Genomic DNA, 140,889 nt, shown 5'->3' with positions numbered 1-140,889 from the left:
ATGCCTCCTCTAAAGTGCCTCAAAATGAATGTAATTTAGAATGGATTTCACATTCGCGTTTGATGAATTAAAACCAGCGTGGTTTAACAACTATGTAATGGGTTATATATATGATCTGTTAAACAGGTGTTTGAGGTTTAGCAATTATCTAATAAGAGACTTATACATATTACAGTAGATAAACTTCAATAAATATGTTCTTAATCAACCGGAGAGCACTCAACATACAATTACCATCCCTGCCACATCTTGTTGAAACAAGCAGCTGATTCAGTGCACGACGGGATTTTATGTGCTGCTTAAAAAGATCCCCATGTCTCTTGTTTGCACTGCCAGGGTGGGGGTTCTGCTGGAGGGGGGGCTCTCTGGGCTTTCCATCCCAGAGATGGGTAGGAATCTCAGCCCTTGATGTCCCCCATGGGATATCTGTGATAGGGTCCATGTGAGCAGCACTAGGACACCCCCCCCTCTCCCCACCTGGCTACCCACCTGCATTCATTGAATAAGAGGGATGGAAAGGGATGTTTCATCCCAACAGATGCGTTTACATTAGGAGGCATCAGAAGTGGAGCAATAGGCTTAACACCCACCTCAATGCCTCAGGATTTTCCCAATGGCTGCCATGCCAGTGATCCATGCTGTGCTCGTGCCTCCTTGGTCACAATGCAGAAACCCAGCCCTGCAGCGGGGTTAACACTGGCTAATTTGCCACGTTCCTAGCTTGGGTGTTAAATCTAATTAGCACGTTAGTGCTGGATTTCCCAGCCATAAACCAGCAGGGGAATCCCTAGGAACCACCAGAGACAAGGCTGCTGCCCCCATCCCAGTGCCCGGAAAGCGGGGTTTCACCCCAGACCAGAGCACGGGCTGACAAAAGTGCCTCTTCCTTGACCTCCCACAGCCAGGAAAATAAACACGGGCTGTTGTGTTGGATGGGAAGGTACCCAGCAAGCACCATGGGGTAAGCAGAGCTCCTTTTGCGTTGTGCACAGGCCTTGTGGAGAAGTTCACAGTGGGTTTGAACCATTGCAGGAGCAGAGCAAAATTCAACCCAAGAGGATGGCAAACTTTTTACTTCTAATCACAAGGCTATATGTTCAAAGAGGCTTTTGAGCATCCCAATAGAGGAGCAGTGCGTGCTCCTGCATAGCTACTGCAGGCCTTCTCTTTCCCCTTCCCTAATACCCATAAAAAGCCATGAAACCATCAAGCAGCCCAAAGGGGCTCCTCTGGGTGCTGCAAACACCCACAGCAACATCAAGCTGATCTCCAAAATCACATCCACCAGTCCATGTCCCCCTGGGACCTCCGCCAGAGCCTCTTTTCCCCAGGTAAGCATCCCCTGTGCAGAATGAACTCCCTCCCCTCTGCAACACCATCAGATTTACTCTCTGCAGCCCTTGCTGCAGAAATCGAGGAGGTTTGGGCTGTGCATGGGCTGCAGGACCCCTTCTCCCCGCTCATCCAAGGCGCAGGACTCCAGGGACATGATGCTGCTGGCAACAGGCACGCCGAGGCAGGGAAGGCAGTGATCCCTCTTCCCAGGGAATTTTTGTCTCCCTCCCCTTGACTGCACAAGATGAGCACATCTTTATATATAGCATTAGTGCTGTCTGATAGCCAGCTCGCTCCGGCTTGGAAACCTGAGTCGCTCTCATTGCTTTCACAGCAGTTAAATGCACAGATACCAGCGTGCCCGGGGGACACGCGGCTCCTCGGGCACAGCCTGCCCCAGCTTAATGACTGCTGCCAACGCGCCGCGGCTGTGGAGCACCGCCTCGCTGTGCACAAGCGAGGGGAGCTTTATGTTCTTCTGCTGGTCCTTTTATTCCATCATTACCAGGGCAATTTTATCGATGGCTCTATTGCTGGCTATTTAATTATTCCCTTTTAATCCCTTCAAGCAGATGAGACATAAAAGCCAAGGCCATTAGTGACTCCCGAGCGATGTGCTGGGGCATTAGCCTAGCAGGCAAAGCAAATCCCAGCCTGGACTGTGCCTCCCACTACCATCTCCATGCTGGACAACCATGCGGGAAGAGGCATGCCAGAGGGAGCAGCGCTTAAAATAGAGACTGCAAAGGGGGAAAACCAAGGAGGAAAGTGCCCCAGCACCTATTTCCATACACTGGGGGCCCCGCGGCCCATGACCACAGGCACCCATTGCATAAAGCAGCCAAGGGCTGAGCATCCAGTGTGTGTTTTAATGCTGAGCCCATATTCACAGCACCCAAACCCCTCCAGTTCCGCAGTCCCAAAAGGCTGGTACCCCATCACCTCCTAGGGATGCCTGTCACTGAGTTTCAGCTGATGGGCTCAGGTAGAGGAAAAGCAAAAGATATTTGCTTCTTTTTTTAGAGCAGAACAGAGAAGTTGTACAATTTCAGCTTATAAATAATTGAAGGGCTAATGTGGTCTCAAACTGAGCACTTATTAAATGGAAACGTCCCTGTTGACAGATGAATTCCTGTAAATTTTCTTTGGTTGAGCTCAGATGCCCATTTTCTGCTTTGAAGCAGATGAGGTCACCCTGGCTGGACAGCACACGCTGTGCCTGGCAGGGATTTGGGCCTTTGGAAAGGCAGAAAAAGACCATAACAATAATAGCAGTAATAAAGGACTGAGGTTTTAAAGGCTGCTGGATAGCACACGCAGGAGCTCAGCACACACCTTCGCTTCCCCTGTTCTCCAAAGACCCAAAGAGGGACCCCTGGGATATTCCAGGCAGGGAATCCCAAAGCCCCTGGGACTGGATGGAGCGGAAGGGATAGGGGGAGGAAGGTCAGGACCCCTCACAGACAGGCAGTGTGGAGCTGCTGCCATTGCCTGCCCCCACACCGCCGCAGTGTTTACGTTCTGCCTTCCTTCAATTATAATTAATAGCGGCTCATTATCAGGAGGGGACCGTTTATAAGATTCAATTAGAAGCCATTTATTTTAATGCTTTTGAACACAAAATGAGTTTGATCTCAGGAAACATTTCATTAGCATAATCTTCCCATAACAAGATCATCGCCTGAGCTTGACATATTTACAAGCCGGTACCAAGAGGAGGAGGAACCATGTCCAAGCGGCCATGGCCTTTGGATGCTGAAACCAAAGGCAGTGAGTGGGCTCTGCCTGCACCTGCCACATTTCCCACTGTTTGGGGATAGGCATCCTCGACTCTTTTGTGGGAGTTCAGCTCTCACCCTCTCCCCATCACCAGCACCAAATGGCGGCTCGGCCTGAGAGGCACCATCATGGTCCATCCTGCTGGAGCCACAAACCCAGCACTGAGTCACCAACAGCCCTTTCCCTTTGAGCAAACACAACCCAAGGGCTGATGGCAACGCTCCTGCTGCCCTCCCCGGCTGGAAACCAGCTGGCTCCAGCTTTTGCATGGAGCAAGAAGCTCTCAGCGAACCTGTGCCATGGCACAAAGAGGGAGTGAGGTCATTTTATGTGACTGTTCAGCTTAGGAAATTTAGTCATGAAGCAGGAATGAAAACTTGCGTCTACTCCAAGTCAAAATACTCAATACAGCATGGCCATTTTTTATCCCCGGAGGACAGTCATCCCTGATTTGTTGCCCATATGGAAGATGAATTGGTTTTGCATACACCGGATGAGTTATACATTTCATAAACTAAGCTGTCCGTGTATTCAAAGTAATACGAAATCATTCACCTACACTTAAGCTTATAGTGCACTACTGTGTATTTGGGGTATAAAATTACGCCATGAACACATTTTTAAATGCAAAGTCTTTATCAGAGCCCTGTCTGGAGCTGTTGCCTTCCAGAGAATGACACTCACAATGCTCTGCCACGTCCAATGCAAAACAGACACCTAAAACACCTCGACCCTCCCAGCAGAGCCTGTCCGTGGCAGGGGCCAGTTTGGCTCCAGGATTTGGGGCTTATTTGCTGGATGGAGAAGGAACCCCTTTTACCCAGGATCTTCTCTTCTCCAGGCTGGGCTGACCCTGGGCTTTCTGGTGCTACCTCTGTGGTTAACCCAGGGATGGGCAGGTTGCAAACAGGCAGGGATTTAGGACCCTAAATCATTACAAACGGAGAGAGAAAAGAATAAAATACCCCCATATTATTATTAAAGCATTGGCATCAGGCAGCCCCTCTGCTGCCCTGTGCCTCCATACCAGCTCGGGCACAGGGCACGAAGCCAGCAGCTCCCTTTCCCAGCTCTGCATTTCCCAGGATCACATTTTAAATGCACCTCAAAAACACAAGGAAATGAATTCTCCTCCCAGGAGCTCTCTGGTGCCACGGCTCCACATTATCTGCTCGCACAGGAGGCAGCTCTCAACCATGCTAAATGTATGGGCCATACGTTCTGAGAAACAGAACATACACAGTGAAGAAAATATTGCTTCCCCATATGGGCTTGGCGAAGCTGTGGATTGCAGCGCGCGGAGCCAGATGGCCGGTAACTCAATGCAGCTGAACAAAACTCTCCCGGCCAAATTCATCCCCACCACAACCACACCGAGAGGTTTACACCAGGGTTTCACTCAGCTCCCCTCGCATTTGACTCCTGCAATCTGTGAGTTATGGGCTCGGGGAAGTCGGTTTACGACTGGGGAGCTGGGATCTTGTTTCTGCAGTTGTTCCTCCCACGCTTGTGTGGGTCTGTCCCTGCTCCCTGCAGGGTAGGAGCAGATGGAGCCTCCCTGGTTCTCTCACTGGGCTGGGAATGGGGCAGTGTGGGGGAAAATTGACAATGGGTTCAGAAACACCTTATTGAACCAAAGCGTTTTGTACCAGCACTATAGACTTTCCATCCTTCTAAAGGTATTGGTTGCCCTTGGTTTGGAGCTGACCATATCCATGCCCCTCCAGCTCTGTGCCACTGGACATCCCCACCTGCAGCTTCTGGTTTTTCTTTGAAGTTTTGGGCAGAATAAATTAACAGAAAAATCTGTTTTTGTGCTCAATTTGCTGCATAGCTCAGGCAGGGAATAATCCCAGAGCAGCCCCTGTAAACCCCTATCCATGGCAACACCAGAACCAGCCAGCTCCTGCCCACTGGTGGCACTGGGCTGTGGTGGGACCCAGGCAGCACTGGCATGATCAGGTCACTGAAACTGCTGCCCCAAAAGTCCTGGGGTTGCCCAAAATCACAAGGGACAGAGGGGCCTCCACAGCTCTGGGGGCAATGGGCATCTCCTGCTGACTGCACCCACAGTGGGATTAAGCAACCGATGGCAGTAGGGGTTGAAATCAAAGATATTTCATAAAAGGTGAGTACAATGATCGCACCTGAGACTTGCTTCCAGCTGCTACACTGCTGAATCACAGAATCCCAGACTGGTTTGTGCTGGAGGATACCTTAAAGCTCATCCAGCTCCAGCCACTGCCATGGGCAGGGACACCTTCCACCAGAGCAGGTTGCACCAAGCCCCTGTGTCCAACCTGGCCTTGAACACTGCCAGGGATGGGGCAGCCACAGCTTCTCTGGGCACCCTGTGCCCGCGCCTCAGCACCCTCATGTAAGTGGCTCCATCAAAGGCTGGAGCTCCCCAGCCCTGGGTGATGCCAACACCTCATGTGTTGGAGTCACTGGTTTTCCCCTGGGAAGCCGGAGCACCCGGCATGCCATGTCCTGCCCGGCGTTTGCCATGACTCACCCACTGATTCTCCCTGTGGAGGCACCAACCCTGCACCTCTCCCTTCGCTCGCTGTGCGTTACCATCATTATGAATCATTAGTCTGAATAAGGACACCAGATGCGTGCAAAGATGAGTCACTTGAAGGAGGTGAAAGGAAAACCAGACCAGCCACATATTAAAACTCCCTCTAACAATAAAAGGGCCGTGTACATAAATCAGTTTATTTTGATCACGGCAATAATGCTTTGCCGAGAACACGTTGACTTGCGGAGCAAATCCCAGGCCCGGACATGATCCTGCTCCCCAGCTAAAGGCCACCAAACCCAGTGGCTTTGCTGATATGGGATGCTGGGGGACATGGACCCCATATGGCCTCAGAGCGGGCACCCTGGCACACTGCGGTGCTGCCAGCTTGGGCTCTGCTCCTTTAATATGGATACAGAGCAGCTCCGTGTGCCTGATGCACATGTTAATGTAACCCAGACGCACAGGCAATGCTTTTGCCTTAATGAAGTTGAATTTAAACGTTGCCTAGGGATGGAACAGGTCCCTCAGTGCAGCACCTGGGTGCCCAGGTCCCATCCACACAGTGCATAGGAGGAGGGTGCTGCTGCAGAACCAAGTCCCTGGCCCTGGGGACACCCTCTAAAAACCCAGCCAAAAAGAACCAGCCCATCAGCCCTACAGGCAGCTGCTGCTCAAGCCAGATCTGTCCTCCAAAGGGAAGGCGGGAGCTGCAATTGTGGGATTAAAGTCAATTTACTTGGTGACATGGATTTAGATTAGCGCCAAGTTGCAGCATGATTAGATGAGCTCAACGTCACCCCAGAGGGAGGGTGGGAAAAGGATGGGAGATGCTACAAAAGAGCCTGGCCATGCATTTAGCCGAGAACAAGCACCATGGCGCCGTGAGAGGGCCGAGGGTTTTTTGGGATGCTTTGGAATACAGCACATGCTCTCAGCCAGGGAGAGAAGGGGAGAGGGGATGAGGCCCTCGGTGCACCCTGCCCTACTCAGTGCAGGGCCCTGGGGATCACAGCTGGTGGAAGGGAGCCCTCCCTGTGCCAGCCGGCACCACGCACTGCCTGCTCATCCCACATTGCTCACATTCCTCCCCTAATCTCCAGGTTAGCCACTCAGCACCACAGAGGAACTAGAGGCTGGTTTCTCCCGAGCACTGCTGAAGCAGCTTTTGCAGCAGTCCCAAAGAAAGCAGAGGATGGGATGGAGCCCAAATTCAGGGCTCCAAAGCGACATGGACAAACATGCCCTGGCTAAAAACCGACACCCTGTCTCCAGCTAACAGAACTGCTAAATCAGAGCAATCTGCTCCTCCAGCACATCGGCCAGGCAGCGTGCGATGGGTTTGCACACAGTAAATAACAAAGTGTGGTCCTCCAGCCCTCGCCCACCTCCTGCAAGGAGGGAGCAGAGCCATTGCCAGCCAGAGGGATGCCAGGGTTTGTGCATAACGGGTCTCTGCGTGGGTAAGGGAGAAAGGAAGATGATTCCGAGCTGCAGACAGAGGTACAGAACGCTCTCTGCAATCCCTCTGGCTTCACTTCACTAAGGTCTATGTTTACCCAGCCAGCTCCCTGCCTGCCAAATGCTAACATGATCCTTAGGGGAATAACAGAGCAAAGACTTTGGATAAAGAAGCTTAAAAAAAAAAAGAAAAAAGGAAGACATCCAACAAATACTTAAGGGAACAACTGAAGAAGAGATTTCCAGAAATTCCAAAGCATGAGGGGTTGCTCTTCGGGGAAAATCAGTCTGAGTGTTCCCAGGAGCCGGTGTTTCAGCCCTCCCTGGGATACCCCTGCCTACCCCAACAGCCTCCAATGCCTGGTAAGCTTGGCTTTACTTGTGTGTATGCCCAGTGGTTACCCAGCCTCAGAGCATACACAGCAGCTTTAAAAACAAATGGAAGTAGTAAACACAATTCTTGCACTCTGCATCTGATTGAAAGCCCGAGGTCCTTCAGGCGCTCCAGGCCAAGCAAACCACCATGAAGCCCTGGATGCTTTCTGCATAGAGACCACAGCGCAGCCCCCCCAGCAAGAGTGAGCTCCTGGGGGCTGTGGATAAGGCAGGTTTAATTACCCACCTATCTTCCTCGTTCAATTTGCTCTCCCTCTGGTCCTCTGTTCCTAGACCACAGCCACTGCTGTGCCCTCCTCTGCTGCCCCATGGACAGGATGCTCTGCCCATTGAGCACAAGGTGGGGAGGCTCTGAAACATCAGCACCAGCCCCCAAGGCTCATCATCCATGCTCCCAGCGCCCCACCAGCTGACAGAGATGGATGCCCATCAGGTCTGAGCATCAGGCAAGGTCTGAGCAAACAGAAGAAGGGTGAGGAGAACGGAGCCTGCCCTTGCTTTCATTCACCCAGCAGCAGGGTCACATCAGGGACTCAGTGCGTTCACTCTGCACCATCCCAGCTCTGCTACCCCAGTGCCATAACCCAGTCCTGCTGCACTGCAGCATCCTCCTGCCACACATGCACCCGCCAAACAGGCGTTAAAGACCATTGCTCAGAGGCATTTAAATAAATGATGCTGTAGCAAGATTGATTTAGATTAGATATTAGAAAAGAAAGTTCTCCCCCGTGAGGGTGCTGAGGCGCTGGCACAGGGTGCCCAGAGAAGCTGTGGCTGCCCCATCCCTGGCAGTGTTCAAGGCCAGGTTGGACACAGGGGCTTGGAGCAAGCTGCTCTAGTGGAAGGTGTCCCTGTCTGTGGCAAGGGTTGGAGCTGGAGGAGCTTTGAGGTCCCTTCAAGCCAAACTGTTCTGTGTTTCTAAGACCCAGCTGCATGTTTCTTGAATGCTACATTAGTGTCCTGATTAGGACACCTCTCTCTTCCCCCCCAGCCCGGACGCAGCCCAGCAGCCATCGTGGCTGCTCCCTTTGGCAGGGCAAATGACGGGACTCAGTAGGATTGAAAGGGAAGTTTGGTTTCAAGTCAGCCCAGTCCAGGTTTCTGGGTTTTCCAGATGTTTTGGCCGTCTGGGGATGCCTCTTGATGCCTTTCACAGAGCGAGCCCTCCCTGGAATATGGGAAATGTGAACGCACACGAAAGCCCAAAGACAGATTGCAGGAATATTTTCTTCTATTCAGGAGACTAAAAACGCAGATGTGTCAAGAAATTGAAGGGCAGCTTCCCCCTTCACCTCTATGGCTGTGGGACTCTTTTTATAGCCAGAATACGGATGTAAAACGAGCCTTTCCTAAAATGTCTAATGTTTCTGCAGAGGAAATGGTTATTTCAATGTGGGGTGGACCCGTGTGCGTGGGAAACAGGAGGCTGGAGGAAAATCAGGGGATTCCTGGGAAGGACATCCCTTCCCATCTCCAAAGGGATGTGCATTATGCAGATGGACTACACGGTCATTGTAAGTCCCTTCGTACCGAGCTAAACTATCCTGCTGTGCTGGTGACCATCGCTTAAGTAGCAAGAGCATCTCCAGATGCCTGTGCTGTGCAAGGGCAAGCGTGGGACAGGCTTACTGCAGCCACAACATCTCCAGCAGCTCACACCAAGCCCCATTTTGCAGGGGGACAGTCCCCTCACAGGGACCTTATTTTGCACCCAGAAGCCTTGGAAAACCCCTGTTTCCCTGTTTTCAGGGTGAGTGACTGCAGCTCCAGCAGCAGCCCCACTCAGAGGAGAAGGCACAGTCGCTGCCTGCTTCCAACAAGAAAACTCATACATGGTAGAGAAGTTCTCACAAGGCACAATCGTTTCGATCTCAGATAGAGCCAGCACGTGATGGAAAGAATTCCACAACTGGCAGGGCAGGAGAATCAATTTAAGGTGTTTACACAATGCAGGCTCCCAGTGTATAATTATCATTTCATAGGCAATCAATTGTAGTTCTGATCTGGGAGCACGCAGGAGCATTAGCATTCAGGAGCACCTTGGATAAATTAGTGAGGATTATGGAGCCTGTGTTTGCAGAGGTTTTGGTCTGGCACTAAGGGAGGATTTTAAAATGGCAAAGTTTGTGCCTCTGCAGCTGAATACACCAGGCGCTGAGGAGTTTAAAGCTGTTTAGTTTGGGAAGAGAAGCAGGATTAAAGCTATGGAGAGGGCAGGGATCTATTCTGTGTTTGATCAGGAGTTTTATGATGCAAAGAAGCTTTGGGGAACGTTTCAAGTCTCTGTGCACAGGATTATACACATCACTATTAATTATTAGTATTAGAATAACGCCTAGAAGCTCCAGCAGCGTGCAGAGCCCTCCTGTTTGAGGCACTGAATAGTTTGGGTTTGATCCAAACCCTGCTGAAGCCACCCAGGATCTGAGCCCACTGATCATCCTGGAGTCTGGATAAGGCCCCTGGAAGGGATGGCTGGACCTGGTAAAGGCGTTCAGGAGCTTCCCAGGGATCTCTTGCTGCTGCTGCTGCAGATCAGGGTGACCCCAAGCCAGACACAATACGAAGCTGCTCTCAGAGGAGCAGTCAGATAATGATGAAATTACCCCAAATCATAGCCACAAATCTTTCCCAAATGAAATCTCAGGCAGGGGTTGATCAATGTTTCCAACAAAGATCTTGCCTCTTAGCATTTACCCTGCAAACAACAAACCCAGCATCACCCCTTGCCCAACACACATCCCTGTGACAGGTCCGTGTCCTCATCCCCAAGATGCAGCATTTCCCCCCACCAAGGTACCATTTTGCAAGGGACCCTTGTGACCATGGGGAGCAGTGCTGAGCCCAGGCAGGCTGGGGTGCCCAGGGCATGTATCCCACACAGGGTTTGCTCTATCTCAGGTACCCAGCTCAGCCAAAAAGGCAGCACTTGGCTCCTTGCAGCAATCTGATGACCTCCCCCAAGTCCTTTTGGCAAGCCTTGGTCACAGCCGCGTTTCCTTTGAGCGTGATGCAGAGCAGAAATGTAGCCCTTTCTTCCCCCAAAGCAAAAGCATTCTCAGTAGGGATGAAAAGCCAAGCCCTCAAAAGCTTCGGTGGGCCTGAAATCAGTCAGCTCTTGGTGTCAGGAAAGGAGAGACAGACTCACTGCAGGCTGATAGCCACCCCCAAGGAACTGCCTACCTGTCTCATCGGGTCTCAGCACATCAGGGCTGGAACCACTCACAGAAACCAGCAGAAAACTAATCCAGTAAAAAGAGCCACTAAAAAGAGATGGGTTTGGTGCCAGGAGGATGACTCGCACAGGCTCTCATACTCTGCACATTGAAAAGCAGCTTCTAAAATGCCCTGTCCCTGGCAGTGTTCAAGGCCAGGTTGAAGCAGCCTGCACTAGTGGAAGGTGTCCCTGCCTGTGGCATGGGGCTGGATCTGGATGAGCTTTAAGGTCCCTTCCAACAGAAAACATCTGGGGATGGGCAATACCCTGCACACCAGCTTGCCACCCACCTCCTCCTCTGAGCCTTTTCCTTTGGGATAAGGAGGAATTTGGAACCCATCAGCCACAGAGGAGCCAGACAACCACCAGGCTTTCCCTTTCCTGGCCTGTTCCATCACCCTCCTTTCCTAAAGTGCTTTTTAGCAGCACAATTAATAGACAAAAAGAGATGGGGGAAAATAAAACAGGAGCAGAAAAAGGGCCCCAAGCAGCAGCTGGGTACAGGAACTGTGTGACCGACACTCTGTCACCAGCCCTGTCCTTGGGGAACACTTGGCTCTTTACTGTGTGTGGGGGGGAAGCTGCTCTGCATGCACAGCCCACCCCTCCTCTGTACCGGCTTTATCATGGTAATACCAGGAGCCCAGTCTGGTGGCAATAATCTCCTCATTCTCTGCCATTTCCTCAAGGGGGTAAAGATCATGGAGCATTAACACAACGGATGTGCACTTTGAACCAGAAGCTGTTCCCTGGGCTATAAATCAGAGCCTGCCACCGCAGCACAATGGCCCTGAAATTAATTACCCCATTGCTTTGCCAAAGAGAAAGAGCCTTGTGCTGCTGCGGATGTGCACGCACCGACAGGCACACAGACCTGCAGGACAGCTCCAGGATGTGCCATGGGGTACCCAGGGCCACCAAAGGTACCACTGAGGGCAAACCCTCACTGCAAGCCCATGGTTTTTTGGGCACGCATCTCCTTTTAAACCTCTTTGGCCATGCCCTGCTCCCTCCGCATCCCCAAATGCTGCTGGAGCTCCAGTAGAGCAATAAAACTACCAAGCTGGGCCTTGGAGCCCAGTCATTCATCTTAGGGTAAATCCCTGTGGGTTTGGTCCCTGTGGCGATGCCATTATCTCGTCCATAGACCAGAGAAACCTGCTTTCCATAAGGTTGAAGACAGGCTGCAGAACAAGCCCCCTGAGCTTACAGGGAAGGCAGGCTTAAAGAGCAAGCTGATAGCTTTGGGTGCGTTGAGTTTGTTGCTCCAATGCACCCATCAGACATCCACCAGACAGTCCCGACCACCAAGCGGTGTCACCACAAACACGTATTTTCCCCTTTAGCCCTTTTGGCTGAAGCTCTCTGCCAGCAGACACCCCTCAAGGGTCACATCAGCCCCCCGAGCAGCCATCACTTGCACATTCACACTACGAAGCCAAGGTGCTGCAGTTATGTGCCAGCATCGCCAGGCTGGAGCTGGAGCATCACCCCGCAGGAATCAGCGTCAGGGCTCGCTGTGAAACGGGGTTACCCTCGGGCTGCTCTGGGAGCTGCCTTCCCTCTGCACCTCCTGCTGTCTACGAGAGTGCTATTTATGAGGAACACAAACCCGCTTTCCCTTCCCCGCAGCCAGAAAGGTCACAGCAAGAAGGTGGTGAGATTCCCAGCTCGAACAGACTGTTTGGGGGTTGTTTGCAGTGATTTTTTTGTGTCTCTTTTTACATCTCGAGGATTGGCACAGCAGAGACTGAACGCGATGCTCAGTCCTCATGGCCATGAAAGACAAATGAAGTTGGTGCCCAGTCCATTCACAGCATCTCCTGCCTGACTTCCAGATCCTCCTCCTACCCACTGCAAGCTCTCACCTTGGCTCTTCCCATCTCACCCTTGGTGCCAGGGCTGGCAGTGCCATCCATCCGTCTGCACATCCCAGCAGGATAACTGCTTCTCCGAGACATGCTGACAGCAGCTGCGATGAGAAGCTGAAGCATCACTGCCTTCAGGAGCCGGCACAGCACAATTTATGTGAACACAAGACCTAAAAACATTGGTGCTAATGGAAGGGAGAGGTTGTATAGCACAAATGAAAATACAGTCTAAGTGATGCACAGTAAAACGGCAGCATCCATCAGCTCAGAGATGTTTGTTTGCAGAGTGGAGGCTTGGGCTATTAGTTTTACCACCATTACAAAAAGCAAAGGGGAAATCACAGCACTTTTTCAGCCCAGCTTTCCTCCTGCCTGTGCTGTGCAACCCATCCGTCTCTGTGCTAAAAGGTGTAAAAGGACACAGAAAGATGAACTAAGCAGCTAAAACATAGGCCACAATAAAGAAAATCTATTTATTTAAGAGACATTTCTGTTTTGGGAAAGAAAACAAAATCCATCCCAAATGAGCTGCATTGTCTCCTCTCTCCATCCCTGTTGCAGCCCAGCACCAACAGCTCAGTAAATGAGCCCTTTTTCACCTATAAGTTAGATAGAGCCTCTTGGAAACCTCCAGCTAAGCTCTGCTGGTCCATGGCACTGCTTGCCATAAAATATAGGTTTTCTTGGAAAATTAACCTAGAAAAGATGGAACAAGCCACAAGGCAGCGTCTCACACCCTGGCCCACGCAGGAGCGGTGGTGCTGGGGAGCACAGCTCCCAGTTCACCGTGGCAAAACCTGCAGGGTTGTGCCAGCACCGGCTCCTCCATGGAGATGGTGTATTAAGAGGGCATCATACAGGGAAGTTAAGGCAGGGTGGCCAAAGCATGGCCTTCGGACACCTCTCCCTGTGCCCTGGACTGAGGAAACCTCACTAATGACCATCCTGGATGCGTTTGCTCTTGGCCAGGTCTGTATTCAGCCTGAAGAGACAAGGTTTTGCTTATTGATCTTCAATTAAAAGCCACAATGCCCAGCTGAGAGGTGACCCAGCACAACAATCACACCTGCCCTATGGTGTATGTGACACAGACACAGGTGTCTTTAATAGGAAAACCATCAGAGGCTGCAGACTCTGCACTCGGAAGTACAAAGCAACCATCAAATGTAATTTCAGGGCAATTCCTTTAGAAAACCCTCTTTGCCTGACATTTGCTCCTGCAGCATTAATTCTGTCTATTCTGCTGCTCTAGGACTGGGGCAGAAACCACAGCATTTTGTGCATTGACTCTTGCAGGAGAATCTCCAATCGCCGTTTATAGCTGGTGTGATAGAGCGAAAACGAAAACCGCGCTCAGCAAGGCGAGGAACACCTCGCCTCTCCGTTGCTGTTTTTAGCCATCTGAACGTACACGAGTATTCAGAGGCAGAGCTCAGTGAAGGACTCACTTGTCAGCCCCAGAGTGACTGATACTGATGGAGGAGAGAAAGCCAAAGCCATACCTGGCTGCGGGGGTGCTGTGCCCCGGCTGTGATTAACAGCAGAGAGCATCTTCTAGGAAGAGACCTTTCATTTAAATGAAACCCTGCTTTCTGCTCACTCATGGTCACACATCTATTGTCAGCCTGAGCCGACATGACCACTTGATGAATCACTTCTTTCCTATGAGTATAAATTAGCCCCAGAAGGAAAATAGTGCCATTCCTCCCTGGAAGGCTGCTGTCACCTATCCCATTCTCACTTGCGACTGAGATGGACTCAGTGATCCTTATACCCCTTCCAACTGGAGATATTCTATGTTTCTATGAGAGCTGATGCTGCTGGAGCCATTTTGGGGGTCCAGAGGAGCCATTGCTGCCCAAAGCTGTCTCCCTCCCTGCCTGCGCATCCAGGATTCACTACCCCCCCAGACACCCTGTTACATACCATGGTACTGATGCACCTTCAAGTAACCTCCTGAAGGACAGAGCAGGAAAACACATTTGTAATTAAGTGGCTTTGGTTGAAGTTTTCATAACCGAAAGGCCCCGTAACAAAAGCTTCCTTTCTGGCACAATAAACCTTTGATGAGGAATTTAATCTAACCCAGCACGGCTTTGAGGGGGAGGAAAGGGATTGTGCTAAGATGGTGTGTGCTAAGAGGACATTCAGCCTCCCAGCTCAGGCCACCCAGGACAAGGATCTCTTGTCCATCAGGACAGCATCTCCCTGACTGCCCTGCACCTCGCACCCCATGGTTCTGATCCTAGAAGGGAGAAGCAAACAAATCCTGGGCTCTCCTCAGAAGCCCACAGGGGACCAGGGCTGGTCCCTCAGAGTTGAGCCCCACCAGCCTCTTGTCTTCCCAAACCACAGCTGCTGCTGCAAAGCCCCCATTCAGCAAAGTGGGGACCTAGTCTGTGCTTACAGGGACCCCACACCTCTTGGTCCATTGGAGAGGACACTTCCAGCCTCTTATCCTCTTCAGCAAGTGACCCATGCAAGCATCGCCTCACCTTGCTGTGGAGAATAGCCCTCTCAAAACCCTGTACCAAAGACCTGCCTTGAATACATACATAAGACATTTCCTTTTTTTCCCCTTCTAATAATAAAACATTTAGTTCTAGGTCACTGAGCAGAGGAGATGGAAGAGGAGAGGGAGAGCTGCTCTGATCTCTTTTGCAGCTTTTTATAGAGAAATGTTCTGCTTAACTGCCTCTCTGAAAAAAAACAAACCTGTCCATGGTATAAATGGGGACTGGCCATCAGCCAAGGCCTTAACCTGCCAGTGTTATCAGCGCTGGGGTCTCACTGCTAACCAAGGTAAGTCGTAATTTAAAGGAGTGGTGTAAAAGCCCATTTTCCCTGGCTGGAAGAGCTGGATATTCACAGATATTGCTGAATGGCAATAACCATCCCCAAAACATCCAACTGCAGCAGACCCTGAGCTAGGAGATGGGGAAGGACCCCAGGCCAGGTCCAGCTGCGGGGAGCAGGGCATCACCTGGACTGGGATCCTCCGCACCCGATGCACCATGAAGACACAAGACCCAGCTCTGCTCTTTCCCTTCCCTGATGCCCCAGCCCCATTCAGCAAACCACCACAGTTCTCCAGTGGCACAACATCCCCATTCCCACACAGGTCCTTGATCACTTATTAACCATTCCCATCAGTCACTTCACTGCGTTTTATTCCCCCTGCCCTAAATTTCCTCTGATTTGTTGGACATTAATCATATGAAGGAATAACTCACAGGTAGTTTCTCCAGTATCGTGAGCTGTGGCACACTGTGGGAGTCTTGGCAGGGTGTGAGGCACCAGTGAAGCAGATGGGGAAGACGATGGCATGGGGATTTGGGTGGCAGCAGGTGATGTGAAGTGCCAGAAGCAGGCTCAGACCCAAAACCTCACTAAGGTGCATGAGATGACCACAGCCACATGCAACATGCTGGTGGCACCATGAGTTCACCCAGCTCTGCAGCCCAGCAAGCCCCCTCCTAGAACACTGTCTGCTGCAAAGGGTCAGGATTTAGCCTTTCACTAACGCTTACACCCAGGCAAATACTGCAAGAGATCAACCTGCTTTGCCCCAGATCACAGTGTTATTGCAGGAAAAACGCTGGAGAAATAAAGGGAAGGGAAGCACGGAGCTAGTGCTGGGATTTGGCTGGATTAAACAGAATATGAATTTAAACAACTGGCAGTCTATACGCTCCTATGGCAATATGCTGTAAAGCTTTATGCATATTGATTTAGATAAAGAACAGTTTGCTTATTTTCTATTCTGCATTATGAACCAATAAGGGAGCGAAACCCAAGTCATTACTGAAAAGCAGGCGCACACATAAGCCTTGCAGAAAATGTCTGTCTCGTGGCTTGATAGCCATAACAAAAATGATTAATAATCTGCTGCAGACACTTATAATTGCGATAGCTTCCTCTTGTGAATTTAAATAGCTTTCTTGAATTACTGCCTTTGACATAATCAATAAAGCTGAGTTATTGCTTTATCAGGCGGTTCTGTACAGCAGGAAGGGAAGCAAAAAGCTGGGGAGCCAAAATCCGTCCTAAAGCTGGGGTTTGTCCCCAGCAAGGCTGGGCCATTGCAGCCACAAAGCCCCTCCAAGGCTTATTTATATCCCTTTAAACAGACCTGACAGCGAGCTACAGACAGAATGGGAACCCATCACAGCCCAGCAACAAATATTTAGTGACTACTTGTAAACCCAAGCAGCGTGTTTAACTTTTCCCATTCCCTATAAAAGGGCACTTATTTAGCCTAAGCAGGCACTGAAGTTAAATACAGGGTATTATGGCATGCCAGGGTCCCAGGGGCACACGGGGAGAGTTTCCCCAGCCAGGATTTCCGTTCTCTTGATGTGGAAAATGGCATGAACTTTGTCCCAGGGTAACCCATGCCGGCAGCACAGGGCAGTGATGCTTCCCCATCCCCAGATGAGATTTCACAACAACCAGCAGCAAGGAGATACATTCTGTTTTCTAACTTCAGATAATAACCAAGAATTTATGTCTTTTTTCCCCTCCTCCAAAGAAACTAATATTTCTTTTCAGTAGGCAGAAAAAAGCAGGAACTCATTTCGAGCTTTCAGCTCTGATTTGGCAAAACCCTGCTTTAATTCAACACCCTTTCACCCAAACTTCATCAATCAAAGAAAAACACTCCCAAACCATCAACTAAATAACTTAAAAGGCCAGAGCAGCAAGTCCCAAAGAGATGCTGCCCCATGCACCATCCCTCTCAACTCGCCAATGCGAACATCACATCGTCTGCATCTCCTCCTGCCCCTGTAAAGATGGGTCAGGATGGGTTAGAGCACCACCAACAAGCTCCTCAAGGAGCCTGGCGATGCTCTGGGGACAGATCCTGCTTTTGGGCCTCATCCCACCCTGATGGGAAGAAGCCTAAAAATGAGGTTGTCTGAAAACAATCTCCCTGGGGTCGGCAGCATCTTGGGGAGCAGCAGAAGAGAGAAGTTTCCGTTTTTTAAGCCAAACTAAACGCTGACTTTTTGTTAGTCTGGGGTTGTTTTTACAAAGCCGGTTATCTCATTCCCTGCTTGGGGATGGAAACAACCACGGTGGTGCGAACCCAGTTTCAGTTTTGGCTGCCCACCACAAACAGATAATGCACTGATATGATTCGATGGTCAGATCCAGTCAATTTTGTTTCTAAATGCATGCTTTTGTTAGATTCTCTCAAGTGCAGGCTATTTCCTTTCCATAAAAGCTGCGCTATATTAGCGCTAAACTCATTTTTTCCACGAGAATCTGCTGCCAGAGCTCCCCAGTGAGCAAAACCACCCCCAAAGTTAGGAAAAAGAATTCTCCTGAGGTTAGCAAGGCCTGGCCATAACTCAGCCTGACTCTGCCCTAATAGAGATGGATGAGTCACAGGTGGGGCCACTCACAGAAAATCACATTTCTCATTTTGATGGCACCTTTTAACAGGAGCTCTCAAAGTGCTTGAAAAGCCTCCAGTGCTGCTTCCCAGGAGCAGGGCAGGGAGGGAATTCCCCTCCAGGGAGAGGGCCAAGGCAAGGTTTCTGGTTCTATTTCCCCCAGCCTCAATCCCAGATTTCTGCCATGAAAGCATCATTGGTGCAGGACAGGAGCTCATACCATGCCCTAAAGTCAGCATTCTGGATTAGTGCTCCCTGGATATGGATTAAGACATCCACCAGCTTTCCTGGGATCCGATAGATGATAGATAGATAGATGATGATAGATAGATAGATAGATAGATAGATGATAGATAGATAGATAGATAGATAGATGATAGATAGATAGATAGATAGATAGATAGATAGATAGATAGATAGATAGATAGATAGAGGGACAGACCCTACTACCATTTTGCTCCATCTCTGCTCTCAGTACCACAGGAGAGACAACAAATATTTGCAACAGGATCATTGCTTTTAAAGAGATAAATGAGCAAAATCTTGTGAGGTTGAAGACTAGAGATAAGCATAAAGTGGGATTTTCCTGTCTGGGAAGGAAATGTTCCTTTTTCTTGACTAAGCAAACCGTGCAGCATCTTCTCTCATCACCTTAACTCCCCAGTCACTCACGCCACGCATTGGGTAAAGCCTCTTGCAGCAGGAGAGCACCTACTGTGCTCTCTGTAACACCTCCTCTGGGGAGGAAAAGGGGATTAGCACACATAATCAAATCCCAGTTTTAGTGGAAACCCTTCTTTAATTCAATCAGCAGCATGGATATTATACTAGTGATGTGTTAAGCTAATATAAGGGAACGCCGTCGCCGAAGAATTACAGTGATTGAAAACCAGAGGAGACACCAGGGTGGTGAAATGGCTTGTGGATAAGCTCATCAGCTGCCTGTGGGATCATCCAGCCCCAAGCCCAGGCAGTAAGTCCCACAGTGCCCGCAGAACGTGTGGATGGGAGATAAAGCTAAATTTAGGAGCATCATTTTGGGGAGAAGCAGGTTATTTCCCTTAGATGAAGGTTAAGCGGTGACCTGGGGTGTGAAGGTCACCACCACTCAACACCCTCAGGAACACACTCACATGGGGTTTTGGATCTCATTGGAAGCAGAGATGACCAGACCTCAGCTGCCAAATGAACTACCCCAAGCACAGGCTTTGTGTGGTGACTGAGATTGCCCGTGCCCCAAAGCAGCTCCCGTGTTCCTAGGCTGAGGCTCAGGGAATTAAGAAGAGATAAAAGCCTATTGCAGCAGTGACTGTCACAAAGGAGGCTCTGCAGGAACAGCAAGTGCTGGCAAGCAGAAGACAATGTTCCTGCATTAAAGCAGGAGCAATGACATCTTCTTCAAGGACAAAAGTGAAGATAAAGTTCCCATCCCCAGCCGGAATGATTGATGATGGCAAGGGAAAGCACAGGTTCTAGGGAAAGGGAAGAAAGCCACCTGGGAACGCCTGGAAATGGGAGACGCTCACTGCAGAGTAGCACAGGGTCAGATCCTGCCCCGTATGGGGTCACCCCAGCTGCGAGCCTGTGCTGCTCCTCATCCCTCTCCATCCTGGCTTGTGTCCTCCCAAAGGAGGGCTGCCCCTCACCGTGGCCTCTTGGCATGAGCTCTCTTCCTCTCCCCACGCTGCACCTTGTGGGATTGTGACTCCAATTTAGGTCATTTCCACAATAAAGTGATTTAAAAAGCAGAGGGCCCAGCTCCTGCTCCCGGCTGCACAGAGGAAATGCCTGAACCTCTCTCAGGGGTTTTGCCTCATCCGCGCATCAGCGCTGGAGCTGCTCCCACCGCCACTTTTTAATCATCTTTAACTCTCACTTCCCCCAGCTCCTCGCTCAGCTGCTGCGATCACCAAATTCCATGGATCCCTGAGAGCAGCAAGAAAAGTTAATCTGTCAGTGCTAAAACCAAACCTAGTTAAACTGCAAATATGGGGCTGAGTGAGGTGGAGCAGCAGAGGGACGGTGAGCAGAGCTCTCAGCCTAGGAAAAGCCCTCCAAGCCCTTGGGTACCCTGGCCAAGAACTGGAACCATGGCATTGCAGCAAGTGCCAGGAATGCCATGCTGGAACCACAGAAGATGGCAGGGACAATGTGGCAGAGACAACATGTGCATCGTGCATCAGCACTCCGCATCTCTGGTCACTGCTGCTCCAGGATGGAGCCTGAGGCATTGCCAAAGCAGAGCCCATGGAGAATGTTAAAGTGATTGGCACTGGTTTAAGTGGTCCCAGCCTGGCTTTTAGCACTGTGGTTTAAATAGGGGTAATCAGCTCCTGGAAGGAGTTTTTGCTCTGAGTTCCTAAGAAAAACAACTGCTTTAGCATGTCCCAGTGGTGTAAATAAGCCCGAATTGACACTGGAGCATCCATGGACCACCAAGTACAGGCTCCGAGATGAAAAACTTGCTCTGAATAAGGAAAAGGATTACGATGGGGATAAGAACTTGTGAGGTTTAGGCACAGCAAAGGCACAGCAAGATGCAAACTGAAGCATGAGCACTCCAGCCTTCCCTTCTGCCTGCTCCAAATGGTGGGGAAAAGGCAGTAAGAGCCAGCACACTGGATTTAAGAGGATACCTCTGACCTCATGCTTCCCCATCAGCTGAGGATAAGGGAGGAAGGCAGGGGCTGAATTCAGGCCTTGGGGATGGTAAGGAAACATCCCTTCCCTCCAATTAGCAAGGCCTAGAAAAGCCCCAAGCACGGCTCCGGATGGAAAGTCTGGAGGTTGACGCGTTGGGCTTCCTCCCTCTGCTCCGTGTGCCTTCTGCCGTATCCCCATCATCCCTGGAACATTCCCATCTCTCAAGCTGTAAGCTGCACATGTGCCAAGCAGGAATATTTTAAGCAACCTTGGCACTCAGGTGCAATAGTACATGGAATTATGGATGGAGGAAATGTGTAGAAATGATGATACATGGAGAGCTCGGCAGACTCCGGTGCCAAAACATTTAAAGGAGCTACGAGCTGGTTGTAGCAAGAGGCTTTCTGTAGTGTAAGTGTAAGGACAGGCAGCGATCTGACAGAGCAGCTCTCAAGGAGAGCTAAGCAGGGCTCCCCGGTCAGCCCGTTCACTGTGCTGCTCGGAAGAGCAGCCACGTAACAACCCCATCTCCATCTATTAACACACACAAACATTTTTGTGCTGAAGGTTTTATGATCGTTCTAGGAGCAAAAATGCTGTCAGGGCCTGAAGATACACAGGGTTCAACCATCTGCCTTGGGAGGCCTGGCTGGTGCTGGACACCATTGCTTCATGTCACCTGTACCCACACCAAGGACCATGGCACAACGCCCTTCCAGCAACGGCACCCGCGGGCTCTCTGCTCTCACAAACACATCTGAAACTTGCTGAGAAACCTGCACATATCCAAAGCCTTTTGCCTTTGGCTTCATGGAGGGGGCTGGCCTGAGGCACTGACCTGCTGGTTGTGTCAAGCTCAGCCCAGACCCAAAGACCAGGGGAGTGAAGGAGATACATCAGGAAACGGGATTGGAGGGCTTTTAGTCTGGTGGTTTTTAAACCTCCAGTGATCCAAAGAGCTGTTCCAAAGGTTTTTCCCTGTCACACAGACCCTGGGGATGGGGAAACACCCAGACTTGGTGTTTCCAAGACCCAATATGGTGCTTGCAGCCCAGGGAAGGACCGTGAAAGAACATCCAGGGTCCCCTGGAGCTCTTCTCACCTAGCCCAGGGAGGGGAACAGGCATCGTGTCCTTCCCATAGCACAGAAAGGGAGTAAAGGAGAAGCAGCACCTGCCTCTTGACTGCCATCTCCCTTGGACACATCTCCTGCAACAGCAGCAACTCACCCATCAAATGCCCATGGAGCTCAAGCCACACATTTAAAGGAGCACATTTAAATCTAGCATCTAGTAAAAGTAAGTCAGTCTTGACAAGAACCAGCTTCTCTGTTTCTTGGCTCTTGCCCCGAACTTGTGGGGAGGTTGGAGATATCACCTGCTATATTAAACATGATTTGCAGCTTCATGGCCAAAAAACGCAGACCTGGCCTTCTGCCTCCTCTCCCACCCATGCTCCCAGCTCTTAAATAATTTGTTCCCTTTAATGTTTTTATGTGAAGGGGTTTTCAGGCACGGCAGAAATCCACCATCAGCAGTTTAGGAAGGAGAAGGAGAAGGAGGCAGAGACACACGGACAAGTTCTCCAAACCCAGGAAACCCTCGTTTGCAGTTCCAGATGAACAGGCACCGTACAAACACAGACATCCCAAACCCACGCCAGTGCTGGGGAGCACGTTAGCCCTCGGACCTCTGCAGAAACACAGCCCTCTCGTGACACATCAGAAAGCAGGCGCCTCTAAATGAAGGCATGGAAAGCCCTTTGATTGCCATAGAAAAGGAGGATTCAGCCTCCAGCAGTAAGGACAAGCCTCCACGGCAGCCTCCCATGGGCCAGCCCCGTCCCAGGAGGATGGGGAATCAGCCTTTACCAGGGCTTATGCCAATTAAAGGGTAGTTCAAATACAGATTGCTTAAGGAGCAGCCGGGGGACTGTTGGGAATGCTGTCCATCTCCCCCAGCACCCCGGCGGCTTCAGGAGGACAAGAGCTTAATTGCAGCTGAGGGGAGAGGAGCCCTTCCCACTGCACATCCCTGCAGGCATCCTCCCTGGCGAGCACATCGGATATGTAATAATCTGCCGGAGCCAGGCGCGTGCCCAGGCCCACGAAACACCTCTTCATTAAGGGAAGGGAAAGCAACAGTGAGCAGTGCTGGGGCTCACACCAAAGCCCCTTGCCCACATGCAGCACGTTTGCTCATCCGGAGGACCACTGCATCTCCCTTTGTCACCGCATTTTTGGCAGGCAACGAGCCAAGAGCGTCAATGCTGCATCCCATCAGCCGCTCAGCTACACTGTGTCATCCTCCAGGATCACAGCCCTGCACAATCCCACTCTCACCAGTGACAGGCGTCCTTCCTGCATGGCTGCCTCCATGGAAAAGGAGGGGAATCAATCTGTGTGAGAGGCATTAGCGATTTAACAGGAGGAAGGAAAGGACAACAGATAAACCTTAATGATATAAATGTATCCTATAATTAAGAGTTCACATGCAGGGAAGAGAGCCCTCGGATGGAGTCATTGCTACCAAGGAGAAACATGGTCATTTATATTCTGTGTGGGTCCAGGAGCAGGCAAGGAAGCTCCCACACACACCACAAGCACTTGCATGTGTAAATAATGGCTCCTTCCAATGAGGGAGAGAATATATACAGCAAACAAAATTCTGTGCACTTGCTCAAGTCTCTTATGTTTGAATAATAGGAGCTAAGGGATGCATTTCTGCTCAGGCACTAATCACTGCCAGGGGCCTGCAGCTCTGCTGGGGAAATCGTCTTCTTCCATCATTTAGGGCCATCTACGGCTTCTCTGGACCCAGATCTGTTCATTATTTGCCTCAGTGCTCTTACTCGCACATGGTTTTGAGGGGAAAAAAGTCAGAAGCAGGGATTTAATAGCCCATATGCGGCTTGCACCCAGCCTGACAGCTCCAGGCAGCCCATGCCAGGATGCCCAAAGAGAGTAGGTCTGGAGGAGACACCGTCCCACACCTTCTGCCCATCTCACATGTCTCATCCAAGCCTGTAACACAGCCCTGAGCCTCAGCCATGCCGGGGAAACACTGCAGTGACCTATCAGTGAGGGTGGAGCGGGGTTGCCCAGAGGAGAAATAAAGACCAGAGCGTCTGAAAGCAATTCCTAGCAAGTGCAGCAAGTGCCTTTCCCTCTGCAAGCACACTCAGGGCTTTCATTGCCAACCTAAACATTATTCTAGCTGTGAAACCGAGACCATAATACACGTCACGGTTAGAGACTAGCAGGGGTTTATAACCAAATCTGGAAAACAAGAGTCTCGGGCACATCACAGCTTTTCCCTAACAGGTAAGAGGAGGAAATCCTTCCCCTGGGGCCCCATGAGCTGCTTGGAGATGGCAGATCCCACAGCAAAGCAGCCGAGGGGTAGAGAGGACATGCAACCCACACACTGCTATTAAGGCTATTGGACGTTTCCAACTGCTAAAATTGCAAGCAAGCATTAAATGTCTTATTGAGACTATCAGCACATCCAGTTCGTGGTCATTAAATGCATTTCCTTCATGTTTCCCCGAGGCTAGAACAAACCTTACTTCCAGATCATCTGCAAGAAAACTCTCCAAAGACTGTACTTTCCCTGCTGCCAGCACCATCAATCTTTAACATTAGTTAGTTAACTGTTTGCTAATGACCACAAATGTGTTCGCTAATACAGAGACTTTTTAGTTAATTCACAAGAAGAGGTTTGAGTGGAGAGGAATGCTCAGATGTTTTCAATGGAAGTCAATGTTATCCCCAGATACCCAAGACACCACAAGTGTGGCCTCCTTCCCCCTCCAGACCAGAGGTAATAACCTTGTCCAGGCTCAGCTACGTGGATCGGGGCTCATTTCACCATGCAGAGCTGGCAGTACACACAGGTACATGAGAGCACCAAACAACCCAATGAATTATGGAAAACGTGTGATACTCCCACTGTTGGGAGGGAGGTGGGAATGCACCGGGCACCAGCAGGACACAGCAAGAGGCAAGGGGACCAACAGGGTTTCGCTGAGCCGTACATCCCCCTGCATCATCCCCATCACAAAGAGGCAGCTCCACGCAGTTACAGTCCCGCACAGGGCAGCAGTTCTGCCTGGATTCCCATATTTACTCTTAATTACCTCGTGCAGAAGTCAGATGTATCGAGCACCGCCTGCGAGATACATGATCCACGGGCCAGGAGAGGCAATATCCAGAAGTTCACCTTGTGGGATCCTTGCAGGGGAAGGGAGAATGGCTTTTTTTTCCTGGGTGTCAGCAATCGTGCGCCGTTAGCAGAGATGGATCCCTGCACTCTTTCCAGGGGCAGCGGGTTTCCAGTCCCCAGGCCCGGGGGCTGTGAGCGTTAGTGCTGGGAGGCATTTGGCAAGGCAGACATTTTAATTTAAATCGATGAGTTATTGATTCATTTTTCACGCTGGGAGGAGAGCACAGTGTGTATTTCTGCCACTGGAGCTGTACTTGTGATGACCTCAGGCGTACAGTACAAACCTGATGTAAAATATTTCCTTTCCTAATAGGGGAGCTTTTATGGCCTTGGACCTGAGTGAGCAGAAAGTCATCTGGGAAAGGATGCCTGAATAGGAACTGTGGCAAGGAAGGTAATTAATGTTCAGCGCATACTCTCAAATTAGCCTATCCCTGGATGGGAAGGAAATGAATCACCAGTTGAACTCTTATATAGCCTCAGGGTCTTCTCAGACACTTACAAAATTTCCTGGTGTACAGGAGCTGATAAAGGGCTTGGCTCCCCACCCCTGCAGCCTTGGGAAACAGCAGTGAAATGAAGCTGGGGCTGAGACCTCCTGCCTCTCGGGAAGCCACCCTGTGCCTATGGTTTGCTTTCGGAAACCAGGAAGCTGGCAGGGAATAATTTAGGGGAGTATCTGTATTAGGAAGCTCAGGGGCCACAGGGAAAGGTGGCATTTGAGCAGTGACTCTTGACTACACAATCCTTTTGCTATGAAGAAAGAAATCCAAGATGTCATTGACCCTGCACGCTTACTGATGGGAACCAACCCCATGGCACCGAGAGCATCGCTTGTGTGTCAGGCAGGGTCCCCTGCTGTGTTCAGCTGCAGAGGGCAGGAAGGGGAGCTGGCACCGTTTCACAGTGATTCAGAGATGGCTGCAGATACAACACTGTCTCTCAAACAGCCTGAGATTGGGAAGGACCAGCCCAGCAAGGATGTCTGCTGGAGAAGGTGCCTGACCACTGCTGGGATGCCTGGTTAGGAGGTACCTGCGTTGCATCGCCCCTTCCCTGAGCTGGGACCAGGGCCTCTATGCAATGTCCCTAGGGAACAGCAAGCCCCCACCCCAGGGACCTCATTAGAGAGACAAAACCCAGTTGGAGAGAGAACATGGGGCAAGATGGAGAGCTGTGCCCAGCATTGCTTGCAGCAGGAGCACTGCCCTGTTCTCAGTGGTTAAACATCCCTTTTCCACCCATATTGCACTTTCCTGAGATGATTCTCCAGCATAACTCCCATAAATTCATGCTCTCTGACCCTAAAGGCATCATCCAACACTGACAACACCGCAGTGACTTCCCCAGCTGCTCCTGCCACATCATGGAGGGATGAGGATGTCCAGCCAAGGCAGGCAGCAATGACCACAGGCCCCTAAGACCTTCACTAACTGTTCTTTTCCACAATCACATTTCAATCAAAATAACAGAAGTACTGCCCAGCTGTGGAACGGGCTCCGAAGGGAAGGGGTTTTCCACAGTTTTCCATGAGATACCAGCAGGTCCTTGCCCAGTCTGTGTAACCGAGTCCTTGGAAGGCTGGCTCACAAACCAGGAACAGCAACAAAAATCACTTTCATGTCTCTAATAAAGCAGAACTGTAAAACCAGGAGCCAGCTTCCCAGAAAAGCTGCGCTGTGTGAGTCAGGCCAACCGGGGTTTAACCCATTGCATGGCGCAGCAAGGAGCCTGCGGTGGCAAAGACAGGCAGAGGGGCTGAGCTGGGGAGCATACACCACCCTGCACATCTGCTTTGCTCATTACACACATGCAAAGGCATTTGTGCCATGCCTCTTTGGAGAAGTCCTGTGGTTTAGCCCCAGAAGCAGCTGCCGCATCCCAGCTTTGGCTGTGATTTGGGGAAGGCTGTATGGAAGTCAACTGCCTCCTCCTGTCCCATATCGCATGTGGTTCTCCTGCAGCATCTGGGTCCTGCTGAACACCAGTGGGAGCTGGGGACCATCAGGTCCCTTTCCTCTGCACTGGAGGGGTCTGAACCAGGACATAAGCCCACGTGCCCATCGCTGTGCCAGCCTTTGGGGACAGGTTTGCTTCCCCATGTGTGCCATGCAATGTCTCCATTGCATCCAGCACTCATCTGCAAGGGCAAGATGTCACCACCGTGCTAAGCAATGCAGAAGACCTCTATTCCCAGGGGGACAGCACTCCAGTACCACCCCCCTTGCACCATCCAGGAGTGTCCAGGCTCCTTGGTGGCTTTTATTCGCCCCTAAATCCTTTCTCCATAGAAAGGAATAAGGACTGGGGAAATGATTTCTCCAGCTGCGTGACCAGAAATGCCAATGGGAACATGGTGTCCTGAGAAAAATCCCTACTGCAGCATCTTCTGCAGCAGCACAGCTGTAGGAAGGTGCTGCATTCGGGCAGCCTCAGCTGGTTATTAATCAAGGCTTTTCAGTGAAGAAAACATCTCATCAAGGGCAGTTTTCCTCCCCAGCCCTATAGCAAAGCACCGAGCAGACACCCAGAGGGATGTCTGCAGGTGAAGGGAAGAGCCTCCTCACATAACCTGGGTAATCATTTGGGGGATGTTTGTAGAAGAAATCCCTTCTGGGTAATACCAAATGATAAATTACGTGCCAATAACCTCCCCAGCACCCATCAGAAGGCATTTGGGAGACGAGCAGGAGATGGGGCCAGCCCTGACAGTGACAAATTGGAAGTGCCGGCAGACACGCCGCCCTTCCCAACGAGACGGTGAGGAAATGCCATGTGTCAGCATTTACAAATGAAACCTGCGAGCGGCTGCCGCAGCCAGACACAGCGCCCGGCTGGAGAGATGAATTCCTCTGAGTCACCCTGCTCCACAGGCGGCTCTCTCCCAAATTGGGCTGGCAGCGACGGGCTCGTTTGCAGGGGGAAATGCAAAGAGCCGCATTTGTCATGCACCGGTGTCCCCAGCTGGCCGCGGAGCTCTGCTTTAAACCCATTGATGTCGCTTTGAGCATCGCATCCTGACCGAGACCCTGACTTTGAGGAAGGGTTTGATGCTAAAGGACTTGAAGAGATTTAATGCTAGAAAAGACTTCAAGCGCAAAGCTCGGAACATGGCACCCATGAAAAGACAGCCCCAGATCCTGTCCCTGCCAAAGGATGGGGGCACTTCTCACTGTGGGAAACTTCAGGATTGTGATTAGACAAGGAAAAACAAGTAAAATCCGAGCAGTGCCTCTGTCGGGGACAAAGGCTGCTCCAAACGCACCTGCACTTGCCAGCAGAGCAGAAGGACCCTTGGCAAACCCGCAGAGTGCTCCAGAAGCAGAGCTACCTCCGCCAGAACACGATTCCGGAGCAAACAATAGCTCTTTGTATTGCTAAAACGCACCAGATGGCTGCTGTTGTGAGCATCCAAGTCTGAGAGATGCGCGAAGCTGCTGTAGAGGAGGAGCAGGGGTGAGGAACAGAGCAGAGCAACCTCAGGCTCAGCCAGTGCCCAGGGTTGGAGCCATAAGGAGAAGGGCTGCAGAGATAACATGGTGTAAAATTCATCCCTGGCTCATGGAGCACCTCTGCAGGCAAGCTCCTGCTCTGCCAAGACCTACAAATGTGTTCAAAGCCGGTGAACGTGGCTCACAGAGACCCAGGGAAGAAGCAGAGCCTAGAGGAGAGATGGTTTGACCAGGGTCCACAGGGAAATGCACCTCTTGTGTCGCACAAAAGCAGATGTAGAAGTAAAGAGCAAAGGAGAAAGACTGGCAAAGGCTCATCCCTAGCGTGCTACAGAGAAAAACCTCTCCTGGAGAAGTGTGCTGTAAGTGCTACCCCCTACAACGCTGACAGCCAAAGTCAGCAGGCTGAAGGGGGGAATAAGCACCAAGTAGTGAGTCAGGGGAAGAGGTTTTGCCTATAGATGGTAGAAATGTGACACAGAGCCCGTGAGATGTAAAGGGGAAACAGCCACCAGATGAGGTGACGCACCAAGAGGCACAGCAAGCCTTGCAATGCCAGCTGTAAAGCAGGACAAGCATGGGAGCTGGCCTGAAGATCTCCACATTATGCAAGGCAAGACAGTAAAACTATAACAGCCCAGCCGAAACACTTGCATTCTGCAGCGCTGCTGTCATCGTCCCAGCGGGCACTAGAAACTGCACAACAGCAGAGGAAAGGTACAGGCGGATATTTTGAGTAGTGGAAAACGAACAGTAATATCAGTTACAACCATCTGAATTCATGAATCAGATGAGCCCAAGGCTGAAATGAGTGGTTCCTACACAAGGAAAAACCAAAACTCATGCTGAGACCAAGGGAGATCTGCACTGGGGTTACCAAGGGCATCACTGGAAGGGATGGAGCATCTTCCGAGCTCTGAAAGACACGGGGTTGCGCCCTCTGACGTCTGGGACTGAACGGGAGGAGAGGGCAGACACACGAGTCCCAACCACAGCAACAGAACAGAAACACACCATTTTCAACCTGAAAACACTATCAGAGCAGTGCGCAGGCAGGCGCCTGGGTTAGGGAAAGGGGTGCTTGAGCAGTGGATGCTGCACCGCACCGGGGCAGTGGGTACAATGGGTACGGGAGCTCTGTGTGCTGCAAAGCACAGCAACGTCCCCCGGCAGCAGGGCTTGGAGGGCAGCCAGCGTGAGTGAAGCTGTGTTTCCACTCTCTCATACCTGGCACCCAGCTGAGCTCACCCAAAGCAGCCTGCAGAGAGTTTAACGCTTCCCTTGACCTCCAAAACCCAAGTGCAGGTTTGCATCCTCGCACCCGGCCAGCCCCCAACACCATTGTGCCCCTGTTCCTTATAATGACCCCCGGTTTATTCCACGCAACAAAACGATGGTATTCCATGGATGTGTGCTGTTTGTCCCATCTGTGCTGTGGGCAGGACAGCAGCAGGGAGCCAGCAGCACCCAGGGTGCCACACTGCCGGATGCCACTGTGGTCATCACAGGGCAACACAATAAATCTCCTGCAAACCCTTGATTTCCGCCTCAGTTTCCACCCCCAAATCAGACACGCTGCAGCTTTTGCCAAGCGGAGCTCTCAGGACAGAGAGGGGGAAAAAACTCCTGGTGATTTATTTCTCAACCCAAAGCTATCCCCTTCGGAGGAGGTCTCTCGTGCCAAGGCTTAACTAAAAATAAATAAATAATGAAATCTCTTTCATTAGTCAGCTCTCTTGGCTGGATCTGTAATAAGAATGTAATAAACTTTCCATATGTCTCTGATAAACCAGACAGCTTAAGTTATGAGCACAAAAAGACATCCATTTCTAAAATGTCAGACTTTGCCATGTAACTCGGGCCAAGCACTTGTTCTTAACGAGACAGTGGAAGGAGCCTGATCCAAGTTGAGAGTCAAAATTGCTGGGGGCTCCTTTTAAAGCCCTTGTTCACCAGCAACATCCATGGCGAGTGTGCTCCCCGGGTGCTGAGGGGTGGCTCTCCCTGCTCCCAAACCAGGGATCCATCCCACTGCAGACAGAAGGTGCTGGTGATCCTGGCAGAGCATCCCCCCCGATGGACCACAGCATCCCCAGGATGCCCATGGGCAGGAGGGTGCCCCAGGCATGGCCACCCCTTGCTGTGAGCACAGAAGCTGGTGTGACAAAGAGACCTTGCATTTCCATGGGGGGGACTCTACCCTTCACCCTCCGGCCCCATGTGATTTAAATTCACCCACTGCAGGAAGAAGAGAAGCGGTGACCTTTCAGGCTGACGCAAAGCTGAGCTCAGCTTTGACGAAACCCTGCATTTTAGCATGCACAAAGCCAGCTCCGCTCCTCTGTAAAAGGGCTCTTAAAAAGCACTGACACCCTCACGTATGGCTCAAACTCACTCCAGCAGCCAGACTTGCACACAGCCACGGTGGGAGACCATCACCTTCCACATTCCTGTCCCTGAGCCCTGTGAATGAGCTGTTGAAGGGATGGAGGCAAACCCTTACCCTGGCCCCTGAGCCATGGGCACCATGGATGGTAGCACAAGGGATGCAGCAGAGATGCAGATTTGGACTGTGGGCTCTATCAGTCAGTCCAGGGTACAGAGATCGATGCCCTATTCAAGCCGTGGGATGGCAGGAGCAGGGTGAGAGCAGGCAGGAACCGTGACTTTATGTATTTTACACCCTGCCCTCCTTGCAGCTAGGCACAAAGCCGGACCTCACCCAGGGGGTGAATCTGAGCACGACAGACCTCAAAGAGTGATGGTCTGTCAGCACTTTAATTACAAAGCAGTAGGCGAGAACAGCCCGCCTGATGTTCAGCAGGAAATTGAACTGCACAAGCACAGCAGACATATTCCTGCACGGCTCCCCTAGCAACTCTGGGAAAGCTTCCAAATTCCCGCACCATTAACATTTAAGGAATCGTCCCTGAACTCTGGTAGTTAAACAGTGAGGAGAAACAAGACACTGTAAATGGATTTGTTCGGTGTAGGTCAGTTACTGAAGGGGCTGTTTAAATCAGGCCTCGCTGCTTCACACCGACAGCAAAGGGCTGGCTCAAAGCACTCCATCATTTTAAGTTTTCCAACTATTTTTTTTTCCTCTTTGACCACTACCAGCCAATGGCAATGTCTGACTGCAGGGCCCTCCTGCAGCACACAGCAAAGGTGAGGGCACACAGAGCCTCTCGGGTGAAGGCTTCTGTTCGTATCTGCCCTGAGACCATGATGATGGGCAGCCCACCAAGGCAAATGGCCCCTCTACCATGTGGTCACATCCCAAACGCCCAGGGTGGGTTGGGTGAGTGACCACGGAGAACCACAGCAATCGGTGCCTGTGGGAAGGGGTTGAGAGCATCAGTGCCTGGCACAGACAGCGTGCAGGAGCCTTTGCTCCCAGCACAGCCCAGCACACATCTGCAATCACAGCCCGCTTCTCCTCTGCTCCCCCTTATGCTGCACCAGAAGACGCCTTGATGCTCTGGGCAGGAAAAAACTGCTGTGATTTATTTCCCCACATGCATCAGCTTGACATCTTTATTGGTGTTTGCAGCAGGAACAGACCTCGGTGCAGGAGAGGGACTGCACGTACAGACCCTGACACACAATTGTGTTTCTTCAATGCCCAGCACAGGGCGCCCTGGGGTCTCAGGATGCCCTTGAGCATCTCTCATTTGGAGTGAATCATTTCCTGGCTAACTCGCCATATGGCTGTGGCTGCCAGGATAACATCATGTGCAGGAGCTCGCTATGCCTCAGGCTGGGGTTGGCAGCTACAGGGCAAGGCTTTCTTCTGTTTTCTCTCAAGTGCCCATCTTACATTTGAGCTTGGTCTGAGGGCCCACGCTCTGAGCACAAGGAGGTGATGGTGGAAATTGTCTCTTTTCAAACAAGCTGGAGCTCTCTGGCCTCAGAGTTTCACACTAGCCCAGAAGATGAATAGCTTCTTCCCTACCCTCTTTTAGTCAGCCTGCCCAACGCTACACAAAAGCTTAATTATAGCTGTAAGCTCCTGATTCAGTGTCCTCAATCCCAGCTGGAGAACCAGTTCTCTGTCTCCACTATCCCTTTGCAAAGGCACTAAACCCGTGGGTTTGGGTGTCTAAATCTAGGAATCCATTTATATTTTTAAGCCAGACGTACACAAAAGGCACCTGGATTGGCAGACAGCACATTCTGAGCCTCCCAGTGCTGCAGCATGGTGTGAGAGGTGCGCGCAGGCCAGGAGAGCAAGCGAGGCAACAACACCCACCCTGCTCCTGTATTAGTCTGAGCTGGTCTCACTCCTGTGCTGTGCCTGTTCACACGATGCTCACAGGGGTGATGTTTCTGAGGCTTTCCTGGTGCAAGCTGCCAGGAAGCACAACACTGGTGTGCCTAAAGCCCTGCCACAGCAGAAAGTCACAGCCTCTTATGAACAGAGAGCGCTTCCCATGCCCCCTGCATGAATCTGCACCTCATTACACTGGGGACAGGGAGCACATGGAAGGCATTTCAAGTGGTTTCAGACTCACAGCACTGACCATTGCCCCGCTGGCACAGCCACTGCCTGTCCCCATCTCTGCAAATCACTGCCACTGCTTAATTGTCAAGGGCATTTCTCCTGCCCCCCATCAGCTCTGTGCACCCCCCCCCCATCACACAGCCTCACTGCCAAACCCAGCTCAGGTTATCACACACAGCTGGGAGTTATTGGGAAGGGAGCAGCTCCCCTCACTCTGCATGCAGACCAGGACCACCCAGAGCTTCAAAAGGCAGAGTCTGCGCCCAAAAGTCCACGTGCATCCCAATCCTTGTCCCGTGCCCAAGCTGCTGACAGCATCACAAGGCAATGTACTGCAGCGGGGGATTAACAGCCCAGGGAGAGGAGAGGACAAGTTAACGGAGCAGATCCCTTGTAAGGACTCTGCTACCACAAGGATTTGATCCCATTTGGGCCCTTCAGGCTAGCATTATGCTAGGGGACAATTCAAGAGCGTGCAATGAAATCAAAACCAGCTCCAATTAGTACTTCTGGAGCCACCCTGTGTATGGAATACAGTGAGTTATGCTCCAGCTTAACCATGCTGTCCCGGCTCCAAAAGGCAGGGAGATCTTATTGGCAAAGGAAACCGTCCCCTGGCGTGGCCGGGGGCTCACAAGAACCAAAAGTGTTTGTGCCAACAGGCAGCTTCTGTGCTAAAGGTACCGGCGGCTGCTTCAGAAAAGCTGATTTGGAGACAGTACAAAGCACTTGTGTTCCTCTGCAGCCCAAATGTTTGCTAGATGTGTAATTCTCTCCGCTAACAGATCCAGGAGGGGGAAAAAAACTGGAAGGGCTTTTGTACAGCCTCCTGGGACTTGGTTTCAAGCCTAATTGCCACTTACACATCTTTAATTTCAGGTGTTGACCTTGCAACTTCTCCTAAGGCAAACTGAGGGTGGAATGCAGAGACTGCTCCTCTCCCCAGCCCTGGGGGCTGCAGTGATTGCAGCCGGTGCTGCATCAGACAGCAGCGGTTTCCCCAGCTCCATGGCCCTTCCCAGTGCCAGGGATGGAGCTGAGGCTGCCCCAACCTCTTCCCAAGGACCCGGACACACAGGTGCTCACTTGGGCTGGGCTGTCAGTATTTATACTCACGCATAAGGCCAGCAAGCTGCTCAGCCCTGCACAAACCGAGCCAGAGGAGTGCCCCCAAACCCCTCCAAAGCAGCATGAAACCAGGCTGGGGATGGAAGGAGGCTCCAGGATTAACCCAGGATGGTCAATGAACAAGCAGCCCTGCAGCAGCAGGCAGACACAGCCCCAGAAAACACCCTGGCCAGCCCAAGCCTGCACGCACACAGCCCTAGTCCCCTTGAGAATTACAACCACACTTGCTGACACACACACGCACAGCCCAGCGCTCCTCCATTCACTGGTTTGTATTTCAACAAGTCAAAATTCACCTGGTCAACGATGCTGCAAGGAGAGCCCATCGCTCAGCCGCACTCATGGCACGATGATGCATTGGCATCAATCACGGGGCACCGGAGAAAGAACAGCGCTGGAGCATTGTTGTCCCAGGATTAATGCCTTTTGCTGGGAAAACAAACGTCCCAGGCTTGCCTCAACATTCATTTCTGATAAATGGTTTGACTTGGCTTTGACACTCCTGTAGCAGCAGGAGACCATTATCCTGAGACAATGTTTTATTCTATTGACATTATCTCTTAATTATAATGTGAGTGATATCAAAGAGAGCAAGAGCCCACCAATTCCTCAGGCAGAGCTTCTGCAATTTCTCCTGTCAGGGTAGCTGGGAGAGGTTTTACTACTGCAGCTCAATCACCTGCTCAAGTCCAGCCTGTAATGGGCACATTGAAGAGGGACAAGGTCCTTACCTAACCCACTTCCATTGCAGCAAGCAGGTTGGGTTTTGGGGGAGTTTGTGGCATTTTGGGGGGTTTCATTTTAATTCCCAGAAGCAGGGAGCTTGTTAGGAAGACAGGAAGGTCGTTTGCATGTTTAAAAATGAGATTTTCAGCAAGATTCCAAGGGGATTTGGCATTTACAGTACCTCAGCATATAGTTAACATTCAGATAAAGTTTTGGGATGGGATCATAAACCTCATGCTTCAGGGATTATGTCAGTTGTGAGCTATAGGCAGGAGACAGAGGGGGTGAGTTACGTGCTCACCTTTGCTATCTGGGGGTTAGTTGCCGTCCCTGGAAGCAGCAGGAGCAGGCAGAGCTCAGCCCATGCTCCGAGCAGCCGGGGCTGTGCTGTCAGCAGGTCTGATTGGCATTAATTGCTTGCAAGATTTTGTTTTGCAAAACCATTCTGCACACGGGGAATAAACAAGAGTGGGAACCAAAGCGCTCGCTCATCCTTAAATCCCCGCATCAGAGGAAGCGTGCCTGCCTCCCCCCCTCCCCGAGAGCCCTGCAGAGCAGCACATCGCTGCTCTGGAAAGAGGAAAACACCAGAGAACAGCGGGTTTAATATCCAAACCCAGCCAGCTTCATTAACTTGCAAGAAAATGTGGCACAGCGTTTGGTACTGGGATGAGCTTCCGCTACAGCAGGAGACAAAAGGGCAGCTCTGGTCGCTCCCATCAACAGCAGGGCTGGTGCACGGGCGGTAGGTGCCGGTGCAGCGTGGCAGGAGGGCTGGACCAGGAAAATCAGCTGTGACATGTTCAGCCGAGCGGGATCAGAGGGAGATGATGGGGCTCATCATAACATCTTCATTCCTACTCCGCAGCCTTAAGCCAAGGCATCTTTGCTGGTTGCAGACAGCGCCGCAAGTCCCCTGTGTGCTATGGGACAGAGCAATTAGCCGTGCCCTAACAGCACAGGCAGGGTTGGGCATCCCACAGCCACACATTAAGGGGGAGCATGCCGGTAGGTAAGGACATCCCTCAAATAACTGGGAGCTGCATCAGTGATGGGGTGGTGGGGACCAAGTCCTGCTTCAGCTTCACAGCAGCACTTCCTGCTCTCATACTCAAGCCATACCCTGATCTCCACCAGTGCTTTGAAACCAGAGCATGAAGCTCTCCGCAGGGAGCGTGTGTTGATTTGTTTCACGATTTCCATTAATTACCAGGTAAATGAGATCCCTGCACACTCATCGGGCACCTCGCCTCATCTGTTTGGGCTTTTGACAGCTGCTGGAGCAGTAAGGATGTTTTCATCATGTGGTGCCTGGCAGGGCATCCTCTCCCTCGCTCTGACCTCCAGAATCATCCCATCTGCTTTATTTCAGCATCCTCTCCTGGAATTTGTTCTCCGCAGCTAAAACCCATCCTGCCGCAGGCAGGGGAGCTCCGAGTCCTTGAGGCTTCAATTAGCCAGGGAAAAGTACCCTGGGGCTGGCAGCAGCTTTTGGGTGGATGCCACCCACTGTGCTGAATGTAGGACCTGGCACAGGGCTTGCGTCAGGCTGAGCTAATGCACGAGGCAACAGGCGAATCGATCGCTGCTGCGTTCAACTTTCTGTGCTGAAACCTTTCCTGGAAAGACAATTAAACAGCACCTAGAGCCTGCTCCACCTGCTCTTGTTTTGCCATTAAAGTCAGGCCACAGCAAAGCAATAGCGACCTTCGGGGGGAGGCAATGGGGAAGAGGGGAAAGATCTTTGATTTACTACAAGGGGAAGAGCCCGTAGCCTGACTGCGCGTGGCTCAATGACTTAAAGCCCTATTGCACGGCAGGGCCAAGGGGGCGAGGCAGGGATGCTGCATGGGGCAGGGCTCCTGCTCTGTCCCAGGAGACTTCCAGTGATGGAAAGTAAATAGAACAGTGTGAGAGGTGCAGAAGGTGCATGTGGCCATGACTGCATTTAGCTGCCTGGTTAATGGGTGAATGAGGGAGGCCCTGGGGGATGCGGGCAGGGGTGAGACAGGAGCGTCCAGACCAAGGCAGACGCAGGCAGCTGGAGGACAACAAAACCACCCCCAAACTGCACCCCTGGGGAGCTGCCCCTCAAGGAGAGCCCTGTGCTTGAGTCCTGCATGGATACGCACCTCCCAGGCGTGCTCCCACCCCACTGCCTGTGACAATCCCAGCCCTGCAAGCTGCGTTTCTGATTTCACAGGGCTGGTTTCTCTGTGGGGCAGGGGGTGTTTCAGCTCAATCTAAGGGGTGGGACACGCTCATGTACAGCGGGTGACATGCCCCAGTGATTTACAGGCATGCGGAGGGCCTGCAACCCACTGAGGCTTTCAAGGATTACTTAACACAGGATGAAGTAGATCAAATGCAAATGGGTGGATGGTATGTGAGCTGCTCCAGCCAGGCAGGGCTGATAAACCCTCTGGCTTCTTTCACAAGGCTTTGAAATGGGGACATGCAGCTTCAGATAATTTATTTGCTGGGGGCACTGGGGAGGGCAGGGGAGTATTTATGGGCTAAAGAAAATCCACAGGTATGTCTGGGGATGCACCCACAGGGCGCTGCTTAGGCAGGGAGAGGGAATGTGACCCCTGCCTTCAGCCCTGGCTGCTGGGAGAGGGAATCACCTCCTCAGGAGCTCATCCAGAGCCCCACATCTATCCCCACACCAGGGCATGGAGGACAATGCTGTGCACAGAGCATCTTCTAGAGAAGAGGGAAGAGCAAACACAGGGCTGTTTGGCAGCTCTCTGCAGACAGACAGGGACTGCGTCTCAGTCTCTGTATCCCCACGGGGTCACACGAGCTAAATGGTTATCTGGGATGCAGGTGAGACAGATCCCATAGGGCATCTCCCCTGTGCACATCTGGATCTGGAGAACCCTGCCAGAGTCCCACAAGCGAAGGGACTGAGTTACCAACACCAGGAACTGCTCTTTGCTAAAACAGTGCTCAAAAAAGAACTATTCCTAATTGCCATTTATTTGTGTTGGCACTGAAGGTGGTTTCACTGCTCCTCATGGCATTCAGAGCACTGGAAACGTGGTGCTCACAAGGGAGACAGGAAGAGGCGAGGGCTCAGCATCTTAATTGGGAGCACTTGATAAGAGCATGCACTGCGAACCTGGCCAGCACCGACCTCCAGCCCCCAGTGTTCCCATGGATCTGCTCTGCTCCAGTTACTACACATGGCCCCAAGCCAGAGACGTACTTGGAAAAGCAGAGGAAGTCTGCAGCGGGGAGGGAGGGAGAGGGTAATTCCTTGAAATGCTGTCTTTGGGGATGGGATCTGCAGTTGCTGGAAATTCCTTCCCTGGAAGCTCAGCTCCCCCCCCCCAGCGGCTGCCAGCCCCATGCAATGCCTCGTGCTCAGCACTACGTGCAGCAGGACATCGCAGCCCCACGGTTTGCACCTCCTGTCCATAGCAGCAGGGGCTCAGCAGGCAATTTCCTACATGAACCAGTCCAGAAACTGGTTCAGATGGAAAAGGCAGAAAGCAGCTGGGCCATTCTACGGTTCTGTGTAGGGAGGTAGGGTTTTAACAGAGCAGTGCAGCCACAAGCGAGGCTATTAAGCCCAGAAATCCAGCTGGATACCCCAAGAAATGGTGCTCAACAACAGCATCTGCAGTCACAGGGGTGAGCAGTGAAGCAGAAAGGGATCCAGGCAGACAGCCCCAGCGTGGCTATGGCCTGCTGAGGAGTGCCTCTGCCTGAGGACAATGACCACATGGGGCTGGCAAAGCCCTTGGTCCAGTATCAGCTGCTGGGGATGGTCCCTGGCCTTAGAGCTGGAGCAGGGCCAGGCACAGCTCCCCAGACCCTCTTCATCCTGCAGACATCGCATGCACCCAAAGCGTCAGCCTGTGCCATCAGCATCAAATCTGAAGCCAGCTCGTGTCTGGGAAACTCATGAACTTCCAAAAGGGGAAAATAATAAACTTTAAAAGAAATGATTATAAAATCCCTCCAAAATAGCATTGTGTGCCTGCCTCCTGACCCCCAGGAACCACGGGCGGGGGGATCAAACCTTCCTCCTCCAGGGACTGATAGCACCATTTGGTATCAATTTTCCATCTGACTGCTCCTTTTTAGGAATTGTTTCTCTTGCTCCACAAAATGAGTGCTCCCAGGGAGCCACTGAGCACGAGGAGCCCTGGCTCCGTGCCGGCTGCACGTCACCGCTCCGAGCCCCACAGCCTCATCCCACATGGATGCACATGGGAAACAGGGACTCGATATGGGGCCATGGTCCGGTTTGCTCCAACAGAGTGAAGGCTCAACATGTGAGCTGCCATGGGAAGGTGATGGCAGGGTGCGGGCATGGGATGCATGGGAGCCTCATGCCCGCAGCAGTAAGGACGGAGCATCTCAAAGAGAGCATCCCAATGGGCTATAGCTGTGGCTCTCACTGCCAGGACACAGCAGCACCTCAGTAAAAGGAACTGCTCACAACAAGGAGTACATCATGTTTTTTCCTTCCCTTTTTGAAAGGCAGGAGGGTTTCTGACAGCACTGGCTGGAGGAGCTTGTGCACACACAGGCTTTTATCCAGAAACGGTCCAGCCCTGACTCTGGTGACTAGTGAGGCGATAAAATTAAGCTCCCATGTGCTCAGGAGCAGGAGGTAGAAGGACATTTAATCACACCCCTTAAATGAGGCATTGAACACCGTAAAGTTTAACGCCAACATCCAACACACACTTGGGAGCAGGCTTCACTGCCAAAGCCCAGCAACCCTCATTTGCTTCCTGCAACGATAACGCATTTGACACAGGTCTCAGCGCACTGGGACACACGGAGGGTGCACCCACGGCACGGCTCACGCTGGGGCGATGCCGGGGTCTCCCAGCGCTGCCCCTCTGCTTGCGGCGAGGGAAGGGATGCGGGCAGAGCGCTCTGCAGCACGGGGCAGCGCTCGGGCAGGCTGGTCGGCAGCCAAGGCAGCAGATGGCTGCGCAGAGCTGTGCTGGCCAAGCACAGGGGGCAGCTGAGGGCCAGGGCTGCCGGGCAGCGCTCGCGCCAGCACTGCGGAGCGGGCACCACTTTCTGCTCAGTGTCAGGCTGGGAAAGGGCTTAAACCAGGGCAGGTCCCCATGCACAGGCTATGGGGGGTTCAGGCTGAATGCCCAGCTCACACGCAGGAGGGATGCTGGTTTAAGTTGCACGGACCCATCAAGGACCCAAGTCCTGCACCACAATGTGACACAGCAGAGATCCCCACCCAGAACAGGATTAAACCCAACCAGCACAGGCAAACCCTGCAGTGCTCAGGGATGCGCAAGCCATGCAGACTCTCCTCCAAAACTCACATGAGCTCCTTGTCCTCCCCCCATCTATTTCCTCCTTTGTGGCCAAACACAAGAGAAATCAAGTGCCACAATCCACTTAATCATCCCCCCCACCCCCCTGCACCTCTTCCCTGGACTCTGGGCCCTGCAGTCCCACACTGGCAGCTGCATGCATGTAAAGCTTGGTCCCCTGTAGCTGCCAGGGAGAAAACCACTCCTTCATCCAACACCATGGTGCCACCCCTATAACTGTAACAGCATCCACCACACATTGCCTTGGTTGGTCGCTTGTTCTTTGTACTTTGGGTGTTTTTAAGCTCTGCCCCAGGAGAAGCGCCTGCCCACAGCCTCCACAACAGCAGCAGCACTCACCAGCCTGCATCACTGGAGGGTTCTGTCACTGCTGTAGGAGTCCTGCACACAAGGGACCAGAGTCACAGCTTCTGTGTGCTCAGGAGCAAACCTGGATGCAACAAGGAGGAGCAGAACAGAACAAAGACTTGCTGGGGCTCACACCCAGGGGTTTTAACCCAGCACAACCAGTGATGGGCACCTGGGAGCACTGGGATACAGGTGAAGGAGATAATACAGGGCTGGTGCAGGAGGGTCTGAGCCCTGTTCCCAGCCCTGCAGCAACAGAGGATGGCTGGGCTGGGGTGCTGCAGGGGAGGGGGATAGGGCTGGAGCAGCACTGAGGAGGACTTGAGGGTGCTTGTTAACAAAAAGCTCAGCATGAGCCCACAGTGTGCGCTTGCAGCCCAGAAACCAATCGTGTCCTGGGCTGCATCAATAGCAGCATGGGCAGAGAGGGACGTTTTACAAGGACAGGGAGTGGCAGGACAAGGAGGAATGGATTTAACCTGCCAGAGGGGAAACCAGGGTTAGATAGGAAGAAGCTCTTCCCTGTGAGGGTGCTGAGGCACTGGCACAGGGTGCCCAGAGAAGCTGTGGCTGCCCCATCCCTGGCAGTGCTCAAGGCCAGGCTGGACACAGGGGCTTGGAGCAACCTGCTCTAGTGGAAGGTGTCCCTGCCCGTGGCAGGGGTTGGAGCTGGATGAGCTTTAAGGTCCCTTCCAATACAAACCAGTCTGGGATGCTACGATTCAATAGGAACAGCTCCTGTGCAGCATTTATACCCCATTTATAAAAGCACTCTAACCAAGTGCACATGGGGAGGGCTGTTATCCTTGGTGTGTTTTCCAGAGGAGCTGGTGGCAGCTCTGTCACAGTGGGGGAAATAAAGTAAAGGTGGAGAATGTAAATGGCTTCAACTGGGTTGGTGCAGGGGAGGGCACAGAGGTGCTGTGCCGGCCCCTCTGCAGTGGGGTTTGTTGCACCAGGGGTGCTGACTGCACTTCGACAGCGTTTGTGCTGTACCAGCCCCAAACACCACTCATAAAGGCAAATGGAATTAGCGAGGCAGGACAAGTTAGGGCCAGGAGAGGACTTGGGGGTTATGAGAAGCACTTTAACGTGAGGTGGAAACTTCACAAGCAGCCCGCAAGGTGACTGAAGCGCAGGAGATGGAATTGGAGCGCTGCGAGCCGGTAACAACCATATTGGAGCGCCGCCGGTGCTCGGGACGGGGGAGGACGAGAGCGGGGGAGCTGTGTCCATCGGCCCAGCCCGGAAAGGGGGGGTCAGGGGACAGACAAAGGCCCAGCATCCCGGGGTGCGGCTTCGTGATGCGCCGGTACCCCCGGGACACCCCAGCCCCGACCCCGCTGCCGCCCGGAGCGTCCGCGGCGCCATGGCGCCCTCCGGTGGCCGCGCCGCGACACTGCATCCCCCTTACATCCCACCAGGACCCCCCGGGCCCACCGCAACGTGCAGAAAGGGGCTTAAAACAAGGGCTCCTGCAACAAAGACAACGAACAAAGAAAGAAACAACCCGCCGAAGCTCGCACTAGGAGCAATAGGTCAATATTTTATTTGTTTTCACCCGTACAGCAGCAGTTAGCACCAGCACATCGTTAAAGCCTCAAGCAGGTGAGCCCAAGGATGGTTATCTTCCATCTACTGTCAGCTTTGCTGAGCGCTGCCCGGTCTTATCTGTGTTGATGGGTTGAGTCTCCCACAGCGCCTGGTCTGAGGCTGTGCCTCCGACCTGCTCCCACTTCACAACCGCATGCTGAGGGTGTAGGTTGTGAGGCACTGTTTGCAGGTGGGTCATTTGGGGTTCAAGAGCAGAGAGAGTTTATAGCTGTAGTTTAAGCATCACCCTCAGTGAGGACTCATGTCACAGGAATAATGCAAGTATGGCTATTCCCACTGTACCTGTGAGACGTGTTCTGGGCATCTAGGCAAGTTCAGCCTCAGACCAAGTTCTGGGCAGCTGCTGCCCTTCATTCCCCTTCATGACCTGGGCTGCTCCCATGATCAGACAGCCTAAGCCCAGCTGTAGGACATGGGCTGCAGGGAATGCACCAGCACAGGGACTGCTGGCATTGGTTTTAGCTCCTTGTGCTCTTCCTGCCCAGTAAGAGGGACAGAAGTGTAAGAGGAAAAGTATGGCTTACCCACTAGAAGGTTAGAGAGCTGTCTTAGACAATTACAAGTTTCCAGACCATGACAGCATTCACACCACACACTGTGCAACAAGTTCTCTGCTCCAAGAGGGACCAGAGACTCCCTGCACTACTCCCTCCCTGCCAGAGGCACCAGCACTGGCCCCTTTGGTTTTCCCAAGGGCTACCCCGGCTCCTGGTTGGAAGCAGGGAAGGCAGGAGTGGTAGACAACTACTGATGAGTAGCTAGCCATGAATATCCTTGGGCTTTGGGCTTCTTTCCCACTAAAGAGTGAGCCCAGCCCACCCACCTCCAGTTAACATCCAGCCCCAGATCCCCCAAGACATCATTTCAGAAATCTGCAGCATTTTCATCACCACCTAAGGCCATCACTGCTTTCATGTTTGCACATCGCTTCCTCCATCTCAAAAGCACAAATACCTTTGTTAATGATCAAGGATATCTCTGTTAAAGGTCAAGCTTCTGCTTGCTCCCTTCCCATGCACAGGCAGCAAGGCCAGAGCAATGAGGTGACCAACCCAGCGCCAACGGTGACTGACAAGTCAGATGGACCAGAGGTTTTGGCAAGGTTCATCTCACGCAGCCATCTAAAGCAAGGAGAGGCCAAGTAAATGGGCTGTGGGCTGGAACTGCTGGAACACAAGGTCATGGCACAGAATTGGGGTTTTAGAAGCCACCGCTGTACTCTCCAACACATGCAAAGGCTGGAGCAACCCCAAGCAGGCTCCAGGTACCCTGGGAAGAGCCATCACCGAAGTGACAGCACCCAGAATTGATTTGTGGCGTAGTCCAGAGACATCAAGTGGCAATAAAACCATAAGTGGCTTCAGGATAGCAAGCCCCATCCGCATGAGATGAACGGTGGCTTTTAAAACCATCACTAAATCCCATCAGTGCTACATATACAAACCTCATTTATTTAAAAGGCTCCCATTAAAGTACCTTTTATTCCTAGCAAGAGGCAGTTTTAAATTGCAAAATAATTCTTGGATCAACCAACAGCTGTCTTCATTCCCAAAGGAAGAGAGGGGCTGCAGCAAAGGCGGGCCCCTTGGGGACAAGGATTCTTGGACACTGTATTGAGTGTCTGGATGACATCTCCAGTGCCCCGGTGCGGGAGTGCTGGTGCAGCAGTGATGCCTTGTGCCTTTGCCACAGCGTGCAGGGTCTCCGCTGAGTTGCTCAGGATGACTTCACTTTGGAGAACTCTCAGGATCCACAGCAGGTCTCACCCAGCATGGACATGTCCCAGTGGGAAACGTGCCAGGGCTCAGGCTTCGGCATCGTCCTGGCTCAGCGCGGCAGCGTCGTGTAGGAGCGGCGTTGTCTCAGAGGGGGGTGGTTTGCTCTGTGTGGTGGGGTGATGTGGGGGTCTCTGCAGAGGAGAGGACAGCAGTTACAGCCATGCACACGGTGGTGGCACCGCGGTCAGGCCACAGCCCCGCTTATAACACACGCACCCCAAAGCTTTTGGGCTTTCACATGGCCAAGAACCCCTTCCTGAAAGCTTCTGATGATTTTCTGTACCAGCTCCCTAACAAAATGAAGCTATTTCCATTCCTGCACTTGTAACAACACCCCCAAATGCCCAGCCTGAAGAGCTGTGTCACATGTGGGCCTATTGCTGAACCCTGGGAGCAAGGAAGACATACCCTTAGTGGAGGAGGATGAGGTCAGAGAATACTTAAGCCACCCAGACATATGTAAATCCATGAACCCCAATGGGATGCACCCACGAGAGCCGAGGGAGCTGGCTAATCTCACAGTAAGGCCATTCCACATAATCTCTGACAAATCCTGGCACCTGGGAGAGGTGGCCAAATCCTGAAGTAAAGCAAGTGTCACTCCTATCTTGAAGTGCAAGAAGGAAGGCCTCAGGACGTTCAGGCCAGTCAGCCTCCCTCCAATCCTTGGGAGAGGGTGATGGAGCTACTGTGCTTGACCAACCTGGTAAACTTCTATGATTAAACAAATGGCTTGACAGATGAGGGCAGAGCTGGGGATACTGTCTACTTAGATCTGAGTAAGGCTTTCAACACTGTCTCCAGTAAGAACCTGTATGGCCAGGCAGTGAGCTGGACTGAAACTTGGCTGAAGAGACAAGCCCAGAGCATGAGAAGCGTGACTGAGGCCAGTAACTAGCAGTGTACATGAGGGGTCAATACTGTCTCCAACTCAGTTTTACATCTTTATTAATGACATGTATGCTTGCTGAGGACACCAAATGGGGAGGAGCAGGTGATACACCAGAGGAACATCTCAGGCTGGAGAAATGGGCTGAATGAACCTCATGAGGTTCAACGGGAGGATGTGCAAAGTCTTGTACCTGGGAAGAGCAAACCCATGCCCCATGACACGGTCAGGGTCACCCAACACTTAGGCACTTTGGCAGGAGAGGACCCAACGGTCTTGGTGAACACCAAGTTGAACATGAGTGAAGAACAACATCCCACACAGCAAAGGGAGCTAACCATATCCTAGGCTCCATTAGAAGTGATTCCAGCAGGTCAAGAGAGGTGATCCTTCCCCTCTACTCATCACTGGTGAAGCCACACAAGGAGCACTGTGTCCAATTCTGGGCTTTCCAGGACAAGAGAGATGGAGCTATGGGAATAAGCAAAGGGCCACTAAACTGATTAAGGGACTGGAGCAGGGGGGTTGGAACTGGATGATCTTAAGATGCTTTCCAACCCTAACTATTCTATGATTCTACGTGTGCAAAGGCCCAGAGAGCTGGTGCTGATTAACCTGGAGAAGAGAAGGTTCATGGGGGGTATTACCAATGTATGCAAGTATACAAACGGAGGGTGTAAATACACAGCCAGGCTCTTCGCAGTGGTGTCCAGAGGACAGGACAGGACAAGAGCCACTGGCACAAGCTTAAAGACAGGAAGTTCCACCTGAACATTAGGGAACACACTTGGGTTTTTCTCACTCTGAAAACTGTAAAAACTGGAATAAGTTGCCCAGAGAAGTTGGGGAATCTCCATCCTTGGAGATACTAAGAGACATCTGGACATGGTCCTGGGCAATCAGCTCTAGGTGGCCCTGCTTGAGAAGAGCGGATGGACTAGATGACCTTCAGAGGTCCCTTCCAACCTCACCGATTCAGTTACTTTGTGATCCTGTAATACAAACCCAGATTTTTTAAGACATTAGAAATTCCCTCTTGAAAGCCTTTCCATGGAGGCTCCCCTATATCCCGAAGGGGAATGACACCCACCAAGTGACTACCTCTGTTACCCCATGAGGTTTTGCCCATTCCAAAACTTACCTCTGGATCTGAAATACTCAGAGTGGGAAGAAATAGGCAAGAAAAGTGTTTCCTCACACCAGTTCTACTTTTCACCCTAATCCCTGCTGATAGTATTAGGGCTGCGTATCAGGCACACCAGGAGAAACAATAAAAGCATGTGCGTGCAGCCCAGTTAAGTGTGAGTATTAAGACATCTAAATTGCCCTGAATAAAGCCATGAGACACCGTTTATATCCAAGCTTGCTACGAGGGCATGTCTGGTAGATGCAGACAGTACGCATTGCTGTTTGATTGGCTTTAAGCAAAGTTTAATCAGATCAGGACGAGACAAAAGTGTGTTACCTTGACTGGGTACCCACCTACAGTCTGGCTTCCCGCAACACCGTCCCCTTAACCGGAGGCAGCTTTTTGGCAGAGGTGGCCTGGTTGGCCTTATTACTGTCTGAGCTCTTTTTATTGCTACTCCAAAATAAAGTGCATTTTTCCTAGAAGACAATCAGGCTCGTTTATGGTGCACTTGGACAGGAATTCCATGAGGGTTCCAATTTAAGAGGAGATTTTCAAATCATTGTTTAACTAGAATCTAGTTATTAACAAAGATTTCAAGATCTAGGTTAAGCTAAGGCCTAGTTTAGATTTTGGGCAGTGTCAAGCCAGTTTTAAATGGTCCGTTTGCTTTTCAAACAAGTCACCACAAAGGCTTTAGGCCATCTTAGCTACAGTGCTGCATCTGGACATGTTTTGCACCTGCAGAGCTTCACACATTGTTTAGAACTGCAGGTCCAACGGATGCATTTCAAACTGGCTCCACTGTCAGCTAGACTAAGATTTAAGTGCTTCATAGCACTGCATCTGGACCGGCTTTAGAGCACATTGCTCCCTCCAGAAGCCAGAGGCACACAGGATACTCCAGTAAGGAGCTGGGATCAGGGAGACCTTCGCACTGGCAGACACGTGAAGCTGTGGTCAATGCCCCTGCTCAGTGCCCCCCCACCTGTGTCTTCAAGAGGGAGGACTGTGCATGATTAAGCAATCATCAGCAAAGATCAGCAACACTTCAATCAAAGGAGGAACACACCTTGGCTGCAAATTGCTGTCTTCCAGTTTACAAGCTCTTATCTATTCATTAGACATGAGACTTTCATGTGTTGTTGCACAGCTTGCTTAGATTTAAGGTCATCAAGCCTCTCATTTATCACTTTTCAGGTAGTCAGGCACCTCCTGCAGCTGATTTTCAGTTCTAGCACTTCACCACACTTCTGGCTGAGCACCCAAATACAGCAAGCTTATGCCTGGGTTTGGGGTATTTCACAGATACTCAGTTGACTTGAACAGATTTACAATCCAGCTTTTCTTCCTGACCCTTCCTGGCACAGTTAAGGCTCTTTGATGGCAGGAATTAAGACTTGCATAAAGCAGGGGAAGGAAATGCCAGCCCAGGGCTGCATAAGGTCTTAGAAATAATGCCAGCAGATAGACATTTTCCAGATATGCTGGTGCCATGCAACAGAGTGAAGTCCACTTGCCAACAAGCACTTGCAGTGCTGAAGCAGAGAGGTTCAGCACACAAAGCCTGACCACCTCAGGAGCACAGTAAGGCTTTAACACCAAGCCCTCGGCCCTAGCATTACTCCCACTCTACAGGGAGGTGTGTGGAAGAACAAGGGGATTTGGGATCATGTGCTTAAGTCAATTAACCAGTTGTAGGCTTGGTTAAAATCCTATTACGTGATACTCTGAGAACCCTGGCACTGTTTAAAGTGGGTTTGTACAAGTGTTTCAGTGAGGGCAGTTACAGGAGATTAAGCAAAAGCAGCCCCTCACACAAGCTCTCCCCTTAGCCTGCTTTCATCCTAAGCATTACCTTTTTATCCCCACAAGTAGCTTCACTTCTGTAACTTCAGAGCCAGCTCAAGACACTTGGTTGTAGTGGAAAAGTAAATAAGCTGGCTTTGAAGCAGGTAAGGGTAGGGAGCTAGATCTCTACTTCAAGAGATAAAGCTTTTAGAAAGCTTAGTGTTATCAGGTGAATGTTTGGGAGCTGAATCTCCATCACACGTTTTAGCTGGTTTATATTCTGCCCTTACAGCTCAGAGCTATTTGGAGTAGTCTGCTTGAAAACAAGCGAGTTCCAAGGAAAGACAGAGCACAGCCAGGGCTGAGAAGCAGCCACAATGTCTGTGCCTCTCCTGCAAGAACACAGCGACTGCGATTCATTAGAGAACAAGCTGTGCTCAAGTAGCTCTATCCCCTCGAGAAGGCTCTATTCAGATTAGAAAACTGTTGGGACCCTGCAGAGATGCACAGATTTGTGCAATGGCACAGACCTGCTGCTTTCTATGGAGGCTGGGTTGATGAGCAAGGCTTGTTCTTTCATCAACTGGATGAGCTGAGAAATACCTCCTCCTACAGGAACCCATTTCCATCGATGCTGTGTGCTGAGAAAGCCAGAAATGCTTTCATGTTATCTATTTGCAGCCCAGTTTCTAGATGGCTGAGGAAGTCCTGCTGCTACATGCTGGCCTCTGGCACCATTAGGTCACTGTTCGTGCCATCAGCCAATGTTTCCTCAGGAGTGTTAGATTGTCAGCCCAATCTACATCATCTGATTAAGTCTGATTGGACTTACAGCATTTCCCATTAGACATCTGCAGGTTCTTACCTGACTCATTGCCATGAGTACAGCTGCTGAGATAATGAGCGGGATGCTCAGCCCAAGGCAGATATACTGCAGGTAGTCCAGCAGCGATGGGATCAGCACCAGGTTGGTGTAAAACTGCTTTAGGACCGAGCCTTCGATGGATCCACTCTGCTCAAAGAATCAGAGCTGTCAGTGGCATTTCCCTCCCACCCAGGGCTGAGACAAACCAGCTGCACAACTGCCCTCCCAGCACAGATCAGGGAATTGAAGCAAGATTCAGTCAGACTAGAGGCTTTTACTAAACAGTTGGAATCAGCCAGGCACGCACACAGCTGGAAACTGCACTCCCAGGCCCACATTAGCATGGGGATGCTGGCAGCTCTGTTGTGGGCCCTATTTAACCCCACATCTAGGGCAGAGCCAGAGATTTACCAACTATAGTGCAGGGTTTGTTCAGCTCAGAGGGATTAATGGCACAGCCAAGTATTATAAAGCCTTCTGTTGGTGCTTAACTAGTCTGTCTTGCTTAAAGCTTTATCCAAAGTGGAGTTTCCCCAGCACCGGGTGATGCATAAGCAGTTCCACCTCCCACAGGAGGGGCTCTGAAGGATCAGGTCAAGGAAGGCAACTCACCTCTGCAAACCACAGCAGCGGCAGGACCACTGGCTTAATCCTCCCTGTTTGACTGGGGGAAGAAAAAACACACATACTTAGATTTCTGGTTGATCAGGCCACAATTAGAGTCATAACTCTTCCTAAAGAGCTGGGTCTGACAGACTGGTAATGGCCAGGGAACAGTGTAAGGAAGTAGCAATTCCTGCTGCTTCAGTGAGCTGCTCCCCCCTTAAGGGACCAGGTCCAACTTGGCCCTTTTACACAAGCACAGAACTTATGCTTCTATTTGTGCTTAGCAGTAAGTGCCATTCCAAATCTGGGCTGCAGGGACATGAACTCAATGAACTGGAATGCTAAACTTCACATGGCTGCAAGACATCTTGGTCACCTGCGTGGTAACAGAGGGTGCAAGCTCACAGCACTGGGGGCTGTCTGCTGGTGTATGCCCTAAAGCCAGTCAAAGCAGCAAGAGCCATTCTGTTTGCTATCAGAGCTGAAAGTGCCTTTTTGGACACAGGCTACAACTGTCAACCCTGTGGACAACACATGTTTTGCCTCTTCAAGTTGGATGTGACACCTGAGCAACAGCAGAGTGCAGGGGAACCGCTTCTGTGCCTCACCAGGAGGAGCCATCCACATACTGCACTGCTAAAGCATGTCAGTTTGAGGTCACTGTCATAGCTGGCATTTCACCACATGAGCCAGCTGGCTTCTGCAACTGTGACAACTGGTAATATTGAAGCTACTTCATCTCTGGGCAGAGTAAGCTCTGCTCCAGGGAGATGGACATTTCTAAAAGGTGACTACTTACATTATACCAGACACCTGTTTTATGTACAGGTTCAGCTGGAGCTTGATGGAGCAATTCATGGGGATGCCAGTCAACTGCATAGAAAGAGACCAACCAGTTCATCAGTAAAGACAACATTTGTCTGGAGAGCTTCGCAGAAGAGCGACCCTTTGCTTCCCATCCTAGCTGCTCTGGATTGGATCATCCAGAGCTCTGCTGCAGTCACCACACACAGGATCAGGAGCATGGCTGAGGTTTCCACCAAAGCACAAGCATCAGCCAGGCAGGCACCAGTCCCCAGGCTCTGGGGATGGCTGCTAACAGAGGAACAGCACTGTCCCCATGGCAGTTTGCAGAAGGGTCACCAGACAGTGAGACTGTTGCAGCACCTCCTTTGGGGTGGTCTGAAGGCACAAAGTTAACCTGGACACACATGGCTGCTGCAGAAGGCAGCACACAGTCAGCAGGCAAACAGCATCAAGGGAGGTGTTGTATGACCCAGGGCTTGTGGGGCTCAGCATAAGCAAGTTCAAATTACCAAGCAATGTATGTAACCTGTAAGTGACCCCCTACACAGGATGCTTTAATAGAACTCCAGTGTTTTCTGAAGCCTGATAAGCCTTTTCTGTTGTTCATCCTACCAGCAGCAGGATAGAAATGCATCGATGCAAAAGATTTGTGCAGACAGGAAAGGACAAAATGTTTCTCATAATGAAGAACAGATAGCACTGTCCACCAACATCCCAAGACCATGAAAACACCCCACTTCAAATCTGGTCTTGATGACACCCATTAAGGCAGTGGTTTCTCATGACACTGCAGTTTTGCAACACATTAAGGGCAGAGAGTTTTTGCTGGATTGCCCGTTTGCACTCAGCAGACTGCAGCTAGATAAGAATACAGTTAACTGTACTGTTATCAGTAGATGTTTGATACTGTAATAAACTTAATTAGATTTCCATAACTGCGATAAGAAAAGCAGAGAGAACCCAATGCCTAGATAAGCAGCACAGCTCCCTTTGCCTCAAGAAGGGAACTTGTTTCTTGCTTGGACAAACATCACAATGTTTGGAAGATCTGACCACATGCCACACAGGCCATGGGTGGAAGATCCCAAAGTCCTCTCCCCATCAGCAGCTGGGACAACGAGTCAGGACACCCCAACTCATCACCAATGGAGCAGTAACTTCACCCTCACTATAGATGAGAAGTGTAACACAGCAGCAGTGCAGTGCCAAAGCAGCTAGTCAGATGAGCAGGTTGAGAGACTGGAAGAAGCCGGCCCAAAAACAGTGGTGACAGCTTCAGCGGCAGCATGATCTCAGGCTTTGCTAGTTAGTTCTCATCTCAGATCTGGGGCATAACTGGGCTGCTGCTAGATACACCTCCTGGTGTTACAGACCTGAGTCAGTGGAAAGAACTTGACTCTGCTTACCAAAACAATTATGCTTATAATTGGTTCTGCAATTCTCTACAAGCCAGGCTAATTATTCAATTAGTTTATGGCTGTGACATTTTTTATCTGCACTTGTCCTCGCCAGTCTTTGCACTATGGAACCTGCTCAAATCAGTGCCACTGGAGCAGAGCAAGGCTACCACGCAGCCGGAGGCAGGCTCCACACGCAGCCCAGCGGGACCCCCGGGGCACAGTGAGGCTCCTCCATGGAGGAGGACCCTGGCAGGCTCATGCTCATGCTCACACACACTCACCGGGTGCACGTCGAGGAAGAGCGCGTGCTGGTCCTTGTCGGGGTGCAGGCCTTCAACAGCATCCAACAGGACTGGGTCAGCATTGTAGAAGTGAGGATGTGAAATGAACATGGGTGCATCTGGATGAGAGCAAAGACACTTAAAGTTCATCCAAACCCATCTGAGGCTCCTTGCTGTGATTTTTTAGCTATTGCAGCACTTGTTCTGAACAGGCTTTTATACTTTTCTCCTCCCATCCAGAAAGCTTCTTCCCTTCCCTCCCTGAAGCTCTGGGAGAGTAAAGACCTAGTGCTTAACCTACGCTCTCCCACCTATGCAAAACACACTGCAGTGGCAACTCACTGTACCCAGACACAGGCTAGGGCACTAAGGCTGAATTCTCACACTCCTGCATAACCTACCCTCAGTGTCCAAAGCTAACATTTAATTTGGCAGTTACACAGCCTGCCTCGTCCCACCTATGCTCCTCTGCCTACTCCCTCCACAGCCCAGGGGATATAAAACTCCCGTTGTATCCTTAGGCATTCCCACAAACACCAGGCTGTCATAGGATCATGGAGACCAAGAGGACTTCGCGTACAAGGATTTTCCCCCTGTCCCTCCTTGCTGAGATGCCTGCGGGTGAGAACGCCATGCACAAGACCCCAGCACTCCGTAGATAACAGAGCTGGTTTTCCAGACAGCCAAGCTCATATCAGATCCCCATAGTTTAACACTGGTACAGGGAAAGCCAGAGGAGGAAAGGACTTACTCAGCCTACAGGAACTGACGTTCTGGATGCCAGACTGCATGCAGGGGCAGAAGCCTTCATTGGGTGGATAGTCAGTGCCATTGGCAAAGAGAGTTTTTGGTGCCACAAAGCGATAGGTGGGCACACCCTGAAACTTCCCGGACTGCTCGTACACCAGCCTCATGGATCTGGAAGGGTTTCATTGGAGAAGGATCAGGATTAGACAACAAGCTCCCAGCCCAGAATTGGGCTCTTATCTTTGCTGGATAAGATGCAGTTGCAATGTAACTTAGACTTTGAGATTGAGATAAGCACTCAAAGCAGTGCTTTGGATGGGGAATGAGTATTTAAGCCATTTGCTTTCCATGTTTTAAACACAGATAAAGGGTTGGTCAGAACTAGTTGTGGACAGAAAACACAGGTTTTAAGTCAGTTTGCATATCCAGGTGAGGTTAGTTTAAAGGTATATAGTAACCCCCAGGGCTGCTCTCCAAGAGGTAATACCCTCTTTGTGCAAGCCTTGGCTCCGAGGTGCTCAGGGGACATGCACAGGGGATGGACACTGGCTAAATCTCTTTCACAGCACAACTTCAGCACAGAGGCTGTCAGGGGAGTGGAAATTTTTACTACATTATGCAGCAAGACTCTTGACACAACAGGCTGTGATGTGATGCTGCATTACTGCTACCAGCTGTAAGGAGAAGATGCAAGCTTCCAGGAGGAAGGTTTCCTCCTTTCACACTCAAGCAAGGCTTACAGGGATGCAGACAGCCTGGGCAGGGGGTGCTTATTTCTACAGACACCTTCTGACACCAGAACCAAGGATGTGGGATTTAGTGCATGTTCAGCAGTTACGTGGATGACTCTTGGCTGCGCTCACCTTCCAGCAAGGAGGCAGAGGCTGCTGCAGCACATCAGCAGGATAAAGCCTTGCCTACCTTGCAGGGACATCCAGGTAGCTGCATATCAGCATCAGCTGCATCTAATGTGCAAACAGCACAGATGTGCCCTGCAGCAAGGCAGATGTGCTCTTAAATCTATTCACTGATCTTTGTGACTCCTTCCTCTCTAGCCAGGCTAACAGAGTGGCAATGGGGGGATGTGGGGAGAAAAGACAGCAGAGCCATTTCCCCCACAGCACGGTCAGGCAGGAGCCTCCCATGCTAACTAGAAACCAAGTATGGTTTTGTCCTCTTCACCGGATGCCTTGCCAAAAAACACGCTCTGCTCCCTAGAACTCTACAGAAAAAGGCATCTGTATTTAAACTATGATTACCGGTAAACTTCCCTGTAAGTTATCGGCTCCGGTGTCATTTTGGTATTTGCTGATGCCCCTTATGTAGAGGAATTCCTGCACTAATACTTGGCTCAGCTGACTTTGCTTGTTTGAAGAGGTCATTGTTCTCTATTCAACAAGAGCACTTGCTTGTTTTGCGGCACTATCTACAAAGCCTGAATTAACATTATCTTTCCCAAGCTGGGGACAGGGGTTTGTGCCACCTCCCGTCTCCCCTCCTTCCAGCCTCAGGGAATTTCCACTCAGGCGGGCTCTGCAGGGTACTTTAACCCCTGTGTGATCACCCAAGTCAGGGTGTCTTTACACAGGACAGATGCACAGTAGCACTGGAACAAAGCGGCAAAAAAAAGAGAAGAAAAAGCAGCAGCCTGGCAACAGGGGCACAACCCCCCCAAAATCACTTCTGCAACCATTTAGTCAGCTGAAATAGTTCTGCAAATGGTTATAGCTGCATTTCCTTGTGACAACTCTTACTTCTCCCTCTCACCTCCCACGTCTTATCTAGACGGGTTATTTTCTACTGCTTCAACATGGGCAAGTTTTACTTCCCCAGCAATCTGGGAGGTATTTATGAACAGCACGAGCCACTGCTAATTAGACAACTACGCTGTTTGCAAAGCTCAGATACTGCAACATGGAACCATGGCTGAACTTTAACTACAGAACGGAGCCCTGAGCCCTCTGCGTCACTGCACACGTATGCCGTGGGCACAGGATGAACATTGCATCTCCTGCACAGGGACGCACTGGCCTCACCTGCAGGCATCCGGGCTGTAGAAATCCAGCGATGTTGGGGACATGAATGGTGGCCACATCTCTCCTGCTGTCCCATTGATCATGTTGCAGCCACGGCTCCGCCAGTAATTCACCTACAGGACAGGAGTAAGAACAAGGAGAGAGCTGGCTTCCAGGCCTGCATGGGACATCCACAACTCTACACTGCTTCCGAAGCAGCTTGAGGCTGCAACACTGAAGAACTTCCAAGATCTTTCCCATTCAAAGATCTGCATAATGAGTGGAAAAACAGGACAAGATCCAGCAGTCTCTAGTGCTCCCACAGTGATTGGTCTGTAGATTCAGTTGATTTTAGGAGTGGAATCCCACAAGGGAAGAATAAGCACTCCTTTAACAAGTAAAGAAACACCTTAAACACAGGCCATGGGACCCTGGGACTTCAACTTTAGAAGCAACCAGCTCCAACAGGATTTCAAGGGAATCCAAGGGACACAGATGATGAGCTGAACTTAATCCTTCATGTAAGCCTCTTGCTACATAGAACAAGAGCCACCTTCTGCCAATTTGCCAGAAATTGCAGCAGCTGAAGTCCTGTAGAAACTTGCCTTCAAACCTGAGACCCAGAGACACAACAACACCAAAAGCTTCCAGTTTATCATGCTTTAGATCAGGCACTGGCCCCCTATAACAGTTTTTCTGCTTGACACTTACCTCCTTTAGCCCATTCCATGAATCCACCATGTGAACTTCACTGATGTTCTTCATGCCCGTGTTCACTGTGAACAGTCCTGAATTGGAGTTGTTGAACTGCAGAGAAGAGAGGCTAATTTTTAACCATTATACACAACAAAACTGCAGTATGTTACTGACTTTGCACACTTCCTCAGCTCTATGGGTGCTCCACAGACTGTAAGCTACTGAGCTTCTATTCATTTCAGTTGCCAGCAACAGCTTCAAACACCAGCATTTCTGCCCAGGTGGAGAATTAAGGCAGCCTGACACAACCACCAGCTACACATGGCTGCTCCAAACACTTTGTGAGGGGACTGAGCATCTGGGCTGCCCCTAAGACCAGCACTGCTGTGATTTTAGTGTTCCCAACCAGCAGTTTACTCACCTCCACAAACATGCCAAATTTTCCCTTGAAAGGGATCATGCCGGGAACAATTGCATTTATGGCATCTATAAGAGGGTCGTCATAGCCCCACATGATCTCCCCCACTGTCCGGTTCATGAACGCCTGCTGTTTCAGGCCAGCCAGGGCTCCACTCAGTAAAATCTTCACAAAGGTTGGCAAGTTTTCCATCATTACAGCTGCTCCCTGGGAAAGAAACAAACCTGAGATGAGAGGCCCACCTTTTCCTCTTTTTTAAGTGGAAGCAATGCATCTTTGGTGCTCAGCAAGATCCTTTGACCACATCAATCTACATCCCTCAAAAAGTCCTTTGAACAAACAACTGCTTTGTTCCAAGCCTCCAGTTTTGGAACAAAGCAATTGAGGGATCATAGCCTTCGTTTCCCTAGAGGATGCTCAGGCAAGGTTGCAGATGCAAGCCCAGGTGCTTTGCCAGCCCCTCTGCACACTCTGGGTTTGGAAGGATAACAGCCCAAAGCAACAACCAGCACTCAGAAAGCTGAACATTGCATGTTATAAGCTTAATCACTTAATTGCTTTATTAGCCTTAAGCCCTAAATGAAAGTAAGCTCTGAGTCAGTACTGAGCATCATCGCCCTTCCCTCAAGCTCAGAAGTCGGTAACTATCCATGGAGCAAATTCTTACCATCATCAAAATGTTTGGCACAACAATGTAGTCGTCTTCACGGCCGTTGGACAGCTCTGGCTGGAAGAAGAGTTTCCGATATTCCAGGAAGGAGACGGTGTCATTGTCATGGAATGTGATATTTGTCTTATACCTGAACTCTCTGCAAAGAGATGGGAGAGATCATGGGAACCATCGCCCCAGGCAGTACCCCTGCAAAGCAAAGCCTGTGGGTAAGGAGGGGCTGCACAGGCCTAGGCCTGCTTCTGAAGAACAAGGAGACCAAACCCCAGGAAGAAGCCAAAGGACAGCAGGGGAGGCAGCATCCAAGGGAACATGGTATCAACCTCACAGTCCAACCACGGTTAGGGTCTAGCAGGAGGAGATGGCAGCCTGGGAGCAAGGCATCCCTGACAGACTGGATTCTGCAGCAAAGCACAAAGTGTTTCTTCACCACTCAAAACCCAGCTGATGAGAAGTTTGAGACAAAAGCATAAAAACTCACTGCACCTACAGTCATTGAAAAGCCCAGCCATATCAGGGAAATGCCCAGGTAAGCAAACCTACACCAACACACATGTCCAAATAACTTCCAGAACAGAAGATGACCAAACTAGATGCCACGAGACCCAGCACTGAGCCCCCCCTGATTTGCCCCAGATCTCCCTGATGGTTCCCAGGTTCAGGGCACCTTGACCTTCCTTCATGGCTCTCCTCAAGGCTTCAGGTAGTACCACCTCCTGCACACTGCCCAGCACTGCTCCCCTTCACTCCATGCTATAGGGGCATCTCAGTCTCATGGAGGCCACAGTAGCACGAGGTTCTCCCCAACACTTGTGAGCCTGTTACAGCTCCCAAGGGAGCCGAAGCTCAACCCACCAGCAAAAACAAAGTCCTTTATTGTGGAGCCTCTGCGTTACAGTGCACATTAGGGAAGGGCACTAATCTCTCCCAGCGGGAACACAAGGACACTAATAAGCTTTGCCCCTTTGTTTATTCTTATTTACAGTGAGGGAAGCCTTTTCCCAAGCCAAGTGACTGATGAAATCACAACATACAGAACCCACATGGTGTTACGGTGTGACCTGGCAAGCCCAAAGGAAACAAGGGCCAACATACTGTCAGGTTTCCCCCAATGCTACTGAAACAGCTTTGGATTAAACCAGTAATCCTTCTGCCTGAGCTTGCTTAGGCTGCTGACCTAGCTTTGCCTACATGTGTAGGCAAACACATGCTACTTAGGGGTAAATTCACACACTCAACCTCCACCATCACTTTGTGTTTCAGGTCCTGAGAATAATCTGGGGCTTCAATGACCATCTTCAGCCATGACAAATAGACCCAGCCCTGCTGTAGGTGGGCCTGATCAAGTTTTAGTGCTCCATACTGGTTCTCATAACCACAGCATTCATTTTAGGCAGATTCAGAGTCTCATGTTGGATTGGCCTGAGACCTCTTACCCATGAAGTTTGATATTGAGGTGACTCTGACTCTGGAACTGGACTCTCAAATGTACAGTGAAGATAAAACCAGTCCACTTTGAACCACCATATCAACACCCCTCATGCCTACATTTGGACCATATTAGTCTGGCTGCCCAACAGATCCCAGCATGGGGCTGAGCTCCACGACTCAGTGAAGCACAGGCCAAAGGTCCTCCCTAATTCTGGCTTTAGCAAGATCAGGGCAATTAGAGCACATATGGGTCACCTTAAGATCCTGTGCCACCAGCCTTGCTCCAAGTATGTTGATGCTATGCCCTCCAGCCAAAGGAGATAGCCAGAAGCCTGGCAGGCAGCATGGTGAATGTGCTCAGCCCTAGCTGGACCACATGTGGTACCTAACCTGTACACATAGGGTCCACGCTGGTGCAGCGCCGGCTTTGCTCCCTGGAGGACCTGGTCGGGGTTCAGCACTTCAAAGAAATACATTGACATGTAGAAAGGAACAGGAATGTCCTTCCACATCTTGAAGGAGATGCTGCCGGGGTCGATCCTGACATTCTGCAAGGGAAAAAACAGAGTAAGGAGACAGCTCTTGGGATCAGTGGCTGCAGCTGAGCACATCCACCCTCAGATCCATGTCAAGCCCAGCTGAAGGTGGCAGCTCCAGCAGGGGCTCTCCAGAGGATCCAGGCATGTTATGCAGACTGAAACTAAGCCAGATCTAAACCGGGAACTTTTCCGCATGCAGAAGCATCAAGTTCATGCCACAGGATGTCTGTAGGCTTATTTATTCAGGCTCAACTTTCCAGATCCTACCCACAGGATTTCAGAGCTCTTTCGATGTGCTAGAGGCTTGCTTTGAATTATAACAAGCCAGTACTAAATTATTCACAACTCCGCATATCTGACTTGCCAGGACTACCCTGTCCTGAAGTAAGCCAATCACCTGGCAAGGTTTGGCAGCCTAAAGCAGGCAAAGGCTGGGAATCATCGTGCCCATTGACACAAGTATAGGGGTACCACCAGGGAGGGCCCACTAGATTCCCAAAAAGCAGACAGAAAACTGGGATGGCAACCGAGCTGGGTCCCAACAGCGCAGTGCAGGACACCTTTGCGTCCCCTCAGCTCCATCCTGCAGTGACTCATAGCTGGTCATAAGGCAGGTCAAAGGCCTTATGAAGAACCACAACCCTGGTTCCCATATTGCTGTCTTGTTTGCTGGGAAACACCTGGAGGAGCCCAAACGTGACTTAAGCCCTCACCAGGTTCCCAGTCCAGGAGCTGGCATCTGGCCACGTCTGTTTCAACTCCCTCCCAGCCTCCTGGGAACTGCCTTACAGACAAGAGCCTGTTCGTTCCTTCTTGAGCACTTTTTCTGGATGAGTTCCACCATAATCTGTGCTTCCTCTGCAAGCACAAGCCTTTGTTACTTGGGTTAAGTAACCCAGCCAGCTTATGGAAGCGGGTTTGATCCGCTAATAGCCAAAGGCACATGGCTGTTATCCCTTTGCAGCTCAGTTCCATAATGGTTCTCCTGCCCTGGAGCAACTTGATGTGAACATACATGTATTTGCTGCTACGTGGGGCTGAGTTGTGAAAGCTGCCAGAGGCTTCCCTGCAATTCTGCATCTTTAGCAGTTTCAAGGCCAGGCTGTGCTACCTGCAAGCAGAAGCAGCAGCAACAGGACATGTTTCTATTTAGCCTGCTTTATAATCCTGACTCCTGAGTGTCCAACAGAGTATGAGCAGCAACATCTGCTTTCCTTCACTTGCTTATTCCTGCACCCCCTGGATCCCTTCCTGCATATGCATTTATCTATATAATATGTTCCCAGTCAGACAGAGCTGCATCCTGGCTCCCTGCTACATTTCTCAGCCTTCTCCCATCTGGGCACAGCAGCTCGAGGTACTCCACAGATGCTACAAATTAAGACCTACTTAGGGTAGCTTTAGAATTCAGCCACTTGTAGGTCAAAAACATGGTCATACGCCTAAATGGAAAGAACATGTTTCACTTAGGTGGATTATAAAGCATCACCAAGATGTTTGATCCCTCCTGAGCAGACAGTGGTCAAATCCTGTTCCTCCAAGAGGGAGACTTCAGCCACCCTGCTCAGTAAAACCAAGAGCTGAGGTTCCCTCTTCAGATGAGGAGCAGCAACCACGCCGTGCCCAAGCACAGCCTCGGTGTCAGACCTCATCTCCACATCCTCTCACCACCATCCTCATCACCCTCCTGAAAGAGCAAAGCCAGCGCTGTCCGTCTTCTCCCAGCTTTCAGGCAGGACAGCACAAGAGCTCCCAGGTGGAGCAGAAGCATCAAGTGGCAGATGGACGAGTTGATGCAGCCTCACAGCTCGTATCTTAGGCAGGTCGATGGCACTCCAAGGGCTTCCAGAAAAGCAACATTCCCAGGTTTTGCAGATTCAGATACACTTTCTGATACAGATTCAGTTCCTGCAATGGGGCAGGAAACAGGCTCCAAGCTTCCTGTTTCTACTGCATGTTACCCACAGACCTAAGGACACACTCAAATCCACTGCCTCTTTGCAGCCAAGTCCTCCTCCACCTTGACAGAGCTCAGGAACATGGGGCTATGGATATATCTCACCACCCTGGATATAACTCAGTTATTTTTTCTATTTCACATCAAGTTTCCTAAGAGCTCAGGACCATTTTGAGTCATGCTGGAAATTCAGATCCAAGGGCTTGGGATAAAGTGAAAAGGAACAAGGGCTGGTATTTCCTAGTTGTTAAGTTACTAGGATTTAGCTAACCAGGTAGAAAGAACTGGGATTAGCCAAAAAAAAGGGCAGAAAGGGTTTTGCACCAAAAATGTCAGTCCTGTTCTGCAGGGGCCACTCAGCATTTTATCTGCAGGTACCAGCTCCTGATGCCCATGAAACTGAACAAAGACTGACTTTTAATGCTTAAGTCACTGGTCGGTGTGGCTTTGCCCAGGCAGCAGCACCTCCGAAGGATAGAAGTCTGTTTTCAACAGGGACTTTGCAGCACAGCTAACCAAGCCATCGGCTATGGGATATTTACCTCTTCCATCAGAAGCACATTTCCAGGTGTTGATCTGGGTAGAGTGCAAGCCTGAGGAAATGCCCACGCAGGGCACAGGGAGAAAAAGGTTTGGCTGAATGTGGGATTGAGCCAATTGGATCATTATGGCAGGATAAGGTATCCCAGCAGCAAGGATGGGAGTGCTGGTTCCCAAGACCGTGAAGCAGTCACTGAACAAACCAACTCCACCCACAGCCCCATGTCTTAACCACAGGGAACAAACACCCCTTCAGCCTCAGGACACCTGTGGGTAAGACAGGTCTTCAGAGGCAGCTCTTTAGATTTTTGGTGACTTGAAGGTCGCTCCATGCACAAGGCTGCTTCAGAGCCCTTCTGCACATCATCTGTCCCGTTTTCAGTCTGGGAATTGTCTCAGAGTTAAGTCCAAACCCATTAATGAAAGGAACAACTAGTGCAGCAGGTTAAGGCAGCAAGGACAGAAGAAAGGGCTGGTGCTGGGTGCAGTGCTCAGCCTGCCAAGCTGCTGAGCCCAGCACCACCAGCATTGTCCTCCCCATCCAATTCCATCTGTTTCTAAAGCCATTGCTAGCCAGGGCTGAGCTCCCATTCAGCCCAGGCACGTCTGCAACCCAAGCTGGCACATCCCAAGCCGCTATTTGCCCACACTGAGCTTTAGAGGCTGCTCAGAGCCGCAGCAGTGACGCCGAAGCAGAGTCCCCCAGGGCTCAGCTCTCTCACACTGCTCCGCATCACGCTACGCAGGGAAACCTGCCCGAGCACCAGCCCTGGCTCCGGCCCCGCACCACCACCCCCTGCACCTTGCACCGGGATGCACGCCAGCCCCGCTCCGCGCTCCCAGCCCCGCACCAGCTCCAGCCGCGAGCCCTGGGGCACCCCGCAGCAGACACGCGCCCCTCCCGGCCCCGCTGACCTTGATAACCTGCTCCTTGACGATGCGGGGCCCCACCAGCAGAAGGGAGACCCCCAGGAGGGCGCAGGCCGCCCCGGCCAGCCCCAGCCCCACCGACGCTCTGCGGCGGGCCGAGCCCATGGCGCGGCGCGGCACAGCGGACCCGGCCTGCGCCCGCCGCCGCTGCTTTATGGCCCCGCGGCCCGGCCCGGCCCGGCCCGGCCCGGCGGAGGGACAGGGGCTGGAGGCGGAGCGGAGCGGGGCCGGGGCGGAGTGGAGCCGGGCACCGCCTCTCGCACAGCCCCGCCGGCGCGGGAAGGTCAACCCACGGGAAGCGGAACGCGCCGCGAGCGCGGAGATAAACCCGTGCAGTAATGCATTAAAACCATACAAATGTGTGTATTTATGGCCACCACCGCTTAACCTGCCTCCGAGTTCCCAAGGAAATGGGGTTTTTGCCTATCTTGTGCATCTGAAGCTGCCCTGGGTGAGACTTACCGCTAAAAGCATCATGGAAGTAGCAAAAAATCAACAATGAAGGGAAGAGTCTGGTTTGTGACAACCTATTTTAGAACAATTACATGCACTCCTTCTTCTAAGGCACAGAAGGCACGCTGTCACTCTTGCAAAGGGCATTTTTGGTTTCCACCCTTCAGCCTCCTTTTCCCACTTCCCACCCCTCACTGCATGGTGAGCTACTCATGAGCTCCAACATCCAGCAACCACCGCTTTCACCACAGAACACGAGTGATTTCCCTCTTGCCAGGGCTTTTATAGTCTATGGGACCTGCCTTGTGACATTCTAGCCCATCGTTGCACTGTCCACTTAGTGTACAGCTGGAATGAAAGCACATTCCAATTTTTAATAGCCTGGTGTGCCTGAAAATTAGAAGTTTGCTCAATGTGCTTTACAAAACTATCTACCCCATAACCTGACGTGAGGGGGTTGATGAAAGGCTGATGATGAAAGGCCCACTTTAGCCAGATTTCTCAGGCCCAAGGGCTGCAGAATCCGCAGTGACATCCTGCACTGCCACCAAGCAGCCAGTCACATCAGAGCAGGCTCTCAACAGCAGCGTTACATTAATCCATTGCTGCAGCAAAACGCGGGGCAGGACCCGGCTGTTTCTGGGTAAAGCTGGATTATCAATGCCTCCCAGCTATTGAAGGCTCACATTACATACGCATGCTTACACAACCCAGCAGCTGTGTAACATCTGCAGACTGGCACCAACCACCAGTCACTGCTTCAGAAAGTTGAGGACACTTACACAACCTCAGGAGCACTGATAGCTGAAGGGTTAGTTAACACTTGCCAGGCCTGTGTAAGCTTTGCATAAGGCTGTTTTGCAATACCTTTTGTACACAGAAGATACGTAACTTTGGTTTCTTAAAACAGCTAGTTCTGTTAATGACAGACATTAAGTATTTTTTTACATAAGTTAACATGACTGCCCACTGTAGGAGAGGATCTGGTTCGAGACCATCTTAAGAACCTGAACATGCGTAAGTCCATGGGACGTGATGAAACCCATTCGCAGGTCCTGAAGGAGCTGGCAAATGAAGTTGCTAAGCCACTGGCCATCCCATTTCAAAAAGCGTGGCAGTCAGGTGAAGCTCCCAATGACTGGAAAAAGGGAAATATAACCTCCATTTTTAAGAAGGGGAAAATGGAAGACCCAGAAAAGGACACTCACCTACGTTCTGGAAATCCTGGAGCAGATTCCCCTGGAAGGCATGCTAAGGTTGGTGACAGCCAACATGGCTTCACTAAGGGGAAATCCTGGCTGACCAATTTGGTGGCCTTCTGTGATGGGGCTACGGAACTGAGAGTTGGGGGAAGCAGTTGATTTAACCTACCTGACTTGTGCAAAGCTTTTGACAATGTCCCATCCAATATGCTTGTCTTTAAACTGGAGTAACATCAATTTGATAAATGGACGACTTGGTGGATAAAGAATTAGCTGGATGGCCACACACAAGTTGTAGTCAACAGCTCAATATCCAATTGGAAAGGGGTAACAAGTGTTTTACCTTAGGGGTCAGTGTTGGTACTGATGCTGTTCAATGTCTTTGTCAGCAACATGGACAGTGAGATTGAGCGTGCCCTCAGAAAGGCTGCCAGCATCACTAAGTTCTGTGGTTCAGTTGATACACTGGAGGCAAGGGATGCCATCCACAAGGACCCTGACACACTTAAGAGGTGGACAATGCCAACCTCACAGAGTTCAATAAAGTGCAAAGTCCTAGATCTGGGTTGGGACAATTCCAGGTACAGCTACAGGTTGGGCAGAGGAGGATTCTGGGGTGTCAGCTGTTAAGAAAATGAACATGAGCCGGCAGTGTGTGGCGCATGTTCTAGTGTGAGGCACCCCTGCTCTTGGCAGGGGGGTGGAACTGGATGATCTTAACATCCTTTCCAACCCAAATAATTCTACAATTCTAACTTGAGACACGAGCTTTTGTGGATACAACAGCTTTATTGGAATGAACAAGTGCAGAGAAACTTTTACTTAAATGCAAGGAACAATCAGGAGGTTCAGTTGCCACCTCTCAGGCGCAGCACAAGATGAAGGGTGGATTCCTTCTGGATATTGTAGTCAGACAGGGTGCGCCCATCTTCCAGCTGCTTGCCAGCAAAAATCAACCTCTGCTGGTCAGGGGGGATGCCCTCCTTGTCCTGGATCTTGGCCTTCACGTTCTCAATGGTGTCACTGGGCTCAACCTCAAGGGTGATGGTCTTGCCCGTCAGGGTCTTCACAAAGATCTGCATACCACCTCTCAGACGCAGCACAAGATGAAGGGTGGATTCCTTCTGGATGTTGTAGTCGGAAAGGGTGCGCCCATCTTCCAGCTGCTTGCCAGCAAAAATCAACCTCTGCTGGTCAGGGGGGATGCCTTCCTTGTCCTGGATCTTGGCCTTCACGTTCTCAATGGTGTCACTGGGCTCAACTTCCAGGGTGATGGTCTTACCTGTCAGGGTCTTCACAAAGATCTGCATGCCACCCCTGAGGCGCAGCACTAAGTGCAGAGTGGATTCCTTCTGGATGTTGTAGTCAGACAGGGTGCGCCCATCTTCCAGCTGCTTGCCAGCAAAGATCAACCTCTGCTGGTCGGGGGGAATGCCTTCCTTATCCTGGATCTTGGCCTTCACATTCTCAATGGTGTCGCTGGGCTCAACTTCCAGGGTGATGGTCTTGCCCGTCAGGGTCTTCACAAAGATCTGCATGCCACCTCTCAGACGCAGCACAAGATGAAGGGTGGATTCCTTCTGGATGTTGTAGTCAGACAGGGTGCGCCCATCTTCCAGCTGCTTGCCAGCAAAGATCAACCTCTGCTGGTCGGGGGGAATGCCTTCCTTGTCCTGGATCTTGGCCTTCACGTTCTCAATGGTGTCACTGGGCTCCACCTCAAGGGTGATGGTCTTGCCTGTGAGGGTCTTCACGAAGATCTGCATGCCACCCCTGAGGCGCAGCACTAAGTGCAGAGTGGATTCCTTCTGGATGTTGTAGTCAGACAGGGTGCGCCCATCTTCCAGCTGCTTGCCAGCAAAGATCAACCTCTGCTGGTCAGGGGGGATGCCCTCCTTGTCCTGGATCTTGGCCTTCACGTTCTCAATGGTGTCGCTGGGCTCCACCTCCAGCGTGATGGTCTTGCCCGTCAGGGTCTTCACGAAGATCTGCATGTTTCTCTGCAATGAGAACAGCTCCACCTCAGTTTCTGGTCCCCATCCTGCCTCAAGCTATTGCTCGGCTGCCGGGGCACGCCCCTCAGCGACGCCACGCCCTACGTACATACGTCATCGCCTAACGTCGTGACGTCAGAGCGTAGTACCGCCCACATCCCCATTCCCCTTCCCGCCCATGACGCCCGCCATCTTGAAGGACCGCTGCGCCTGCGCGGCCGCCATTTTGCCGGTAGCCGCTTGTACCCCCCCTCCGCTGCGCACCGCCGCCGCCGCCCGCCCGCCGTGCTGCTGCTGTAACGCGACATACGTATATACACACACACACGGCCCGCCATCTCCTCCATCCGCAGCCCATTTTCCCTCAACGTACACACACACCCCCTGCCCCGCCACCTAACGTACACCTAAGCCCTGCTACCGCCATGACAAACGCCTCTAGCCTCCGTCTATCCCCGAAGAAGCACGGCGAAGCACTCACCGACGGGCCCACAGACGAAGCTGACTCTACACGACCTTACCGCACTCCCACAACTGCAATTGCGCCACACATTCACGTCCTGCCCATTATATAGCCCCTGCGGCCCCGCCCCTGCGGCTCAGATCACTCCGCCAGGCGCTATTTTTCCTGTGGTGCTCGCCGCAGCTTTACCTGACGAGGGGAGGAAAACGAGGCCCGGCAGCGCGGAGGAGTCAGCGCGTTGAGCGGTGAAGGGACACGATGGCGGGAGGAGACAGTGTGTGCTCGAAGGAGCGCGGAGGAAAACCTGGCGTGGAGCTCCCAGTGCCCGGAGCGGGAGGCGGCTGTGGTGCCTCAGTGAGCAAACCCTTCTCGATTTGGGGGACACCCCCGTGCCTAAAGCTTCTTGTCAAAGCATTACGTTTTATGTAGGGATTTAAGCCCCAACAGTCGTGTTAGAAGCGTTCCAGAAGCGTTTTTCATCATGCTAGAGGGAAAGAAGCAGTGGAGGAGCATGGAGCCCCCCTCCCATCCCAACACCATGACCTGGAGGGGCTGCCATGGAGCCCAGGGATGGGAAAGATGGGGTGAGGAACAGAGGAGTCCCGATGGATAAAGAGGTGCAAGTGCTGCAGATACATCTGAGGTAGAATCAGTGTGTGTATATATGTACAAATGGAGTATCTAGGACAGAATGGAGTCTATAATTCAGGACTAAGGCCTTGCCACTGTGGTAAAATCAATCATAAATACAGATATAATAATAATAATGCCTATTTTTTATTCTATTCCCACTTGCAGAACACCTTCTGGTAGATTTCTTGCACTCTGTTGGCTCGTGGTCCATCCCAGCCGGACTGCACAGCAATCCAAGCACATAGCTGAGCACAAACGGGGCTTTGTTCGCAGGGCTGGTGAGATGTTCAGTTCAATCCACCCCCAAAATCCTTCCTTTGCCAGCACCCAAGGAAAACGGCTGCGTTCCAAACGGACACAGATGACACCCAGCGCTGCCCACCAGTAGGAAGAGAGCAGAAGCCCAGCAACAGCTTTGTGATTGGCTTAAGGGAAACCCACTTGCCTTTGCCTGACACATAGTTTTTACAGGAGGGGAATGCTCAGCCTTGGCTGCCTTATGTTTGTATTGAAACTTAGCATTGCAATAGTAATAATAATCTCAAACACCCGGGGTTGTTAGCTGGGGAAAAAAAAAGATCCACTAAAGTATTTTGGTTTCTTCTCAGTGGTTTATATTGTGTGCAGTTGTAGTTGTATAAACATGGAAGACTGGAATAGTCTTTCAGCTTTAGGTCTCTCATCTGAAAGAGAATAATGATGATAAGCCTATTCTTTTTGTTACAGAGTGAGCATTCAGAACTGCTCTAAAAATAGTTATGTGGCAATATATTTCGTGACAAGAGAGAGTCTTGTAATGATGAAATTGAGATGATACAGCGCTGTTCTTCATCTCACTAGGGTGACTGGTCATTGAGCATCCTGAGTGAGTTTGTACCTGATGTCTGAATCAAATGGTGGAGCAGCACACTCCTAAATGTTCAGATTTGCGTTGTATTCAGACTGCAAGGCGGACATTGGGCCTGAATGCCACAGGGCCCTCCACTACCCGCGGCTGGTTTGCAGAGCCATGCTTTCCCCAGCTGGGAGGGGCTTTCTGTGAACAAAGCTGCTCTGTGTGCCTCCTGCACTCTCTGTACCCCTTGCTATGCTTTCAGGACAAGCTTGGTGAACAGGAGGACGTTGGTCCTAACAGACCATGACCTATTTTACTGGCAAATACTGATTTCCTGTGCCAAAGTCTGTTACTTTGTGCCTATAACTACAAAATCCCTGGGGTAAGAACCCTCTCTTTTCTCACACTCATGTGCAGGCTATATTCCTGAAGTACAGCTGCCCAGAGGGATCCTGTCCAGGGAGCTAGTTACAACAGGGGTCCTCACATTGAACAGTGCTGTAGTCAAGCGTTTGGCTCAAAATAACAACTAGAAATAACACTAGTAAATAAATAGCACAAGGAGCCTTTCAGCTGCTCTGGCAGGAAATGTCATTTTACATCTGTCACTAGTGAGCTCTCTGATAACTGAACAGGGCAGATAAAGCAGCTGGTAACTGCACTGTGTAGATAAAAGCCCTTTCAAGCTCTACATGGGCTTTGGTTTCTGTTGTTTCCCAAGAGCTTCTCCAACCTGCTTCAAGCGGAGCCAGGTCAGGCTGCAAGGGGCTGCCCTTCTTCCTTTTGGGCTGCTCTGGCTCTGCAGGGCCTTAGTGTGGCAATGAGCTACCTGGAGAGACACAAGAATTGTGTTTGTGTAGTCCTGACGAGAAACAAGTGAGAAAAAACAGGCTTTTGGGGCAGCAACAGTGCAATTTAGTGTTACGTGTGACCCAGCAACTTTAACCCTGGGTAAAACAGATCACAGGGATAAGACAGAGAATAAATGAGGCAGGAAAAAAAAGGTGGAGATGCCGGGGATTGAACCCGGGACCTCATACATGCAAAGCATGCGCTCTACCGCTGAGCTACATCCCCACGCCCGGCGCTGTGTCTCTGCCTGGCGCCCACCTTTGCCCGCTCCGGGGCCGCACACCCGCCGTTGCTGCGCAGGGTAAAACGGGAGCTGTGTGTAAACCTCAGGTAGTTCTTAGCAGTACGGGAGCACTCTGCGTTCGCACACACACACACGTGGGTTCGTTTTATTTTTCCTCCGGAAATCAGAAAATTCCGTCACGAAATTGGGAAATAAACCAAAATAAAAACCGCAACCTCCCCGTCGGGGAATCGAACCCCGGTCTCCCGCGTGACAGGCGGGGATACTCACCACTATACTAACGAGGACGGCTCATAACCTGGACTCCATACGCGCCGGCCCATCCCCGCTCAGCGCTCCCCGCAGGGAACAGCGTTCTACCGCGCAATGCTCCCACACGCGTGAGCGCCCGCGGAGGTGTTCAGCACAGAACCCTCTCGCTGGGGCCGCTCGGCGGCAAAAGGACCCGCTGTCACCGGCGGGACGAAAGAAAAGGAGTTCTGCCGAAACCCGGGATCGAACCAGGGACCTTTAGATCTTCAGTCTAACGCTCTCCCAACTGAGCTATTTCGGCGCGCACACACCCGCCCGCTGACGGCGGATAGGACCCCGCCCAGCGCACCCGTGGTGTTACCGTGGTAACAGGTGACAGTGGTGCCCGTGGGCCCAGCCGCTGCCCACCTCTTCCACCGCACTGCTTCGCACCCCGCAGGGCGGGGACACCGGCAGCAGCGGTGGCAGCGGGGCGCCCAGAACGCACCCTGGGAGGAGCGGCGGGCTCCGCTCCCCTTCACCTGCATAAAAAGCAGCTCTGGGCCCATACCGTGCTCGCTGCGGGATGTGCGCGGCCGCTCGCCTGCAGGCCTCGGTTCCACGCCGGCGTAGCAGGCGCGGAGAACAAAAGTAACGGACCTCCCCGTCGGGGAATCGAACCCCGGTCTCCCGCGTGACAGGCGGGGATACTCACCACTATACTAACGAGGACAGGCACAAACGCGGCTTTCAGGCCTTGCGCTATAAGGACACGGTCGCCGCAAGCCCCGGCCCTGTCCTGCGGGCGCTGGAGCTCGGTGCTGGGCTGAGAGGAGCGGAGCGGCGGTCTCGCTGGGCCCGACGTGCGGCTGCACCGCGTATGTATTCCTGTGCGGGAAACCGGGGTACAATAAGGGGATGTAGCTCAGTGGTAGAGCGCATGCTTTGCATGTATGAGGCCCCGGGTTCAATCCCCGGCATCTCCACTCGTTTTGTTGTGGTTTTTGATTCCTTTCATCCCGTTTACCCAAAGGAGCCATCATTCGTTAAGAGGCTCGGTGTTGTCCTTTTCTTTCTTCCTTCCCGTAATCACAGCTGCGATTCGTGCTAAAGAAAGGAGCCCAGTCAGTTCACAGCACCCTCGTGCCTATGGTTGCTGCTAAACACTACTCCATTGCAACACTTACATGATAAATACCCAGCTGTACCAGGCTATTTTCCTTCTTGCTCAGAAACAAAAGCTGCTTTCGTCACCATTAGGTATTTTTAAACCTTGTGTCCTGGTCTGAAGTGCAAGGGCGTAGTGGGAGCACACATCCAGCCCCTTCTGGGGTTGGGTTTTACCAGCTTCCTCCAGAACGTGGGGGCAGATGTCCCAGCTCCTCAGAACTGGCAAAGCATGTGGCAGAGCAAAGGCACCAGGAAATAAAAGTGCTTGCAGCAGCAACCCAGGGATGAGGAGAGATTTGAAACCAGAATTACTGAAAGCAAGATTAATGAAGACTCTGGATTCACTGCAAACTCCTTGAGAAGCAGGAAAAGCATTAGGAGCACACTGGGACTTTGTCATAGCAGCCCCTTGCTGCTGTGTTTTGGGTTTGCGACTAACAGTGTTGATAACACGCGAGTGTTCGGGCTGTTGCTGAGCAGTACTTGCACAATGTCAAGGCTTTCTCTTTTCCCCTCTGTGAGGTGGCTGTGGGTGGACAAGATGCTGGAAGGGGACACCGTGTAGGAGGTGCTGAGCGCCTTGACATCACTGGGATTCTTCGTCTTCCCTTCACTAATTAAACCATCTTCATCTCTACCCACGAGTTTTCTCACTTTTGTGCTTCCTGTCACGCAGGAGGGACAGGGGATGCGTGAACCTAAGGGGCTGGGCAAGGTCAACCCACCACGAGGACCAAACGTTCAGCCTAGGGCTGGATCTGCTGTCACTGCCAAGGTCTGGAATACCCCTTATTGCAGTATCTGGCATTGAAAACATTTCTCCCATCCAGCCCAAGAACTATACACATTTATTATAGTCCATGTGACTAATATAGTCCAAAGAGAAGCTTCAGATAAAAAAAAACAATCTGTAAAATGCAATGGATAAAATTATCCAACATCAATATTACAAAATACCAGCAAAACCACTGGTAGGGCTTCTGGAAACACAGAGGGCTTCCTAGAAAACCAGACCAACACTCAGTTTGCTTACAGAAAGCTACTGCTAACAGTTAGCAAGTCCATCTGTGTCGGCAGATTTCCAAGGAAACCCAAGCTCCCAAAACGTCTTGGAGAAGGGTCCATGAAGAAGTCAGACACTTCACTGTGCTACTGGTGGCCACTTTTGGGCTAGATCATCATGCAAGGCTTCGGGGATCCACTGACGATAGGCTGTGAGCAAATCTGGAAGGAGAGAGGGGAGCAATTACATGGCTGCGGAGTACAGGGACTGGAGTGGTTCTGCTGGAAAGACGAAGTCCTGCAGCATCACAGGCTGACAGCAAGAACCAACCTTCTATCACTGCTGCAGCTTGGGGACCTGCATGCAGATATAGAAGTGCCAAGTGTGGGAGAATGACTGTGAAAGCCATCACCGCATCACTTTGCTGCTGCTTCCATGAAGAACTCTCACAATCTGTACCCTAAAACTGAACAAAATCCATTTTACCTGGAAGAACCTTTCCCTGCACCCACTGACAGTACCATCAGAGTGTGATTCTTTAGAAGCACAAACCAAACACTCTAACTGTTGTTGGAACTACAGGGAAAAAATCATCTTAAAACGATGTACTTTCTGAAGTACAAGCCACTCCAGTCCTTCACCAGAACCAAGACACACAGCATTGCTGATTCTGGTAAGAAAACAGCAGATATTTGGAGATTATCAAGTGAGATCATCCATTTTTTTAGTTATAATTCAACAGTGTTGGTGGCACTACAAAACCTGCACTGATATGACCAGTAATTAAGCAAGCAGAACACTTACATTTAGGATTTCTCTTCCATGCAGCCAGTAAAGCACCACGATTATCACAGTTTTCTGCCACTAGAGCCTGCAGGAGGGCTTCTGTCCTGGGCTGAAGTCTACCAAAATAAAACAGTACATTAAAACAAAGTTCATTAGCACAGTTCAGCAAAGTATTCCAGCATTCAGCTTACCTTTCTGAATTCATACTCCTAGTGGTTTTTAAAGGGCTAAATACAGTTACAGAAACACAAAATTCACTAGAAATAAGTTTATTCCCCCTACTACAACTTTCTGTTGTTAAATAGAGCAGCAGGTTGCTCTTCTTGCTGGCAGCATGCAGCTGCATAGCACATGGGGGAGCAAAAAGGAACCAACAGGTCCCATGCTGCACTCGGAACTGACTACACTAGGGAATAACTTTGCAATTGTAGGACCCTCGGATGAGATGAGTCACTTTTAAGAAAGCCTTTCCCAATCTTTGCATCTCTCAGCCCCATCACAACTCAGAGAAAGCTCATTTTGGTAAGGAAGAGAGCTTTCACAAGGGGGACACAGGGGAAACAATAGCTGACAGTTCTTTTGAGGCTCATTGTTCTGTAAATGTCATCAAGAAAAATATGGTCTGTTGGAAACATGTCTCTGGAAAGAGATAAACCAAATGCAATTGGCCAAAGCACAAAGAAAAGCAAGGAAAGCAGTTGTGTCCATGTGTGAGCAATTTATGTGCGTGAAGCAGCCCGCAGAGGTCAGCGTGACCAGCAGGCTGTGTGTGCGCTTCCACACTGCCCTCACAACCACCCAGCTCTCTTGAGACATAGTTTTTCTTGGTAAGAAAACTCATTTTCCTCTCCTGCAGCTGCAGCCAAGATCCCTATCGAGGACACCCCTCCCAGCATTCATTTTCTTTCGTTTTAAAGGAAGTTAAACGTGTTTGGTGGAGCCAAACTTAACTTTATCAACTTACTTGGCCCATGTCTTCAGCATTATGAGGGGACTGGACAGCAGACACTGGCTATAAGACTTCAACTTCTTAATAACCTGGAAGATTCGTTATAACAAGTACATAATGAACACGGTAAATTAATTGTTCTGTGGAAACAACCATTAATGAACTTGTACAACTATAGACATCCATCCCATATTCTCTATTACCATCTCTCTCCCATCCATGGCACCATACAAATCTTGTCCTGGCTTGCTAGGTGACCCTTGAGTCTCAGAATGGACAAAGACAGGAGCTATAGCTTTTTTCCTCTGAAAACCAGGACTTAAATTTGTGAGTCTCTTTCACCCAGATGATGATTTTCATGCTGCTTTATATTTTAAGGATATCTTCCCCATTCCACAACTGCACCAAACTCCTGCAGCCACCAGCAAGTTATGAAGAATGGGCATGCAGACAAAGAAACAAGTCACAAGGGTCATCATCTCCAAAAACTGGGCTAAAACCTTACTGATTACACCAAGGAAGCAGGTGGAACATGCTCACCTTCCCTTCAAGCAGGAACCTGGCAAAGTATTTGTAACGATCAATACCTTCTGGGTAATCAACTTCCACAGCAGGGAGCTCCCAGCTAACTCGGTCTGGAAAGAAGGATCACACTGAGTCCCTTAAACGCTCAAAAAGGAGGGTCCCTAGCCAAGGGAGATGTGCAACAAAGATGCTAAGTGGGGAGGGTACTGCCACCACCCAGCCAGCATTGCTCCCTCACAGGGAGAGATGCTGATATTTAGATGCTACAAATCCCATGGAGTTACTCAAACCATGGTTAAGCTCTCTGACCAGTCCAAGCTGAGCTTGACCTTTCTGGTCTGCTGAGAGTCTTGCTAAAAGCAGCATTACAATAACTACATATACTCTATATAACTATATAGAACTACTGAATGACACTTCTCAAGGCACTTACGAAAGACACTTGGTCTGTGACACCGAACTCGGCCTGTTTCAGGGCAGTAAGATGGAGGAGGATTTTCCAGAGGCTTCCCAAAGTGGCAGTACGGTGGCAACAGAGCTGGAATCCACTCAGGCTCGACTGCAGACACACCTTAGGAAGGGAAAACACACACCTGAATGCAGGCTTGCTGCCAAGGGCCACCACTCACTGAGTGAATACAGTGCATTGCAGAATCTCATCTTCACACATTCACTTGGATCTCATTTTTCAAGTCAACTCTTTATTGTCCTTGTTCAGACACCATCAATAGGGAGCTACTGCTGACAGGGCTGGAGCAGAGCAGCTATTTCAGAAGCTGAACTTTGCTCCAGCCAGTTCCGCTGGACAAAGAATAAACCAGGCCAATTTATCCCCTGATCCAGACCTAGAAACCATAAGGATCCAAATCCCCAGAGGCATGACCACTGTGTAAGCAGAATGCCTCAAGGGAAACATTCTGCCTAAGGCACTTCTGAATTCCTCCCCACACCTGCAGAACAAGCAGGGACTGCAGCAGCCTCACCTTTCATATACAGCTTTGTAGTCTCAACAATTTCCTGATACACCACGAACTCTGGGAGCTGTTTGAAGAGGACTGAGCTTGGATGGATGAACACGGGGTCTTCCAGGAGAGCAGTCTTTAAGAAAGCACAAGAAGATTGAAGCAGAATAAGATGAGTTACTGGCAATCCAATCTCTTGATTGCATCCAATTTTAGTCTCTCTTAGATGTACCTTTATACGGTTTCCTTAAGTGATGGAGGATTTTAACAACCCCATCATTTTCTACATCACCTTCTCAGGAGACATCAAGCACTTTGCACGTCGGACTAATGCTAGTTCTTGGCTCTATAACAATTCCTACCTGAGGACTGGGAAATTGCAACACTGGAAACTTAGATTCCATGAGTGGCTGTAGAAAGCCAGCACATGCAGCCCCATTGCTGTATGCAGCCATAAGCCCAGGAGTGTCTTTCTACCACACAGGGGAAGAGGAATTCAGTCAATTCAAGCTATTTACCTTATAGGCATTTTTCCACTTGTCATCCAGGAGCTCTTCTGCCTGAACTCTTCGGGCAACGTGATCCCCTAGCCCAGCCAGGACAATCTGCCTCAAGTAAGTTGCTTGAGCTTCTGTTGGGGGCTTCATCTTTGGATCAACAAAGAGACCAGCATCAGTGCAGACTGAGTTCACTGTTGGGGGGGGGGGGGGAAAGAGGAGTTAAGATTCAATAGCAAACTAAAGGTTGCAACAAACAGCCCCGTTGATTTGTCACCCCTCAAAAGAGAATAAACAAGGTGGCTCCTCTCAAACCCCTTTACCTGCTGTTGTCAGCTGTCCTCTCAAGCGCCGGATTTCCAGCATGGCTTTGTATCGGAGCCCATTTTCTTCACAGAATTTCTGGGTGCACCCAGCGTACTCACAGGCCCCCACTGCTCCTGGAAGTGAAGTCAGGGGGAGAAATTACTTAGACAATCAGTTCTGCAAAGGAAACCAACTGTGGGACAGTGGTGTCATAGTCAACACATGCATATCACAGTTCCCATTTGTCATTAGCCTGGGACACTGGCAGAATGCCCAGAGAACAGTCCAGAATATGTACTGCTGGGCTCAGTCCTGCAGCATGAGGCTGCCTTTGCTTGTATAAGGCTAAGAGGGAGGAGGACAGAACGGCAGTTAACAGTACAGGGAAGTCACTGCAATACCTAACATCACCATCAGGTCTCCAAGCTTTTGCATGGGCCCCTGCCCAGCCCAGATCCTTTGCATCTGTAAAAACCTGGCTTTCTTCCCCTTCAGCTTTGCTGCCTCTTCCTCACTTACTGCTGGCCTAAAAGAAACACAAAACAGCATAAATGAACATTGTGCTTAGGTGCAGAAGGGCCTCAACGTAAGAGAGACATCAGCTGTGACAAGTGATGTCAGGTTAAGTCACTCACCTGTCTAACTCCTCAAAAAGCTCCCGCACAGTCATTGCAGACACTATGGTGATGGTGTAGGGCAGGCAGCCCTGCTGCCTGCTCAATGCCAACATCTTTGCATAGCGGGGGGCAACAGGAAATGTGGCCATTATTCTCCCCAGGGGACTAATAGGGCAACTCAGCTTTGCTGCCAGCTGCTGCTTCAGCCTGGGGGAGGAAAAGTGATGTAATGTAGTGACTTCTGCATTAGAATGAGTTTGTGTTTCTGGTTTTAGAAGCCCCATTCATTTCATGTGTTTTCTCTGATTTTGTTATGTGCTGGTCCCAAAGGCTGGGGGAAAGATTCCTTTTCCTCATGCAGCTCCCCCTTGCCCTGAATGGCACACTGCTAGCACAGTCTTTCTGTGCCCAAACACACCCAGGGACCAATAAAACACACAAAGGTAAACCTGAGACTGTTAAAATGCTGACAGTCTCTGCCAGCACATCCTCAAATGCATGGCTGAGATGGAAAACTGGCGGGAGGACAGCAGTGCCACTGCCTTGATAGTGGAGTCTGTGCAGCAGCACTAAGAGGGAATTCGTGGGGGACCACAGATGTTACCTTCCTGTCATAGGGGGTTCCTTTAAGGCACCCAGGGCTATCAGCAACTCCTCAGCTGCTGCAAGTGCTTCTGTTGGAGGTGGTGTTGGGAATGGGAAGTTGATTACCTATGGACAGCGAGGGAAAATACTTCTCAGTACATCACTGATATAGCTCCCACTGAAAAACAGAGTCTGAATGCAGTAAGAAGTCCTGGAAGGGAACAGAACCCTTCCCTCTGGATACACACCACATAAAAACAGTTAGGATGTTTGCCAGGAGCAAGAGGAAAGGACATATAATGGGAGGAAATGCTTGGAACAAAAACATTAGGAAACAGGAATACCAGCGTCACCCTGAGCTGCCACTGACTCCAGGCACCGCCTAGGGTGGGCTGCTTTAAGGTCTGACTCGTAAGTATTGTGCTTTCTGAGAGTGCTCAAGTACCTCCAAAACACAACCCCTGTTTGGACAGGGCTTTTTTGCTACTAAAAATATAAGAAAGCTCTTATGACCTGAACAAACACATCTGTTAAGGCCCGGTAGGATTCATACAGGCTTCTGTGATTCACAGAACCAAAATCAAGTCCCAGCATCCTAATTCCTAACACAAGGCACAGCCTCAAGCGACGATGATAACAGATCTATTTTGTGACTCCAGCTCCAAGGGGCAGCCACTTTAAAGAGCACTGTAGTACAAAGGAAATTTACACCTCACCTTTTCTATATTTAATGCCTTCATTTGCAGAATCAAGTCTTCTACCGGTCGCTTTATTATTTCCGGAGCAGAAAATTTCTCAAAGTCCATGAAGACTGCTGAGGAGTATAACCTAGTGAACCAGAAATGCTGCTTAGAGACTTAGAATAAATCTTAACTCAAAAGATATGCAAGGGATTTATAAAACAGGCAGCTGTTGGTGCTATTTAGATAACCATGTAATTATTTCCGTGGTTGGGGCATACTGCATTAGTCACAAAAAGGTGACTTGGCTTGGAGTGGGATCCATGCTGTTTTGGCCACCCCAATGAGTTTTCAGCAAAAGAAAGGCCCCCAAGAAGTCAAACTGTCAAACCAACATCACCAGTGACAGTCCACGTTTGGCTTCACCTCTCCTATTTGAATGAAGAGCAGACAAAACCAACGGGTTTCAAGCACCACTAGGTCCTTGTGAAAGGGGCAGCAGGACGAGAGAAGCCACCCAATTCACACTGCCACTCACTGGGCTTTTTGCTCCTCCTAACCCTCTCCCCAGCAGGCAGCTAACCTGTAACAGTGCCCTGGCTCCGTCCGGCCAGCCCGGCCTGCCCGCTGGTTGGCTGAAGCCTGAGATATCCAAGTGATTCTGAAAGATGAAACCCCAGTAATTTTGTCATAGAAACGTTTCTTGACCTTTCCACAATCAACCACGTATTTGATGCCTGGGATGGTAAGAGATGTTTCAGCCACGTTGGTGGCTACAACACACAGTCTCGTGCCAGGAGGAGGAGGCCTGAATACCTACAAGAAACAGATGGGCATGTGAAATGCACGGCCAACAACAGAAAGAGACAGGCAGCCAACTTGGATGGGTTGCAAAGGGATGACCAAGCATATGGCATTGCAGGGGAAACCCAAGAGTGAGACCAAAGACTTAACACTTTGTCTCCAGCTCTGGAGCGTTCTATCCAGCTCATTTAATCCCTCAGAAACACCCACAGGGCCTCCAGGTGGAGCAGACACCAGTGTGGAGTTGTATTTAGACATACTCCAAAACTCAAGAGGAAATGTAAGAGTAACTGCCTGTTGGCAATGGGATCTAATTTGGACTCACTTTACCATGCTGCAGGACTGTCACTCTTTATCTCTCCCAACCTGCTGAACTGGCACATAAAGGAGATCCCAGCCCAAACAAGGCCAGCTCTGATCCCATCCCAACTCACCCACTGGGACATTCAAGTGCGCCCAGTGATGGCAGTCCAAAATGCACATTGTAACTCACAAAGCATATGTGACTTTAGACAACAATCACACATATCTATAAGGATCGTTTACTTATTATGACAACAAATTCTTTACCTTTGCTTGTTTCTCTGGTGCTAGCAAAGAATAGAGTGGGAGCACATAGAGTGGAAGGGACGAATCAGATTTCTCATCTGTGAAGAAACCAATATTATTAAGTACACAGTAAGTCAACAACTTCCAGGCTTAATCCCTACAATGTCTTCACAAACACCACTTCATTTAAAACCAGTAAAATACTTGGTACAAAGCTGAAGCTGGAAAATCTTTATAGCTTTTCCATGGCACAGGTCAGCAAAGGCCAACCTGCCTATGTTGCACATTCCACAGGTGACAGGAGATATGGAATTCTGATTTCAGTAAGTGCCAAACCTTCTTCCGAGTCTCCATCTCCTAAATCTAGGTCAATATCAGACCCTGCCATATCATCATCAGTTTCATTGTCTCTGTCTTCATCTCCTTCATCCACTGGTACAACAGAGTAACTGTCCAGATCAATTTTGGGGAGCACCTGAGAAAGAGAGGAAAGATGACCCCAGAGCATTTTAAAAGGGGGACACAAACAGCACTTTTTCTTGCTTTGAAAGCTGAGCACTTACTGCAAACATTTGTTGACCTGAAGGTGACAGAGGGATTGAGAGATTTCATTTGTATTTAAGGCCAAGGTTTCAATGTCAGTGGACAGGATATCTAGAACATCAAGATCTCTGGCTAACAAAGCGCATGTAGGACTTGTGTGGAAGCCAACCCTTCATCCTTGACACCTTGACAAATGCATCAGTCGCTGGATAACAGCGAGATGAGGAGCAGCCCTGGAGCCAGCAAGTCTGGAACTCCTTCCATTAGAGTTTTAATGGTCAACACTCAACCAAAATCTCCTGCCTGTAATATCCAGGGCCACATTTTAGCACTCTGCTGCTCATAATGCAGCAGTTATCAGTGTAGGCAGCATTACTGGATTTCCTGAGGGGACATACGTAGGCTACAAGGCTCCAGGCAAACCTAAAACAGCTTGGTGAGAAACACAGCTATGCAGGAGTGCTGTTTGGCAGGGAGATACCTGCTCCCTCCTGTCTCTGGGAGGAATTCTACCCATCACACATTACCGTAACTTTCTTCTGCTTCCTTGATTTCTTGAATTTTCTCATTTCTTCCACTGAGTCTTCTTTGTCATCATCTCCTCCTGCAAAACCAGTGGAATTACTGTTAGCTGAGCATGCTTTCCTCTCAGAATACACAGTGGCAAGAGTCTGGTCCCACTCCCATCTTTCTGGGGATGCAAAAAGTGTCACAGTGTGAAATAAGCAAATAGTCACGTTGAAGGCAGAGGGTACAGGGATAGCACAAAAGTTTAACGTCATAATTCCATTTAGGAACCATACTGCAGCTGTATGCCTTGAGGTTTAGGACACCATTAGCTGAGCTATATTAGGATTTGACTTTCTAGTCATCTTGGGAAATTCCATTAGCCTGAAATAAAACAGCCACCAACAGGCAGCAGCGTTTCTGCTTTAATTCACAACCAACAGAGCAAGTGAAGAAATGCAATGAATCCTTGAGCCTAACAGTCCTTTATTCTACAGCATTACCTGCAGTGTTGTTTTTCTGGAATGGAAAGGCTTTCCTTAGCCTTCTACAGAGAGAGTGTACTTCTGCCTGGCCTGTTAAAAACACCAAAATCCCACCTGCAAGAGAACAGATCACTGTCAACCTCAACATAGGTATTTCACCTTGGAAAGCTTCAGATCTTGCTCTTGATAAGACAGGTTGAATATACTGCAAAGTAACAAGGAGGAACAGGGTGTTAGACTGCAACTGTCTTCTACTACTCCCTCGAGAAGCACACGAATGTAACCATGATTTAACTGAAGGGTAATTTTCATATGAGAAGCCCAAGTACAAGAATACATCACTGTAGTTCCACGTTCAAGCTACAAAAACCCTCTACCCCAAAACAAAACATAAACCCAGCAAAAACAACCCAGAAGACTTTAGACACGTGAAGTGTAAAGTATTTGAGAGGTTCTCAGCAGTGACCTTACCTGAGGGCAACATCCGATGGATTTTACACACCTTTCTGAAGCACTCCCCACTGTAGTCATCTAAGGGGGTTTTCTTGTTAAAATGAACAGTTACAGGGAATTGCCTTGCATCTACCTAGGGAGGGAATGCAAGCAAACGATTACTTGCTGTTATAACTCCAGCATAACTATTGCAGCATTCACTGGAGAACTAGAAAAGCTCACCCTGTATTTCTGTTCAGCTCTTGGATTTGGTAATCTACAATACACCAGACCCACAGAAGTTACTGTTGTCTACCCTGAACACTGTAAAACCAAGCTGGAAGCTATAACTGTTCTTTCAGATCAACTCAGACTGAGGTTTTCTAGTTCTGCTGAAGTGTTAACGTACAGTGCTCAAGCTAATCAGATTCTGCTGGGGCACTTTTCTGATAAAGGTGGGAAGAAAAACACTGAGTCCCCAAAGAAACAATGGTCTAATCAAAATAACTATTTTCAAGTTGGTATCTGAAAGATTTCAGGCCCAGCTGGAAAGAGCAGACTGCCCCTAGTTTTTAACTGGCCTTATCAAGGAAGCCCTCCCTTTATTTCAGCCACTGGGCTGATGGAGACCTCAGTGAGAAGGACAATACCTGAATAACAGGAGGTGTAACAGAGAACAGCTTCTTGTTACCAGTGAAATCTTCAACACGAAGGGTGGCTGACATGATGATCAGCTTCAGTGGCCGCCCTCTCTGCAAGGACACAAACGTGTTACTCCATGCCTGAAAGCATGCGGTGGGTAAACTACACAGCACACACACACAGGGCTTTAAGTGGGGCTGGATAAAAGTTCCTGCACCAAAGCACTCAAAGTCCAAGACAAAAAAGGCACCATGTCAAGTGACAGAGCAGACACAGGTTCAAATGCAATGCGTCTTAACATACATGAACCCCAACGTTATGAGTGTTATTTCATGGTTTCCCTCAGATTTCTATTAACTTCCTCACCACAGAGTCCCTCCTCGCGCAAAGCCTCTTCATGTCCAACATTCCCTTCCCCAGCACATCCGTGTCCAATACAGAAGTACTGCTTCTCTTACCTTCTCCCGAAGAGGCACGATGCGAGACAAGAGGCCTATCAAGATGTCTGTGTACATACTCCTCTCATGAGCTTCATCAATAATAACAACTTTGTACTTCGAAAGCAGAAAGTCCTGAGAAGAGAGATCAATTTCACCATATGAAGCCTCTTTTCCAGCTGTTCAAAATACTTTCCTTTTGATAAAACAGAAGGCAAGAACTTACCTTCTGAATTTCTTTCAGCAGCACACCATCTGTCATGAACTTGATTTGTGTTTCATCTGTAACATTGCCTTCATATCGGATTTGATATGAAACCACTCTGTGAGGAAATACCAGGGTAGCCACAAGAAAAAGCATAGGGAGAAACAGAAAATTCAATGAACAATGTGCAAGATTGACTCTATGACACTCACAGAGCATCTCAGCGTTACCTTCCTAGCAAGGTCTCAGCTTTCCTCCTCACCTATTTGACAAGTTCATTTCCTTAGCGACTCGCTGGGACATGGACACTGCAGCCACACGTCGAGGCTCGGTGATCCCAATGGCACCGTCTGAACTAAAAGGAGGAAGGAAACAAAAGGAGGGGTTGTTTGGCTGCTTGCTTTAAAGAGAGGAAAACTCAGAAGTTGACAACAGGATTTCTGCACGATGGCTCTAAATTAAGATGCATCACTCGAGTCACTTATAATTACAAGAACAGAAAGGAAGCTTTGGGATTACCCTCCTGTTTATTACATGCACATGGATCTGGAGATGCATGTATCACAGGAAGTTTTTTCCCCAAATGCTGTCTCCGTAATTCCAGCTCACTGAACTCTGGTCTTCCTGGACATCCCTCTGGCAACAGGGCTCATTTCAGAAGACACTCAGGCTGGGGCAGCAGCAGCACAGAAGCTGGATGCGCCCTGATGCAACTTGCAAGAAGCATTTTATGAGGTGCAAAAGCTGAGAGGTTTCAAAGACTGCTTATGTGGAGAGGCTGTTGCAAGTCAGTCTAATTCCCTTCAGACTTTTTAGAAGCCCACTGAACACGGCCACTACTACTGCACAGACCAGGTTCAGTTCAGCCGTATCAGAAAAGAATCAAAATCAGAGGTAACTGAGTTCAGGTTGAATTTTCTTATTACACCTGCTGCATGTAAAAGAAGATCCATACCTGGCGTAGCCAGCTTCATAGAGAAACTGAGGGACTTGTGTGGTTTTACCGCTTCCCGTCTCGCCACAGATGATCACAACGGGATTCTCATTAATGGCTTCCATGACGACTTGCTCTTCGGCAAGAATTGGAAGCTTTAGTCTTGCTTCCTAAATAATATAAACCACAGGATTGGGAACTGTTACCTTCCTCTGATTCTAAAACCCACAAGAAGGAATCCTACAAGCTTTGTGGCTGGAAAAGCTCTAAACCAGTTAACACCACACCAGCAAGAACCAGAGCCATCAGAACAGCTTCCCAGAAAGCAGCTGGCAAGCCCTGCACTTCATTTGTGAACCTTCAGAGTCCCTTGAGTTTATTAATATAGCACTTCAAGGCAAAACTCATTTCACCACTCGGTCTCATCTGCTCAGACACATGCAGAGCTCTTCCCTTTCCTACAGAACGCACTACCTACGCCAAATGGAACAAAATTATCCAGCCATGATACAGCATAATGGAGAGCTGACAGTGACTTCACAAGATCTTCCAGTGAAGAACACTAAAAGCCTGCTAATGAATTCTACATTTAAAACTAGAGACAAATGCTTACATCCTAAAACAAAACTAGTTTTCCTCCTGCTAGATTACACAGGCTTAAAGCTCCGATGCACATGAACACTCTGCCAGAATGAGGACCCTAACTGCACATTGCTACCACGCTGTATTAGCAAGAGACAGAAGACAGTGCTGCAGCATCTGCAGTGACCTAATCTGATGGGGAGCACTGTAATTTCCAACACCTCGCTCTTCACAGAGCCCTACCTGAATCTCGGGAGACCTGTCCACTGGAATGAAAACCGCAGGCTTGCAAGGCAGCTTGCTGGAGGCTGGCTGGTGAACCAGCACACTAGGACCAGCTGGCTGCTGGCTCATCTCTGCCACCTTCACGCCTTCCTCTGGCTTTTCAGCAGTGTTCAGATCACTGGCTGAGGACTTCTCTATTCCTGGTTTCTGCTCTTCTTTCTCCTCGTCAGAGCTACTGGATTCTTCCTCAGACTCTGACTCTGAGCTGTGTCTTCTCTTGTAAGCACCGCTGACGCTCCTGATATTTCCAGGTTCAACAGTGCTTGGCTCCTGCATTATCCTAGAACACAACACCAACACGTGAGCTACGTTTCAGCCAAACTTCTCCAGGACCTCAAGCCACGCATGTCTTCTACACAAACCAGGCAAGGCACATCACCAAAAGTCACTGCTTGAGCCTCAACCCACATTTCACTCAACAGGCAAAACTACACCTCGGGTGCAGTGCAGCACATGAAGACATTACCTTGAGAGGTTAACCCAGCTCTCCAAGGATCCTCACTCTTTGAGCTTCTCACAGCTCTGCTAGACAAAGCCTTGGCTGAGCCAATAGCTGGATTCATATCTAAGCATGCTTTATACTGATATTTATTCATTTCTTCAGAAGACATCTCTGTAGTTTAATTTATTTCAACTTCTGCCAAAAGGCAGCTCTTGCTAAATAAGCGCTGCATCGCTCAATACTTTCCAATACAACAAAAAAGTTTATCCACCAGTTATGTAGTTTAGCCTAATTTATAAGAGTACGGAGATGTAACTGCTACCCAGCTCATCCCTTATGAAAGGGAAAACCAAGTCACTTTAAGTAACATCTTCTCAAAAGGATGACAATCAATAGCAATCATATTACCAGAGAAACCCAGAAAATTGTCTAACTCCATCCATTCTGAAGAACCTGTGTGCAGTAAGAAGGAAATAAATCCAGCAAAAAAGAAAAGGTAAGAAGGTTGCAAAGTTTTCAGCCACAGCAATAAGCAAGAATGGCTCTTTCCAAAGAACACTTTACCTTTTGGTCTGATACATGCGCTTCCCAGTACCCAGTTTGGAAGTAGTGAACAGCAGTTTCATTTCTGTCTCAGAAGCTTGGACCTCATTCAGCTTGCTCAGCAACTCAGCTCGCTATTTGGGGAAAAAAAAATCAAAATCAGTGCTTATTTTCATCAACAAATTATTTCCAGATCTGTGCTTGAGTTTTAAAGGCTCTGCTTTGGCAAACCTTACTGTGAGGTTGTAAAGATATTTCTGCTGCTACACGGTCAGTCCTCTTTGATGAGGATTTCACCCCTGCACTGGAAACACAGGCTTGACCCTTCACCACTGCAATGAAAAGCTCAGCTGCACCCTTCAAACAGCAGCAAAGAAAATGGACTTGGACTAAAATGCTGGAGCAAGGGCCAGAGCAGTGGAAGGCTCCCTTCAACACCCTCACATGGGACATAGTGCTGGCAGGAGTTGGCTGCAGTTTTAAACTACCTCCAAAAGTAGAGTTTATTTGTTAAAGCCATTTTTCAGATGCTAAAACAAACAGGAATTTTCCCTGAAAAGCTTTTGGAAAGACAGAAAAGCTCTGTCTGCATAAAGGAAATATACTGGAGCTGGAGATACACATCTCAGAAGCATCAGAAGAGTTAAGGGTGCATCAAGCTTTGCATTTTGCAACAGAACAAAGCTTCTCATGCAACCTGTTTCACAGAATGCTTTTAAAGTACAACTTCATCTACCCTGCTAGTGATGTACTTCGTAACACTTATCTATTTGGCCAGGGTCAAAGAGAGAAGGGGAACCAGGACCCAGAAATGAGGTATTCCTGGAACACATGAAGTGCTGAGAGGGAGGGGAATGCTTTTCCCCACTAGAGTTCATAGAATCATATCACAGAATCCCAGACTGGTTTGGGTTGGAAGGGAACTTGAAGCTCATCCAGTTCCAACCTCCTGCCATGGGCAGAGACACCCTCCACCAGAGCAGCTTGCTCCAAACCTGTCCTCAAGTCCATGGCTGGTGCCATGTCTTTGCCAAAACACCCAAGAAACGGATGGCTGACACTGTCTTAATACAACTCCTGAACTTCAGCACCTGCATGTCCTTGAGGCACCCCTCATAGTTCACGTCCCAAAAAGCTCTTGCTGGCAGTGCAGAGCAGTCACCCCACTTCTGGCTTTTCACACTAGCAATGCAATCACATCACGTACCACATATCATCACTGCCAGTGTCACAGCATAAGGGAAACCTCCAGAGGTGCTCGTTGACATGGACCACTGCCATACCCTGTCACCTGGCCGGAGGGCACAAAGCCGGAGCCCCCAGCAAGCAGCACTGTACCTGTTTCTTCTTTTCTTTCTGCTCTAAAATTTTCTGCAGGTGTTTCTTCTGTTTCTTGCTCAGGGGTTTCTTCTGCTGTTGCACAACACTAGCCACTTTTTTCTTCTTTGCTTTCTTTGCTGGCAGGACCAGGGCGTTGCTTTCATCAATTCCTTTCAGCGTTACTTCATCTGAAAACACACATTCGATCACTCACTGGTGCCACGGGGTTATTTGCAGCATAACAGGTTTACCACAAACCAGACCAGGTGTACCACTTTGAAACAAACACAACCCCCACCCTCAGCCAAAAATAAATCCCTTATCAGCAGTAAGGGTAAAAAGCCCGTGAAAGGGAGACTCTAGTTCTCTTAGGTGCTTCCTAAAGTTGTGAGGGTAATTTTCATTAACTTACACAACAATACTACAAAACTTCTGCCTTTTTTGACCACAGGCAGAGCAGCCTGGGACATGAGTGTCTTGGGGGGCCAGGCATAATTTTTAATAGTAAAAACTTCTATTATTAACGTTTGAATGATGACAGCAGTATAATGAATGTGGGGATTTAAAAGCGATATTTGAGAATGCAAATGCTAAACCTAAGAATATTCTTAATAATCGCTTTGACGAAGATTTGCCGAGATGCAGAAGCTGCTTCAATAGAGCTACAGATGCAAGGCCTGTAAGAGGCTCGAAACTAACGCTTCCTACAGAAGCATACTAGAACTACAGCCCAGACACGACGCTAATCCTGATCTCAGCAGCTCTGATCTCACTCCAGCGCCGTTCACAGCCCGGGTTCGCAGTAACGAACACAGCGCGCAGGACGCGGAGCGCCGGCCCGGGCGCTCCCCGCTCAGTCTGCAGGCCGGGGGCTCCTCGCTCAGTCTGCAGGCCGGGGGCTCCTCGCTCAGTCTGCAGCCGGGGGCTCCCCGCTCAGTCTGCAGGCCGGGGGCTCCTCGCTCAGTCTGCAGGCCGGGGGCTCCTCGCTCAGTCTGCAGCCGGGGGCTCCCCACTCAGTCTGCAGGCCGGGCGCTCCCCACTTAGCCTGCAGGCCGGGATCTAGCGCACCTCCCAGCTCCAGCGGCAGCTCCAGCGGCTCGGCGGCGGGCTGGGGCTGCGCCGTGCCCGGCTGCATCCGCGCCTTCCAGTTGTGCCGGCGGCGCGCCCGGCCCATAGCGGCGGCTGCAGCGGCGGCACCGGCGGCAGCCGCCACACGTGAGGGCCAGCGGCGCTCCTTCCGCGGTAAGGCACGGTCTCGCGAGAAAGGGCCGCGCCGCCGTACGCAGGCGCAATGCGGTAGCTCGGCCCTGCCGTGCGTGCTCCGGGTCCGCCTGCCCGCCCGCCGAGCCCGTCCCCGCTGCCTCCCAACCGAGCGTGCTCCGGAGCCCTCCTCGCATGAGCCGACAAAACCAAGCCAGGTGAAGCTGTGAAGGGCAGTCAGTGCTCAGTGCAACGTCCCGGTACAGGTTTATTGTAAGCTTTGTCACAACAGCACGGCCGGTCAGTGAAACTGGCCTACAGATAGGTAACTACACAGCACATGGACTGGGCGCCCAGAGAAGTCATCAATAAAGGTAGGTATAGCTCCGTAAAAAAATCAGTCCCGCAGACTTCTAACTACTCAGTATTATCGGTGGAAGCCAGTGTTTCCCTATGGATCATACGTCAAAAGTCTACGTACGCCATCTCTTCAGACCAAATTAATTTGTACATAACCACAACCATACAAACTCAAACATGATTAATCTTGAAATCCCAAATGGAATCACAAACATCAGTGCTGATAACGAGTGCAACCACAGCAAATACCACTTGTTGGGGGAAGGAAAAGATCAGTTTTGAAATGTGCTGTTATCACAGTTCGATGGAGTTACCCAAAAGTTTAAAATACATGCGAATACAGTAAAATCTTTTATTTTCCAACCCAGACAAAAAGAACTTAATGGTCATTTACATCATTAGCTGCCAAATACAGATCAGTACGTGAGGCAAATCACACTTATAAACTTCTACACCATCAAAGAGCTAGGATTGATACTGGTCTATTTTCCACACTAACAATGCAACAAGTCTTAAAAAGCAAATCACAATTTGCAGGACGCACTACTGAAGTAGAGCACTGAGTTACACCAGGTTTACACATTGCACTCTGACACCCAAAACCACTTTGAGAAGCGTTACATTCCGCGCACGGCACATCAGCTATCGCGAGGCGAGGTGCGTACTTCCAAAGAAACTGCGATGGGCATTAAGTTTGGTGAAAATGAATGTGTTGAAAATATTACAGCAGTTTCAAATATTAGGTCTTAAGAATACACCATTTAACACATGAAAGATCCTACCAGAATGTCTGATACCAGACAGCCTGGAGCCTGCCTGAAACAGATACATCGGGGATGTTTGTTCAAGCAGACACTGCAAACAGGAGGTCAGCAATGGGAATTGTTTTGGCAGAGCTGCCCTGGGCACTGTGGCCAAACAGGGTGCTCTCCATGGCCACCTGAGCCTCCCCACCACAGCCTGCACCAGGAAGCGCAGTGATGCTGCTACCTGCCCCTGGTTAGGCTGCCAGTGCTCAGGGCAAAGGCCTGGAGCTCCAAAATCGGAGGGGGTTATCCACATTTCTACCACTGACTCTGGTGGGTTGGTCCGATTCTGCATCTCTGTTTACCCACAGGTGACCAGGCACACCTCACGTTACTAGCAACCTGCTGTCACCAGGCCAAGCTCTAAAACCAGAGCAGAACCTTGATGGATAAACTAGACGGCTTGGGATGGAAAATACTTGTAAAAGGTATTTACAAAAGTTGAAAGAGATTAAATACAATGCCACATTCATGTCCCAAAAGCGCTTTCACTACAGTGCATGTTTAAAAATACAGAGCTTTTTTAAAGTACATATATCGAAGATTAGATTGTGCTTTAACAAAAGAAATCATTACTTCTGAATTTGACTAACAAGAAAACTGGGTGCTGGGAAAAATACTGATTCAAAACACCCAATTTTATATATTCTGCTTTTCACGTAACATTTTGCTATACATGGGATGCAAGTAAATATAAAAATACCTTTTTATTCAAGCAGCAGGGTGATCAAAATGGACAGTATTAATATAAGAGGGCTGGTTTTACAAAACTAAGGTGATTAGAGCGAGACAGGGAGAAACTATAATCCAAATTAACTGTTAGACAGTATTCTAAAAGAAATCTTTATCATAGACAACTCTTAATATAGAAACAAGTATTTGGAACTTTTAACATTAAATATAGATTATGTAAAATACAATCTACACCAAACTGACTCACGTTCAGAGTCCTGAGGAGGCCAGTGGAGCCTCTCACATGAACAAGCTTTGGTCCTCAGGCTTAAAACACCTAAAGACCTGACAAAGCTTTGCCAGTGGATTCCGAACTTCCAGGCTGGTGTTTCAGCCCAGTCCTCCATGCTTAGAGCAGGGAAAAGCGAGCTCATAGGGAAGACTGTAATACTATGGAAAATGAGCTATAAAAAGGATTATACTGTAATTGCCATTTTCAGCTTTGCCAAGCAGACTGTTTGTGGCTGCAGTACTTATCTGTTCACAGAAAGGTTTTACATTATGAAAAGCAGTTACTTTGCAACTCTAAATATGCATGTCTTGAAAAAAAATGGGGAGCAGGGGGGATTTATAGAGGAAATAAGAAATTAAAATGTATTACAACAGTGCTGACTGCATATGAACTTCAACCGTGTTGAACTGAAGTGATCACAGTTTGGAGTAAAGGCCATTAACATGGATTTGAAAATAATCCCTCACATAAATGTCACACAGAGCCCAACTAAGATTAGGCAAGTAACACGTTTTAACAGCATTAAACTTCAGCAGAAAAAGAAACTCCCCCCACAGCTACATTCAGTGAAGCGTCACATCCAACAAAAGCTCTACCCAGCGAAGCAAGAAGCTGAAGCCCAAGAGCCGAGCTGGAGCCGGCGCTCATGGGCGAAGCAGCACCTCCTGGTATTTGCTCCCCTTGCTTGTCAGCCAGGCCCTAACACAGGCCAGTTTTTGTTGCGTTTTTTTCCTTTACGTGGTCATTTAGACATTATGGAATACATAGTTCTTCAGCTGTGGTCCATTTTACTCCCCATGATGCTGATACTGTGCTCATCACCATGGTTTACCTGCTATCCCTCCCTCCCCTCATCTATACCCTCAAACGCCGCACGCGTTAACACCACGTTCTGGCCTCTCTTCCCTGAGGTTACCTTTGTTTCAATGCATTTCAGCACACCTTACACAGGCAGTGGCAGTCTGCCAAGCCACTTAACTCTAAGGTTACAAATACATAGAATCCTTCAAAGTAAAATTGCTTCAAAGCTCCTGCACCCCTTCGAAACACAACCGTTTAATACACCCTTCTCATAAGGTGATTCACTTTCCCCAGAAGAGTGAGGACACAGACTTCAAGCAAAAAGCTCCTATAAAACTATTACAATTTTAGAAAAAAATCCAGATCTTCCTGAAGATAATTTATTGCCGCTTATTGGTCCTGAGAAAGCTTTAAGCAACAATACATTTGCAAGTGGTTTCACTGCTGCCTTTTTTGAGAGAGTACGTGGGTCCTGAGACTAAAAATTATGGTTTACTCTATGCTTGGAAAAATGCTTCACTGTGAGTATCACGTATGATTACAATTTGCCACTCTACATCTCCTCCCTTTGTGTCAAGAGCTTTCCTTTCAGACACCAAATTAAAGCTCTCCAGATGAAATGCAATGAAATAATGCCACCCGTGCGCTTCTCAACTCCTCCTGTGGGACTGCCATTAAAGAGTTTAGAATCTATGAAATCTTCCTTCTCCCTTATTCCCCACCTCATATTAAAAGCCACGGTGTGAATTTTTTGGCCTGGATACCAGAAAATTCCTCATCTGATACTCTATGAAAGGCAACTTCAAGGCAATGAAATAAGCCAAGAATAAAACAAAAACACAAGTTTGGAAGAAAAAGAAATGTGGACCCACAGCAGTTACTTCTCAATGGAAGTGTTTGGTAGCTTATTTTTTTTTGTTCTTTTTAACTTTTAAAGTGTCAAATTTGCATATGTTTTAGCTCAATTTCAATATTTGAAAGACTACTCAATTTGCTTTTATAAAAACTTTACAAAAGATGTTTTTAAATGCTTGTAAAAGTAAGCGTTTATCTACTGAGAAAATTCGAGTACTGGATAAAACTCTCTGAATATACAGCTGAAGTTCTTAAACGTGGTTTTTTTTTCCTACAAGTATAATGGCTGAGTGTATAATCTAGATAAATTAGTCTCACACATGATGAAAAGTTATAACTTTTGCACACTTTTTACCATGTGATGTTTTGTTGCTTTGTAACTTCAAACGAGACAGTGCTTAGGAATTTTCTAGAGCTGGTGTACAGTGGTCTATAGGGGCTGGTTCATTGATTACTGCCTCTGTCCAGGTTCTCAATCAGGCGAGAAAGACGAATATTCAGAAGTCTGATCTGACTGTCGAGGTGGTCCATCTTCTCCTCGAGGCTGCTGTTGCTGTTTCTTCTCCAGTAAAATCCAACTGGCCCCGTCATGAAGTAGACTGCTACAACAAAGCAGAGAGGCAGGACGGCGTGTTCCGGGTCACCTTCATACTTCTGGAGGATGTACACGCACGAGAGAGTGAAAAGGGCAACCCTTGCAATCCAGAAGAAACGACCAAACAGCATGTGCAGGAGATAGAAGAAGAATCCAAGGAAGAGAGATAAAAACCAATAGGCAAGTAAAATGGCACCAATCAGTAGAAGAGCACGGGTTGGGCTGTTGGCAATTGCTGCTGGGCTGAAATAATGAGTCAGGTTGGAGGCTGAAAAACAAAGGGAAAGTCACAGAGTATTAATGAGAACGTGCCAAATGGTAATGGTAAAAATGCAACACAGCATCCAAGGGTCATGCAGCGGGGTCACAGCTCTGACTTTTCTAAAGGAAGGGGTAAAGCTACTTCATCCTTTTCTGGATGGACCTTCTTCAAATCCCTGGCTCAGCTCAAATGATGCAGTTGAATTAATTCGTGTAAAGTAAAGGTTCTTTAAAGACAAACTATTGCAGGGCCTAAGGTCAAAGCTCATACTGAGGCTAAAGGTCCTCTTTGTGAAAGTTATATTCTAAGGCTCTCAACTGTATCTTTCCTTCTTCTAGTCCTCCTTTATCTCCCACATTGTTCCTGGCTGCATGCATCTATGTAGTGATGATACAAAGAAACCACCTATGACTTTAATGCCCTTTATAGACATGTACAGAAACAGAATGACTAGTTTTAAACCTCCTGTTTGAAGGTACTAATAGAAAATCAAAGGCAAGTGAAGCAGATAGATAACACTGAGGGATGTTTAATGCAGCATGATAAAATGTTCTTGTCAACACTGGTACAGGCTGATAGAGCTCAAGAGTTAACAGGCATTACACTTACCATCAATTCCAAGAACATCTAACAAATCAGTCCATATTCTCCAGAATGTGTCCATTAATACATCCACCCCATTGACAAACCTCTCTGTCAGCCTTGAGAAAAACTGAGACATAAAATTGAAAATTAAAAAAAATGAAAATTCTCAGTTCCTTAAACATGCTTCTGCTTCAAGACTTACTATCAGGGGAACTGTAACTCACTAAACAAGAACTGCAGGCTATTTTGAAGTCCCCAGGGAAAATGAATGCTTTTTAACTTTGCGAATCATAAAGGTACTTATTACAGTTGTCCTTATCCCAGGTATTTTGCCATGTAAATGTATATAATAACAGGATTTTAAAAGGCACTTTATTAGCTTTACCACTGCTCTGAAGTTTAAAGAAAACACTATTTATTACTAGCAACAGATATTGGTAAAGCAAACCAGAGACTTATCAAGCACCTGAGAAATGTCCCCGGTATTTCACACAAATGTCTCAAGCGCATTTACAGGTCAGTTTAACAGTATTTAATATTTCTTCCTCCTGGCTGAGGCAAGCAGGGCCAGAGGAAGGCAGAGGTCTGTCTGCCCGCATGCCTGATTCCCTGCAAGTTCCTCTGTGGCCCTACAAGCGCAGGATGCTCTGCTGATGCAGACAAACCGTATTTCAATTGCAGGGCTCCTCAGCGACAGCGCTCTGCCCTGGCCGTCTCCCCCATCTCAATTAGCCTTTATTTAGAGATTTATTACATTAATATTTCTTGCATTTCTTTTCTCCGCATCATGCCTCGCCTCCCGTTTTTCCTCTCTCCAGCCGTTGGGCCGCCTCAGCCCGGGCTCGCACAGGAGGCGAGGCCGGTCCATGCCGAGTACCGGCCAACGGCGGGGCTCTGCCGCACAGAACCTCCTGCTCAACCCGGGGAGCAGCGGCGCGGGGAGAGAGCGCGAAGGGGAAAGAAAGCGAAAGGTTTACGGGGAGGAAGCGGGCCGGAGCCTCACCTTCTGCAGGGCCCGCACGTTGTCCTCGCCGAAGAGGCCGCTGACGCCCTGGTAGAGGCCGCTGGCCGCTCGGCGGAAGCTGTTTTGCTTGTCGGCGCCGCGGCTCCGCGCTGCCCAAGCACCGGGTCCCGCCGTGCCGGCCAGCAGCAAGGCGAGGAGCAGCAGCAGCGCCGGCAGCCTCCCCGCCGCCATGGCCGCCCGCGCTGCGCCCGGCAACGCCGCGATTGTGGCGCCGCCTGGAGGCCGCGCCACAACTCCGCGAGTGCACCGCCCCCTGCCCGCAGCCCCCTCCCCTTAAAGCGATGGAGTTATTAAAATCACAACATGATCATTTCGGTTGGAACGGGATATTCGAAGGTTTTCATGTGCATCCCTCCCCCCGAGACAAACCGGTCTGATCAAGTCTATGGCTGCGTCCAGCCTCAGAGCAGCTTGCACCTGGAGTGAGCTTGTCCTGGTCTAAAACCAGCCCCAGTAGTCAGCCTCTGCCAGTGTTTGACCTGGGGAAGCATCTAGCCTGTTCCAGGCTCATTTTTATATTTAATAATCCACTTGGCCAAAATGTTCTTTCCCTACTGTGTTAAACCAGGATTTCCCATACCTCAGCTTAGGGCTGTTGGCTCTCCTACTGTCAACGTGCACCTTCAAGAAGGTTCTGGCTGTTTTCCACCAGGGTAGGTGTAGGCAGGGGTATGGTCTTGTCTTTGCCCTTTTCAAGCACTTTCAGGCACCTGTGCTCCAGCTCCCAGCCCTGCATCAAATTCACCTTGCAGCACGGAGCCTACACTTGAGCATGCTGCTCTTGATGGATCTTGGAAGGGCCAGACCAAGGGGAAGGATCACATCCCTCGATGTTTGGCCTCTTACTAACACAGCCCAGGGTCCTGCTGGGCCACGTTGCCAACTCATGATCTTGGCCCCCAGATCCTCTCCCGTGGAGCTTTTAAATGATTCATCTGTCTATTTGTGCTCCAGGACTTATCACAGTCTGTACACAAAGTACAGCCTTTCCTGCGTGGGTCTCCTAAGGAGACTCCCAGGCGCAACCCCCAGACAACAAAGGGAATGTACAAGTCTGGTCTCAAAAAATGACATTTTAACAACTGCCAGTCGAGGGATTCTGAAGGACCTCGTGTCCTTCACCCCTGAGAGACTCTGACTCAGGTGTATAAGCCAAAATTCAGCACACTCAATGGTGCGACTCCCTCTTCTGACAGGTTTTGTGTTGATTTTTCCTGACCAGGCTAATAAAAGACGGGTTGGGAAGAATAAATGAAACGTTATCAGCTCCTTCTGGGTAGTGAAACCCAACCAGGATGTTAGCAGAGTGAGGTAAGAATCCCCAGGAGACAGAAAAGTACTTTGCTGCCTTCAGAGCACGTTTGATTCATCATTCATTGACAGAAGCCTGAGTTAGACAAGACAGGAATACAAAGGCAGCAATGTAAAAACAGACCCACGGGTTTGTGGTGCTGATTGTGCGCTGATAGATGATCCCATCTGGGGCAGAAAGGGTTTATTGAATTGCCCAACGGTAGTGCCCCCAAGGCATGGGGGATCCCAACACCCTCCCCAGAGCTTCTCATTGTGCTCAGGATGGTGCAGGCGGTCCATGACCACGTCTGCACCCCATCCAGGATCTCTGCTCTCTCTGGCACATCTCTGCTTGTACTCAGCCCTTCCCAGGGGCCCCCGCAAAGTCAGGGGTGCAGCTTGTAGCTCTCCCAGACACTGGAATAACTCTAGGTATCTCTATCTGGTTTTATACCCCGTGTCCTTGACTTTTAAACCTCAGAAGCCCAGTTTCTGAGCAGTTGAGCAGACATCTAGAATACAGACATCTTTCCTATGGCCTTTTTCCTAGTTTTAGTCTGGCCAAAACACTTATTTTCACATTTAGCAGAATGGCCAATACCTTTCAGCATTATTTATAGTTGGCTCTGAGAGGGTTGGGCCCAGATCCAGGAAGGTACTTAGGGTCCTACTTGATTTCAGTAGGACACAGATTCTTTATATATTTATAAATGGTACTTTCATGCTTTTTTAAGGTGGTCCTGAAACTGCTGACATGTTAACACCTGTGTATATTCTGAAGGCTCTCTCATATTCTTCCAAGACAGACTGATAACTGATGGCAGGTATTTTTGAGGCTCTTATGAGGTTCTGCTCTCAGTGTCCTGCTGTGCCTAGACTGCCAGAGCATAGTAAAGTGTCCTCTTCTGGGGTATTTCCTGTGTGTAAAGAACCTTCTGGTATAAAACCATGATAGTAATGTCATTAACTGTACTGAGTGATGTTTTCTGTGCCAGTTATAACTCCTCAATTTGCTTACAGCTGCATGGCCATCTCTAGGTCCCTTTGTGCTGTTTCTGGTCTGATGAGTCTTGTTTCTGCAAATTTGGGATATTCCTATTTCTCAACATGAGTTTCTGTCATGGTATCCCCTCAAAATCTCTTCTCCAGTGCTGCTTCTTTCTTTCATCCATTCTTTACTGAGGCTCAGAGGCCTGTTTCAATGGCTGCCTTTGGGAGCCTGTGCTCAGGGTTGTCCTTCATATGAGGTCAGGATAATTTGGGAATCTTCCCTGGTGTTTAATTGACTTCCTGACCTGCCTCAATGAGACTATTTCAGGTACATTCACCTCTCCAAATCCACAGCTCTTATGAAATTACACAGTACTTCACCCTTCTTGTTTAAATAAATGAAATCACATCTGCTCAAAGAATACATTGCATCACGACATGAAATATTGATCTCAACCACACTGAACTAATTTGGACAACTAGGGTTTCTAGAAAGAGCCTCTGATGAGGGTCTGCAGAAGTATGAGTGCACTTCTCTGTCTGCTGGTCTGCACTAGAAGCTGTGTAAGGTGTCTTACTGAAATATAGGCATTTAACAACAATCTGAACAGTACTTATATTAATTGGGTCCTTCTAGAGTCAAGGTTTTAGCAGATCATAGGGCTCACTCATTTTAAATCATATTTTATGCTGAAAAAATGGTGTAGCCCTAACGAAATCCAAGTGGTGTTCCTGTGAGCCAGTCCTTAACTTCAAGGACCCTTATTGTTGGCTTCTCTTCATCTCACAGCCTCAATTTGTCCACTAGTTTTTGCTGCTAGCCCTGTGAGGGTTTTCTTGCATTGTGTCACTGCTTCTTCTCCTTCTCTTTCTGCAACTGCTTTTGATTTTGACACCTGGTTACTTGCACTCCTGACACAACATAAGAGGTTGATGGCCACTCTGAATATAGATTAGGTTTCCTAATCCAGGTGATCAATGGATCATGGTCAGGCCTCGGAATACTGCACAGATTGCTGTGAGTTATTATCAGGAAACTTTTCTCACACATCCCTGCATTTCAGCATTCGCTTTAGTTTCACAGACTGACTGCACAGAGGAGGTAGTGCCATCATCATCATTATCACTGTTAATTGGTTCTGCAGCATCTCTTGAAGGGCCTCTAATCTAATCTAAAGCAGAAAACATCATTTAATTTTCAACCTATTATTGCCATCAGTAGGTATAAAGCAAAGCTTAAAAAGGTTTCAAAATGGTCAAATCCAGTTAATCTTATTCAGGCTGTTTTCCTCCAGCTATCCTAATCTAGTGTCCAAACTATTTTTCTAGTCACTGCAGTCCTCTGAATGCCCATTTTCTCATTAAAGGCTTGTTTAATCTTTATTCATTTTTCTTCCAATTTTTCTACTTTTGAAAGAAGGAAAAACTGATCTGGATAAGGCAAAACCAGAATGGGAGCAAGGAACATGGACGCATAACCCACTCTAATTAAGGCTGCAATAGTGAAACTGCTGTTAATAAATTTGAAGCTCTGGCAAGCTTTCCTAAAAGCCCAAGTTTTCTCGTTAAATTCCCAGCGCACCCCTTCCTCCTTGAACAAGTGTGTCAGTCCATTTTAAACCATGCATTTTTCAGCTCAGTGACAGGGTTTTTGGGTCTCTTCTCAGGTGATTTGGTTGCACATTCTCTTTTTCGACGCACAGGTTGCTTTGGGAGAAGGAAAGATGCTCGTTTGCGGTGATTTTATATCTTAAATCAGGCAATATCGGCCCCGCACAGGCCCCGGCGCCAATCCCGCCTCAGCGCTCAGGGGAATCACAGAGGGACCCCACCCGGATCGCCGGGCGGGATAAGAGCTCTCCTCCTATTGGGCACACCTCCTTCTGATCCGGCCTCTCATTGGTCGGAAGAGAAATGAATTTGCAAAAGCTTTGCGCCAATTGGTTCTTGGCGGTGTCAGCTCTTTCACCGTCAGCTCAGCCGCGAGGAGCGCGGGCACTGGGCTGATGTGGGGCCAGCACGGCAGCCAATCAGGAGCGCCGGCGTCGTGGCCGCCGTGCGCCGCGCGGGATCCGTCCGCAGCGCCTGAGGGGCGGCGGCGGCGCTTGGTCTCGGCAGCGAAGGGTGGGCGGGAAGCGGCGGGAAGCGGAGGAGCGTGGCTCCGTCGGGGCACGGGACTGGGGACGGGGAGCGGCCTCAGAGCGGGGCCGGGTAAATTAAAGTGAGGTAAAAATGGGACGTGACAGGTTTGATTCCAGTTCTCGCATCGAGCCTGCTGGCCGGGGCGGGTTCACAAGGTGTCGGGTGCAGCTGTGAGGGAGCTGTAGCAAACCTGACCTAAAGCTCAGGTGGACACCCCCGAGCAGGACAGGCTGCACATCAACAGGGTGTGAGGAGATGCGCGGGGCTAGGCCTGCCCTGGGCATCCCTAGCAGAGGGCTGTGGTGTGGGGCAGGAGGCAATGCCCTCATGACATCTGACCCTGGCAGCTGCGCAGCAATACTCTCTGTGCCAAACCAGTATATATATATATCCACATTGATTAACATTCTTATCGCAGTAGATGTCTTCACAACCCAGCGGGCAAAAACCAGAAGTTACCTTTCCTGTGGGTGTGCAGAGATGGAGTTTGTAAATAGATTCTCTCCACCACAAGCCGGTTGTCACAGCAAAGTCTGTGGGACTGGGGCACGGTCAGCATGCTCCTGTGCTGCTCGTGGGGCTTTGGCAAGGTGCCTGTGCCATGGATTTCACACCTTCACTGACCCCTCTGAGCACAGCTGTAAGGCAAGGGAGGTGTGTAAAAGCTAATAAGGTGGTCCGATTCCTCCTCCAGCCTTTCCATGTCCTCCAGGCTCTGAAGAGTTATTTTTTTTCATGCTTCTATGCAAGGTCTATCTTGGGGCAAATAGAAATTGTTCAAATCATGTTGCCACAGCCTCCAAATTCGATGCAGTTTTACTTCAGCAGCACAGAGATCTACATGAAATTCATAGCAACTACACTACGGTGTACTACACGTGGTTTACTTTTATATTTACACTCTATGCTTGTATAATTTGCCTCCAAATTCATCTCTTTTTTTGAGGCGTCTATGAATTAGAAGGGAAATCACGACCTTGACAGTCAGAATTGCGTAAGCAGCATGCACACGCTGAGGTATGACCGCTGTTACTGAGTGCTTCGTGCTCTGTCACCACTGATTGCTGCCTGGGCTCGGTGGTTGTCAGAGCTCACGTCTTTAGAGATGAGAAGCAATGGATTTTAATCCGAGGTGCGAGGCACGCAGGCAATGGGTGTAACGGGGGGAGCCCGGCTGTGGAGAACCTGCTTCTTGCCTCGTTATTGTGTCAGAGACACTGTCAGCGGAGAATTCTGTGTGAAGTAGGAACGAGTGCTGGTGGTTTCGCAGAGATGTTGAAAGCACGAAGTGATGTTCCCTCCATGGTGTGGGCACCGCGCACAGTGACCTTTAGAGGTGGTGGGGCCCAAGCAGCGGGGCTGGGCTGCTCGCAGCGCCCCGGTGGGAGGGAGCTGTCACCGGCGGGAGGGAGCTGTCACCGGCGGGAGCACGGCCGGGCTCTGCCGCCTAACCCCGGTTAAACGGTTCCTGTCAGGGAGCAGGCCAGGGGTCCGGTCACTCGGCAGGAAAGACCCGGGGGCCGCGCTGCCTGAGGGGAGAGGCCCCGGCGGCCTGAGGGGATCTCTCCGCGGCCGGCCCCCATTCATATCCCTGCTCTCCTGAGGCAGCGGGAGCGGGGACCCTGCACTCCCGCCCCTTCCCCGGCGCTCCGCCGGGCTCGCCACCCCTCAGCGGGCGGGGCTGGGGCGCAGCGCCCCGCACTCTTTTCTCTCCGCGGAAGGTTACGGCGTGAGAATAATGGGTGGGTCCGGCGACGCTTAAAGCTCCCGCCCGGGGGAGGGACTGAGTAGTTAGGGCGGGGGCGCCGCGGGAGGTGAGCGTGGGGTCCTAGCAGGAGGGACGGCTGTTCGTTCGGGTTAGCTCCGCTCCTCCGCCACCGCCGCCATGTCTCGGGAGCCCGAGATCATGGAGTCGCAAGTGATGTGGGAGCCTGACACGAAGCGCAACACCCACATGGACCGGTTCCGTGCCGCCGTAGCCAGCAGCTGCGGGCTCCGCTTCGGTGAGCGCTGGGCGGGCGGGGAGGCCCTCGGGCTCCGCTTGGGCCCTGCTCTGGCCGGGGGATTTAAAGGGGGGTTCTGCTGCTTTTGGAAGGGTGTTATTGTGGGTCTGTGGTAGGGCTGTTTGCCCCTCCCCCAGGGAGGTGGGCAAGGTGCCCGCAGGGTGCTTGGCCATCCGACATCTCCCTTAGGTTAGGAGGGGGCTAAAGTGGTCCAGGCTGCAAGCTGGATGCTCTGCTTGTGCCTCCTGTAGAGGCCTTTTGTACAGCATTTCGCTTAGTGTGAAAGGTACATGCTATTGGGAAATGCAGACAGCCTTATCTGTTACTGGTGCGGCTGCTGGATGTCAGCCTGGGCAGCAATGGTGCTGGTACATGTGGTGTGCTCCTGTCCGTTTCTCTGTGTTGTTGGGGCCCTGCTTGCAAGGATTTTCTGTGTGAGTAGCAGAGCTAAAGTGATTTAGTGTTTCAAGGGGATGTGGAAGGAAAGGATTGCTGCCATCATGACTGTGAGGTTAGTTTAAGCTTTAACAATAATATGATGCTCTAACAGCGTATGTATGTGAGGCTTGAGTTAAAGCTGTGTTTATCTTTGTTTATGAAGGAAGTCAGGTATTGGCTGTGTGGGCTCATTTGTGGCATGAGCCAGGTAGAGTTCAGTGCATGTGGGGGCCAAACTCTCAAATTCTGATTTGATTGCTCCATGCTGGCATTTGAAGCATTTGGGGACCAGGTGGCTTGTGTGGCTTTCCTGTAGTCATTCTTCTAGTGAGAAACGAAGGGAGTGTTTTTGGCAAGTGGCCTGACAAGTTTGTCAGTCCAGTATAAATGTGTCTGTGGTATAAGCGGAGGCATTCTGGAGTAGTAGCAATATATCTGGTGCTTCTAGCAGTTCATGTCTGGAAAACAATTAGGAGCTTCAGTTGGAAACTTACTATGTAAGCAAGCCAGGTTGTTATTTTGGCTGCTGGGGGATTTCCCATTTGATCACATATATAGCACCTAACTCTCCTGGTACATAGGAAGCCAATTACTACAGGATTTTAGTCAGCTCCTGAGTAGAAATGTTATTTAACTGGCACTCATGTGATCAAGATTGAATGCAGTTTCAGATGTGCTGCCCATGTTTATGGCTGTAACAACTAGAACTCTTTTCACCCCATTTAGAAGTGGCTATCTCTATTCAAGAGTGGATTCCTGTTCATATATAGAAACCTTTGTCAACTTCCATTACATTTGAACTGATGATCATTGGTCTGTGTGCTGTTCAACAACAAAGAATGGATTCTTTATGTAACATTAAGATGTGGACCTGCTGAGAAGAGCTGAGGGCACTATAACCCTTTAAACAGCATGGTTCTGCCCAATGCTGAAGATGTAGTAACAAGATGCAATGTTTAATTGCTGAATAACAGGCTTGTGCCCTTAAGGACTTGCATGCTAAAGCTTATTTGGTGTCAAACTGTATAGAGAACATACTCTAAGAAACCAAATTAGTGGTGATTTGTAGGGTTTTTTTTTGCCTTTATCAAATGATTTGGACCATGTGGTACAATTGGTTTTTGAAAGAGGAGGTGGGAATATGAACATTCCTTTGGTAAAGCCTTATCCCCACACCACAGACCCACTGATGTGCACTTTGTGGAAGAGTGGTGGAGTGTAAAAAGGGCACGTAGCAGGCTGGGACTGAGGCAACACGTAGGCAAAGCTGAGCTATGGAGTGGAGTCTTTGCCTCTGCTTCTACTATGTCAGTACTACATATTGAGTAATCTAACACTGATGGAAAAGCCTGAGTGGACTAAGATGTGAAAGGGACAGACTGGGTGGGGAAGCAGCTGTTGTGATCAAGTGTGAGTAACTGTGTCTAGATCATTTTGAATGCTTTTCTCTTTTATAAATCTGGAAGATGTCATTGTAAGAAGAGGATGCAAAGGTGACTTCTGAAGCAGTCAGCTGGACAACAGGATGACAAACCAAAGATAATTGGAGAAAATGACTTCAAGTGGTTTAGCTGAAAGCATCAAATAGGAAGCAGTTGGCAGGGCAGGAAACTGTTACTACTGTCACTGATGGTAGATATTCATATCTAAATTGGCTGTTGGCACAGCTTCAGACAGCATGGATGTGATTTGGGAATGTTACTTTTAAGTTGCTGCCAAGGAATTTGCTTTAATTATTCATACCTGAAATGGTTTTACACACAAATTCAGTATTTAGTTTGAATTGTGAGGGTTTGGTGTGCATTTCTCAGGTTACTTATCTGTCTCATGGTCATGTAAGACTTAAACTGCTCACTCCCATGTTTTTGATGCCAGGTCATGGTTTTAATATCTAGCTAGTAAACATCTTATTTCATTTCATTGATGCTGTTTTAGCATGAAAAGATAAGAGGCCTGACAGACTGAAGCTTATTAAGGAATAATGCATGCTTCCTTTGTAACAGTGCTGTTGATGTTAAATGAATGCATCTACTCTCCATGTTACCATGTCTTTGGCCCTGGTCTAGAACCATACATCAAATGTCAGGAAGGCTCATTTATCTTCTGCTGTATGGAAGCATCATGCTATTGATAAGATAGGAAGTGGAAGTGTCAGCAAGCTGGTCTCTATCCTGTTGTCTAATCCTCAGTTTCACTAATGGTAGGTAGATGTTGCACAGAGCTATTAGAAAAGGTCTCTATCTCTGTGGTGGCAGATGGCTTTTAACAGGTGAAAAGATGCCATCTGTTCAGTTGTTCAAGTAGACTTATTTCTGTTGATGCTGCAGTCACTTGCCTTGAACAGAAGTGATCTACTCTGTGTGATCAGTTTTACCTTACTGGTTGTTTTAGCCACAGATACTATTTATCTGGATATCCCTAACTGTAGGTTGTCTGAATTCCTGTAATTATCTGCATAATGCTAACGTATTTATTACTTCCAGCCAACTACGATGACTTATACCAGTGGTCAGTGGAATCCTTCTCAGACTTCTGGGCAGAGTTCTGGAAGTACAGCAACATTGTATGCTCTCGCTTGTATGATGAGGTAAGTGTTTCTCTTAAACAGTCAACTGCAACACAAAGGGGAAATAAACCAGTCTTACTATCTTTAGACCTGTTCCTGGCACCTTTGCAAGTGATATGAAGTATCTGCCAAGTGTATGGTCCTGAATTTCCTTGTGTGGTGGATGGTGGTGGTCTGCTGCTGGCATGCTTCAGAGTAGTGAAATCCTCAAGTTCATGGAATCATAGAATAGTTCCGTTGTCCTAACAAATTGTGCTGTTGTGTCCCTGTGATCGTGTGCTCTTGCATACCTTGGCAGTCCTGGTGGCTTGTGAGGAGTCTATTGATATACTGCCTTCTGCTTTAGGGTTATGCTGGTAGAATATCTTGATTTTTCTAAGTGCTGGCATGCAGTCAAGTTCATGTTTGCTCCCTGAGTCACTTCACTGATAAGCACACCTGTTAAACTCTGGGTTTGTAGAACTGGTTGTGGAAGTCTCTGCAACCACATGTAGGCTTGAAATATCTCTGAGGGTGTTGTGGTAGTGGTTAAATGCAATCACAGGTTGAATCCCAATTCATGCCACAGTGTTGCTCTGAGATAAAGGTGATGTTGAAGCTCTTGCAAATGGGGGGCAAAACTGCAGCCCTTGTACAGTCTTTGTGTAGGATATCGACATCACCCTGTGGTTTTCCATCTGAGGAAGATGTTGAACTCATTACTTTCCTGGACTTAGTAGAGAGAGGACTGGACTTCTGTCTTAATCCCTGGAGGCCATCTGTTCCAAGAACACTCAGAGTACTGGCAGTTCTGCAGAGGGAGCTGGTAAGTTTCTTTTGCTTTTTCTTGTCTTGCAAATTCCTGTACTATCCTATATGATCAAGTGGTTCCTCCTGCTGTGAAACTGCATGCTCAGGTGTCTTAATGTGATTCACTCTTTAGGAGGGTGAATTTGTCAAGAATATAAGGCCCAGTTCTTACTGTCTTTAAGAACTAGCCTGTAATAACTACTATGAGCGTGTAGTCCAAAGGCTGTAAACAGTCTTTTCTCTTGTACCTGATGGTAGTTGAAAACCTGGCCAGGTTGTATTTGGCTGTCATTTTCTCTACATATCCTGTGCTGCTAGCAAGATTTTTTTCTAAATTTCCAAATGAGTGCATATTGTCTTGAGCAAGTAATTCAGAGGAGCTATTTCAGGAGCTATTCTCCTGTGTATCTGTTGTGAGCAAGCTGCACAGCAATACTTTCTGTTCTCTTGCCTTACAGGTCCAGTTCTTCTGGAAGTCTGTCCCTCCAGACACTACCAGTGGCTGATGGGAATGGGTACTGAAGCAGGCAATAGAGGCCTGGGATGTTTACTGAGGATGAGAAGCAAGAAGATGCGGAAGTCTAGGAAGGCTTTAACTAGACTGCTTTGAGCTTCTAGGCCTCTGCATGCCTATTCTGCAATGGTCTTTCTATGATGTGAGATCTTAAGCTGGGGAGGTAGTCAAGCTGACAGACAAGTACTGCAGAAGATGCTTGACTCACTCCTTATGGCTATTGCTGTTTGCCTCTCCATTCTCTGTGTCAGCACAGTGTCAGCTTCAAGGCTTGACTCTAGCTTTCCTGAGCATCAAAGCCGAGTTGTAGTCCTTACCACGGGTCTGCTTTTGTTACATGTCAGAAGAAAGGCTGGTCACAGTAACTGAGCTGTTCTGTGGTAGCTGAAGAGTTGAAAAGTTTGAAGTGTCTTAAATTTGATGCCTGTTGCTTGTTGGAATTAAGCATTATGCTTTGAGGAAAATTTTTTCATCAGCTGGAGCTGACTCCTTTGTTCACAGCCAGTGACACCGTTTCTACTTTCACAGGTCATTCCAAGAAACAGTAAGATCTTGTGTGTGTATACAATAGAGAGATAGTGTATTATTGGAACTTAGTAAAGGTTTTACATACTTGTAGACATGTTCATCACTATAGTAAGTGATATCCATGCCACTTCTGATAAGAACAAAGGTACTTGCAGTGTGCAAAACTATACTGGCATGGCAGCATTAGCACTGTTATGTCAAGTTTAAGTAGCTGTTGATTTTAAATGAGGAATGTAGTCTAAAATTATTTACGCTACAAGAAGCACCTAACAGCCATTGTTCCTGCAGAGGAGCTGCTTTGAGCATTCTTACAGTGCCTGGTCTCTAGCTTTTCATGAAGCATGCTCTTTTGCTCTTCAGGTCATACAGAATATTGCATGTACCACAGTAAGGCAAAGTTTACCTGTCTCACAGTAGTGGTGAGATTAATTCTCAAAGGTATAGTTTTTGTTTAGGGTAAGCAGAATCTGAGGCATGATAATGCATGGTTATAGCACAACTAGCAAGCCACTTGAAGGAGGGGAAATAGAATAGGTATATCCTTTGTCCCCACCTCTAATGTGATGCTTATTTGTAGCTCCTGAGGTTTGGGAAGCAGTCATTGATTAGCTGCTGAAAAGAACAATTGTGGAACAGGAGCACAGCTGATATTTGGTATGTTCACCTACTCAGCAAATTGTCCTTGTGTGCCTTTGCTGCTGTGAGTAGGAGTAAAGCCTTACTCATTAAATGAGGACTGCAGTCAGCAGTGCTGTAGACGGCACTTAGTTCCTCTGGACTTGCTGAGCATTTGTTGGACTGTGTGAAGTGAGATGTTTGCAAAGCTCTGCATTTTCATAGACTTACTAGAGCTGAGATCTATTAAATAACTAGCAGACCTTGAGTTTGTGTTGCTTGTTGAGAACTTGCATCTGTGGGGGACATCAGGATGTTCATAAGACAGAGTGCCACCACCTAGGAGATTGGGCTTAAGTAGGAGTCATAGATGTTACCCAAGTAGAAAATAATTGAGCATCAAGTATGCAAGTCCAGCACTTTATGCTACTGGAACTATTCAAATGGGTGTTCTCCTTCAGTGAAAAGTTGGGATATGTTAGATCTTGTCCTGGAAAAAGCTGAAAACATTCTGCTCACTCCAAGCTATGGAAGACAGTCCTGACTCAGTTTTGAGTGTCTTCTAATTACTTCAGTAATATATGTATTATATATAAAAATTATAACAAATTCTGCAGCCTGAGTTGATAACCTGTGAATGGTGTAAATCCCATTTGTCCTATTTTTAGGAAGTTAATTTGAAATAAAGTAATATAGTAGAGTACTTCCATGTAAACCTTAACTTCTAAAACTGCCTCCAGTGATATGCTGCACATCTCAAAGCACGAAAAATGCTAGGTTTTCTGGAATGGGAGTTATTTTGAGTTCTCTCTGGCTTTCAGAAGAGCCTTTCACTTGGTCTGGAAGAATGCTGTTTCTGTAATGCGTGTCCACTCCATGAGACAACCTCAGGGTGTAAACTGAAGCTTTCAGAAACACAACTCTACAATGAAGCTTGAATTTACAAATACATGTGCTGCTGGGCAATTGAGTTGCTAAGCAGTGGGGCATTGTGGAAGGAATTGCAAATTCCTTTGGGGCTAATGTGAAGGGCCTCTTTACCTATCACTTATTAAAGGTGTAGTCTTAATTGTGACTTAATCAAGGGGTAATTTACTTTTTTTGACATTTAATTAGCTCAAGATGAGGGGAAGTTGTTTCACTTGCACATAACTTTGTGATTTAATCGCATTTATCAGTTCTTTGCATATCCTAGCCCTAAATGGAGAATTGTTTAATATGGTCTTAAGTTATTGAACTCTCTTTTTTTAGGAAACATCAAATCAAGGGTGGTAGAAACATCCACTCTTGCAGTTTGTAATAAAATATTCATTAGTTGAGGTTAGTAGTAATACTTCTGCACTGTGGAAGAAGCTGTGGAGTACTTACATGTTTACTGCAACTTAATCCTAAAAATGGAGAATTGGAATAAAAAGCTTGAACTTTTTAGTTACATTTTACTATACAGGTCACTTGTTTAGTCTAGAGTTGTTTGGAATTCCCATTGTCTAAGTTCCTGATGTTGGTCTCTCTCTTGTGATTCATGTTGGGAAAAAATGGGTACTCACACTTTATTGTGCTTTGATTTTTATAAGAGGGAGGCTGGAGTGTATCCTGGTAAAGAGCTACAAAACCATATAGCTCAGTCCCTGTTTGGGACATTCCCAGATCCAAAACCCCAGCGTGCTCCGTGGTTTTGTGTGTATCCTGTGGTCTGGATGTAGTCATACTGGTTGGCTTCACTTGTGTAGTTAAGGCTGGTCTGCCGGTAGAATTGTCAGTGGGAAGCTGTTTTTAGTGTTGTTGTAATGATGTCTTTGCTTATGAGAGTTGACAAATAATTAATCATTCTAGGCCTGTAATTACAGGATCTAGTATCTGTGTTTGCCATCTGTAGGCTAGGAGAAATTATTCTTGCCTAATAGCGTATATAAAGAGCTTGGAATTAGTTAGCTAATTTCTGTACAGTGCTTTGAAAAATGATATCACAGTTTTCCAGGAATATATCTGTATCTTATTTTTCAGGTGGTTGATACATCCAAAAGCATTGTAGATGTCCCGGAATGGTTTAAAGGCAGCCGTCTGAACTATGCAGAAAACCTTCTGAGGCACAAGGACAATGACAAGATTGCACTGTATGCAGCAAGTAAGAAAGAATTAATGGCTTGTATTTATAGTTCACAGGACTAGGCCTTATAAAACAGCACTTGTTTATATGAAACCTTACTCTGCAAGTAACAGCAAAATGTGCTCTGGGAATATAGGTAGTTCTGAAAAGTGCTTGACAAACTAAACAGAGTTTTCTTAGAATGGGTTTATCTGCATTAAGGTAGTGGGGCTCATGCTGTGTTTAGCATCACTCAGTATTTGAGCTATTTCACATTTGTCATGAGCACTTGTCTAAGGCTTGCCTTCAGGAAGTATTTTGACACTGTTGTTTGATACTGTACTTCCCATGCTCTTCCTATGCCTAAGATAAATTTAGGAATACTAAGTATTACATGGGGTGTAGGTGGAATTAATTCTGGTTTTGACAGTACAGAAAGGAATGACAGTTACATGCATGGGAGACTTGGAATTTCACCTTTCTGAAACACTAAAGCTCAGTCTTAAATTTTTGTTACTGTGGGGAAGATTTAAGTCTCAAAATCTGGGAATACTCATAATTAGGATGGCAGTGTTAAGACAAAGTCCCTTCCCTATGTCTGCTGACTTTGGTAATTTAAATTGTTCTGATCTGTTAGATGGGATTAGCTTCTGTGCAGGTGTGTGAGTCCTTCCTTAGGGAGCTGCATTTTCAGCTTCCCTTTTGCTGGACCTAATCCTTAACATAAGACTGACCAAGCCGTGGTGGTGCTTAGTAGCTTAACAATAAACAGTGAAGACTCACAGCTCATTAGCAGCAGAAATTATGCAGAACTGTAGATTGTTTGGTTTTAGGTATTAAAAGTGTTAGTTCCTAATTTCCGATGTGTGGAGATCAGTTTCTGAGTTACATGTGTATTCCTGTTGTTCTGATGGCTATTTGAAAACAATGGGAGACAGTTATCTTCTGTGAGTTGACTGGTGACAAAATATTTATCAGTTGCGTTTTACTCCTTAGAAGTACTGAGAGAAACCTCTCTGATCATATAAATATAAAAGCGTACACATATATAAAAGCAAATGCACACATATATAATCAACTACCAGTTCAGAGAGAATGGGAAAATCTGTGACGCAGTTTTGGCGTCATAAGAATTCATCTGGTGAAGTCTGACAGGAATGAGGCTTGTAATGGAAGGCTGGCTTCAAAGTGATGAACTCATCACTCTCAAATTTGAGACCATTAGAAAAGCTGCTTATGTATTATTTAATGGAAAAAAATCAATGTAGTTAAGTACATCTTGCGCAATAGCTAAGCACTGATTAGTAAGTCAACTCTTTATGTGGAATTGATGTGATTGATTTATTAATGTTAAAAGCTAAACATGCACCTTGAGGAAAAGTGGAGTTCAATGCTTTCAGTTCAAATTATTGAAGGAATTATTATCAATCTAATGAATTATTTGGTTTGACATGTGATTACATTGTTCCTGTAGATCTTACTTCTTGTTAGGAGAACATGGGCTGTACCAGAAATTCTCTGCTTTGTGTCACATAATCATAGTGAATACTGTATGATTGCTGGACTGAACATGCTGTGGTGAACAGACTTCCACCTGCACTTCTTTTCATGACCTTCTGCTGTATTTAATCTTCTTAAGATCTCTTAAGTCAGAGTGTTCTTTGTTAACCCCTTGCTGCTAGGTCAGTGTGGTGGTTTGGGAACCCGTGCCAGGTTTGTGTGTTCATTAGGGATATGTTCTGTGGAATCAGGGTGGATCTGACAAAGCACTGGAGTGTAAATGTAACTTTACTAAACAATTTCACTTGTCAGTGGCTCCCACTGTAAATCTCTTACTTGTGACTCTCTTCTTCTGGGGGCTTTAATCATGGAACAATATTACAATCCCATTTTCTGTTTGATGGGAATGCAGAATCTCTCAGCTGTCCCTGCTCAGCTCATGAGCTACATATTACATTGACTTGTGTTGTTTGCCATCACAACCTGCTCTCTTGCTCTCTTTAAGTCCACATTTACTGGGGTGGGAATTTAGGAAGGCAAAAGTATAAAAAAAAATCCTGTTCCTTGTTTAAGAAATGAGACTGATGGCAGGTGTACCAGGGCAAGCAGCACATTTACATTGTGACATACTTAGTATGTTTTTGTGAGGAGTGCTGGATACTTGGAGCATGCCAATCCGAATAGTTTGCTGGAGTTGCATTAAGGAATTATAGGAAGGGATCCTTAGGCTGACAAACTTCGCCTTTCATAACATTTAGATTTGTTCACTTTGTTTCACAAGTGGTTTATTAACAGCTTATGTAACATCTGACTTTCAGTACAGAAATGAAAGCACCCTGCAGATCTTTTCAGGGATGAATGGAGTCCAGTTTAGTTTATTTGCTTTGTGGTATGTTGGCAGGCGCAGATGTTTAAAAAAGCTTATTGAAAGTCAGACCTTAGTAACTGCATGTGAATGATTCTCTAGTTAACAGTGACTTCCTGTAGTAAAACCTGAAGTTAGCACCTTGATGCTGCTTGCTAGACCTAATGAGAAAACTAAGCAAAAAGGGGTTGTTTTTTTCATGTTAGAAAGTAGCTGTGGTGAATGCAATCTGCTTATAGTGAATGTTCTTCTTTGAGGACACACCTTTCTGCAGTGAATAGTTTGCGTTTCCCCAGATGATGTTCCCATCATTGTGCCTACTGAATGAATACTACTGATTTAATACTTGATTTCCATTAAAAAGAAAAGCATAAGAGGAATTTGAAAAGCAAAAAGTGTAATTGTGGAAGCTCTTCTCCTGAAATAGCTTAATATTCTTTCTTTTCCAGTATTAACTGTTTGGACTAGACTGATTATGTTGCAGTGCAGGATTTTTGATTGGTTGTTTTAATCCTCTTTCCTCAGAGGAAGGCAAAGAAGAAATCGTGAAAGTTACTTTTGAAGAACTCAGACAAGCTGTAGCTTTGTATGCTGCAGCCATGAGGAAGATGGGAGTAAAAGTGGGAGACAGAATTGTGGGTGAGTAGCTTTTTCTTAAAGGAGAGGAGGGGAAATTTCCTTGGGTGAGTAGCCAAGGCTATGGGAACATGAATGTGAAGTACTGTTTCACAGAAACATTCTGAAGAAAAGGCTCTTATGCTCCTATATTTATGTTTATATGAAATATACTTCTAGAGGGAAGGAACATGGATTAGCCTGCATGTCCTTCAGCACTGGAGGGGAAAGAAAAATACCTTATTCATAACTTCACTAAGGACTGCTTCATAAGCACTCCATGGAAGCAGAAGTGATGGAGACTTTGCATCTAGCTGAGCCCTGACTCACAAGGTCTGGCACATTCACACAGGAGCAGTCTTGGGAATTCTGGTCCCAGGTTGACTGTTCTGGTGCCATCTGGAAGTTACTGCCCGTGGGGCCTCAGGTAATACGGTGCACTACAAATGGCAGTAATGAGAAATGGGTTTGTACTGCCTTCTGCCACCAGTGCATTTGGGAATAGTGTCCTCTAGCACTGTGGTAGTGAGCAGCCAGTGAGCAGGAATTTTTTCAATTAGCAAATTTTCAGTGCAGAGATGAGTAGTGTAAAACCCCGAGATCCATTCAGTAACTCACAAGATCTTCTGGAATATTATTTCCTGTCAGAAGATCATCATGTGGATCTTTCTGTATAAATAAGTTTTTGTCTTGTGAACAGCTTGTGCAGCATACAGTCCAGGCATAGAAAGGAGTTAATCGGTCTGGTTTGTTCAATTTAGTTCTGAATTGCTGGGTTTGCCCTTCCAGCTGAACTACTTCATCTCTGTGCTTCATGTGCTCCATAACACAGGCTTTTCAGTTCTGTCAGTGTAGTGCAAGTCTAAATGTCAATATCCTTGAAGCTGCTTCACTCCTACCTAGTGGTTCTGCTGATGTTGCATAGCCATCTTACTATGGGAATCACATATTCTTTGAGCAATACTTGGCCGTTATCCTAAGTATGTGCAAGTTCTTATGTGATGCAAACCCAAAGTGATGAAATTGGTTTGTTTTCAGTGTGTTACAAACCAGAACTGGAGCCCATGCCTTCAAAAACAGAAGGGTATGCATCATTATTGTTTAAGCCCACAAATGTGACCTGCAAATGTAAAATATACTCAAGAGCTCATACTTCATGCATATGCTATGAGTATTCTATGGATCTGGTAACTAACATCTACTTGCCACAGTTGGTGGCTTGCTTTTTACATAGAATTAGAGTTAAATCCTTAATTGGGTATGAACCATCCAGCAAAGTCAGGAAGTTTTGTCCCAGTGAAGACTAATGCTTAACTTTGTCTCCATTTTCAATGTTGACACATTTATATCTGTCAGCCTGTTGAGGAGCAATACTCTGTCTGAAACCAAACTAAAGAATAGGAAAACTTACACTTTGCAAAGTTTGAATATTTAGAATGTAAGTTTACTTTTTTTTTACTGCCTGTCCTCCAATGGTGAAAGTGGGTTGTGTGTATTTCAAAATTGCCCCAAGGACATTGGCAAAACAATACATGATTGTGCATAATATTGAAGTATTCTGTTTTGTAGGCTGCTTGTGGGGGTATAATTCCTTATTAGTTTATAAGTAAGTAAAAAAAGTCATAACAGGGCCCAAAACAATTCTTCCATATGTGTTGCTGGTTATGCTAAAATGAAGGATTGAATCTCATGTGCAAGTGACAAAAAGAGTACTCTACCTGTTTCAGATCCCGTAACATGATGAAATGTGTTGCTGGAAAGTGATGGACAATGCAGAAGAGTACTTACTGGATATGTTTTCATATTTCATGTGAATTAAAACGGTGTGTGAAGGTAATACAATGTGTTCGCACACACTGGGGAGGACAGTAGCTGTAAGCTTCTGAGCAGCAACAGCTGTAGCTTCAATGTGTTCCTGTGAGTAGGAGCCTGCTGTTCTTTACTGTCCTAATTCTCAGGTTAAAGTCCGTTTCTTAGACATTACATATTGATGTCTGATGCTAAATAAGAGGTTTTCAGTCTCTGGGAAGATCTGCTCACTAGGGTAACAGATGTAATACTAATGTTTAAGTATGAGCAGGTGCAGCCATATTTAACGGGAGCATACATTCCGAATTAAGATCGAAGACTTTTTCCTGCATGAGCTTGTTTTGTGTTCTAAAGTGCAAATTAAAGGCCTCTCTGCAACCTGGTTATCACTGCTAGAACTCTTCTAATCAAGTTAGAAACGCTGTGTTTGGGAAAAGACCACATAGGATGCTCTCATATTGTGCTCATCTTGCGAGGAGTTCTTTGTAAGGTGTACTATGCAGGAGAAATGCACTCTGTAGCTGGAGAAAATGTGCTATTGCAATATAGCTAGTGATGCTAATAATTAAGCTAATAATGCTATTATAGTTTTAATAACGGTTCCTTTTAGTTAAGGACTGCATTTTGCGTAGCACAACTGGAGGCTACCTGGTTCCTCAATCTTCTTCGTTGTTTTAGAAGCTGGCTCACCTCTTATTTAAGTTAAAAACCAAAGATTGTGTTAATAGATACCACTTATTTTTATTTATGCAGGATTTTTGCATGCAGAAGGCAGCAAGTTCAGCTCCCATCCTTTGAGTAAGCTGCAGCTCTGTTTTTTCCCTTGGTGTTTTTGTGCATTTCCTAAGCCAAAATTTTCCATCTGGCACTTCCACAGCAGAGACCTCTCTGCCCAGCTGCTGTAGGCACAAAGTATCTGTGCTGGGCCCCTTGAGCTTTTCAGTAGCTTAGGCTCATCTTTATGAGCAGTTATTTGTGGAAGCAAGCTTGCATTGTGCTTGGAGTCCATAACAAAGCCCTTTACTTTTGATAATAGAAAAGATTAACGAATCCAGGCAACCTCTTTCTGTCCTTAAAATCATGGTACGTTTACGGGCTTTTAAAATTACCTTTATGCACTTTTTTCTTTTGGGCACTTTCTCACATTTTACTTGTTTCCACCTTGGCTGATGACTGTCTTTTTCCCTTGTAATCTTCAGCCAGATGAACGCATATTAGCTCCCATCAGTTGCACTGTTCCCACTCCTTCCCTTCCCCTGCTGCACCCAGTCTTTGACTCCTGACTCAACAGATTTCAGCAGCCTGATTGATTGATTGCAACAGTATGTAGGGAGAGCTTCCCTGTGAAAGAAAACCAGTGGGATTTTGAACAGCAATGCAGCTATTTAGAGAGAGGAATATATATCTTAATTTTCTCAACTTCTTTCCTGTGTTTCTCTCCTATGCCAGAGGATATTGGCAGTCCTTGGAAGAGCTAAACTGCAACATCGCAGTCAGAGGTTCAGGCTGCAGGCTTTGGTCCAAGTCCCAAGTTGAAATGTGGGAGAGATTTTAAGTGTTGGGTGGGAAAGTTTGAATGCTGCACCCACTTGTATCAAGGATCAGGCTCTCCAAAGCTTGCCAAAATCTGCTGGGACCTAATTTCTTCCAAAATTTATAGCAGATGGCAGAAGGAAGGGTGATTCTTCATGTGTTTTAGGGCAGTAATAACAGGGTGTGCTTTTACTGCCTCTGAGAAATCAGCTTTTGAATAGAAGGGAGATACTTTAATTTTATTATAGTTGCCCAACACCTAGTCAGCCTGACAGGTTCTGATGCCCTTTGTTGCCACTTTCTCTTAAAATCACTTAAAATCTTGAGCTGTTAAAATTGTACACAAGATCATTAACATTACTTGTGAATTTGATCTCCATGCTTTACTGCCTCTAAAAGAAAACTGCTTTAGGTTTTCATTATACTCAGCCTATCCTCTTGTTAGTTCAGTACAATTCATGGTTGCATCATGACAGTAATAGTGTATTAGAGGTAGAGGTGGGTGAATGTGGGTGGACAAGCAGCAATGTCAGCACTTCTTCAGCTTGATTTCATCCCAGTCTTCCCTTTCCATCACAAAGGAGCAGTTAATAGTAAACATAATTGAAGCAGATGGGAAGTAAAACATATCTCTTCTAAAGATGCGCTGTGTTAATGGCAGTGGTGATGGGACCGTTGGAAGAAACAGATGCAATACCTAATGCAAGCTACACAGATCCACATGTGAAGAATGTCTCCCACTGGTCATCTGTTTGGCAAATAACAATGACTGCAGCAGGAATAAATAAAACTTGGGAGTATCTGTGTTTCTCATCTCTGGATAGTTTACTTCTATTATAGCCCAGGACCCAGTTTTGTTCTATTCCAAGTCAGCAGTTAAACTAATCTTCCCCATGTGTTCCCTCAAAATCCTCAACAAAACATCAATGAATTACATTGTTTAAAGCTAGTATTTTATCTATAGTAACTGTATTAGCCCTTGTTGCTTACGTGGGTTTTAAAGCTAGCTTTGTAAGGAGATTAGCATGTTGCTAATAGTCTCAGGCCGCAGTAATGTTAGGTAGGATGACCACCTTAAAGTCCTACAGGAGTGGGAAATGCTGTATTAATGTCAAAGAGAAGCTGGAAGTGTGGTCTTTGACCTGTTTGAGAGCTGGTGTACATCAATAGTATAAGCCATTAAGGTATTGTAGCTCCCTACTGTCCTTCTGATGTATTCTTTCAAGGCTCAAACTCGGTCTTTGATGCAGGGTCCAAGTTTGGGGCTTTTTTTATTATTCAGATGCTTGGACACCTCTGTTTCTGTATACACATTTATTCAGCTTCATGAAGGCAGTAGGTGCTTGCAGGGAATGTGTTCTCAGCACTCAGAGATGAAGGGAGATCGGTTTCCAGCATAGTTGTACCAGGAATTTTTGGACTACAGTTTTTACCTATTCTGTTGCTAAAGTACTGCAGTAAAACAAACAACTCGGGTGTCACCTCAGCCTATGCTAGATTAGGTAAACAGCGCCTGACAGAAAATGCTGTCCTGAGCAGATCAGGCTCTAAGTGCCTCTTAAAAAAATCCATAGGGTGTTTTTAAGGTATTACTTGTCCTGCTACACGTTTGTCACAGGCTTTATGTCAAAGTAAATTTTTTATTTCTTTGTCCTGATGGAGATTTTACACATGCTTATGAGTCAGGAGGAGAGCTGCTAGGATCTTTGGTATGTCATACTCTGAATTCCTAGTTGCTGGGTTCCCAACTTCTGCTTTTGGAGCCTTCTATTCAATTGCTTTCATACCCAAAGAAGGTATGAAGATTCTCCTCTTCCTAAAAAGAATAGTTAGTTTCCACCTTTCTTGCCAGCTTCAAGAAAGGGGTATGTTAAGATACAGAGATGGACGAGTACCTTCTGTAGACTTTACCCATGTTGACAGATGCTAGTTTTGATCCTTAGCTTAACTATCCTATCAAGGAACGTGGAGGCTCTAGTTAAATATATAAACAAACGTATGGTGAATATTTAAATTAACTGTACCATTATTCTTCTGTAGTACAGAGCTTCTGTACATGTCACTGTTCTGTGACCCCTGGCATGCATCCAGCTAAAAAGTTGTACTTTTATCGTCTGTCAGCAATATTCCTGTTCAAGTTTTAGACACTTACGACCTGTGTCAGCCTACTGAATGCTTTGAGAAATCAGTTGATACCTCAAGGGGCACAGTCAAATGCAGGGAGTTTTACATATGTGACAGTTGCTGTCAGTGATCTGCAGAATCTCTGATGTGTCATTTTTCTTTCTGAGAATCCCATTTTAATGTGAAAGACAGGAGAAGTAGTTTGTGTCAGACAGGAGAAGTAGTTTGTGTGAAGAGTTGGGAGCTGTCAAGAGAAAAGCACCAGGAGCTCTTCTATCACTGTTTGGATGATCTCTTTCCAAAATAGATCCTCATTTTTATTTGTAATACTGGATGCTGGGGATTAGGACAAACACATGAAAACCTCAATGAGCACGCAGGCTGGCTGCCTGCAATGGTGGGATGTGGATACAGAAGCATGGCGTGAGTTGCCTTGCATGTTTCTCATACCTTTGGGCAGTTTTGGCTGATACCCTCTAAAACTCCACCACCACCTCAAAGCCAACTGACAAATGAAAGTAATTACTTGATTACAGTGCTAAGTAATCAAAGTACTAAGATCACAGTGCTAAGCCAGAGACTTGAGTTCTTGCCTTGAGGGCTTTTATAGGAATGGTGAAAAGGAGAACTTCCTTACAGTAGAACTGATGCTTGTAAGCTATGGCATAGTAATAAGTAATAACTGCTCCAAAGTATGAAGAGACATCTTTCAGTTTTCATTACTCTCTGGCCTCCTGATAATCCCATCCAAGAAATGATCAGTGGCATCAATTAAAAAAGAGCTGCTTTCATCACACAAAAAGCCATTTCAGTCTGTTCTAGTTCATATGATTAAAATTTCAAATTATTTTTCAGGGAGGAAGATTTCTTTTAAAAGAAAAATCTGTAAAATTTTGGGATACTGTACTTTGTGTTGTAAACCTTGTCTCTAAGGGGGGAAATAGCAAAGTAAATAATGCCTTTATGGCCATGAGGTTTTGCTGCACTTTATGTACTTAGGAACTTCTCTGAACAAAACACCACAAAAAGCAGCTCTAGGGAGTAATTTATCTCTTAACGTGGTGTAAAGCTTTTATTCACAGTTGTTTCCTCCAGAAATCGTTGGGCTCAAGTCATAAAGCTGTTTTCAGAGTTGCTACACCCCAGAGCACAACAGCTCACACATTAACTGGAGCGGTCAAGCTGGCTTAAGGAAATTGATTTTACTGGTTTTGAATTGTGAAGAAAAAGAATCTCAGTTTAAATTCTGACTTTTAAAGTCTACTTTATACACAGCTGAAAAAGGATAGATTTTTTTTCAAGCTGTGTAGACAAACTGGTAGAAGTCAAGCTCAGACCCTCCTTGATGAAGTTAATGTGCAGAATTGCTATGAAGATCTCTCATCTTCGTTCCTGTATTGAAGAGAACATCCATAAATCTTTGAGGAGTCCTCAACACTAGTGAGTTTCTGCTGTCTGGTAGATACTTGTGGAGCACCTGCAACATGCACTGCAGTCCAAGATCTGTCAATGCTCACCACTTCTGTTAAAGAAGTTGGAAAGCATTTTTATTGCCATTTAAGTTTGCTTTCAAATGCTGAGTTATAATTACGTGCCCAGGTACAACAATTAGGCCTGTCATGCTTTTTTTTTTTTAAGGACATTGGCATCTTTTTGGTTACTTAAGAAGAATGATCTGAAACTCCAGATTTTTTATCTATTTCAGTTGCATGTTTTCATCTGTGGTTTGGATTCTGATCAGCTGAGGTTGATCTCAGCCATGCAGAACCTTCTGGACAGTGGCTCTAATTGAGCCCATTGAAAATCTAATGTTTTTGACAATAATTTCTTCTGTGTGCCTTGATAAGTTGAATGTCAATCTTGAAATCTTGTTGCAAGCTGTTGGGGTAAACCTGAAGAACTACATTGTTGTTGGGATGTTTCAGGGATTGTCTCTTTTTGAGATGTTGTTTTTTCTTGTTCAAGATTCTGGTACTATAAAGTTGAATCTCTACTTTTGAACTGATTATTTATAATGTTTCCTTCCAGATCCTTGTTGCTTCTCCAGTGGCTGTTTCAAAAAACCTGTTCTCTTCCCCTCCATGGTGCTCTATTAGTCTCCATGTACCCAGTTCAAACCACAAACGTATTCCCTCCCAGTTCTTCTAGTCAGTGTGCTGCCCTCTTAACCTGAAAGTCATTAATGAAGCAGAAACATTTGTAAAGTGGGAGTAACCTTGTATATATAAGCCTCAATGCAATTATAAGTGGAATTGCTTCTAATTCCTCATGTAAGTGATTTGACTTCAGAAGAGGACATTATGTGTGGAAAACTTTAAAGGATGCTTCAGCCTAGGAAAAGTCTATTCAAACTGGCTGTTGAATACATTATATTTACTGTAAGGTTTGCTATTTTTTCACTTCCATCTCTAACTATTCAAATTCTGCCATAGGTTACTTACCAAACAGCATTCATGCAGTGGAAGCAATGCTGGCTGCTGCAAGTATCGGTGCTATCTGGAGTTCAACATCGCCTGACTTTGGCATTAATGTGAGTAGCCTTATTATTGCAGGAAAGCTATCACTATTTCATACAAATAAAGGGATGAAGTGGCAGATTCTGTTCACTTTAGTCTTGCTGCCACCTCCTGGCACACCCAAGTACACCAGATTTTTATTAGCTACCGCAAGTCCGTGCTTTCAGTTGTCAGTAATGACATTCAGCATTGCAAATCGGATATCTTTAGCTAAGTCACTGTTGGGATATTTTCAGGTGGAATTCGCAGTCTTTGTGAGCTTTTATTACATTAAATGTGCAAATGAGCAGTGGTACAACAGTTATCTGGGGCTAGGCCCTACCCTCTCAAATCCTTTCCCAGGCTCTTAGCTACACTCCAGTTTCTTTGCATAAGTAGTCCCTTCCTCTGCCCCCAGTGTGGGTAAACTGAGCAACACCCATTTGGCCTTTTCCATAAGGCTTTGCCAACAAGGTGAGGCATTTCAGGCTAATCTCACTAACCTATTTAACTCTCCTGTTAGTGTAGGAAGAAGTGCTGTGTGTAAAATAAGGTAAAAATTAACTTGATTCATGTGCCCTGGAAGCTTTGAGAATAAATTCTGCTTTCTTTGGAAAGCCTTTAGCACACATCTCAAGCAGCAACAGATACAAATCACTTCTAAAATGAAGTGTTGAACCTTTATCTAAAAGTTTGCATGAAAGCATCTGGAGAATGTACTGTCTGTGCAGTGCTGAACAGAGAAAATACCAATGATTTTAGGTAATGCATACCCTCAATCTCCGTTAACCAGGAGCAGGCTAGATGCATGGAGCTGTCATCTCTAGCGCTAGAGGGCAGCAGGATTCCACTTTCTTATGCTTGAGGTTGTATCATTGGGGAAAAAAAAAAATGATTAAAAAAATCATTATAGCATGTAATGATCAATCTGTTCTACAAATATTTTCTGCTTGCTCAGAAAATGACAGTATGGAGTATTTTCTTTGCAATGTGATTTGATCTCTCATCTGGGAGAAGATTGTTCATTTCACTTGCATTACGGAGTACTGGTATGTTTTCTGTCCATGTTGATATGCTGTTATTTTCAGTGCCTGGCTTTATTTAGTTTTTGTGATAGTCTTTTAATGAAACTTAGCTTTGGAACAGCAGTGCCATCGATGTCATTTATTCTCTTTTGGCTTGGCAACGTATATTGGCATGAATTCAAACCCTAAAATCTTGAGGGAGATCAGCAGAGGTCCTCGGGGATATTGGCTTTCACCCTAAGGAAAAGACATTCCTCCTTCTGTGCAGTTGCATTAGTCCTGTTAACATAAACGAAGATTCTGTTTGTGTTTTGGGGAGCAGTGTAGCAATTTCAACACTTCAAATCCAATTGTGTATATGTTTTGTGAAGCTTAGAAATGTCACTTCTCAGAACTGCCTACACATTGCAGGCTCTGAATGCCATACATCCAAAGGCTTCACAAGCATTCAGGAAGTCTGCTGTCAGAGAACCAGTGAGCTCCCTCCCACACAGAATGCAGCTCTTGGCAGCTTTCCCTTCTTTTCTCTAGTCCTTGTTATCCCTTTTGGTATATTAATAGGAAAGTGGTTCTTTGCGGCCTGTACATAAGAAGTTGTTGTATATATATATGTTTAAGAAGAGCCTCTTCTCTTAGAACTATATGAGGAACCTTTGGAGCAAAACCAGAGCAGCTCCATTCATGGAGCCCTGCACAGTTTTTAGTACTGGATTTGAGGCTCAGAAAATAGAATGAGCCATATCTGGTATACCTGAATTTTTCATGAAAGCAATTCCTTGCTGAGCCATCTGGTTGGACTAAAGTTCCAGTGTAGCAATTACGTGTTCCATCTGTTTTTATTGCCCTTGTGTCATACCAGGCTGCCCTGTGGGATTTGATTCTGCCAGTGCTAATGAATCCAACTGGGTGTATTAGCAGCATTGGTAAGACCCTGAGATTTGTAGCCATCTCTTTCTGATTCACACCTCTCTTCAGATCTGATTCTTCTCTTAAAGCCCTCTCATTAGTCTTAATTCTTTTAAACATCCGGCAGCATGGATATGGGATATGTATGCTCCATGCTCAGCATGAATGTGTTTGTGCACACACATACATATACATACGCACGTGCTGTGTGTAATTTAGCTGCTTAGTCTGTTCTTTGAAAGCATTACAAAGAAATATGTTTGATTACATACCTAAGAAAGCAGGAAATTGAATTTCATACTCCTTAGAGGATAACTTTGATGTATTAATCTACATTTCCAGGTTTGTTAGCTAACATGTTAGAGGCTCCTTGAAAACTTCTGCCACCAAACCAGATTCTGGTGTTTGTTTTAAGCTAATTGATAAAGCTAGGTGTCAGTGCATGCTTGTATTATGTTTATTCTTATGATGTGAACAAGGAAAAGGAAATGCATCTTTGGGTGATAGAAAAGTTGTGACATACTCAGCAGAGACAGTTGCATGTTTATATTTAGTCACATCCCTGTGGTGTTCAGTGGGCTTTCCTAAAAAGACACCATGGAGAAAGACAGGACCTCTGTACTTCTGCAGGAGGCTTTCTTGCAACCCTGACCAGTCCAGATTGGAAAGGAAGAGTGTAATGGAAATGAGTTGTCTGTGATGTTTTTGCACTGGTCTTTTGGTAATAGTTTGTCTCATTTTGGCTGCAAAGTAAAGAGCAAAACAGGAGACAAGAATAAAGAATGCTGGGAAGAATAAGCACATGACTAAAGTCTGGTTTTTTTGCAACATGACTTACGAGATTGTTGTTGAATAGTTAGCTGACAATTTTACAGTATGGAGTAATCTTGTAGTTCTTAACATTTCACATAATGCAGCTAGTGAGGGATGTGAACGTTGCTGTGTGCTGAGAGCTTTTAGCAAAATAATTTGCTTCTTGCTGTTGAATACAGAAAGATCCATTTCTGGTAGATTGCTGCATGCTGTGTATCTGGGGGGAAAAAATGCCAGAAGGGTTTTTCTCTCAAATGTGATAATAGCTATAGTAAATTCCTGAGAACAGTGTAAGCTGGAAGAGAAAACTTAGCATTTGAATGTGTCCTGCCCCAGAGGTTCTAAGGGAGCTGGGGTAGTTTTTGTTGGCAGTATGTATGTATGTATATGCGTTCTCAATATCTAGTAACTCTGGTAAAACCCAGTGGTACAGTTTCCTTTGTTAGTCGTAGCTGAGCAAAGCTGCTGGTCCATGTGAAGTGCCACCTTGCTGTGTGATAAAAGCACTCCTCTTCCAGGAGACTGGTGTTTCTCAGGTTCTCCCTTGTGCAGACTGCCCAACTACTGGTGCATTGTCCAAGGAGTGTTGGGGGCAGTTTACAAGGGCGTGCAGATGCAGGTAGGAGTCCTGGACCTTCAGGTAAATAGTGCCTGACTCCTGCTCACATTACAGGTGCTTATCCTCTCTAGATGAGTTTAAGTGATTCTCAAGATGAATTTTTAACTGCTTAGATAGCTTTGAGCTTGTTCCTTCACTGAATGCCATCCTGTGATTTGTGGTGATTTTATCTTTGTTATTGGTCCATATATTTGGGGGTTATTAAATAGATTGTTACAAACCTTTTGTACTTGGAAAATCTGGGGTGAGTGAAAGACAAGCAGGCAGTCTTTTATCAGTTCTGCTAATTCCTGTCCTTATCTAGTATCTAGTGGGGTTTCCTACTGCAGCAATTTAACTTTAACTTCTTTTTCTCTATTTCCCTAGGGTGTACTGGACAGATTTTCCCAAATTCAGCCTAAGCTCATCTTCTCTGTTGAAGCTGTTATATACAATGGCAAAGAACATAAACACTTGGAAAAGCTGCTTAATGTGGTAAAAGGTATTTCACTGCGTACCATCTACTCTTAGTTATGCTGTACTTCTGTGAGCTCTCAAAGCCTTCACTGCCACAAGAAGTGACACTTTTGACTGCTTCTTGCTGTCCTTCCTCCTTTAAAGTATCTCTGTGGCCACTTGGAACTTCAGAACTGATTTGAGTAAAAAGTAACCAGTCTTTCGTGTACTTCTCACAGTCTTTTGCTAGCTTAGCTTAAGTATAGCCTCATAAATTAGTCAGCTCTATCAGCAGGGGAACAGGGACTGGTGATACTGGGTTTTTTAAGCCCAAGCTTTAGTGCTGCTGAAGAAAAATGAAGAGGTATTGCAGCACTAAAGCTTGCAGATTTGCACATAGGCTGGCAATATTGAGCAAATTGTATCTTAGGTAACAATTCAGTCTTTTGGAGTTTCAATGCTTGGTGCAAGAGAATTATTCCTGTTAGTGCATTACATTGTATGATCCAATCAGACAGAAAAGACCATTGTTTTAGGTAACTGAATGTAGAAAATAATTTGTTTCCTTCATTCTTCCAGGACTTCCAGATATAAAAAAAGTGGTGGTGATTCCATATGTCTCCTCAAGAGAAAACATAGATATTTCTAGGATTCCAAACAGGTAATGGGAGCTTGTGAGCTGTGTCTGTCCTCACTATGGATGTGATGGATGCTAATAGCAATTGAAAATGAGCTTGCAAAAGTTAGGGTTTAATCAGGTTTCTTAATGTGGGTCCAGCTTCATACTGAATGTAGAAGTAATACGTTGCTGCCAACGTTTTGCTTCTACAAAGCCACTGTTGGTATTAATGGTTCTCAAACAAAGGCAAAATTCAATAGGATATAGCAAGGAGAAGAAACTCACTTTGAGAAATGAATAATTAATAATTTAAGTGACATTTCTAGAGATAATTTGTTTTGCTTATTTACTGCCCTGGATTACATACATTGGGTACGTTTTGGAAGTGGTTGAGTTCCAGATTTTGTGTTGAGGGTGAGATTTTTCCAGTCTGAGCCGCTAAGAGGAGCAGCTGATCATAGGTGTAGATTTATAGGCTTGCTTTTGTTGTGTTACATCTCAATATTATACTAATGCTTTATTTTTAAAGCAGAGAAGGGAAACAAAATAATTAGCAGCTCAAAAAGTAAAAAAACTAGGAATAAAAATAAAGTACATAGTTTGAATATATAGCTCATTGTAAAAGACATATTAAAGACAGAAGTAATTCTGTGTATGGGCTGGGGTAATGATGTAAATTTGTTTTAAATGTTCTTTTTCTCCCTTCTTATGCAGTGTCTTTTTAGAAGACTTCCTTGCTGCTGGGAAAGGAGACCAGGCCCCCCAGCTGGAGTTTGAACAGCTGCCTTTCAGTCATCCTCTCTTTATCATGTATTCATCAGGCACAACAGGGGCACCAAAATGCATGGTTCATTCAGCAGGGGTATGTCTGCCCTCCTGGAGCTCCACTATCTATATTTAACTACCTGGGTTATGTTTTTCCTTTGACAGTATCACGCTATAGTGCACTTTAAGGACGAACTGATTGCTGACAGTTTTTCAGTAACTTGCAATGAAACTTTCTATTTGTAAGTGACTGTTTGAAAGCAAATATGGATTAAACCCCCCAGATTATTTTATATCCTTAAAGATTCAGACTTCAGCTATTTCCAGGGAGCAAGTGTCACTCACAAAAGCATTGGTAGAACTGGCCTGACCTTTACTTGCAGAAGAAAGGCCAAAGAACTTGAATTGAGTCCTTAGAACTGATTTTTGGACACAGTCGAGGCCCTTGGGGAGCTTGCAGTTTTTATTACCTAGGATTTTTTTGACCATAAACTTTAGTCCCTATGTTTATCAGTTCAGAGCATGTCATCCTTATCAATCTTCTTTTAAGGAAGGAAGCCAAAAGGTTAGCTTATCTCTTTGGATGCAGGTTTTGCTTTGTATGGAAGCTTTGCTTTAGGCAGTGTCTTATTGTGACTAAATGTATATATGATGTTACTGCCAAAATGACCCATGTTCACATGCTTTCCATTTATTATTCAGGTTCTAGGCAACTTAAAAAGTTAAGGAAGTGATTCCAGCAGTTGGGCATACTGTTGAAAATTTAACTCTGCTGTTAGTGTGGGCCTTAATAAAAGGCAGGGTTTTGGTGTTATTTCCCTTAAGGCAGGCACAATGTGCTGCCTAGCACACTTCAGCCAGCTTGTATAGATTAAACTGCGCAGCTGTTAGCCCAAGTCCACTGTTTCTGCTCTTTGCTCTGGAAGTCAGGATGAGCATCTTGCAAGACTGGCTGTAGAGTTTTTTAGGTAGCCTGAGGGCAGGGCCACTTTGTCACACCCATAGTGTGTATGTTCTGGCCTCTATGATGGCAGGGACTGGAGGATTTGCCCACAGACAAATCCCACACTGCCTGTAGACACTCTGCTTTATTATCAATAGGAGATCATACCAGGCAGCATGTGACATACAAAATAGTCCCTTTGGGACACAAATCCTGTGTTTGTGAAAAAGAAAGAAGTAGTTATATTTTGAGGTTTGACAGTTGTTTTGAATCTGTGCTGGCTTTAGACTGGTTAAAAGTACTTGCAGACATGGATTAGCAAAAAGAGGACAGGTATTTTGTTCAGTGATGTAGGATAAACAGTAGGGAAATGAAAAACACAGGTGTAGATCAGAAAACAGGACTTTTCTCTGCAAAGTTTTTTTTTGTCCCATGCTACTTGTGTGGCTGTTTAGTTTGCCTTTAGTCATGCCTCTGCTCTCCATTTGAATCACCTGTTTAGTTCAAACAGAGTTTAGGTATGGACTACTCATCCTTGCTGGGGAGGAGAGACTGCGATGGCTTCTTGAATAGGATATGTTATTTATGAGGATTCTGTGTTCCTACTGAACAGCTCTCTAGTTCCTGTACTGTAGGATAATGTTTTCTGTAAGTTCTGGTGCCAAAATCTCTTTTATTTGGCCAAAAAGCAAATTATTGCATCAGAGGTTCTGTGGTTTGCATGTTTTGTATGTGTCAGCTTGAATAGGGCCTACAAATAAAATCCGTGCAAAGAGATGTGTAGATATCTTCTGCACACTTGATTGGGTTCCTCTGCTTGTTCTTGGCTTAATCTTGTTTCCCCTGGAAATAATAGGAGGATTCTCATTGATTTCAACAAAAGCAGAATTAGCCCATGGTCTTAGTCTCATTTTCCAGCCTCAGATTGACTGAAGTTTGATTTTTTTATAGTTAAAAACACAAGAAAGGATGACATTTCAGTAAAGGCACTTCAATTGTTTTTTTGCAGCGTGCTTCAAAGCTGTTTTGTTTCTGTACTGATCTTAGAGATGCCAATACACAGTTTACTTTAAATTCACAACTCTGTTTCTGTCTAATTCTGCAGTATGTTTCTGGTCTGTCTTCTCTGTACACATTCTGTTTTCTTGACACACAGTGAAATAACATATGTAAATAGTGAAAATGAAGCCATGTCATGGGAGATGATTTAGAAGGTAGTGCCTCAGAGGAGACTGAGCTTTTTCCTGGCCTTGGAAGCAAAGCTGTGTCGTATTGAACAACGGGGTGTGCTACAGAGAGCCATTTGGAGGGTTCTTTTTAATACTTGTAAAACAGTAGTAAGTCCTAAAATCATTGCTTCTGCTTCTTACCTCATTCATACAGGCTCCTTTTCAGTTATTCCATATTCCCAATTATCTAAGAAGATAATTTTTTGGTAAAATCCTAATCAGTTAATTTCTGTGAGTCTTAAGGACTTGTAAGACCTGAGCTTAAATAGCTGTACTGCTGCAGACCTCTTGTGTAACTGTAGGCAAATCACTCTGAGGATTTCTCATGCTCGGACTCTTCTGAATGCTGCACTGGGGAGGTTGCTGGTTTGAGACCAGCAGCCTTGAGTAGCTGTTCTCTCTCAGCTGTGTAACCCCTTAGCACTGGTCCCTATGTGCTGGTGGTGTGGCTCAGGAGCAGCGGTGCCAACTGATACTTTGACATTTCAGATGTTCAGCGCTTTACCAGCCATATGTTAAGCCCAATGAAGACAAGCAGGCCAGTAAGTTATCAGCTGCCAGATATGAAGGGCTGAACATTTAGGGTTTATTTTGGGGGTCATACAAGTCCTATAAGTAAGCCCCATAAATAAACTTGAGATCGCACACTGGGCCATAAGCTCTTTAGAACAGGTATACAATCTACCACAATACCTTTGCTTCTGGAGTGAGACTTAGCACGCTTTGCAGGGGATTAGTTCATAGCCTCTACCTAGAGTAATTGTTTAAAAATTTGCTTGTTTCCCAAACTGTGGAATAGCAACAACTAAATGAAGGAAAAGGAAAGCCAGTATTTGTTTTAATTGAATTTGACTTTTAATTTCACTCTTACGTGGCTCTTTCAGATTCTCCTGTGGGGGCGATGTGCTTACTTTTATAAATGGAATAATTATGTTAACACCTGCAATTCTTCTGGCAACCTTAACAATGAAGTTAGTGATTTCAAATCCTGACTGCTTTTCAGTGTTCAGTGTAGGGAATGTTAGCTATAGCTAGGTGGCAGCATCGGGACAGCTTAATGTGTTCAAACAGTAGCAGGTGAATCCAGACCTGGCTCCTTCGCAAAGAGAAAATAAGATTTATTCCTTTGTTTTTATTTAATGTTTTCTGCCTTTTCTCCTGAAGCATGTGCCAGTTTTATGACTCACCTTTTTCATTTCAAATGTTCATCTGTCATATATTTTCTTTCAGTGTATATCTTGTTTCATCCTTATGAAGCTCTTAATAGTTCCACTATAACTCCTTGCATAAAAGCAAGCCCCATCTTTATTTTAAGATTGACCACACCAATTTGTCACTGCAGTTTAGTGACTTAATGAAGTAGTTTGTAGATTTATCTATCCTAACAAGTTATGCTTTAATAATGATTAGAAAGGTACTTGAGCAGCATCTCCAACAAAAGAGAAAATAAAGTAATATATTCAACTGCATTATCAATATTGATGCTTTGAGCTGGGAGGCTTTTCATGCTGCTAGTCACTTCCATGTTTATAAGAGATGTGTGTAGTTAGGTCTTTCCTCTCCTAGATGTTAATAAATAAGATAGTTTGGATACGTATTGTTAATGTATAGCAGCTGCTGCAGTTTGTAGCAGTTCTAGGTCCTTCATTCCTCCCAGTTGCATTGGAATACTGAAACAAAACTGTCAAAGGGCTTATCTTGTAAAATCTGACCAGTAAAAGCATGCCATTAAGATTATGGCCTTCATGGAGCGCTGTGCAACTCTGCTGGCTGAGGAGAGTTGGAAGTGGAGGAAGTTATTTACTCCATGGATTAAAAATGATGTGCAGGGGGAATTGCTGTGGTCTAATGGGAGAAGATGAAAAGTTACATGAAAAAATGGAGAATGCAATCGTTGCAGCTGCTGTAGATAGGCCCTGGGATTTACTTTAGTTGTGGTTAAAGGAAATACTTGCTTTTAATTGTGGAGTACGTCCTGCGAAGTATTGACAACATTAAGGGTTTTTTTAAGTCTTAATGTGTCATAGTTTTGCTTTTCATTTATGTGAACTTACATTTTCCTTTCTCTGTTTTTCAGGGTACCCTAATACAGCATCTGAAGGAACACATTCTTCATGGGAACATGACCAGCAATGACATTATTATGTACTATACAACGGCAAGTGTGGCTTAAGGCATTTTTAAAACTGCTTTAATATATTTTTTCTTATAGAGATGGGAGAGCTTTTCATACAAATCTACAAGTACATTTTTATGTATCTTTAATCCTTCTGCAAGGCATTGTCCTATGTAACTGTTTTGATGGGGAGGTAAGAAGCTGCTGAATAAATCTGATCTGTATAGGAGTTCAGTTATGTGGTGGGCTATCTTCCTAATGCTGGGGTAAAGGAAATGGTTCCAAAGGCTTCTATGACTGAAACCTTTTGAGAAGGCTGATGTATTTCCTCATGAGTTCCTTTCTGAACTTCAACACCACTAATCAGTTTGGAATACTTCCATGAAGGAATTGTTATAATTACCTTTTCTCAGAGTGTCCCGTCTTTCAACTCATGCTTTAAAAGTATGTGTATAGGGATGTATGGAACCTGCATCTCATTTGGTATTTGTAAAGGTAAATTAGGTGAACATTCATCAGGGAAGATGTAGCTGACCTACTCTAGGGACAGGTGAGAGGATAAGCAGTGTTCCAGCCTTATTTTCTGGTTCCTAAATAATATGATTAGATATAATCAGCAGTGATGGGCATAAACTCAGGTGCTGGCTTAACACTTTCTTAAAGCAGGAAAACTTGAGGCAAGGAGAATGGAGGGGAAGATGGCACCTCTTGCACAAGGACAAGGAGCATGCTTTGGTCCAGATGATTTTGCCAAGAGCTACACATGTCCATCATTTTCTAGTTACCTGTAGCTCCTCTACCAGCATATGGTAGCAAGCAGCATTCCTGATGGCTCTGATATTGCTGCCAGAAAAGCAGACAGCTAGCTGACAAAGATGGAAATTGATGTAGGTATTTTCTGTTTTCCAGACTGGCTGGATGATGTGGAATTGGCTGGTGACTGCGCTTGCTACAGGAGCTTCAGTGGTCCTGTATGATGGATCTCCTCTAATTCCATCACCAAATGTGCTCTGGGACTTGACTGACAGACTGGGGTATGTAAACAAGATTAAATGGAGGAAAATGTTCTGCTCCTGTTATGATGACCACATACAAGCATCCTCATTACAGGTGTCATTCCCTTGATCAAAGCTAGTGTGCATCATGAGTTTATCTTTTGGCTTAGCCTTGGGTGGTACTACTTCTTAACATTTTGTACTAAACCAGTTGTTGATGGAGAGCAGGAGAGACAAAGAGCTGATTGTCTTAAATTTGAGTTAAGTATTTGGATTCCAGGCAAACAAAGAATTTTGGTTCAATAGTCAGTTTTCAAGAGCAGCCTTTTCAAAAGGCAGTAATTGGGAGCAATCTGAAGAGTAATTTCTCAGCACACGCAGAACTTAGGAAATAAAAATCCTTTTTTTCAAGCAGTTCAACATAAGGCTCAATGTAACACTTTGACTTAAAGACATAAATTGACTGCAAAGGCTCAGCAGGGTTGCTTGTATTTTCATATTTTGCTTTTAAATCTATAATGCCTAATTTTCCCTGCCAAGCTGTTCGTTAATTGTTTTACACAGGTCTTTGTGCCTCCAGATGCTCACAGTGCCCTCTCTGTCAAAGCCCAGAGAAATGGCAGGTATTGGCTAAACAGCTGTAAAATCCTGTGCTGGTATTTAGCTTTGTACTCTGCTTCATCTTTCTGGTAACTTTCCTATTTTGCCAGCTGGATGTAAGGAGTAGATCTGAATGTTACTGCTGATAAAAATCATGTCCTTTTCAATTGATAATTAAAATTGTGGTAGAAAGTGGATGCCAAAAGATCCACTTCCTGGCTCTTGATAATTAATAATTTAAACTTCACTGAATCTTTTGTGACATGTAATATTCAAAGGCTGCTGTTTTGTCTGTAGCTATTATAATTGACGGTTAATGCCTAGTCAGAATGCTTCCAGTAAAAAAAACCAACACGAAACCAACCCACCAACTTAAGACGCCCCCCACCTCCCCCCAGAAAAAGACCCATTAGAACAACAGGCAAAAATTTAGACTCAAGAAATAACACAGCTTATTTTTAAGCATTGTTTCTGCATGCCAGAAGTAAGTGAAGATAACTGAAATGTGTCTGCATGTCTCACTTTTGTAATCTGGCGCTAAAAGCGGTGGCCATCTGTGTGGTACTTCATAATGCAGTCTGTTCCCAGCTCAGTCATATGTTACATATTAAAAAAAAAAGGGCTTCAAACATGTGAAGACTACCTTCCTTCTCTGAAGATGTGCCACACTTTCCTTCTGAGAGCATATTCTTACAGTATGATCAAGGTATCTCATACTGCATGACAAGATTTTAAGTGGACATCAATTAAAGATCTGTTCAAGTGAACTCTATTTTGTCACCATCCACCAGTTATGTAGCATTTGGAAGGAAATAATAGAAGACTAGGCTCTATATGTGCTGTAGAGGAAGTGTCAGAGCTTAAAAATAGAGAAGCATTTTGTATTCTAGCTGTAAAATAAGCAATAATTTGAAGCATGGAAGGAAAGTAAGATATTATACAGGAGTGTGATGTGGCTGTGGTATGTAACTGGAGGAGCAATGCACATCTGGACTGTCATGGTCCTGTTCCCATGTACCTGATAAACTGCTCTATGCCCCAGTGTGCAAATAGCCTGTCCCTACCCAAGAGATGGCAGCCTCTTAGTAACTGTCATCCACCTAAAATGGCAAAGACGTCCCCTTTTGATAGTGTTCAAATAGCTTTCTCTCCATGTCTGTAATAGTATTATCTCAAGAGCTGTTCTACCTTCCCTCTTGCCTTTGGCATAAAAGCAAAGATAGCAGGATCTTATTTTAAGTTCTACTGATGTGTGATTGCCCATGTTCTGTGCCCTCAAGACTGTGTCCCTTATCCTTGTCTGTCCCTGTGCGTTTTCTTGAGTGAGTTTATTGCTGTAATATAAAATGAATTAGCAGAAGGCAGGGAAGAGGATTTCCTGAAAGTCAGCAGAAACTAAACTAGCACTTCTATTGATAGAATAGGGAAGGGGATGGCCTTCATTTCGAATTTCAATTATGTTGTATTGGAGAGCTCCAAATACCCTTTCATAGGGGCAGAATTCAGTTAGTCAGTTAGCTAGGCCATATTTCATTTCAGTTAGGCACCTGCAACTCCGACTTTCATCTGTGTAAATTGAAAAGGGAAAATCACTGGCTGCTGTCTTCAGAGTGAAGTATTCTTTGTTGAGCTGTGCCCTGAAATGGCAATTTTCTTACAGGCAGGAGTGTAACAAGGCAGCAGTTTTTTGTTTAACAGCTTAGTGACAATTACGACCCATTAATGAAATAAACGTTGTAACATTTTGTGATGTCCTTGGAGTATTCTGCAGTTCTGAATTCCTGTAAATGAAAGTGAGCGTTCTCCATGAGGTGGGAAAGCTTTGCTTAATATGTAAAGATTGAAATAAAAGTTTCAAAGCTGCCAAAATGACATTTGATCTGGCTGGTTTTGATTGCTCAGAAGAATGTGCCTTGCACTTGGAAAGCTTTAAGACACTGCATTGCTTGACTGATCAATGTACAGTGTCTAACAGCCTCTGCTTACCGCAGTGGGAATGGCAAGCCTTGAGTGTCTTAGCATATTACTTAAAGATGCCAAACATTGAAACTTTTTTCACTCTAGGATCACCATCCTTGGAACGGGTGCAAAGTGGCTATCTGTGCTAGAAGAGAAAAATTTAAAACCAGGTAAACTTCAAAAAGCTATTGCATCCCTTCTGTCCTCCCTCCTATCTTTCCTATCCAGGTTCTGGCCCTGAATCTTGTCAAAGTACTTTATGTAATTGTTCTGCATTGTAATGTCAAATAGATACAAACTCTTGTAAAAATTCTGCCTTAACCTGTTTTGTTGATTTCCTCCTTTTTAAGGTGAAACACACAATCTCCAAACCCTCCACACTATTCTGTCTACAGGATCACCGCTCAAACCTCAAAGCTATGAGTATGTCTACAAACACATAAAAAGCAGCGTTCTCCTGGGATCCATTTCAGGTGATGCTTTTATGCTGCACGCATCTTCCTAATTCTGTTCATTGCCTGTGCATTTCGTTCTTGCTTGTTTGCTGCTGTATATTTAAGAAGCTTAACCTTTGGATTGTTCAGGCTTGGTTATAGTTAAACTGGAATTAACTGTCTTATTAACGTAGAGATTTTCTGCATAATTCAGCGTGCCATAATGAAGCTCATACACTCAGGCTTTTAGGTGGAATGCGTCTGTCATGGTGGATGTTTTGGGTTTTGGCTGCTTTATTTTCAGCAGGATCATTTATTTTGACTGGCTGTCCTTAGGGGTAGCAGGGTGAGATCAAGAGAAGAGTCTATTAACCTACAGAACACACTGGTCTGCAAATAGCTGCCTTCAGCAGAAAATACCTCTTGGAGAGGTTTTTTCATGTCCCTGTTTCAGTTCTTTTGGAGTAAGTATTTGACAGCCAGAGTTTTCTGTAAATTACATGATTAGGGAAATATCAAGCCCACATATTGTGTAGTTTGTTGTGAGGAGTGCAAGCTGAGGCAACTTCTGTTCACAGCAAGTCCACCATGGAACTCCTTGTTCTGTTTTGTAACAAGGACCGACTTTTTCAAAGGGCATTTTAACTTAGTTTGATTTGTTTAAGGTTTGACTGTTCTGCTACTGAAGTCACCTGTGACTCAGGCCTTAGTAAGAGTAGTGCTGAATCTAGAACTTGCTACAATAGACTTTAATAGTCTTATATGCAGGGTACTATTTTTGAGTGAAGCTAACATGATTGATATGTCTTATAATTCCACTTCCTTGAAGTTCTAGAAAGACTATAAATATTCCAGTTAAGTAAGCACTTTGACAGTATCTATGTTCATTAAGATAACTGTTCATTCTATAGACATGGCTTCCCTTTCTTCCCTTCCTCCCCCTCCCTGCTAATGAGAATGAGATATAATAGCTAAGTAAATACTGAGTGGAATAGCTTGACATTACCTTAAACTAATTCAAACAAACAAGAAAACATTTCTCAGTGATCATAAATATCTAAGTCTGAAAACTAGGGCCTGTTTTTCTCATTAGATAGACAGAAACTTCCTTAAATGAGATTAAAGAAACTGTTGGAAGAAGAAAAGTTATGCCTTAAGGAATATTCTTGCATGAAGGGCATAAATGTATAAAGACATGTAAAGTAAGAAAATAAACCTTCTTTTATTCAGTCCCATACCATCCTGGATAATGCTTGCCTGTTCTATGCTACTTAATGTAGATCAGAAGCTGTTCTAGAGTTCTTAAGTTGTTTTCAGTTTTGCTTTTTCCAAAATACACTGTGTATTCTAAATGGACTGTTTTATTGTAGGTGGGACAGATATAATTTCATCTTTCATGGGTCAGAATGTTACAATTCCAGTTTACAAAGGAGAAATTCAGGCCAGAAATCTTGGAATGGCTGTAGAAGCATGGAATGATGAAGGTAACTGTTATCAGAGCTATTTTGCAAACTTATGAAATACAGTAATTACATACCTCAAGTTTCATTCACCAGATGGGTAAATGGTCAGCTGTTAAATGAGTGATTTCGCTTAGGAAGCGTGTTCCATAAAACCCGCCTCTGAATCCACCTCGTCTGGATCATACAGGACTCTAGTGAAGATAATCTATGTGTATAAAGGCCCTCCTTTTCCATTGCTCTGCTAAAACGTATCAAGGCCAAATTGTAGCCTCTGGTATGTGTGTTAGTTAGCTATGTTGCTGTGCATATAGCCAGGCTGGCTTCCACCGTGTGGTGCAAGTCTCCTGAAATTACTGAGGTTGATAGGGATGAGTTCAGGAGTTGAACACAAGCTGTTAAGCACACCAGTCACAGCTCATCTTATAGCTACAGCAGCATCTGGCATGTAAGTAATAACTGTAGATGCTCTTTGCTTTGGTACTCTATTGTTTACCTCTTTCCTTGTAAACAGGAAAACCAGTTTGGGGTGAAAGTGGAGAGCTGGTTTGTACCAAGCCTATTCCCTGTCAGCCTACACACTTCTGGAACGATGAGAATGGAAGCAAATACAGGAAGGCATATTTTTCAAAATTCCCAGGTATGTAATGAAAGGCTTTGGATATTGCTCAAACTGACCAAGGATATAGATGGTATTGCTGCTCTTAAGAGTACAGGTTTATTCTTGCCCAATGATATGTAAGTGCATTTTTGAATCTAGATTTCCAAGGTGAGAAATCCATAGCAAGTTTCATAGTACCTCACTGTTTTCTAGTGGTTTGTTTTGGATATGGATCCAAATCAATTTTAAGAATTTCTGAAAAGCTCCAATCCTATTTTGCTCCTGCTCTCATTAGGCAGATGTGCCTGTAACAGCCTGATAATCTGTAGTGCAGACATGGACTGCTTGGCATGAGTGTGAAATGAAAAGTGCTGAATAGGTCAGGGAGCAATCAGCCATTAATGAGTGCTACTGCACCTCTGCCAGACTGCTGCTACCTAGATGGGAAGAGTGAATCCTCAGGGATAAGTACTGACCCTGATACCTCATTAGTATGAGGTTTAAGTGTATGCAGCTTCAGACATGCAGAGTCTGCATTTGTACAGTCTTCCAGTGGTGGTAAAAGTAAAGGAATAGATACTGTGTGCCAGAAGCTTTCTTCCTAATAATTTTGGAGGACTTGCGTCATCCAGAGCTTTTGCTCATGTGACACAGCAATGCTGAACTCCCTGCTGCCTATGGGTCAGGGGCTTTTATAGGGACAGGACCTCAAGCTGCTGCTTGTTGGAGATGGAAGCTTTTTTGTAAATAGCAGTGATACAGAGTGAATTCACAAGCAAAGTCAGGACATGCATCAGGAGATAATTATAGATAGGAAAACTGAGGGAATGTGGGAGTGGGTCTGCATGTAAGCCTGACAACAGTAAATAGGGGAAAAAATAAACCTGTGCTGACAGTTGTTAGATTGAAATCATTGAGGTCCAGAGGTTCTGTCTGAAACCTCTTTTCTGTCTTTCATTGTAAATGGGCTTAAGGTTGTCATAGTGAAGTTAAAAAATGGTCTTATGTGTACATGCCTGTGTAAACAATTGAGGGTTGTTTGTTTTCCTTAGAAAAACTTGACTAGAATTGACCTGTATATCTGTTTGTGGCAGGCTGCTGTAGTGGAGCAATCTTAAAAGGAATACAAAAGTTATTCCAGCTCTGCAGTCAAATCTGATTGTATATTAACGCAGCTCAAGATCATTAAGTACATAAGCTTCAAGGGAATTGTTGAGACCTATTGTGCAAGCCCAGAAAGCTTCTTGCATTGAATTGCACATCCTAAAAGGGGATCAAGAAGGACTGGTGGGAATGGTGTTATTTTTGTGGAAGATTCTCCCAGTTCCCTCAAAATATGGTGTTTAGAGCAGCTATTCACCTGTTTTCTAAAGGATGCTGTATAGTCATGCAAGCAAGTAATGAGAAGATAACCTAGTTTGATCCGAATGTCTGAACTACTTTCATGTGTGTTAGCTTCTTGTAGTAAATGCAGTGTGGATTGTTTGCGTAGTTAAGTACTGCTACATTTGCTGTGGGTAGTTCTCAAACTAGATCTGATATAGTACATTTTTGTATGTGTTTTATTAAGTTAACATGAGTTGAATTACACAAATGCCTGCCACGACTGGATGAATAAGAAATCAGCTTCTTAATCTGTCATTCTCTAATAGGTGTTTGGGCCCATGGTGATTACTGCAAAATTAATCCCAAGACAGGAGGAATTGTCATGCTGGGTCGCAGGTATAGTATTTTGGTGAAAGCATTAAAATCTACAAACTTCACCTTAGAGCATAATGTACATGACTTTCCATCATGCCTGTTAGCTTTATATTACTTTTGTTAAATCCAGTAGTGTGAATTCCAGCCCTTAAATTAATCAGAGCAGCTGGATTAGAGGGAAGGAGCCCATTTCAAAATTTCTATTCCACTTTTGTCTGTGTGAACACAAGACACCGTTGAACTTGTTTTTGTGGTCCATGGTTTATAATGATCATTTATAAGAGTTCAAATTGAGAGTGCAGCACATTTAAGGTGGTGAATCAGGAAACTTTTCTTCTGGTCTTGCCTTTGCCATTGACTTGCTTTACAGCAAAACTGAAATTATAGAAGGTCAGGTATATGTTGTGCTTGTGTTGACCATCCCAGATGTTCAAGATCACAGCTGTGGCTACATTTTCTGCTTGCATTTAAAGGTTGTTGTTCGAAACACAGTTGAGTGGATGCCTTGATTCTGTGTCTTGCATTGTCACAAACAGACCTACTCAACAGACATACAGTATGAGGCTGCTATATATGCAACACAAGTTCCAGCTATAAGACTGGAAAGTAATGATGTGCAACTGCAATATGATGGAGTACTAAGATCCTTGGTCTGTTTGGTCATCAGTGGCATGTGTGTGTAGTTGTAGGCTACTGGAAAGAGGAGGCACTAGGAAAGGATCAAGGAGTAATGTTGAGTTTCTTTGTACAACTTCATTTTAATGAGCAAAATGTCTTTTTGAAACAAATTCTTTTAAAATTCTATTTCTAATGTGGCTGCATATTCATTGCATGAAATGTAGAGAGATTTGGTTAATTGCATCAGTTCTTCTCTTTTCATCAGACTAATCACATTTCAATGCTTCTTTGTTTTGTTGGTGTGTGATTCAGTGATGGTACCCTAAATCCGAATGGAGTAAGATTCGGAAGTTCTGAAATCTACAACATAGGTATGAAATTAACTTTCTACCTCTCAGCGATGACATTGTTGCCTTAAATCTTTATAATGCTTACATTTCAGGTGTTTGGGAGGATTAGGTAATAAAAGATTTGCCGTTTTTCAAATGTCAGCAGAGAGCATATTAGCACTAACAGTAAAATTCAGTTTTGAAGACTTGAAATGGATTGCTTTCCCAAAGCTTCTGTAGGGCTGGAGATGACTGCTCAAGATCTGTTCTCTGCAAGATGTTTTTTTATATAATAAAGCCTTAAAGACTAATTATATAATACAGATTTATAAGAGAACCTAACTGCTGAGGTTTTTCTTCCCCCTCGCAAGACAAGCGGTTTTATTCTGCCTTTCCTAATAATTAGAAGAAGTTCTTGAGCTTGTGCTTCATATTTCAAAGGTCTGTCTTGTGAAGGGCTGTGAAAATGCACCTGCAGAGGTGCTAATCTGAGACTTAGGGGCCTGTTGCTTCTCCTGATTCTTGTGTGATCCAACGTGTTAGTTTTCTGTCTGCAGTAATGAGGGTTGTGAGGAAACCCAAAGAAAATGGCTTAGTGTAAAAGCTTCTGTCCCAAAAGCTATGCCTTTTTTTTTTTTTGTTGTGGACTTAAATATTATCTGGTCCTTAAACCTGGATTTTCACCTAAGCAGCAGTTCAAATTTCAGAGAAGCCAGAGCAAAGCTTATAGAATAACATAGCCACAATGTCTGTTCTGCCTTTGCAGCTCTGCGGAGCTGATGCTTCTTCTGGTGCAACCACAAAACATGTGCATACTGAATAATACACAAATGCCAAGTGCCAATAAGGATTCTCCTCTCTTTTCAGTTGAAGCTTTTGAGGAGGTTTCTGATAGCCTCTGTGTCCCTCAGTACAACAAAGATGGGGAGGAGAGGGTGATACTCTTCCTGAAGATGGCATTAAACCATGCGTTCAGCAAGGATCTGGTGAAAAGAATCCAGGATGCAATCCGTAGAGCGCTTTCTGCCAGGCATGTTCCAAGCCTCATTCTAGAAACCAAAGGCATTCCGGTATGTCATGAAAAATCCTGCCTACTTTTTTCTTTGTCACCTTGAATAGTAATTAAGGAGCAGTTGTCATTGCTCTTCAAACCCACATGTGTGGAAATTTTAGCATCTCAAAAGTGTATTCAAGCTTTATAAATAGTTTGTCTATGTTGCCTAGCAACATCATTTCTTCTCCTTTGCAGCTAAGCATGTTTTTGTTTAACAATACCTAAAAATGCCCGTTCTCAGTTTATAAATGTGTTGTGCTCTCTCAGTAATATATACTTAAACCTTTTAAATTACCTTTTTAATATTTTCCTTTAACTTCATCTTTCCTGGCTACCCCTCAGCTTATTTTGTTTTTGTTTTGCTGTTTCAAGTGACATTCTTATGAAAGCTGAGTACTGAGCAAATTCATAAAATCACTTTGTAAGTCATTTCACCTTTACATCTAGTAACCACTTAAATGTAGGTCTCTCAGTGCCTTAACTGTAGCAGTTATTAAAATCCTTGTGCTCATGGGGACATGAGGGTGGGTAGAGAATTTTGTACAGCTAAAGGTTCTACATGCTCAGTCTCCTGGATCTGTGTTACTCTAGTCCTCTCCTTTGCTGTATGAACCATAGAATCATAGAATAGTTAGGGTTGGAAAGGACCTTAAGATCATCTATTTCCAATCCCTCTGCCATGGGCAGGGACACCTCACACTAAACCATCTCACCCAGGGCTTTGTCCATCCTGGCCTTGAACACTGCCAGGGATGGAGCATTCACAACTTCCTTGGGTAACTCATTCCAGTGCCTCACCACCCTTAGAGTAAAGAACTTCTTCCTTATATCCAACCTAAACTTCCCCTGTTTAAGTTTTAACCCATTACCTCTTGTCCTATCACTACAGAGATATCCCTAATGAAGAGTCCCTCCCCAGCATCCCTATAGTCCCCCTTCAGATGCTGAAAGGCTGCTATGCTTCTCTTCTCCAGGCTGAACAGCCCCAACTTCCTCAGCCTGTCTTCATACAGGAGGTGCTCCAGTTCCCTGATCATCCTCATGGCCCCTCTCTGGACTTGTTCCAACAGTTCCATGTCCTTTTTAGGTTGAGGACACCAGAACTGTACACAATGCTCCAAGTGAGGTCTCACGAGAACCTTTTAGTTGGGATGCCTGTGTCTTATAGTACTCTCAACAGCTGTCTCAAGTCCATTTGCACATGGACTTGAGTGTATCTAGAGCAAAAATTCGAGACTTCAGACCAATTGTTTGATATTGGTACCCCCCCTATTGCCAATATTGGTTTCGATGTGAAAGTGGTCGACAGTTCAGGATGGCCAGCCTCTATGGTGTATGCAGTGATCTGGTTCTGATCTGTTGATCTGCTGTTTCAGGCCACTGTTGGCAAATAATCCTTGGCTCAAAATGTCTTCTTTGCATGACTCTAAAATCCCCTGTACGTATGAAATGGTGAAGCCTAGATTTTCTGGCCTGCAACTTAGTTTCTGCCTGAAGTGTTAAACTTGTAAAGTGTGTAAATCACCTGAATGTACAGCACAAAGTTGATGGCAGTGAGGTGCTTGTGATGGGGCCCCTCAGGAAAGCCTGCTCAGATCATTAATTAGTTCACACTTCAACTGAATTTACAATTGAGTGAATTTTAATTACCTTTCAGGTAAACGTGCTAGTGCTGAAGTGATCAAAGCTGGCTCCCATCTTTAGAAGTTTGGCTTGGAAGGGAAACATTTTCCTGTTTTCTGCTACTTTTAGAACTGTATTTGAATCCTTATCTGAACACACGGTCTAATCCTGACTATACAGACACTATATACTGGTAGAAAAACGGTGTAGCTGCGTTGAAGTGATTTGGACTTTAATAATACAAAGCAGAGTTTTAATGAGATACCCAGGTGTTAGAAATGTAATGCAAACTCTCAGTCAAATCTTTCTAGTCTTGTCCTGACCAGATAAGCATTCTGATCATCCACAGCCTGTTACGGTTTGTTTTGAGACGTTTAAATGTAGAGGACCATTTAAGCTCAGTGCTTCAATTCACCCTATTAGAAAAAGACTGTCCATTTAAGACACATAAGTCATGGTTTTCTTCTCCCAAAGCCCAGTGGAATTGGGGTTTAGTTTTGAGCCCACCCTTAGAAAATTAAAAATTGCTTGAAAATTGGATGTGTCAGAACATAAAACATTAAAGATTTTTGGTGTTTATACCATGATTCTGAATGGGTTTCATTGTTTTAAGTTGGAGCTTGATTGTGTTCTCACAGTGTTACCAAGTAGGAGTAATAAACTAAAATTACAAACTCTTCTTTGAATCCCACTTACCCTTCAAGTGATTCTTAGAAGAAAGAATCTGGTGCCTCAAGTGTAACGAAGGAGGGAAGACATTGCACTAAGCTTTGATTTTGTTCTGGGATTGGAGGGGGGGGTGTGTCATGAATATTTCCATAAAGCTACTAAATGAAAAGTGTAACTTTGTCATTGCCATTTTTGTTTTTCAGTATACAATAAATGGGAAGAAAGTGGAAGTAGCTGTGAAGCAAGTAATTGCAGGGAAGGAAGTTTTGCAGCTGGGAGCTTTCTCAAACCCAGAGACTTTGGAACTGTACCGGAATATTCCTGAGCTTCAGAACTTCTGAACTCACTTGTTTGGGTTTCTTTTTTTTGCATCTGTCTTTGTTCTGTGTTTGTTTTGTATATATACCAATACTGTATGTAAAGAAAAAGCTCTATTTAATATCAGTGGTTCTTTTAAAAGAAAAAATATTTCATGAAGTGCATTATGAAAGGCATGGGTAAAGCTTAGCTTCCTTTTATTGGTTAAATATGCCATATATCTTGGAGTTTTTTCCAGCCTGGAAGGAGGAACCTGCCTGTTTTGATCTTTATATATGAGTGCATCTTTTCGGATTAGATTCATATCAACAGCCCATTAAATGGGAGCATCAGCAGCATCAGTTACAGTTGCAACTAGGGTATTTCTTCCATAAAGTACTTGACTTTCTGTTGTTTTTTTAACTGGATTTTTAGCAATGCTTTTTTCAGTCTGTGTGTTTGTCACCTGTAAGGAATACACACTGACTTTAACTACTTGACCATGACACATGCAAGTGTTCTCTATGTAGTGTGCACTTAAATGTTTTCATAAAGCCAAATCATAATGCACTAAACCCACTTGACTTGACTCGAATAATTTCAGTCTTGAAATATCTCACGGTACTCTTGAAGGTAATTGCTGCTTCTTGTTGTGATGTAACCTTTCTATTGTTTTAACCTTTTAGTTGATAGACTTCTGGGGGTTCAGAAGGTGGGGGAGCAATCACCTCCTTATTCCTGATGTAACTTCCTGTTATTTCCATGGAATTTTCTGTCATTACTGTGGGTTAACATCATTGCGGTTGAAGGCAGCATTTTGCTTCCTTGTTTTGAACTTCCTTGGCTTTAAGGCAATGATCCTGGGTTATGTTAGCTGAAGAATTCCAGTGTCTTTATTACAAGCTGATGTATTTTGTAACTTTTTTTACTAAGTGTCATGTTGAAAGCTGAAGCCTAAAATGTTTTCTAGCTCTGTATCCTTCCAGTTTATAAAGGGAAAAATACTGTCATGAGCATACTAAAACAGTAAAATGGAAGCACTAAACCATTCTGTTTTTCATACAATACAGTTGCAGTAGTTGTACCGAGCCTCTGGCATTCAGTATCTCCTGCACTATTTGAATTTTGTGGGCTAAGTATTTAATGCATTAAAATCATGGATGTACTTACAGTTGCGTTGAATGCATTCAGCATTGATAGTTAATTAAAAGAAATTGATCTTTAAATATATATTATATATTACATGTGTTTTAACTTCCATTCACTTATTGTCTGTTTTCCTTTCAATTGGGTGTCATGGAATTAACTTAATTTGTTACTGCTATTTAGCTTAATTTGTTACCAAGCTTAATAGTTTTTATCCAAGTCCATCCCTGTACATAATTACTGTTCTCTGAAAGTTTTATCCAGTTTTCTTATGCAGAGCCCAGGACAAGTAAAACATTGCTGCTAGTTACATATGCACTCACTGAGAAGGTCCCAGGTTGAACAGGAATGGAAGAGAGCATCCTGAAAATGTACCTTGAGTCAGTACAGTAAGAAGTTGCAGGTTGTGATATGTTGATCTTACTAAAAGGGATCGCACTGAAAGGTGT

The 140,889-nt window shown here is 46.9% G+C and overlaps 5 protein-coding genes, 2 long non-coding RNA genes and 5 other non-coding genes across 13 annotated transcripts in view; 3 read left to right on the top strand and 9 right to left on the bottom strand.

Annotated features, from left to right (window-relative positions):
• Positions 1 to 40,452, bottom strand: part of LOC133275925 (uncharacterized) — a 58,461-nt gene extending 18,009 nt beyond the window's left edge. The window contains exon 1 of the long non-coding RNA XR_009745734.1: positions 40,319 to 40,452. This is a non-coding gene — a long non-coding RNA (uncharacterized LOC133275925). The remainder of the gene's footprint in view (positions 1 to 40,318) is intronic.
• Positions 40,453 to 41,853: 1,401 nt separating this feature from the next.
• SCARB1 (scavenger receptor class B member 1) lies at positions 41,854 to 61,633 on the bottom strand. 2 transcript variants are annotated; one of them, XM_061466182.1, is made up of 13 exons: positions 61,416 to 61,633; positions 57,855 to 58,012; positions 56,031 to 56,172; positions 55,367 to 55,570; positions 54,961 to 55,056; positions 54,271 to 54,383; positions 52,239 to 52,405; positions 51,488 to 51,606; positions 49,799 to 49,872; positions 49,006 to 49,057; positions 48,394 to 48,540; positions 46,091 to 46,216; positions 41,854 to 43,850 (listed from the first exon to the last, which is right to left on the bottom strand). In XM_061466182.1, exons 1-12 carry the CDS (start codon positions 61,533 to 61,535, stop codon positions 46,091 to 46,093), a joined length of 1,518 nt encoding a protein of 505 aa, XP_061322166.1. In that variant the 5' UTR covers positions 61,536 to 61,633; the 3' UTR covers positions 41,854 to 43,850. The 2 variants fall into 2 exon arrangements, with proteins under 2 accessions (XP_061322166.1, XP_061322167.1); XM_061466183.1 differs by lacking the exon at positions 46,091 to 46,216.
• A 2,221-nt stretch (positions 61,634 to 63,854) lies between these two features.
• Positions 63,855 to 65,143, bottom strand: UBC (ubiquitin C). The gene has a single exon (XM_061466180.1). It carries the CDS (start codon positions 65,077 to 65,079, stop codon positions 63,934 to 63,936), a length of 1,146 nt encoding a protein of 381 aa, XP_061322164.1. The 5' UTR covers positions 65,080 to 65,143; the 3' UTR covers positions 63,855 to 63,933.
• Positions 65,144 to 68,015: 2,872 nt separating this feature from the next.
• TRNAA-UGC (transfer RNA alanine (anticodon UGC)) lies at positions 68,016 to 68,087 on the bottom strand. Its single transcript has one exon. It is a non-coding gene; the product is annotated as a tRNA-Ala (tRNA).
• Positions 68,088 to 68,321: 234 nt separating this feature from the next.
• TRNAD-GUC (transfer RNA aspartic acid (anticodon GUC)) lies at positions 68,322 to 68,393 on the bottom strand. Its single transcript has one exon. It is a non-coding gene; the product is annotated as a tRNA-Asp (tRNA).
• A 193-nt stretch (positions 68,394 to 68,586) lies between these two features.
• Positions 68,587 to 68,659, bottom strand: TRNAF-GAA (transfer RNA phenylalanine (anticodon GAA)). Its single transcript has one exon. It is a non-coding gene; the product is annotated as a tRNA-Phe (tRNA).
• Positions 68,660 to 68,997: 338 nt separating this feature from the next.
• On the bottom strand, positions 68,998 to 69,069 carry TRNAD-GUC (transfer RNA aspartic acid (anticodon GUC)). Its single transcript has one exon. It is a non-coding gene; the product is annotated as a tRNA-Asp (tRNA).
• Positions 69,070 to 69,251: 182 nt separating this feature from the next.
• On the top strand, positions 69,252 to 69,323 carry TRNAA-UGC (transfer RNA alanine (anticodon UGC)). Its single transcript has one exon. It is a non-coding gene; the product is annotated as a tRNA-Ala (tRNA).
• Positions 69,324 to 70,332: 1,009 nt separating this feature from the next.
• Positions 70,333 to 86,318, bottom strand: DHX37 (DEAH-box helicase 37). The gene is made up of 27 exons (XM_061466175.1): positions 86,196 to 86,318; positions 85,146 to 85,315; positions 83,829 to 83,941; positions 82,781 to 83,102; positions 81,977 to 82,125; positions 81,284 to 81,376; positions 81,043 to 81,139; positions 80,838 to 80,951; positions 80,388 to 80,489; positions 79,777 to 79,891; positions 79,324 to 79,419; positions 78,841 to 78,917; positions 78,107 to 78,245; positions 77,792 to 77,868; positions 77,001 to 77,233; positions 76,454 to 76,565; positions 75,757 to 75,863; positions 75,171 to 75,359; positions 74,937 to 75,061; positions 74,553 to 74,669; positions 74,251 to 74,423; positions 73,754 to 73,868; positions 73,204 to 73,341; positions 72,786 to 72,880; positions 72,261 to 72,334; positions 71,315 to 71,412; positions 70,333 to 70,731 (listed from the first exon to the last, which is right to left on the bottom strand). Exons 1-27 carry the CDS (start codon positions 86,299 to 86,301, stop codon positions 70,649 to 70,651), a joined length of 3,429 nt encoding a protein of 1,142 aa, XP_061322159.1. The 5' UTR covers positions 86,302 to 86,318; the 3' UTR covers positions 70,333 to 70,648.
• Positions 72,230 to 72,878, top strand: LOC133275896 (uncharacterized). Its single transcript, XR_009745724.1, has 2 exons — positions 72,230 to 72,371; positions 72,624 to 72,878. It is a non-coding gene; the product is annotated as an uncharacterized LOC133275896 (long non-coding RNA).
• Positions 86,319 to 87,025: 707 nt separating the features above from the next.
• On the bottom strand, positions 87,026 to 92,788 carry BRI3BP (BRI3 binding protein). The gene is made up of 3 exons (XM_061466181.1): positions 92,559 to 92,788; positions 91,580 to 91,682; positions 87,026 to 90,976 (listed from the first exon to the last, which is right to left on the bottom strand). Exons 1-3 carry the CDS (start codon positions 92,748 to 92,750, stop codon positions 90,558 to 90,560), a joined length of 714 nt encoding a protein of 237 aa, XP_061322165.1. The 5' UTR covers positions 92,751 to 92,788; the 3' UTR covers positions 87,026 to 90,557.
• A 6,023-nt stretch (positions 92,789 to 98,811) lies between these two features.
• On the top strand, positions 98,812 to 140,554 carry AACS (acetoacetyl-CoA synthetase). Its single transcript, XM_061466179.1, has 18 exons — positions 98,812 to 99,007; positions 101,929 to 102,032; positions 106,462 to 106,582; positions 109,434 to 109,547; positions 117,422 to 117,519; positions 121,214 to 121,328; positions 121,862 to 121,943; positions 122,616 to 122,763; positions 126,916 to 126,996; positions 127,864 to 127,988; positions 130,614 to 130,678; positions 130,859 to 130,981; positions 132,313 to 132,426; positions 132,917 to 133,042; positions 134,656 to 134,725; positions 135,635 to 135,693; positions 136,519 to 136,721; positions 139,201 to 140,554. The coding sequence occupies exons 1-18, from the start codon at positions 98,890 to 98,892 to the stop codon at positions 139,336 to 139,338; spliced, it is 2,004 nt and encodes a 667-aa protein (XP_061322163.1). The 5' UTR covers positions 98,812 to 98,889; the 3' UTR covers positions 139,339 to 140,554.
• The last annotated feature ends 335 nt before the right edge of the window (positions 140,555 to 140,889 follow it).

This window comes from Pezoporus flaviventris, unplaced genomic scaffold (genome assembly GCF_033815535.1).
Source record: "Pezoporus flaviventris isolate CSIRO_AGI_PZ_B2104156 unplaced genomic scaffold, CSIRO_AGI_Pfla_v1 ptg000041l, whole genome shotgun sequence".
In the NCBI taxonomy this organism is placed as follows: domain Eukaryota; kingdom Metazoa; phylum Chordata; class Aves; order Psittaciformes; family Psittacidae; genus Pezoporus; species Pezoporus flaviventris.
Note: the sequence above shows the minus strand (reverse complement) of the source record. Positions and strands in the feature narration are given on the sequence as shown.

Bases quoted from the DNA above. Each gene is read 5' to 3' on its own strand.
- SCARB1 (XM_061466182.1), bottom strand. From the start codon at position 61,535: ATGGGCTCGGCCCGCCGCAGAGCGTCGGTGGGGCTGGGGCTGGCCGGG. The intron at 49,873-51,487 runs GTGAGTGTGTGT...CTTTCTATGCAG, and splicing joins TCTTCCTCGACGTGCACCCG to TTGACTGGCATCCCCATGAA. The intron at 46,217-48,393 runs GTAAGAACCTGC...ATTGTCTTCTAG, and splicing joins TACTCATGGCAATGAGTCAG to GAAAAATGCACTTTATTTTG.
- UBC (XM_061466180.1), bottom strand. From the start codon at position 65,079: ATGCAGATCTTCGTGAAGACCCTGACGGGCAAGACCATCACGCTGGAG.
- DHX37 (XM_061466175.1), bottom strand. From the start codon at position 86,301: ATGGGCCGGGCGCGCCGCCGGCACAACTGGAAGGCGCGGATGCAGCCG. The intron at 79,892-80,387 runs GTATTGTCCTTC...TTCCCTCCCTAG, and splicing joins TTACACCTCCTGTTATTCAG to GTAGATGCAAGGCAATTCCC. The intron at 75,360-75,756 runs GTAACATCTGTG...TTCCTCCCCCAG, and splicing joins GAACCCCCTATGACAGGAAG to GCTGAAGCAGCAGCTGGCAG.
- BRI3BP (XM_061466181.1), bottom strand. From the start codon at position 92,750: ATGGCGGCGGGGAGGCTGCCGGCGCTGCTGCTGCTCCTCGCCTTGCTG. The intron at 91,683-92,558 runs GTGAGGCTCCGG...TTTATGTCTCAG, and splicing joins ACGTGCGGGCCCTGCAGAAG to TTTTTCTCAAGGCTGACAGA. The intron at 90,977-91,579 runs GTAAGTGTAATG...TTTGTTTTTCAG, and splicing joins AGATGTTCTTGGAATTGATG to CCTCCAACCTGACTCATTAT.
- AACS (XM_061466179.1), top strand. From the start codon at position 98,890: ATGTCTCGGGAGCCCGAGATCATGGAGTCGCAAGTGATGTGGGAGCCT. The intron at 117,520-121,213 runs GTGAGTAGCCTT...CTATTTCCCTAG, and splicing joins CGCCTGACTTTGGCATTAAT to GGTGTACTGGACAGATTTTC. The intron at 122,764-126,915 runs GTATGTCTGCCC...TCTGTTTTTCAG, and splicing joins GCATGGTTCATTCAGCAGGG to GGTACCCTAATACAGCATCT.